This window comes from Anopheles maculipalpis, chromosome 2RL, assembly GCF_943734695.1.
Source record: "Anopheles maculipalpis chromosome 2RL, idAnoMacuDA_375_x, whole genome shotgun sequence".
NCBI classification, from domain to species: Eukaryota; Metazoa; Arthropoda; class Insecta; order Diptera; family Culicidae; genus Anopheles; species Anopheles maculipalpis.
This window is the reverse complement of record NC_064871.1, coordinates 31,500,810-31,624,529: the sequence shown is the minus strand read 5'-3', so window position 1 is coordinate 31,624,529 and position 123,720 is coordinate 31,500,810. Positions and strand designations below refer to the sequence as shown.

The window sequence follows — 123,720 nt, the reverse complement described above, 5'->3', positions numbered from 1 at the left end:
TCCACAAAGCTTCAAAGTATTAACACGGAAAAACCTTTGAGCTTCGAGGAAAACCTGAACGAAGGACCTAACGGAACATTTTTCCTCGTTAGGCCATGCAGATCGTCCTTCGGCCATGCAGATGCTTCTGCATGAAACATTTCATGAAATGTTTCAGTATTTAAACGACGCATTCTCTCTTTATTGGACACTACAAACGAATAACGTTACGGTTGTGATATCCTATTTCCTTCCATAGTTTAAGTGTTCTTATAAGAAAAGAAAAAGACACGCTTTTTAAAAAAACACCATTAGTTAGATTGTTTTTATTGACTCGTCAGGCGTACAATCGCATCGCAACTATTTATATGCACACAAGTCTCGTTTCGGTTGCGTCGCTAGCGCTTTCGATGTTGCTCACAAATAACAAGCACTTTCCCACAAGTGTTATGCTTCGCCATTAGGCCCGTTCACCTTTTCGGCCCCCTGATACTGCTACGTAACTTTCACACCGAAAGTACTGGCTGCTGCTGCTGCTGCTGCTGCTGCTGCTACGATCGTATATGCTTAAACTAGCTATGTACACGTATTTGGAACTCAGGCCGTTAACTCCGTGCACCGGGCCAGAAGCAATAGCAGCAGTAGTAGCAGTAGATGCAATGATAAATGGATCTCATCTGTACAGGTGTTTGGAACGAAATTGCTAACGATCAATGAGCTTTCGATTCTACAACGCACACCACCTATTTTGCTGGTGACAAGCTTCTGGCGCTTCTGGACAGTTGTTGTCCGCGAATTGGTCTATTTTGGGCTGGGAATATGAGGATCCGGTTCGGGATACTGAGCCGAGTAGGAAGCACACCACCCGCCTTGCTCACGGTATGTACAGACAGATATGAATGGGAAAGAGCGCTGCTTTGTCGCCAACAAAGAATGCGTCCCTCAAAAGTTACTGGGTTCTTACGGGATATTGTTTAACTAGAACAACTTCTTTTACTCTAGACGGATATGTACAAATTCGCTATGGGCAGGTATCGGCGGTACGGGGGAGGGATAACAACCGCTGAGAGCCTTAAAGCATCGACAAACACCGCAATCGTACGCATTTGCAATTTTAGCTACAACACGAGTTACTTCAGCCTGTTGTTTTTTTTGTATAATTTGCTTTATACACACGTTTAATTACTATCTTTTTTGGGGGTTTTCGTGGACAACGGTCATCATCTGCTAATCTGGTACGTTTGTCTTGGGACAGGTTTTTGTAAAGCGAGCCTTCGTCAGCTCATACCTATTGGTAGTTAGCAAGGTTGTCGAGTTAGGTGCCTGTCTTCGCAGTCACTGTGTAGTGTTAGTAAATTAAAACTAAAAACGATTTGTTTGTTTCATCACGCGTTGAATCTTTCGAGAACGATCATTCATGGAATGCACCTGTTGATATGCAATCCGCATTGATTTATCAATTTTTTGCGTGCTTCCAGTTGTAAAACTCCAACAGATTCTTCTGCTCTCGATGTCGGAAATTGGGTGGTAAAAGTGAAAAAGAGCGAGTGTTTACGATTAGGGAAGTTACGTTGGATATGACAAGTATTAACTAACACCGGTACCACATCAGTCTGAGGATATAGGCCGCCTTAAGAGGACTTTCTAGCGCCCGGGAGATATGGTCAATAGTTTCGCCTGTGCTGGGGAGCATTTCTGGTTGATTGATACATTCGTTTTAGGATATGCCTAATGGTTCCCGTCTTGGTATGATGCGGTATGAGGGTGCTGTATTATCTACAAGTAACTGGGAAAACGATGGCCTTCTTTACCGTCTCTTCTCTCTCTTTCTCTCTCTCTCGCTCTGAGTACTTTTAATAACGATTTGATAAAAATTCAAACGGTGCGAGGTTTTGAAATTATACACACGTTGCCGTTTTGTCTGGCTGATGAAAATATTTACTAGAATCAAATGAATATTCCACTAGTACGCCGCTAGAATCTACCAAGATATACGTGATAAGGATACAAGTTGCTTGATGAACTCATGTCAGATAAAAAAAAAACTATAAGAAAAACAACTCGCTCGTAACCAATATTTACACTATCAGTCCACGTTCCTGCTCGTTAAACGATGCACGTTATGTACAAACGAAGTAATTAACCTAACTGTCTTCTTTTTCAACACATGTATTGCTCAGTAACATAGTTCGTCGTCGGCCCGCCCGGTTCAGCGTCATTCACTCGGGGTATCTACACCGTACATTCCTTACATCCACTCTCTTGCACGCACCATTCGCGCCCCACTGGGTATGGGTTGCTGCTTAATGCTGCTTGCTTTGCTTTGTCTCGTTTGCTTAATGGAAGACTGTCTATTTATTCTTCGCTGCTGTAGAAGCACTCCCCACCCGAACTCCTTCGCGGCAGTGCCGGTATTTGCTGTAGGAAGCAGAACATACGCGGGAAGATATACGGTTTCGGTTTTCAAGGACCGTTCCAGGTTGGGAAGTGAGCGTATGTGTGTGTGTGTGTCTATGGGGCTTTACGCTCCAGTACTTATTCCTCCGTTTTTCGGGTTTTATTTGCAGGATGGCTCTCCGCGTTGTGTTTTATAACAACATCACCTTGGTAACATGGCGTTACCACGCTTGATAGGCCTTGTGATACCGTGAACGTCATCACTTTTCATCAGCACCGGACGAATGGTATAATCTTGCACACGAAACGTTCCCAACGGTTTGTTGTCTTCAGCGCACGGGTCCCGAACGAACGAAAAAGGGATTTAATCCGCTCCTCGAAGCGCTTCCGGATTAGTGGCGAGATCGTTATACAGCCTACACGCAACTCTCCGGCCCCGGGAGTGTGTCGGTGATGATGTGCTGACGGTTGCGTGTCTTCGTTAGCGTTGCCCCAACAGTCGAACCGGACGACGGTGATGGTGCACTGCTAAAGTCGAGCAGATCGGTGACGAATTCCGAGCCCGAGTATCGGTACTCAGGATTTCCGGCACCGTTCAAGGTGGTGGCCGCTTGTTTGAGGTTACCGCTACTGCTGCGGCTGCTGCTCCGATACTCAAAGCCCGGATTGGACGCCACGCCAGGCTCGCCGGCCGACGTTTGCTGATGCTCCCCGGGGATACTACCCAACGGGGAACTCTTGTACGCGTACGGGTCAACGAGCGGTGGCGGATTGTGGTTGTACTGCAGTGTGTGCTGATAGTTCGTGTACGGCTTCTCGTACTCGATCAGCTCTCCTGGGTATTTGCTGGTACTACTAGTGCTGGTTAGCTGTTGTTGCTGCTGCTGCTGCTGCTGCTGCTGCTGTAGCAGACAGTAGCTGTTAGCGGAAGCATCCGTACGCTTCAGTGTACTCTGCCGACTGGAAGGGGTTGATTTTTGCTGGTCATAGCCACCCGGTGTGGCGTATATTGTGCCGGTCGGTGGACCTCGCACACCCAGCGGGGAGCCCATCTTTTGGCCCATGTCCTTTATCGACTGCACGCTGGCCGAACCCGTCTTTTGGGCGTTCAGAATGTCCGGCTGCTTTTCGACACCCTGCTTGAGCGTGTAGGCGACAACGTATTTCTGCTGTCCCATACCCATCTCGAGAGGTGTCGTCACGGTAATGTCCATACCTGCAAAGCAAAGAAGAAAAATTAAGGGAATGTGTAATTGGCAATTTTCTTCGTACGCCTCTTGATGAGTGAGCTAACGTACCGATATGCTTCTCCTTGCCATCACATAGGCCACCACCGTGACCGTCTCGCTTTCGGCGGATTGCAAGAACGACGACCAGCAGGACAGCAATACCGATGGTAAAGAGCGCACCGGTTAACAATGCCGCAAATGGAAGTATGGCGAAGCCTTCTGTTCCATCTGGAAAAGATAAGCAAGAGGGACACCAGTTATTGTTTATGATGAAGCTAATAGAACATAGTTTTGTGAGCATTGCAAATATTTGAATAGTTGAAAGTAAGGAGAACAAAGGAAAATCAACTGTTTCATGGTAAATAAACACATACGATCCACATGAGTGAACTGATTTATATCTTTTTTAGCAAAAATGTTGAATCCTTTCTCGTTAAAAATTCAATATTCACTCTTAATTGAATTGAACTCTTAATTGTGGATAATTTTTCTCACTCCTGATTATTTTCACACTGAAAATAGCTTGCGAAGAAAAATGTTTTCGATTTACAACTGTCTCCAATTGTACACATTATTTGAATGCATCGTTTTGAGAATGGAAACGAAATTTATTACATATTTAATTTAAATATAAATAATAAAATTTAATGCTTCATATGTTTAAACGATTGGGTGAAACATTTAAAGAGTACAGTGTGATTATCATTGCAATTCATGGAAATATAAAAATAAAACACGGCAGATCCGAATTATTCCCCACTTAGAGAGGGGGATTCCCCACTATCCAACTACGTGGTTTCAGTAAGTCAGGTAAACCAATAGATGGCCTGTGTAACCTAGAAGGTCTTTAAGCCAAGCAGGAGAAGAGGGAGAGAGTGTGGTAGATCTGCAACACAAGATTAATACTTATTTTGCCTATTGTGAAGAGTATTCGAATCTAAAGCACTGTGTGACAATGAAATCAATGTAGCATTGATTTCAGCATTAAGCAGCTGATATTTGTTGGGCCTGACACTTAAATTGCTCTAGTAGAGTTAAATCCATGTCGTTTTTAGTTTGTGCCAACGTTGAAACGAGAACCGCCAAAATTTGACAACATTCAGATAATAACTTAGTGAGTGGGAGCATTTTGTGTGACGCTACTTTTGTGTTTTGATTAATCTAGAAAAGAAGAAATTTTCCTTGATGATAAGAAATTGCCTTTTCAAAGGGAAAAAATATAATACAGAAGTCAAAAATTGGCTTCGTAAACAGCACAGTGGATGTCCAAAAGAGGTTACCGACAGAAACATAAAAGATATCCACAAAATTATTTAAATTAGCCGTCTAAAGTTGATCGAGATAGCTGACATCCGAAAGATATCTGAAACGTAACAAAGTTATAGCATCAGTTTTTTTGGGATTCACAAGGAATAATCTTCATCGACTATCTTGAGAAAGGAAAGACCATTAACAGAGACTTCTATATCAAATGTTTGAAGCGTTTGAAGGATGAAATCGCAGAAAAATGGCCACAGAAAACAAAGGTTTCATTTAGACAGTGCACCGTGCCACAAATCAGTGAAAATAATGGCAAAAAATCATGAATTGGACTACGAATTGCTTCCCCAATCACCGTTTTCCCCAGATCTGACTCCCAATAACCATTTTCTTTTCACCGATCTGACAAATACCACTATACAAATCGGTATCGAAACATTGAAAGATCACTATAATGGGTGTATCATCCTTAAAAAGCTGTAAAATAAAAAAAATAAAAAATTGCCAAAAAATGTGTTTAACATCATAAGCCAAACAATTATCGGCCCACCTGTAAGTTTACATTACATGTATGGTTTTATGTGTGTTAAACAGTGTTTTAATGATAGGAGACAAAAAGTGTCGAAAATTCTACAGATTATACTCGGATGCTCTCACGATCTATGCGGATGATCTCAAGATTATACTTCTTGTGCCTTCGTCTGGTGACTGTTGTACCCTACAAACCTTCCTAAATTCCTTCTCGGTGAGGTGCCGTAAGAACGGTCTGGTCCTATGTCCCGACAAGTGTTGCGTGATTTCCACGCAACCAGATCCCCTGTGATTTGGTTCAGTTACACCCTCTGTGATACAGTTAAGCGTTGGTTATCTTCTGTAAAGGATCTAGATGTGTGGCTTGACGAGACACTCCCCTTTAATCTGAAGTCCCCATACTGTTTTTTTGGGTTCGATCACTCCCTGGATTACGCAGCTGTGGTGTGATTTACTCCAGGCTCAACCTCGATAGCCAGGCAGGATAGCGTTCAACGTAAATTTACTCGTGTAGCTGTTCAGCGCTTCCTCACCGGTTATCATCGGGCTCTCCCTCCCTATCCTGTACGCTGTAGCCTTCTTGGGTTTGAGCCCTTATAAGAAAGATATTTCCATATCCGTGCTAACTTCATTGCTGGGCTCCTGTTAAATGAACTTGATGTTCCCTCTCTGCTGTCCGCTTACCCCTCTTTACGCATTTTCTAGTCGCGCCTTCGCGATAGATCACTTTCCCTATTTCCCTATCTTCCCTCCTTCGTTCACAATCCTTCCTACCACCCTATACCTCCTCTTCGCGTTTGTTAGTTAAGAACACTTTTTGTAAAGCCATTATTGGCGGACAATTTAACATAATAATAAAAAAAAAAAAAGATTAACCTGTAAGACAAGCTAGCATCCATTTTACTGTGGCATTAAAATTGCTAATGTGTGTCAAAATTCTTCTTCTTCTTCTTCTTCTTGACTTAACAATCTCTAAGGTTACGCTGGCCATCGAATGGATTATTAGGCTTGCCGATACCATTGGATAGTCTATCCACACTACGGGGGGACGGTCCGGATGGGATGTTAATCCCGGTCCTGATCCATGACAAGTGCATTGTTTTACCACTCTGTGTTTCGTCATAATTGTTCATAAATTGTTATTTTAAATTATGGTAGGAAGTTTAACATCATTTCAATCCTTATATTAAGCCTCGTCGTATTTCCATGTTATTTTCGTTGTACTCAACAGGTATGAATTCTCGGGTAGCTAATTGTTTAATGTGTTTACATACAACATGGCAAAGTTTTATGATATGAGTTTCTTTAACAGGTTTCTTTGTTTAAATACTTAATTAAATTTATCAGTGTCTTTCCTAGGATAGTTCTCTCTCCACCTGCCAAAGAGAAAACTAGCGAAACATTTTAATTAGCTTATCGAGCATCATGCTCATTCCGCGCTATCTTAGCCGGGGTAAAAATTAGCCAATTTTAAAGAAATATGAACCGATGGGTAGCGTAGTTGCTGCATGCGCCAAAATCCAATCAACACATCATCTTCAGCAAAAAAAAAAATAAAATTCAATTCTTTCACACCCAAACGAACAAAACGTCCGATTTCGGCTCGCTCCGAGGAAGGAAAACAGATTTTGGGCCGGAAAACACAAACACCGACACTTTTCCTACGTAATGGAAAGCTCGCCCACGATCTAGCAGGGTCGTCCTGCAGTCCGCAAGACGCGGGCATGAATAAAACATTCGCAACAACTCTCGGCAACAAAACTGCAACGAAGGGGGACGAGTTTACGGATGCTTCGGTTCGGATACCGGGTATCACTTCATTTATTATTATTGTGCACATGCATTAGCAAAAATCCACCACCGTTCGCCGGCAGAGCCCAACCAGGGAAAGCGAGCCAAGGATGCGGAAACGCTTTCCATTATGCATTTCGCACACCACCGGTACGGACGGTACCGTTCGTGACGATGGCGATCACGATTTGCGTCTGACGACAGAGATTGCATACCGAGGTTAAGATGAGGTGTCTATTTTTCTTTCCCACTGTTCCATTATCACCGTATTTACCCTCGCAAGAAAGCGAGCGAGAAGAAACGAAGCAATCGTTTGTCGTTAAGCAGACGTTAAATTCTTCCCTGCTTCGGTTCGGTGAAACGTTTGCATCAGGCATGAAGTACAGACCCACTTCAAATAAGTTTCATTTGCAAACTCACCGTACGACGAGCGAGAAGCGATTTTTGCTGCAGTTGCTCAAGTAGATGATAAATTCTGTGGCCGTTTTTTTTTTCTTCTTGTTTTGCTATCGTCGCACGTACCCGTTTGTGGAATATGCTTATGGGTGTTGAATTTTCCAGATTTCCGTTGTTCGATTTGGCTGGGAAGGGGAGGGAGTAGGGGAGCCTGGGGACCAGTCCTATGTCCCCAAGATGTTTTAGGAGCAAGTGCAAAAAGATACACTAGCAAACTAATAACTTAGCATTTCCACCTTTTAGGAAGCGTTTTTCCCTTTTGTGCTGTACTCTTTTGTCTCTCCCTCTCTCTTTCTTCTTCGCTCTCCCTCTCTCTCTCTCCATCGGTCGTTTTTTTGGATGCAACTGCATTCTGCACTTTGGTGAATGAGTTTTTCTCCCATATTGTGAGAACTGCGTGAGTCTGTGCTTTTTTCGGGTGAAGTGTGAATTTGTTGTTGTCTTGTCCCAAACGGACGGAAACGAGACACAGATCTTTCCTTTGTCTTTGAAGAAACGATGAAGCTCACGGGACGGAAGTGGAGACCCAGATCTTGATACGGATTTTCCCACCTACGGAAAAGTGCACAAACTCGCATAACGCGCTAGAATGTGCACGTTTGAAAGAGGCACTTTTTGTGTGGCGAAAGCGGGCAAGATTTTTTGTTTTTTTCTACAAACTGACGACGAACCAGCTGAAATGTGCGCTGAGGTTTCAGTGAATGGTTTTGGTAAAGCTCACATAAGCTTCATCCTTTCCCTCACGGTACGAACCAGCAAAACCAGAGAAAAAAGGAACATATAATCCATTCGGTACGGTGGCTGGCACTCAGGAAAATGAAACAAAAACTCACGATCCCGAAAATCGGAGACATAGCGTGCATCGGAGTGGCTGGAGGTGACAACGAAATGTTGGAAAGAGGGAGAGAGCAAAAAAAAAAGACAGCGAAAGAAAAGGGCACAAGGATATAATACCAGTTTTACTCCCATCCCTTCAACCTATCCACACAAGCCCACTGCACTCGGGTTTCTGGGAGATCTGGTGAAAGGTAAAAGCTTTAAACGAAAGTGGAAAGCTTTTACTACGGTGGGTCATTTGTCTGTGGCAGGCTTCCGGTACGTTCCGAGGGCAGCACATAGGACGGGTGTCGTATGGAAGCGAGAAACAGCGGAGAAGGAAATGGGTTGAATTTTATTGCCCACTAGCGCGTCCACCAGCTTCAAGACCGTTTCAAGTTCTCAGCTCGTGCACCTGCTTTAGTGCATTTTTTTTGTTGCTGCTTGCTAAAGGAATGGACATTACTCGTCTCGATAGATGATACTGAAGAATAGCACTAGAAGAGATTGAGGTGAAGGAATTCACTTTGTTAAACGAAAAATATTATTGCAGTTATACTGTAGCATGTTCGACAAACTGGTTTTAAGCAAATATTTTGATTTTTTAAATTTTTAAATTTTATAAACGTCCTAAAAAATTAGAAAATTTGACATTTTTCTGTGAAAAACTCTCCCATAGTGTGCACTATTCTTGCCGATTTGCGTATGGAAAGGAACATGGACATGACAATCCCGCGCACAAGTCCTTACCGCAAACCAAGCTGCTGCTGTCCAGCTTAAAGCTCGCTCAAAGTGCCACTGCAGAGGATTGCACTTCGGGCGACGCTTCCGCAATATGTCCCTTACCCAGCCTGGAAGTGCTTGGCATACTTACCAATGCTAGAGGCTCTATAATACGGTTGAAAATCTATTCGCGAAAAACAGTGGCCCCAGTAGCTTCGATTCAGCACATCGATCCCTAGTTTTGCGCTTGATTTTTTTTTTGTGTTTGCAAATTTTTACTCAGAACCCTTCCACACTCCAATCGAGTGCTTGCCAGTGGCTGGACCACGGAACGGATCAAACCCGCATTGTATTTGTCAACGGTGGGTTTATGCGCTTCGTTTGCTTTCTAGCTGTTGGTGGAGTTTTGTCCGGGTTTCAAAGAAATTGAGGAGATTTTTTATGGTGGGTAGTAGGCAGTAGGAGAATTGAGTGACGCTTGTACGAGTAAAGGTTTGGTCAATGTAAACGGGATGCAGGCATGCATGCATTCCTCGTGCATGTGGTTAAAATGCTAGAGCGGGCGAATGATGATCGGGATGAAAATGGAGAAAGATAACGTGTCTTTATCTTCGATCATTTTCTTTTACGATGAGTAGTACTGAATCACTGAGATTTACTGATTTAAAGCGATTTTGTTTTTGCTTAGTTTCAAGACTCATAAAGCATTGATAGTCAATAAACTTACATTGTAGCTTGTGCTTTTGGGACTGTATTAGTGAAAAAGTTTTTTTTTTCATAATGTGGATTACATTGTTGTATGCATTGTATGTAGATCGAGGAACGTATTAACAGTTTAACAGTTTTTGCAAAATAAAATGTGCTTTGGTACATTAAAGATTTACAAACATACATTCTAAATACTGGGGAATGAAAAATGCAAAGTATTTTCTACGAAACTTGACTCAAACAAATTTATTTCATCTATTTGTTTTCAGCGTTTTTAATGTAAAATATTATATAGATTTCATTTTTCATCAATTTATCTGCCAGCGTATAACTCTGGCTCAGACAAAAGTGTGTGGCTGCGATGACGGATTCCACGATGTGGATCACCTTCTGTGGTCCTGCGTGGAATTTGAAACCGCAAGACCCTTCTTGTTGAGCGCAGTCGAGAATGTTGGCAGACGACCGGGTACAGAAATTAGAGAAGTGTTGGCCACCAGTGACCTCCCCTACATGAGGATCATCTTCCGATTCGCCAGAGACAACGGTCTTGTCCTATGATTCCACATCCCTAGTATCCTTTCAATCCTAATTCGTATTCCCCATTTCCTTTTTTGTTAAATGTTGTGTTGTCTATGTTTTAAGTGTATTTTTTTGTAGTGCCAGGGGTGATCCAATGACTGGGCAACAGCACTCGAGGGCGATTCCAACACTGCCGTAAAAGGGAGGCAGGCGTTGTAGAAAGTGCAGTGTTCTCCACTCCAGTCCAGTTTTGGCACATTGAGTTTGACAACGTTGGCGTCGGGTTCGGGGCGGTTGGCGGGTTCAGTCTCGTGAGTAGTGAAGTCGCTTCCGCTGCTGCGGGATAGAGCTTGTCGATCATCCTTTGATTGGACGTTGACTAGATTGAGCTTGGAGTGTCATTGCTGGAGTGCACTGGAGAACACGGTACGCAGACAAATAAATGTTCGTGCTGTCTTAACGATGTTTATTTGTTCCTTACAGTCCAGACCATATCATAAAGATCAACAATAAAACGGCCACAACACCACCCTAGCCGGACTTCGCATATAACAGGTTGGCTGATAAGTCCCCGGTCTAACAAAGAAAAACACATTTTTTTGTCAAAATTCGTTTTTATTCTTCAACATAGTTCCCTTCAAGAGCGATACAACGATTATAACGACCTTCCAATTTTTTGATACCATTTTGGTAGTACTCCTTCGTTTTTCGGCCTCAAAATAGGCGTCAGTTTCGGCGACCACCTCTTCATTGCAGCCAAGTTGAGGAGTGCGAGCATCCTTTTGAGGTCTGAGAACAAGAAAAAGTCGCTGGGGGCCAGATCTGGAGAATACGGTGGATGGGGAAGCAATTCGAAGCCCAACTTATGAATTTTTGCCATCGTTCTCAATGACTTGTGGCACGGTGCGTTGTCTTGGTGGAACAACACTTTTTTCTTCTTCGTTCTTTTTTCGTTCGTCAAGCAACCAAAAGTTGCTTGACAAAAGACGCTCTGTCTCACAAACTAATTGACATACAGACGTCAAATTTTGACACAAATCATTTGAAGGTTGGTGCTATATAAAAATAATATGCATTTAATACTAGCGGCGCATTCTATGTGTCAGACCGGGGACTTATCAGTCAACCTGTTAATCTACCACCATCATCACAATAGTCACAACAATAGTCCCGGACCATCAAAACGCTCATCATCCATCAATAGATCATCATCATCATCACCATCACCATCACCACAACTACCCACAACCGAGTATGCTCGGGATAAGGCAAGGAATAAGGAGGAAATGCCTTATCAGTATCAGCCTCATATGATTATTTTGCAGCATTTGTTCAACACAAGCGGTGTGAACAATACGGCACTGGACCGCCATAATGAATTATAAATAAATAAATAAAATATATGTTTTCAGTGTTTTTGAGGTAAAATATTATCTAGATTTCATTTTTCAGCAATTTATCTTGCGCTTCAAAAATGTTGGATAATTTACCTCAAAACTACGTATCGTAGAAATAGATAATTAAGCTTTGATTAATGTTTTACGAGAAACACACACTGGCGCTGTTATTGAACAGCGTTCGTTTCGTTTTCAAGAATATGTAACAATATAAATGTAAATGTTCATGAAAAGCATTTTTCTTTGAAAGATGCACGGTTGGTTTTATTTCTGTATGGATGTTAGATGGGCAAGATTGTCCTTCGAGGAGGATATTTTAATAAATTGCTCTCTGGTAAAAAAAAAATTGAACTATTTCTTTGAATTATTATAGCCTCTGAAATCCCTGGAGCCCTAGAGAAATGACATCAAACGATTTTAAATACTACTTCTTTTTAAGACAAGCACAATTAACTGGTACTATAAAATACACAAATAATATATTTGTCATCATCTCGCAACGGTGGCGTCAACATGTGTCAGTCGCGACCTCGTCGTTGGCAGAAAGTCTGGGTTCGAATCTGCAGTAACCTTACAAGGTTATTGTGGCTGTTGGCTCCTAGCGTTTTGCAGGCGTCAGGGTCGTAAGCGACAACATTAGATCACTGAACCAATTTAATTAGGTTTGGGAGACGTGAAGTTGTGACTGGCGGCTTTACTGTTGGCGGAATGCGTGAGTTAGATGCTACTGTAGCTTCGCAAAGTTGTAGTGGCTTTCGGACTCGTGCGTATCCGCAGCAAAGGAGGTTATCTTAGGAACAAAATCAGAACGATACCTGAACGATACGATATCTAAAAAAAAATATTCGCCATCATTACGTCGCAATACCTCTTTCGATCCTCGAACCAATAAATTAATACGATTTCATAGTAAATCATCCATTTGATTTATGAAACTGTGAAGGATAACACAATAAACATAAACCACAAGATTCAATATTTATCCATTTTGATCTGTTTTCAATTGTAATAGGCTCATGTGTAAGTATAAGCATAACAAAATGTGTAAAAAGGACAAATAATATAATAGAATATAACAAAGAACTATAACAAATTCAACCCGATTTCTGAGCAACAATTGATGTCCAAAGCAACATCAGTGTTTGTTTTGTATTTTAAATATAATGATTCAGTATTTACAAAATAAATTGGTCTTATTGTTTTGTCTACTTCGCAGTCGCTTTGATGCCGCGGTCTTCGAGTATTGTAGGACCAATAAAAGGTTTACTTGAGCCATTGAATACTCATTATAGATTGTGGCATATGGATGAATTTTCTAATTTCTATTCTAGCAGGAAATATAGAGTTATATACCAATAAATGGGCATATAAATGGGCATCGGAAGCAGAAGAAGACTACACGTCATAAACGGACGCTAAACGTGTGTGAAATAGCTGGCTGCCTTTTTGTGCGAACTTTCGTGGAATAAACACCTAAACGAGCCCCGACTCATCATTAATGAACAGATTAGCGACACGCTAATCTGTCCTGTAATCTGTAACAAGTCCTTCTTAAGTCACACATTCAATCCCAATCAATCGATTGGGTCTATAACAGCAAAGTTTCAATCAACCCGTAATAAAAACATAACTATGCTACTGTAAATACCATACTACTGTATATCTAAATTATTTATGAACCTGCTAGAAGACCAGATTCAAGTAGTTTTCTTTTACACCCTTTCTTTTTATGGGTTGTCTTGTGGTAGAGGCGACAGCGGCGTCGGTCTTTGCACCCCATCCTGAACGTTCTCTCGTAGTGAGGATTGACTCGTAATGAGGATTGACCTACGACATGGCGTCAATAACTCTATTCGATAGCCAGCGAGGAAAAAAAGCCATTAAGCCAAGAAAAAGTATCATTTGCTTTTACATTTATACACTTTAAGTACATACCTCAACTAATGTATGAATTGGAAACATTTGCTTGTTATGTTTTCAAAACCATGTAAAACAAAACTAAGATGAATATATCAATACAAATTCGATTTAAGCTATCCGAGACATCGTCCTATCCAGAGCTGATTCTAAAACTTCAAAACTGCCCTGCATTGCAATGCATCATCGCAACCCACACCTATAAACCTACGTTCGCATTGGGCGAAAAAAGCATTCGTTTGCTATCTTTACTGCCGCGGATTTCGCTCTTGCTTTTGTTATTCAAACCAAACAAAGAGCTAATCCTCGTATTCACGGAGAAGAAAATGCAGCAAACACACTGTAACGCTAGGTAAATATTGCCCAGGATAGTTAGCATTTATTGCATCCCATTGCAGGATATAGAGGAATAGAGAGCGAGAGAAAAGTGAATGCAAAGAAGCACCGTCACAAAACCGGGCTCTTGAAAGGATAATCAGGCACAGTGAGTGTGTGTGTGTGTGCGGTCAATGGCAAAACGGCATACTTAGATTCAGTTGAAAAGGGGTACAAAATTTCAATGAGCTGCGGAATAATCAACCGTTGAATGGGGGTGGGCATGCGGGTGGAAAATCGCTCACCGTTACCGGTAAACACCGGTGCACTCGAGGAAAGTTGGTCAGGCGAGTTTGGTGAGGCCAGTTGGGAGTGCAGGGAGTGAAGAAAAGAAAACAAAACACACACACACTCCCATTTTATGCACACATGAAATGGTGGAGCACATTGGGGGATATAAGAAGCACACACACCAAAAAAAATGTACACATTCAGCAGAATGGATAATGATGTTGGATATGCTGCTTTTATGCTCCCGTGGACACATGCGTTCAAGGATATCACCGCTTGTTGAGTAGGTTGGGCGGTGTATTGGCGATGAGTTGGGATGCTGACAACGGGAGGTAGCAAAAACGCACATGTGAACTGTACAGCAGGTCGATTCGCACGATGTTTCGTATGTCAGCAAGAAACCTTCGACCAGCGACGAACGCAAGGGCACCAAACTAAAACCCTCCCACCAGATCCACACACACACACTTGACACCGTGCTCCAAGCGAGGAGAATAAGGGCACCAGTATCAAAGAAAAAAAAAACTCCCACCTTCTCTGTCCGAACTGCTGTGTTGCTGTTGTTGTTACTGATGTGCTCCACTTCCACCAAAAAAACCGGCACACAAAACGTCGTCTCCGTCGTCGCATTGTTAGCGACACACACACAAACACACATGCACACATAAAGGGCAAGGAAGGCAGTGAAAATAAATGCGAAAAACTGTACTCAAGATGCAAAGACCTGAACACTGGTTCCCGTGCTCTCCAGTGCCTGAGCAACATCTGAGATGGGTCCCGTCTGTTTTCCCACCCCATCTCGTACCGAAACGTTTCCAAATGTTTACCATTGACCCATACGTACGGTCGGAAGCCGAGTTTTATTGATCCTCTCGTTTTTACGACACACACACACACACAACCCCTTTTTCACAGCCCCTATTGAGGAGGGTTGCCTCCGGGGAGATACAGGCTCCAGCGGGACCATTTTTCCAACCCGACAGTCCTGGTGAATCTATCGGCTGCGTATTCGATTGTGCTGACCGAGGCACATTTGCATATATGCAAAGTGTCGTTTTGCAGTACACGTGTTAAGAGTTTTCTTCGCACAGTTTTTCGCCCCAGTAGAACTTGTGCAGTGGGCGAGAAAAGATGGCGCTCGCCAAGACCTCCGGTACGGGTCATATTTCCTCGTTCGAATGGAACAGCGTCAGAGATTTCCATGGACCAACCCGGAGGTACTCAAGGGATGTGGCATTTGTTCCAGGCAAGGGTTTCTTGTTTCTCTCTCTCTCTCTCTCTCTCTCTCTCTATTTCTCTCCCACAAATCTGTGTGTGTGTGTGTGTGTGACTGTATTTATTGGTATGTGCAGTTCTACATTCCTTTTCATACGATTTGCTGGTCCTCCATTTTTTATCGACCGTAGGGATAGATTTGCGCGAGAGTATGTGTCTACGCGTGTGTGTGTGTGTGGACATTCGATTGTCCTTTTCCCAGGACTGCAGACTTGCCTTATCTGCCCGCCGTCAACGCAGGGGTCGGTCGGTTCATCATTGTAAGGGCAAACACCGGTTTCACTTCGAGAGGGTAAATAACCGAAAAGTTGGTTCAATCGATCGGTGAACGGGAATTGGACCATTTTTCCAATCGTTCGGTTTCGCTAAATAAACGATAAACGATTTGCGGAGAGCTTGCGAGTAAACCGGACGACGGAGGTTGGTTCCTTTCCCATCGTCGTTTTGTACCCTCTTGGCTCGTTTTTTTTTATTATTCAAGTTCTCAAATCGAGAGTTTTCTTGCACAAACACGGTACGCAACCGGGTTTGGGTTGTGGAAAATTGTTAAGGGAAACAGAAAGAAAATTTCTACAGTTTACTCTTTAGAAGCGCAAGGAAAAAAACTCGCGATGAGCAAGGGGTCCGTTTGCGGTGGGAGTTGGAGGGAGGCTGAAATGGTCGAAGAAAAGCGAAACCGGAAGAGGCAAAGATCAATGCTGCCTTCAGGAGACGGCAAGCGACGGTTTTGGTTTGGAAAGGGATTGTGGCGAGAGGGAGTGTTTTTTCCGGTTTATTAAAATAAATACGTTTTGGCCGGAACTATTGACGATTGGAGTAGTAGTTTAAGCGTTTTTAAAGTGTTTTCCATTTCCTATCGCAGCGAATCCATTGTGGGTAGTGTGTAGTTTGTGGTGTAAAGCGTTGTTTTTGTTGTTTCCCTTACATTTCACAGGGTTTTGAAAAGGCGTAGTGGTTAGTTTAGGGTTTATGGCAAATGGTAGCACGCAATGTTTTAAATTATTTTAAAAGAGAAGGATATACTCTAAAGCTAAGCAATATAAACTTTTTTAAAGGAACTTTGTTCCTTTGAAAATGTTATGATGTTTTTTTTACAAGAACCAGAAAAGCCAGAAAACGCTTTCCATTTTACGGATTGTGAATGGAAAAATTCTTGTTTAGCGCTTTTATTACATAATGTTGTTTTACATTGCAATTGTGCTTCCCGCATGGTGTTTTGTTTGAGGCTTTGAATAAGTAGTGAATTTGAATAAGTAAAATAACTTAAACTAAAGTGAAATAACTTAAACAATAAACTTTTGAATAAGTAGTAACTTTTGAATACTCCGGAGTAATCCAGAGTTATATCAGAAGTTTACTCCGGAGTCCGGAGTTTACTCCCGAGAAATCCGGAGTGAAAGACGGAGTAATCCGGAGTAATTATTCCGAAGTTTACTCCGCAGTAATCGGAGTAATTACTCCAATGTAGTACTTAAGCTCTGATATTAAGTCGTGATTCAGTCACAGAGTGCGCTTTTGTGTTACAGAACAAATACTTTAGTGTTACTTAATTTTGTGTTACAGCTGACTTCGAAAATAACCTGCAACTGATTCCGCAGTACACTGCGCAGTAGTAAGTCTTATTTTTTTCCGGAGTATACTACGGTATTTATGCATCGGAGTTGGAGTGGATTCATTAATCCACCATCTATCCATTAATCCGAATGTCTGGATGGGATTGGGACCACGGTCCTGCCGTTTGAAGATCGGCGCCGCTGTCGCCTATACCTCTAGGCCACCCTTATTAATGTAATATTTGCTTTCGTTTCAAAAATCTTTATCTAGAAATACTACTAGGCCATCCTAGCTGAATAAATAAAATCTTCCTTCTGGACTTGTATCTTTAACCGACATGGAAGAGGTTAAAAGATATTGTGGAATTCATAAAAAGGAACAATATTTCCTTTATTGAATTCGAAAAAAGAATATCCTAGCGTGTTATTTTAAACAGCCTATGAACAGCGCATTATTTTAAACAGCCAGCTAAGAAAGCCGATTCCTAAAATTGAAAAATCATTCACCTCAAGAAAGCGATAATGATAAAGTCGCCCCGACATTAGATGCAAACGAGGAAACCTTTCCTGCTGAAGAATGTGCTCTAACGTGATCCGTAACGAGTGCACAACGAGCGGCTACACGCCCAAGTGCCTATCATTTTGCATCACTCAACACCTCTTTAGTACCAAACCTTTTCGGAAAGGGGTTTTTTTCGTACGTACCACAAGGAAGCAACAGTCTGCAAGGAAGCGTACTGGATGGATGGCCCACCCGGAACATCGGAAGGCACCAGTCCGGGAGGCATTGATTGATAGTGAAGACTTCATCAATCGTCGAGAAACCGCAGACGCTTGGGCCAAAGTTAACGATTGTAACGACGAAAAGTTTTACCCAACAGTTTCAAGGTCAAGAGTAGGTCGGAGAAGAGCGGGTTGGGGCGTGATGGACGGGTAAAGTGAAACTACTTGGAATGGAGCATGGTACGCACGATCAAGCTGCTGTGACCTCCGAAGCCTTTACCGGAGACCTGATTGGTTGCCTTGGTCTGATGGATGAGCGGATGAAAGTGCTCTAGTGCTGTTCGTTTTCCAAGAATTGTACCGGACAAAAAAAAAACGAGAAAAAGCGCAATGGGGCTAGTAAATTATCATAAAAAAGCTCACCCCTCATGCAACGCCAACATCGATTCCTAAAGCCTCAAAAGAAGAGAGAACTCGGACAAAAAGAAAAAATGAAATGGATGCCCTTTGTATCGTTCGCCTTCGACGTGTGGTAGCGTTGTCCTATCTGCATTGCAATGTGAGGATGCTAGCGACCGAAGTAACCTGGTACCGAGGCAGAGCCCACCCGAGCCTGAATATATAGGGCTTTGGTGTTGGTTGGTTGGCCAGTAAATCGATCGCCATTAAAATTGATGATGATTATTTATCGTGTATGAAGAAAATCCATTTATTATAATGATACGGAAAATAAGGAAAAGCCTTCCCCATTGTGCATCGCATTTTCGTCGACAGAGGAAACAAAGTAGAGCAAGTAAAGAGAAAAAAAAGACGCGGAGCAATCTGACGATCCTAGGGTTTGCAGTGCGCGGCAGTGGAAAAGCGGTTCGTCATTTATCACAATTTTGCCACGGATTTTCTCGCCCATGACCGCAAAACGGTAACGCGGCTACAGTTTTCCAGCGCTCCAACGGGGGGAGAAAAAGGAATGTGTAAGTGTGCTTGTTTATAAGCTTGTGCAGGTGTGTGTGTGTGTGTGAGGTGATGAAAACGTTCCAATGGAAAACGAGCATCACGAACGAGTACGTACGGGAAGGTCGAAATCCCGGAACCGTTTGCCAGCCGATAAAGCGAGAACAATGCCTAACTTCAAGTGAAGATCGCGCGTAAGTTGCTGCCTTGTGCTTGGGCGCCCGTTTTTCTCCAATTTTCCGGCCCGTCTTTTTGTCGCACCCGCACCCTTCGCCCAGATTGCTACCGGTGATGATGCTGATGGGTTTCCGGTGTTGTTTACGATTGGAAGTGAAAATAAACAGGCCGAACGGTGAATGAACCGTGGTTCCAGCGTTTTGCATTCGTGTTACGCACCGACGGATTTACTGCCAGATCCAGCGGGAATGGTTACCCTGTTGTACCCGCTCTGTAGGTAGCCGTGAAAGTGTGGAGCTTCCTTTTTTTTGGTGCCATTTATTCACGAACTCCCTAGCGACGAATGACAGACCTCGTTGTACTGGCGGAAGAACGATTGCGATGAAACTGCTCATCCAGTTCGAACGGATACAACGGGACGGCCACTCATCGTCTCGGCAGTTGGGCGTTTTGGGGATGAATTCCACGGAGGGTGGTAAATTTATTTCCGTTTTGCCGCATTCAATTACCGAAGCGATACGTTAGCGATTTTCTTTTCCTTCGATGCGCGTCTGAAACCTTCACACAGCGAGAAGAGATTCTTGGGGCCTTGTCTGGGATCTGGGATGTTTTGTTGCGTGGTTTGCGTGCGCATTTCCGATTTCGCGCCTAAGCAATGGGGTGTATCCGGATGCTGCTTCAATCAAGTCCACCTCTCCACCCATTTCTATCCTCCCCGTCCCCATTCCCTCCTTTCTGCCATTCGGTGGAGGTGAAGAATGACACAGGCTAAAACCCACAGCCACATGAATAAGTAATGAACCGCGCGTCGAGGATTGCGAATGGATAAAGTTTTTATCCCAGTCGGCCAAAAGATCACTCACTGGGCTTGGTGGTACATGGAAAACGCACGGTCGAGGGTGGTACATTGAATAGCGAAGCTTTGCGCCATGCTCCACGACTTGCGGCTCAGATGATGCGTTGATGATCGTTTTTTTTTTTTTGCTGTTGCGCTCTTCCATCCGTGTGTCTCTAGCGCTGGGCTTCGGTTCCCTAAAGTGGCCTCCGCGTTTGGAATGCTACGGCGTGGTACGGTGCGACGCGACCAGACGGGGGGTCTATAAAATGTAAAACTTTTTAATTGCAATATGGGGACCCATTGCGAGATTGGCGGAAACCAATTCCAATTGCAATAAAACTTTAGCAGCTCGGGCGCTTTTTCCGTTTCGGGCGCTTCTGTTTCTTTGGCCGCGGTGTGGTTTTGCTGCGAGCGTTGTAGCAGAGCAGGCGGGTAGGCGAGCGAACAAGTGTGGTGGAGAGATAAGAGGTAAATAGATGGGTGGCAAGAGACGTAAAACGTTGACCCGGATGTGCATAAAAATTAACGCACTGATGGGTGACAACTTTGTTGCGTGAATCCGTCGCTTTTCTGAGCTTTTTCCTCGTGCTCTTACTATCGATTGGTGAGGAGTACGCGAGAGAAGGAGAATAGCTGGGGGATGTGATTATCAGTTTCGGCTAAGCAAGGTTTAGAAGTTGTACTTTTGTTTGTTCTTTTTTCCTATGTGAAATGCGCCACACAACAAAAGGCTGTAATGAAGAAGGACACGCACAGAGCAGACACGTGCCAGAAATAGAAGGATCGTTTAGATATGGGATTCTCGTTGCCCCATTGATTGGTGTTTGGTTCTGGGAAATATTCTTTAAAACGTTTTTACTCTTTATGTTGTTTAGTTAAATAAACGCTCAGCCAAATTTAAGGCATCATGGACACACATGGATTATCACATAAAAATGGTTGACCCGGTGGTGTAGGCGACAGCGGCGCCGGTCTTTAAACGACAGGAATGGGGTTTAAATTCCATTCGGACCGTCCCACCATGGTGAGGACTGACTGTTCAACTAAGCGGTATTGGCAAGTCTTCTTCTTCGCTTAACGACCTCTAAGGTCATGCTGGCCATCGAAATGGCTTTCTAGACTGCCGATACCACGTAGTTGGTCCTCACTACGGGGAGACGGTCTGGATAGGATTTGAACCCCGGTCCTGCTGTTTGAAGACCGGCGCCGCTGTCGCCTACACCACCGGGCCGTCCCGACTTACCAAATATTTGGCAAGTTTAATAAGCCGATTGATGGCTGGCGTGACCTATTAAAGGTCGTGAAGCCATGAAGAGAAGAGAGATCATAGAAAAATGCAATATTTGGATTGTTTGGATTAGGTCATAAAACAGAAATATATTAGTGGAAGATTATTTGGATTTTTTTGTCTGCGATAAATTTGATGAGCATCATTTTTATTTTAAGGAACGATAGTGTTAAATGTTTTACAAAAATTAAAATATTCTTTTTTTATATTAAACAAATGATTGCCTTGGGTCGTATGTTTGTATAGTATGTTAGACCTTTTTCTGCTTTTGCTTTGCTTTGCTTTGCTGCTATTTGTGTAAAATTAATTTCATTCACGATGAATGCGAGTTGATCCGTTGTTGTCGAGAAAGTTTAAATTAAAGTTTATTCCTACACTCATACATTCAAATCATCTGTCTCCATTGACAAAACAGCGTAGCTAATTTAATGTAAAGTGTGCTCAACTCGGATGAGATTGTGCATCTTCTATCCTGCATTGTTTAATCTATTCTTACGGTTGTTCTGTGGACTGATAAACCCTGTAAATAGGAACGCGCCTTCGACCTCTTTTCGTGCGATACGAATGAAATAAAATAATTTTCGTTGTAGACAATAAGAGCTATTAATGATTTTGTAACAAATTTCTCTCATACTTTTAAACTTTGCCATCAAAAATTCCACGCTCAAATGATCCTAAATTACATACTTTCCGTCAGCTTATGCAAACCAAAGCCCTGACGTCTCCTACTGCCAAACAAGGCTTCTTGATATATTTAAAGTCTTTTGCAAAATTTACGCAACTGCATTGATGGCGATGAGAAATAGTAGCATGCCAACACGTTTTTCCCTGACCATTTGTTGAGCAAATGGATACAGAGATCGATATAGGCAGTAGTGACGACGCGCTATACTTTTTCTTCCACGGCAGTCTGCGTGAAGGTGCCCAAGCCGCTACGCTACACTTCTTCAACCATTAGCGAAAGTGCTAGTTCCGAAAGCGAAAGACATCGGTTATAAATATCTTACTATTACCGACGGTAATCACCACCTATTTTGTTGCGGCACACGCTTCGACCCAATTTACCCGGTGTGTGAGTGTATGTGTGCAAGGGATCGTTTGTGCCCGTTCCCTGACCCGGATCACGCATCTCTCATACTCACACCTTTCCGTTGCGGTCGGTAATGTTGCGCGAAGTTGTCCAAACGAGACGAGGTGGGTCAGGATGAGATGATCGCACAATTCACATATCCGCGCCAAGTCGGGAAAAATTCATCTTCAGCGATAAAATAAATCACCTTGCCTTACCGGTGGGCGGCCGGGAGAGTGCACTTTCGATATAATGCTGCTTGGGTGTCCATTTTCATGTCCGCTTGCCTAAGCAAGCCTTTCCTGTGTAACAGTGTCTGTGTGTGTATTCACTGCAACCTCACACAGAACCGCGACGATTTGAGCCGCAACCGATGAAATAAAAATACAAAAAGAAACCAAAACACAAAAAAGGAGAATGTTGGGGCGCGAATATTTCCTCCGTACTATCATTTATCTTATAGCAAAACAGTTCATGAAAAATTTCAACCCACAGCTGCATTTGAAAATGTGCTCTCTTTCACAGTGGAAAAAAACCTCCCAGAAGCGCATTAGCGTTGCAGTACGGCGTTGCGTCAGTGAATGTTTGTGGTTCACACGCCGTCTGTAGGTAGCGGATTTGCAGCTGATATAAAAAGAGCCATAGAAGCAGGCAATATAATACTACCAAAAAAAATCCTATCCGTTCACTCCATTGGTGCATTTTGTGCTGAACGTGTGAGTGTTTGTGTTTTTTGCTTCTTCTTTTGTTGTCCATGCTTTCCGCCAGTTTGGTTACGCTTCGGGAGGCACAATGTTTGCCCATGTTGACCGGCTGCATACACATTCCGGTACGGGCAGACGTTGATTTAGCGTGCATTTGTGTGGCTTTGGCACGATGAGCCAGTGGCGGTTCGTGGTATATCCGATTTCGAAGCAACCATTTATTTTGCTCATATATTCCGCAAGCAACGAGGCAGTTTCTTTATTCGGGTGCTTCAGTTCTGCGAATGACTGAGGCACTCTAATCGGACCTGCTAGTGCGATCGCAAACGATTGATTGATTATTCATGAGCGAACGCAACGGAAGCGATACTGGCTAGATGGGTGGTTGAGTGAATTTGACCCATCAATGCCAGGTGGATTTGGTGGTTAGAAGTAGTTTGAATTAAATCCTTAAAACATGCATTGAGCAGCATCAAATGCTTTGGAGTGAAACTCCATTCATACATTATAGTGAGCGGCACATTGGTATTAGTCGTTCCTCGTGGTTGTTATCGTTCACTTAATTCTGGCTGACATTTCCAAAGCATCTCACAAAGCCCCCTTAAAAAAAAATACAAAAAATAACACAGACACACCATCACGGTCTATTCGACTTCGGTTAAGTGAACCGAAAAATATATATTTTACACACGAGATGGGAAGGCAAAACCTCGGACTTGTTACCGGTGGGCGACTGGTCCGGTCCTCACAATCATCATCGTCACCCCAAAATGATTTGGTTTGGATGAGCTGCGGGGAAACTTTTCATCTTTGACTCCATCTCTGCACCACCTCACACCAAACGTTCGTTACCCAGCTCAGCTAGAGCTTTGAAAGACCGTCGGTACCATTAGGCCAAAAATTGAACGGTCTGTTTATTCTGGCCCGGTAAATTCGACGGACGTTGGTTCGTTTGCCACTCTCTGCCATGTCACGACAGCCCTCACCGACATCATCTGCTACATCATCAGTTCGTGCCGTATCGATTTGTGGCAAAATGGAGGCCACCCCATCGTATCCTACAGCAGTGAGCGACTGGGCGCCTCCATCCACCCTGCCATACAGCAGTGAGCGACTGGGCGCCTCCATCCCCACAACAAAAAAAGTTCACCCATCATTATCTCATCGTCCCCGCGTCCTCGGTGTGCTGGCTGCTGTCGGCGAGATGCACTGAAGCGTATTTGTGTGATGACCACATCATCGAGGAAAATTTGTTTACATCGTTAGGAAAAGAGAGTGATAACTTTTCTCACCATCATCTCGATCATGGCGAGGGTGTGGATGGGTGTGCGAGGGTGTTGTTGGGCGCCTGTTGTTCGTTAGTAGCACGAACACGCTGTTTCCCCGTGCTCGAGCGATCAAGAATGGAATGGAATGGATAGAATAAAACACGTAGCCAATGGGCTAAAGTTGGACGTAAAATTAGGAAAACATTCTATTTGATGTGCTGAACGAGCAGCAAACCAACGAACGAGCTGTACCATCGAGCAGTGGCTGTAACGGGAAATCAAGAGCAGGACAGAAAGTAGGGGAGATGGTAACGCATAACGGACAACGACAAAACTTTTTCTGACGATCGTTACACCATCAAGGGAGGACAGCTGATGGAAATAAAATATATCACAAGAAACAAAAACAAAGCAGAGCACGTAGTATGAGAGGACAACGCAAAAAAAAACACACACACACAGTGAGAAGCTGGTAGTGAAGTGAAAAAGTTTTTCCACCTTCCTGTTTGCTGTAGCTTGTTGCTGTTTGCTGTTTTGAAAGCGGTGTTTTGCACCCTTCGGGGGGATACTGGTTGGGGCGGGTTGGAGGAGCGACGAATGACGAAACAAGCGAGGTATGAAACTCAGAATATAAAGCAGTAGAATCAAAATGCAAACAAGTTGTGTCTGTGTCTAGGCAAACTTAATTGTGAAGATAAATTAATTGTGCCAGCAAGCTTTGCTGCAAACTGTCGAACTGTTGGTTGAAAGGGGATTGCGTTGCAGGGATTTGAACAAATGGAAGGAAGAAAGAATGGGAAAACAACACACACAATCCCAACGCAGGTACGGTTTAATGAGATATTGTACAGGATTTTGGTTTTCATTTCGATGAATGTTAATAAAGTTGCGTTTATTGTTTGCTGTAGGGAAACTTGTTCTCATTAGTGAGACAATTTTGAAGTTTGTTGCTATGAAGCAATGGTTGAGTGAAGAGGGTGCAAAATGTATAATAAAAGAATGTTGATTGAGTTTAGTGTGCTTAAAAACTAATATTCTGCTGTTCGAACCTTTTCATTCTTTCCAAATAAGGAAAGTTGAGAAAATTGACAATTTTGGTGTAAAAGGATTTACAGTATGCTCTCTTAACTTTTTCTCTGGAATTCGGAAGCAAGTACATGTGTCAAATTGGACCTCATCAATAAATTATGCCCTTTCAAATCATCGTTGTAGCATCCAATAACACGTCCGTATATTTACAGTGAACAAATATGCAAACAAATGCTTTTTGTGTTCAGATTTTTGAGAATTAAGAACCATAAGGATGTTTTTTATGTTCTCACGAAGTGTTCTGTCGAGGGACATCGTTACAAACAAAATGAACACACTTTCGTCGACTTTACGCAATTATGTTGGAGAACAATAGATTCTATTCCAACTCAAACTTGACTGATTTCTAGACTTATTGGATAGGATCTGTACCGAAACAGTATCGTATGGACAGGGGAGCTAAAACATTACTATCGTGGACAACTTCAGTGCTCAAGTTTTTGAGCTGTAGGGAATAGTTCCTCTATTTCCTCGAAAATTTCCTTAAGGGACCAGCCTTATACCTTGGAAAATGGTTATAAGAACTAGTTAAAATTGGTGAACTTGGAGAAAAAACTATCTAAACGTGATCCACTGTGGAAATATCCTGCGTAAAGACTGGTTTCTGTCGCTTTTTATTGAATATTTAAGACCTGAGGTGTCATCATTAAATACTTCTGTGGTATTTATTAATTTGGATTACAGCGATTTCTTAAAACTCATGTAAATATTTGTCTTGCGTAGAGGCAAGGACAACGGGATTTATTCGATAAGATAATGGTCAAACGATAAGAAATTGATATGCAAAACCAGTGGTCGCGTGAGGTCTCGAACCTCTTATAAGGGGCCCGTCCTCCTCATGGTGGAGATCTCGTTACTATTAAGGTGGTCAATACTGGGGCTCCGTGTTAGTAATAAGGCCCTTAGTAGAAACCCATCCCCCCACTCACATTAAGCCGGAAGTACAAATCCGGATTTAGCCCCATGCAAACACTAATTTACGGAAGAGTGGCAGGTGAACTGATCTTTGAAGTCGTCGTGATTTTTGCATCAAGCTAAGACCGCCAAGTGGTTATAGGGCTTGATAAGTTAATTTGTTTGGTAAAAATACTTTTTTATGTTATTGAACAAATTAATTTTTTATCTATTCAGCTTTTTGTTACGATTTTCTATACACAATTCCATTGTTTGATTTTTAATCCAGTTTCAAAATGATCGCAGTCACAAAAGGTTCACAAGTCTGATTCTTTGAAAGGTTTCAAATGTTATGTTGTTAAAATGATAAGGCCTCACCATACATAGCCATGAGACAACCTTATGTTGCACTACAAAAAAGCGCCTGTTAATGCTACGATGAACATCTGCTGTGATAAAACACCCGAAAGCGCCTGAATGTAGGCAAACAGCGTTTTATCACGTTCAACCGTTCTGATCCCGGAAATCGGGCTTTGCTAGTGAACACAATTTTTTGCACGCCTTGTAGCATAAGCTTCTCTCACAGGGGAAAAAAAAAACAATAGACAACGTTAAAATAAAAATAAATGATGGCAATTTTTGAGCTTTTACACCTCACCCTGCCGTTTGCTCGTTTCGTTCGCTCGCAGACCAAACGTATGCCCAGCAAATGTGTCACCGTTGTGTCGTCCCGTTTAATGTGTTCCGGTTTTATTTTTTTACTCCTACTAACCGTGGTACACAGTGTGCTTTTTCCCTACTACGCGATGCGGCGGCGCTGCTAGTCTCGTGGGAAATCGTGAAAATACTTATCGAAGCTTCTGCACGGTCGTATGTGAGCATGGTGGTGCCGAGAGTTCTCGGGTAGTTACGTAGCAATAATCGGGCCGAACGAACCGAGATGCAGCGGAACAAGAGGAGGAGTTGGAAAAAGAAAACTGTCACTGGGAAAAGGTTTCTCAGTTTAAAAATGATGCTAATGATACTGCAGTAAAGTAACAGGAGAGGAAGCAACAGCAAGGAAAAAAAGCATCCCTTTCGCTAAAGAAGAACAACCCAAACAACCCACACACCCCACAGGGAATCGAGCGAATGAGAAGCGAAAGTCATGGTCCGGTTGTTCTTTCGGTGCGAATGTCCTACTCTGCCGGTCCCCTACGTTCTCGATTACGTCCGGTTTATCTTGCAACTGTTTATTAAATTTACGGAAAATTAGTTTTAATGTGAAAAGATTACCCCCATCGGAATATAGACGGTGTGTGCTTTTTTACTCGTGGGTGTTCCGTTTCTTTGGTGGTTCTTTGCGAGTTGCTTTGTTTTTGTCATGGGTTTCTTATACGCACCCTACAAAACACCCATTCAACTGTTGGAAGTGAAGCTCTTTGCTGTTAATATGATTTTGAAGAAATGGTTTGATAAGGTTAAATAGCTTCGTCTTGATCTGTCCTAAGGTAATCCAATACTAGCTACTAGCTGCACAGCAAATCAGTGAAATCGAAAAGGACGGAACGTAAACAGATTAGGGTAAAATCACACGCACACGCTGCTGCATCCTTCTTCGATAGCTGTTAATACACTTTAGAAAAAAAAAACATTTCTTTTTACAAGAAGCTCTCCCAAATGGTACTCGTGGCAATTGTTCTGAAAAGGTGAAAGTTTTCGCCGTTCGATCGCTTTCGGAAAATTTCGTACCCGTAACGTTCCCAAGTTAGCGGCACTCAATTTTTGTCCCCGGGTTTCGGTCCCGGGATCATGAAAATAGCAATGGAGGGTCGTTGTAAAAACAACAGTGAACTCAATCAAGATACTAGGGACGAAATGGGCACAACTTACCGGTCCTTTTTTCAGCTTCATTAATTGCTATATCCTCCAGGATCGTCGGCTCGGAACGACCTTTCTGATTCACGCTGTACGCTATCAGGTGTAGTGTGGGTGTGTAGGCTTCGCTGGGACTTAGTTCTGTGAAGTTGGTTTGATAAAAGAAAACGCACAGTGAGCGAAAGCGGGTGGGCAAAACACTCAGGGAAACAGAGATCAGAAAACAACGATTCAAAAGCGAGATAAAAGAGAATCGGTTGTCTTAAAAAAAGGATTCAGCTGAATGGGTTTACAAATTTCAGTGTATCGTTTTAAAGAACGAAAGAAAAAGAAAAATACATTCGCCTCAGTTTGTTGTAGATGGGTAGTAAAGGGGGAATTGAAGAACAAAAACGATGCTTCTTCACCGGAGCATAAAGCTCGGCACACTGATTGGGTAGGGAAATGGCTAGAAATAGGTTTATGACTATTTTTTTCCTGGTAGCCTAGATGACGGAACCATGGCTTGGTGACGTTTTTGAAGTCGTTTTTGGTCATTTAGAGCCTAGATTGTTTTGTATTGTTAATTTTGTGTTGGAATTGATTTCATTAAACAAGAGATAAAAATACTGCTAATTGTTACGCAGGAGCTTTTCTGATATTAATGTAGGACCAATAAGCTTATGTAAGCTTTTTGTTTGAAGAATATTTTTCAGAATTTTACGAGGAAGAAGTTTTTTCGTTGAAATCAAGTGCAGTGTCGTATTAAAATGATTTTTCATAACTAATATTCAAGTTTTGATAGAAAATGAAGAATAAACTTCATGTAGTGTTTTATTTTAGGATTTATTTTTACTTTTGGGACCTATCAATTTTTCGAGTAAGAGAATCAGCAACGAGTCATAAAAGAAGATATACTAAGCATCTTCGGGAAAAACACAAAAATCAGGTTTCCGATTCTGAACACTGTTCACCAGATGATGAGCTCAAGATTACAGGCAGAACAACAGCTCAAGATTAAATTCTACAGAACAATCTACATTAAATAATTGCAGTCAAAAAGTATTAATTGTTACTTTAAAAAGAAACAAAAAAAGACGAATTTTGGATACAACATTTGATTCACTTATGATCAAAATAACCAAATCAGCAAAATATTGCATCGTCGTCCTAAATACCAATTTGTTTCTGCAACAATCTCACTCTCACTATCTGTCACAGACAACGAGAAGGGCACAGAACAAAACGGCAGAATAGCGGCTCAAGCAATCACAAATCCATTCCATCCCAACTTACCAGTTAGGTCGATCCGGAAAAGCGGAACGTCGTTAAGGGCACTTGTGATGTTTAGGCGCAATTTGCGCGTCCGGGAATCGTACGCCTCGAGAAAAAAGTGCTGCGGCAGGCCACCGTCATACCCGGCGACACACTCGAGCTCCATCATCGTCGGTTGCAGCTCGTTCGCCCCAGCACCGGAAGCTGAGATGCCACCAACGCCACCACCGTCCGCGGGCGACGCGTAGTGATGCTGATGATGATTGCCTCCGTAGGAAGTGGGCCCGTGTCCGGTGGCGCCATTCACACCGGAAAATCCACCCCCGTAGGAGGAGAGGGACGCGGCGAACGGTGGGGACGAGGGGGCGAGCGTCGATTGGTGGCGTATCGTTTTCGATCTTAATTGCGATGCAATCGGTGGTGCGGATGCCACTGCTGCTGCTGCTGCATTGGCTGACGAGTGATAATTATTTCCACCTCGAGCCCGTTCGTCGCTGTGCTGCTGCAGATGCGAAAGCTGATTGCTACTGCTGATGGTGTTTTCGCTGGTTCGGCTGACGGCTGCCGATAGGCTGGCGTTGCTGAAAATTTCATCATCATCATCATCATCAAATAGAGCTCTATTTATTTCATTTTGTACATTTTCATTTAAACGGTGTCTGCTCGTACTTACCGTTGAATGCCGTTGGTGTATCGGCGCAGACGACTGGCGCGCTGTTGCTCGGTCGGATCGCTCCCGGTTGCGGAGGACGCCAGGACGGCTGCCGAGCTTCCCTCACCGAGCAGGACAGCCGTTGCCGTGTTTAGCAGGTTCGTTCGACTGTTTTGCTCTTCGCTCGTGCTAGAGCTGCCAACACGCCGCCGCAGCATATCCGTCGATTGGGACGGAAGCGGACGTGGTGGTAAAGGTGGAAGAGGAGGATGGGCAGAAAGTGGTGGTTCCTTTGATCCGGTTCCGGGACCACTCTCACCGCCGTCCTCACTGTCCGCGGTTAGACGGGCGATATCGGTGTCGCGGATCGAAGGCAAACCGCCGCCGGTGCGGTTACGCCGATCTCGACGGCTCGAAACCATCCCGGAAGCTTTCGCTGACGAGCGGACGGAGGAGGAGGAGGAGGAAGAGGAAGCAGGACCAGCGGAACCCCCGGGGAGGTTGGGATTTTTCTGATTAAATTTCACTGTAACATTCCGTCGGTCGGGTGGCACGTTCCGATCTTTAACGAATTGTGGCCCAATGTAATTAGTGTCCCGGTAGTGCTGACCTGGATGTCGGCCGGCTGGCTGGTTCGGTGGGTCGCCGTACGTGTACAAGTACGCGGATGCTGCTGACGCTGCGGAACCATTCTGTCCGTGCTGACCGGTGGACATCAGGGTCGAGTACGGACGCAGCGTACAGTTGCGCAGTGGTGCAGGTTTGGCTGGTATGAGGAAGAGAAAATCGTGAGTGAGGATGTTTCCTTTTTTGCCCACTTTTGTTTACACTGCCAGATGGGGGAGGGCTGTGCGGAGTCGTTCTTGTTTGTCGTTCATCTTTAGTCGCTTCGTCTTTCGGGGAAAACCGACCGTTTGGAGCGAAACGTTCACGCAGCGTACACGTTTGACGTCTGCAGTCAGCAGTATTGAGGGATTTTGAGAGCCGGCACGATTCTTCCCACCCATCGCTGGGAACGTGCACGGTTGGGAATTGGCTTTCCATTAGACGGTGGCGGTACTGTATTTCCTGCTCTTTTTCACCTCAAATGTCAATCAACGGTATCTTGTTATACTAATGAAGAAACGTGATGGAGACATTTCCGATATCGTCGTGTCCGGCTTTGCAGTGTTCGGTGAGTGGGCTTCAACATGCTCGTTAGAAAAATGTTTGACCGGAAAATGCGGTTGCCCTGAACGTTCGAAACAGCGTTTTAAAGGCGAAAACAAAAATGCTTCGGCTAGCTGTTTGAAGCGGAAGTACTAATATTATGATCGGTAACGTAGGTTGGATTAGATGTATCTTTAAATTTTTAAGGGTAAAGCTGAACATTATTATCATAATGTTTGTACTTGTGCTTTTGAGCAAATTATACTTTATTATTCGAAGAACTCATGTTCTAAAGAGAGTAGTTTAGTGGATATTTAAGGCATTCTTGTGGCCGAAGGGACGCCGAACTTGCACACAGGGGTAAAGGCTTTCGAATCTGGTCTGAATCGTTTCCTCAAAGCAAAGACTGACTATTTGGATTCATGATGAAGATAATCTACACCGGCACCGAACATCAAATGACAGAACTGGGATTTGAATCCCATTCGGATCGTTTCCACGTAATGAGTAACGTCTATCCAACTACTTGATGTCAATAAGTGTTGTAACACCTACTAGCGGCAGAAAGTGTACTTTGAGAGTAGAAGAATTTTCTATAAATTTAATATGTGGTTTCATTCTGTTCACAAATTAAATTAACTTTAAAAACAAATATTAATCAATAAACTGTTTAAACTAGTAGCCACTTGCATCACTTCACAGTTATTTAAAGAAGAAATAAGAAATAAGTCAATACATGTCAAATTATACAAATATTTGTCACAAACTCTGCAAAGGCGTGAAACTGATTGCCTTGAGCAATCGGTATTAATCATAGTCAATTCGCGTTTTGCTCTTTTTCCCTATAAATAGCAAAATATTAAATGTTATCACTATTGTTTTGATCTGGTGAATCAGTTTGTCTGACTCATAATTCAACCACATTTCATAAATTCATAATTTTAACCACATTTCTTGGTAAATTTATATCGATTATGATACACCGTGATACACATTGTGATACACCGAACAACGATATAATGAAAAACAAAAATGCTTTTACCTATAGAACTATAAAATTATATTCTGTAATCAATAACTATGGTTGTAAAGAAAAACTTTAATTTTACCAAAAGTACTGTCAAGGGTAACTTTTAAATAACCTTTGAAATAAAAACAAATCGTCAGACTGTTTTGATGCGCGCAATACCCTTAAAGAGGGCCATCGGAGTAATACTGTGTACGAGGATGTCTGCAAGGAAAAACACCATCCTTTGACAGGAAATATTTTACACTATTTTAAAGAAACCAATGACAGCAAGTTGTAGTCGATAATGCACATATGCAAACATAATAAAGCACATCTTGTTTCGATACGCCCTCATTGACAGCGTACAAACATAAAACAATGTCGAAAGTTAGCTTACCTGCAGGAACTACTTGAAACAGGCACGGTTCCACTTGCTTGCCGATCGAATTCTTCGCCCAGCATGCCAACGTACCGTACTCACGTTCACTTTTCGGCGTGTACAGCAGCTCGTAGATGGTTTCTGTGAAAATTGGGAAAATGCAAAAAAAAAAAAAAGCAAAAGGAAACAAACCATGAACTCTCGTGGCACATGTAAACTGCATAAAACTCGAGCGTGACTCGATAAAACTCGAATCCCAACAATCACTGTACACTACGACGCCCCGGGTTTTTGTACCATTCCCATTATAAAGAAACTCAATCAATGATCAACGACGGTGCGGTTGGGTAGTGTTGGGTATCAGTGAAAAAAAAGGGGGGGAAACACGAAAGATAGGACAACACTGACGTGCCTTACCTGAATTATCCTCATCGGCATCGTACCGGGATTGGGTGATGCCCTCGGAATGGAACTCCTGCAGCAGATTGAACTGACCGCTGGCCACCTCGAACCGTTCGCCACTGTTGGAAAAGTTCCAATCAAAGGACACGTCCAGCGGATCGGCCGCTACGTGACACGGTACCGGTACGGTTTCGTCCAGCGATGCACCGACGATCATGATACTGTTTGATATGCACACCGGTGCAACTGGTTCAGTGGTTGGGTGGGTACATGTGAAAAAAAAAAAACAAGCGTAACAAGAAAGAATGAAAGCTATGCAGCACTAAATGACTGCCACGCGGCCGGCGGAAGAAGATCAACAAAATGTTAGCCGAAATGTTTCACCACCAACAATGAGCAACAATGCAAAAAGGGGAGTTTTTGTTTAGGTTTTCCTGGTGTGCTGGGTCCTTGTGGGAAGCGCAAAATTTAATTTATTCATTTTTATTCATACATCACCAAGCGCCTTCCAATTCCGTCTCCCTGCGTTACCAATGGTATTATCTCGCTCTTTACTGAGCCACCGAGGAAGGATCGATACACCGGAGGCCTTGCAAATGTAATAGCAGTGAACGAGTCGAGTCTGTCTCCTTTGGGGTTGGTCTCGAGAATGCGACAAAAGTGCAACCTCCAGCTCCAGCAAACCTCGCACCGTGAAGCACTCATTGGTCGGAGCGAGCTTTACGACAACCCACAACCAGGAACGCCACAAAAGTTCCTGTCCTGGTAGAAGTTTCATCGAAAGACCGAGTGTCTGGGACGGAAGTTCTGGCTCGAAAGGGACTGAAGCACGCAACACGACGCAGTGTGTTAAAGTGAATTTTACGATTATGAATAACACCCTGGGGAGACACCGGGGCGAGAAGGCGAATATTCCCGGATCCACCACCGAAGGTTTTTGGGGTAGCGGGTTTCGGTGCTACCGTTTCGGTTGGAGCCTAACGCCATGACGTTGTGGCTGCTGTTTCAAGACAAACCGGAAACGAGAGCACACAACACAAACACCAAAAAAAAAAGGACAATCTACATAAAAACAACAGACAATGCGCATAGTGAACAGTACACGAACTCGAACTCTAGAAAACTGTTGCTAGAACTAACGTCTAAAAACGCAACGGTTCCGAGCATTCTCTTTTTTTAAACCAATGCATACCATTAGTTCCTCAGCGTTGGAATGTGTCCCGGTGAGTATGTGTGTGAGTGAACAAACAAGAAAAACTGGCATCTTTAAAATAGGCGACTTCGCTTAGTAAAATGTTGCGGTTTTGCTACCAGTGTGTGTTCCCGCGAGGAACTTTGAGGACGGTGAAACGCGTCCAGGAATCAGGAAGCAAGAATAGCAACTCTTCTCTGACAGTTCCATGTTCGCGCTATCCGCGGGGCCAACCTTCTCGAGGACTGTTTCGCCTCACCCAGTACGACAGTTGGTGTATGACAATAGGCTATGAGGTTGTGTTTTTTTTTTTCGGTGCAAGGAAGTGGAATTAAAATTTGCACCAATGTCCGCCATCCGGTTCGGGAGTCGTGGGGCTGGAAGCGACTGAACACCAAATGGGGCAATCTGGTGCGCGCAGGTTTTTGCGATCCGGATGTTTTACAATTAAATGTGAAATTCGCGTCGTGGTTAATATTTATGGTGGTTCGTGTTGTTAGCGCCCAAGCACCCGGGTTGTGTTGTGAAGGAAGCAAGCGCAGAAAACAAAAGCTCCAGGAAATACTGGAACTGAACCTGCCTGCTAATGGAGGGGGGTTTGGGTTTTCATTTTCTCCAAAGTCCTAGAGCATAACCGTGTGCGCCTCGTGTGAATCGTACCGAGTGGAGAAAATGATTTCTTTTCCCCTTTTTGCAGCCAGTTTTACGGTTGCATGTATCCGTGAGCTGCGGTAAGTGAATGAAATCACCGACACTAAAACATTATCAGTTTGGGGCTTGGGTGCGGCAGTGTAAATTGTCTTAAACATTTGATAAGAAAATTAGTGTGCATGGAATGCTGTCAAGATGTTTGCTTAGTTATGCTGGCTAATGACATATTTGCCAGAGAGAATGGATCAGGAGGAATGGGTAGAGATTAGAGTTGTTGATACAAAACTGATGCACATTGAATAGCGACCGCATCTCTCACAAACGTAGGAAAGATGCACCGTGAATACGTTGTAATTGTATCAAGCTATAGAATGAATCATGCTTAGCCATGTGTGTTGCGTTCGTGCCTGAACTTTGTCCCAAAGCTACTGCATAGTCAAGCAAACCCCCGCTGTCTTGTGCCCTCGATTACTAGGGCCAGCTAATTACTCTCCTTGGAGTTTGCACGAACCAAACTTTACGTACATGTGTGGTCACCCGAACTGTAAGGGAACTTATGGTTTACTTCCATTCTTGAACAACTCACTATTGCCATCGTTGGGTTAGCTGTATCGCTGTACCGGACCGTAGTGGCGAAGCCTAGCGAAGGAAGCGGCACAAGAGTTTCAACAAATGTTCAAACTTTTCTCTAACCTCTAGCGGGCGCTACGGCTACCGAAGGGAGTCGTGTGTCGGATGAACAAGTCACTTCGCTTCGTGATGTGACCCGAGAGTTCATAATCAACCCGAGCTGTGGGGTAACAGCAGCTGGGATGTTGGGTCGTACCTAATAACGTTACTGGTGTGTTCAAAGAACGATCTGGCTCGGTATTGTTACTGTTGTTGGTGGTGCTGTTTTTAATATAGTTATGATTGGTGGTACGCAAGGGAGTGTTCAGTGTCGTTATACGTTGTGCTCGTTGCGATTAGAAGTTGTTTCGGTTGATGCTGGTACAGTAAATATGTTACAAAAGAAGGGAAAGATAATGTTTCACGTTTACGTTAGGATAAGTTTTTGGTGACATGGTTTGTTATTTTGGTTTGAATTTTCACACCATATTTGTGTAATAGTTACACCTGATCAAGACTGATTTAGTGGGCTGCTGTATTAGTTCATAATGTAAATTTTGATATTCATTTGGCTTATGTAACACTTGAACAGGATCCATTATCCTTACTATTATGGACACCAATCTGTAACAGTGGATTGGATAAAAAAATCATTACGGTAGAGCTTGTATTAAGTGATAAGAATTAGATTGTACTCTTGTAAATAGAATGTCGATAGTAATAGATCAGTCAGTAGTTTTTTTTTGCTTAACCTTTTCTCATTTTTTTCTTTGGCATTGCAACCTATGGATATCTTGGCTTGTCTTGATTTTATTCGTATCCGATCCGATTCCGACATAACCAACAGCAGATCCCAAAATATGTTGAATCAGTTTTCTACATATTATAAATTGAATGTAGAATTTATTTAAAATTTCTATAACAATCAGTCTCAAGCTACTTTTGAGTTGGATATTCGTTAAATGGAAATCATCTACTTTTTTGTAAAAAAGGGATTGCTTTTTAATTTATCTCAATCTTTTTAAAAACCTCTCTGTTGTCCCAAAGCGCTAATACGGGCTCGGATATTTTTCGTATTCAGAATAGATGAGTGAGATGAAGAAGATTTTTGAGATTTTTTTATCCACGATATTTCCAATTTTCTTCTTGCGATGCGAACGTTTGCAGTGTTCCCTGAAGGGATTTATCCACATCCGTGTTACTATGTAATTATTTTGCACTGAATGTGCACCGCCAACGAATAAACCTGGCTTAACTAAAAGCTTGCAGTTGCAGTGAAGCACACTAAGACATATAGAGGTCTCCCACCCATATTATAGGGAGTGGAGTTATTAACAACAATTATGAACTGGTTGAAGGTTCTAGAATGAAAATAAATCAAATTAACTCATTCATACCTTTTGAAGAATTCTTACTATAACAAAAATAATAGTAATCCAGACTCAACTTTAGCATTATTATTGCGCTGTTGCATAGGGAAAACCTGCTTTTGCCGAAACTAACTGCAAGTCTCCGTTTATTTTTATTTTGCTTATCGAAGTTCCACTTTGTGTGCGCCAAAGTGCTTCCACCAATTGTCACATTTTGTATTCGCTCATCGTGTACAACAATTAGCAGAAAGGAAACAAAATAAAAAAGATGACAAGAAAAAAAGAATCAAACCCTGCAAAGTTTAAGTGTCCTAGTGTACGCCCGAGTTGACAAAACGTTCGAGTCGAGACGCTTTAAATAGTTAATTTTACGAGTTGTGCTTAGGGCAGAGCTACCGTACCCCAGAAGCTTGAAACTTGGACGACATGGCAGCAATAATTACTATTTCATTATTAAGTTTTATTGCACAGTCGCTACAGCCAAACTAACGCCGTTCGGCGGTTCAGACGAGAGCTGGTAGTGAAACAGAGATCCGTGTATTGTCAGCTCATTAATGGGAATGTTTTCACGCAGTTACAGCAACGACCGTAGCATTCGTGACGGCACACCAACGGCTCTCGGGTCCTCTAAGTTTGCCAAAACAACTACGGTGGGGTTTAATTTTTATGAAACGTCGAGGAGTGTTTGACGTTATCGTGAGTTGGCTTTGCGGAAAAATCAAAGCAAAACCCTTGCACGTGTGAAGTTGATAGCAGGCTACTGGGAAATGTGTATCCAGTTTGTAGCTTTTGCTCCATTCGTGGAAACGATATTAGTATCGCTTTTGCTGTTTCCTTACAATGGCACACGCTGGGGAAACCCTTGCCCGGGCTTATGATACTATCTTCTGTCACTATGAAGATTGAAATCATAGTACCGTAGTTCGTAGCCGAGAGACAACCCGTTTTTGCTATTTACTACTTCTGCTTTGATGTTATCCGCTCGCTCTTACGCTCGCCGGGCGTACGGGCGCACTGTTTCATCTACCATTTATCTGTATTGTGACAATATTTCACATCAATTTATGAATACGAGGAAAAGTTTTAAAGCACCGACGCACACACATACCTCCAGCTGGCGTCTGACAGCTGCCGCAAAGACGAGCGGTGGCCGGGAACGCTTTTGATCGGCCTTTTGATGTGTCAATGCAGCAATGGAGTGGCCTTTTAATTAGTATATTAAACCCGAACCGAAGCAAACCCCCGGCAATCAATGAAGCATCGAGCGCAGGGAAAGTTTGTAGCTTCGTGAGGAAGCTTTCTGCTTAACTGCTTTGGTAACAACCCCTCGCTGAAATGGTTCGTCTTGGTTTCGGTTCGGCTTTCTGCTTTGTGAAAATTTCGTACCTAAAGTTTTGCACATCGGATCCGGAAACCGGATCAAAAAGCTAAGCTCCTTCTCTCGCTCTCTTCCAAAGCCATGGATCGTTCGGCACCGTTTGCTTTTCTTTTCTGTGGGCAAGCGTGTGTGTGAAACAAGGCGAATGGCACGCTGTTGGCAATCCGAGGGAGGAATCCTTTCAGTGTAATGACGTCTTTCATTAGTCAAGAGTGTACTGGATGGCGATGATGATGATGATGATGGGAATAGGTTTGGTAGAAAATGCTCCATCCAAGAGACCCGCTTCTTGGGGAGATCAAGGCACCATCCCAGACGGCTTGGCAAGATAACAATGTGCTCGTTTTAATAGAAAGAGATATCGTGTTTTAATGTTACTTCCGACGCATTTTCGAACAAAAGCGCTTTGCTGCCAGGATGTCGTTTGAATATCGCATTATTTCTACGGCACATCAGTGGCGCTCATTAAGACGAACAATTGACAACGTGTGGCCTTTGTGTAGACGGTCTTCAAAGTGGCGCGTTTACGTTATGGCATGCAGTTTCAGTGTCATTGCCATTGTTGCAGTGTGATTCAGTGAAACGTGAAGTATACTTACAGTGTATCTTTAGGGCAACTGGATCGCTCTGTGTTTCACCGCGATCGTTGGCCGCCGCACAGGCGTAGCTGCCGGAGTGAAATCTTCCGACGCGCTGCAGTACTAGGGATCGCGTTGAGATGATAACACCGGAGGTAACGTTTTGCGTGACTGGCAGACCCTTGTTGTCGTGTGAAGTTGAAACCATAGAAGAGACAAAAATAAATTTAAAGAAAGGTTAGCGTGTGTGCGAGTTATTATAATTCAGCAAAAGTGTGTCGATATTCATTGGACAATGTTCTAGCAACTGTTTGAAAGAGAACCTAACTGATTTTTTTTATGTTATACAGAAGACCAGCCGCTTTTTAATCCTTTTAGAAAAAATACGAGTACATATTTAAACACCTCGGTACTCGGACCTGGACATGATGAGTAGCTGGGAATCAACAAAGCTGGGGAGCAGCTATGTTGATTGAATTCGCTGGACCTGGCACGTTAATCTGACATCGCTCTAAGCGTTAAACTAAGCTCAAACATCACGTTTCATTTAAGCTCCAACAGAACTACGGCACAAAAGGGATTTGAATTGTGCGAGCGTATTTTTTAAATATTTATTCTAGGCTCTATCATTTTCCTAACCACTTCTCCGAACGTTTCATAATTGAAGCGAATTGAAGGCAAAATTGTTTCTACCCTTTTGCCGATAAACGTTTTGATCATCCTAATCAACGTTCGCTCTCACCCGATTCCTACGAACGTGCCACGTGGCTGCGCAAACAGCCAACAAAATGAACGAAACAATTCCATCCGGCCAAAACTGACCTAAACCGGAAGTCCGCAAGTTCGTCTGGAGGCGGCTGTACTAGCAGCAGCAGCAGCAGCAGCAGTACGATGAGTAGCAGCAATAATGATAATCACGGCACACTGGCATAATCATAAGCTTCCGGCTGTGATGATTGAAGGGAAAGCTCTGGTGTCGACTCTGGTGGTGGGTAAGCTTCAGAAGAAACCATACCAAACACCTGCTCCTTCAGCAGACCTTTAAACCACTCTTGCCTTTCAACGCCTCCTACCTTTCCCCATCTGAGTGCTGGGCTTCCATTAGCCAAAAGCGAGCAGCGAACATTTATTTGCATATTTTAATGAATGAATGATGATTTTAATTTGTGAAATTGTGCTTTTGGTCGGCTTTACACGGCATCCGGCACCAACATCAAACGGAAAGTTGTACGAAGGATTAGGAAGAATGTTAGTGTCAGCAGTAGAACGCTGCCTCGGAACTTGGTTTCCATTCAACGGTATTCGGACGATGATCGGTACCTCGCAGTTGGTGCGAGCTGGTGTAGAAGGTACAAGGGCAACGGGATTTGTGGTTTCAGATTTGATCATGCTACCTACTCGTCTGAGGTTGGTTTGCACAACCACGTTGGACAAACCGTACAGCAAAAGGGCGTTAAGGAAGGACTACCCTACTTGTAAGGCGTAGTCAGCGACTGGCTGTCTCAGCTCCTTTACGACCACCACAGACCGGCGACCAGATTACGGCAATTGTTTGAGATATTTTATTTACGGACTACGCAGCCTTTATTCCGGCCGCCAGCGGGAGAGTTTTGTGTTCCACCTTGGTAATCGTGCCATGTCGATTTGTGTACGATTTTCGCACCCTTTCCTCTCGGGGCGGATATCGAGCGCTGGGCAGGCAGGCTAGCCGGTCGCCGAACGATAAAACCGTTGTCGATATTGGTTCTTAATGGGGAACGGAATCTGCTTAATAAAATTGCTTTTCGCCCAAATGCGATGCGGGAGCGTCCTCGGTGTTCGTCCGGGTGTTTAGGATGCAAATTAATACCAAATGCTGCTTCAAGTGCTCGGAACACTCGGAGAACGGGGGGAGAACTTGGAAGCGGGGGAAAAAAGGATGCGGTCCAGCCCGGCTGATGAGGAAGATGGAGAGAAAGCAGCGCCCGGTTAAGAAATAACTTTAATTAGATTTTCAATATAATTATCCAGCTTTGTGAAGCTTCTTTCGGGTAAAGCTGGCTGCTCTCTTTTGCTCTCTCGATCGCTCTTTCATTCCGTTTCTTTTTAATCCGTGGTTGGTAATTTCTAGAAAGTACGGCACGGGCTTTGGTTACACAAAGGGATATGCGCGCCATGGAAGCTTTCACCGATTTCCGAGAGACATTGCTCGGAAGGCGGTAGTGCTATTGGTGGTGGTGTCCAGATTTGTTGAACGCGCAAGTAGGGTGCTCTATCTGTGCAGCAAATGAACCTGGTTTTATTGGTTTTTTAATTAGAAAACCTTGCTGTTTAGGATATTGTTCAAGGTATGTACTGGCGATGCAATGAATGGTCTTTGTTGAAAGCCTTTCGAGATAAAAGCGCGAATTTAAGTGTTTGTTTAACTGCTTTGAAATGTATGTAGAATAATACGCTAGAAGTGTAGAATTTATTCTTGGAAAATGCAATAAACACAACTACAGAGAAATGCCTCACGTGATCGATAATTTTGGACTAATTAAGAATTAGATGCGTGATACTGACGTCAGGGTTCACACGACTGCTTCGGGTATCGAATCTCATCTAGATTTTTTAGATGTCTCTGTTGCAAGAACTGAGTCAAAATTACAATGCAAAATTGCTGGTAATCAGTCTATTTGTTAATTTCTGGGATTAAATTTGCTTAATACAGCAAGCTTTACTCGTACCATTTTACACAGAACCCTGCCCAATACACCTGGTCGGTCATTTTCAATCTTAGTTCACAAACAAAGCAATCTCAATCAGCGATGTACATCTTCAGGAGATTTTCATCCACCCGTCAAGAACTTCCTTCCTGGCCCGTTGATTCCGGCAATCTACCTACCGTATCGCCATTAGACACGTTCGACACTGGTGGATCAACGGACAACGGACATGGTAGCCGAGCGGAAGCGTAAACCACGGCCGTCTCAAGAAAATCCCAGCCTCATGTTTCCTGCCGCTCCCCCACCATCTTCTCAAGAAACGTCCCAAAACGCGTCACAGGAAGTTAGACTTTCATGAACGGTGGTACCGCGTGGTGTATACCTTTCGGAGCTGCTTCCGGCGGGCGCTTGTGTTCCGTGGCTCGCGAAAGAGGAAACATATTAAAATCCCATTAAATTCACATCGAGAAAATATGATGCCATTATGTTTCGCGGAGCAATTTATCTCTCTTAAGCTGATTTCATTCAATTTCAATTTGATCCTCCAAGATGACGGTGGCGCCCGGTGTCTGCCGACTGGAGTAAAAAAAATGAAGAATAAAAAAATGGCATCGTCGGCAGCGGTTTGTGACTTTGACAGTTTCGTGCACGACGAGAACGATCAACGGCCAAAAAGGATCCCGTGCCATCATCAGCCGCTTGGCAAGTCACCGTACTTGAACTCTCCCTCCTTTGAAGCAGCGAAACGGGTCAGGTTTTCCGAAAGGAAAATGAACGCGAAAATCGCACAGAAACCTAAAAATGACGGTATATCGTGTTCTTTCGTCCCCGTGTTTTTATCTTTCTCGCAGGACGGGACTTTAACCGGCCGAATGCTTCCATCCCATTCTTTCTAATCTTAACTGAGTTATATAAATGGAAATTCTTAAACATTTTCCGCTACACGAGCGCAACATTCGCCACCCGCGCCCGCAGCAGATAAAGCACGGCAAGGGAGGAAAATTAAATGAATTATCTATCCCTCGTTTCGAACGTCGCGTACGGTCACGGACGCTTTGCCATATAAAAAAAGAAAACGTTGTCTAAGCTGGATCTGGTAGCGGCAGCAGCATCAGCAGCAGCCGCAGTTAATCTGTGTGTCAACGCGGACCCCGTCCGATACTTACATCGTGTGACCATGTAATGCGATGCTCCCTCGGATTTGCCTTAATGTGACACTCGAAGTAGACGTCGTCGCCTTCCTTGATGTCGTCGGGATTAAGCGTTGATCCTAGCGACAGTGTCACTTGCGGTGGATCTGTACGGGGATTTGGTCGGTCGGTCGTGAATCCATCGGAACCGGTTAAAGCGAGTTCGGGGAGAGAGCGAGTGAGAGACAGTAGCAAAAAAAAAAAAAAAGGTGCAGAATTTAGTTTTAATGTAGTAAAGCATTAGAGTTCGGTTCAGTAGGATTCAGAGATGGATGTTTCAGCGATGAGGCACTCCCCTTTACCACACTCTATTCCATCGTTTGGGTTAGGTAATGGAAGTAGCTTTCGAACACTGATCCTGCCCAATGGTCGATGGTTGACGTGTAAGTTGGTTCATTTGCTGTGCACCTTACACGGACGCCGAACTTTGAAAGACCCTTGGGGGCTCGCCACCTTCGAAGCTACAAATCATTTTACTTGTGAAAGGTGGGCTCGTACGTAAGAATACTCAAGGAATGTAGGAGGATAGGGTAGGCGTAGATCTTGACGCTGCCACTTACAAAGCACGTTCATGATGACCGAATCTTCCAGGACGGAGTTTTGTAGGCGTGGATTGGAACCTTCGCACTTGAGGATTGTGCCGTCGTCGTCGGGATGTGGCCGGAAGCTCAGGACCGACGACACCATCGAGCTGTTATTGATGATTTTTATCTGTGTGTGCGAAACAATGGTTAAAGTCGAATTGAAGTTACAGTTAGTTAGTTTTTTTTTTGTTAGTTTTACGATCTTCCTAAGTATCCTAGCTGGATGTAGGCTCTGCAGTAAATGGTACTTAAATTTTCAATCCAATTGTATTGCGTTTCTGCTGCGCTTAATTTATTACACCATATTGTGCAGGTTATCAAAATCACCAATCTGGAGGCAGTCACCAATGAGCAGAAGCATTGATGTAATTTAATTCAGTAATTTTCCATTTGAGTAACGTAAAGTGCAATATATCAATTTCGATTCAATGAAACGAATCCGGATGACTGTAAAATTGTGCCACAAAATCAAACTTACCTTTCCCTTTGTGAAGGGTCGATTGTTTTGCATCCATTTGATGTCCGTCTCCGGCACGGAACCTTCCACATTGCACGCCAGCACGTACTCCTGGTTCGATATCAACTGTTTCGGTTTCGAGGACAATGCTGCCGATAGAGGTTTCACTGTAACGGGAAGCAGGATCATAGGTGTTACTTGGAAGTGGTTGCATCGTAAGGGAGCATGAGGGGTTTCCAGCACACTTACGCAACATATCCACCCGTATGCTGCGCTCGGCCGGTGGCACCAGCTTTGTGTTCGATGCCTGACACTTGTACGTATTGTTCAGTGCCGATCGTGTCATTTTCGGTATTTCCAACCGATTGACGGTAACGTGGCGTCCCATCGAGATTCCACCGCCCGTCTGCATGATTTCGTCCCCGTTCAGCCAGGTGACGGTTGGTTCCGGACGTCCTGTGGAACAAAAAAAAAAAAAAAATAGTTTAAACGGAAACATGTATACACAGAGGCAATTTAATACAGTTTTCGATAGAAAACTTTTTCATACTAAGATACTCATACTAAATATCTAAAAAGATTTAACTTGAACACAGTCTAGTAAGAGGCGCAGGTTCAGCTCCTTGTTAGAAAAGGGTCCAGTTTATTCTGGAGCCCAAATTGCAGGACATATTACAGGAAAGATTACTACTTCATCTACTTTATTGCAGGTCACACTAATCCCGGACTGTATGACTGGTTTAAAAAACTTCATGCTCCAAAATTAAATGTGTCCACAAACGTGCACATGTTTGGTACTCTGCTAATTATGCTCCGGCTTATGAGTGTCCCACTGGGTGAAGAACACAAGCAGGATCATTTGTTTTCCTGTCGCTTAACAACCGTAATTTGTCGCTTACGAAATTCGAACCCGAATATTAATTTTCCAACAAACCATTTCCATGTGAAAATGACGTTTTACCCCTGCAACATTACCTGCCAGCTGACTGTTGCCGCCCAATGAACTGTTTGGTAGGGGGAAAAAACGTGCCACCTATGCTACACCTTGATGGGTGAAGCGTAAACATCAAATAAGGCAAATTGGGGACGTACTCACAGTTACAGTCCAATTCTGGTGGAAATGTCACCAGTTTTGCCTTTGTCCCCAGAGCAAGGGGGCTCAAAATGCATTTATGTACATACCTACATCAACACACACAGAAACACACACACACACACACACACACACACACACACACACACACACACACACACACAAAAATGGCATTCGCACAGACGTATGAACCACTAGAAACTTCTGCGTATGCACTTAGCTCGATTGGCAACTGCACCGGTGAGTGCATAATTTATTAACCATGGGGAAAAATAATTTATTGCACATTTTTGCACGCGATGTTAGGATGGGCGAGTTTTTCGGGGGAAATTGCGTGTGCCCATGTGCCCTAACTCTTACGCTTCCCCATGTAGAGGCAGAGTTTTGTTGCTAGCAAAAGTGCATGCCATGTCAGGTTCGTACTCGGAAATGTGGAGTTCCAAGGACAGTACAATTGTTTGGTAGGTTAGTAATTGAAGGTTTGCTTCTTGTGGGAAGAAGTTACAGTTCTTTCCATCTGTATGTGTGTGTTGGTTTTGGAGTTTATAAAGCATTATTAGTAACATGAGGCTGATACTTTAGAGCAGATACGCAAGAGATTGTTCCTGACGGTATAAAAAGGCCATTTGCATTGTGGAGGAACAATTGAAAATTGGCAAATTATGGCATGTGTTTGATGGTTGAAGGTTTCCTGGAAACTTTTCAATGTAAACAGAAGTAGAGGATGTTTCGGTGCTTTTATATTGTGTGCTAATTGAAAACAAAGCGAACAAGACACGTTTGAATTCATAGTTTTGTCAAAAGTGGAAACGATAACCTACTTGAAGCCACACAAGTTTTTCAAAAAAGATTGATGCGTTTGATTTACGCCATTCATAACAAACACCTTAACGTAACGGTGAGGCTTTGTTATGTGCGAATACTGTAAACCGAACAATAAAAACTAATTTTGAACCTCCCAAAAACAAAAGTTGCTCTCTTGACCTGCCAGCAAAAGCTCATCAATCCTGGTTTAAGCAATGAAGCGCTCAAACAATGCTTTTAAGACGATAATTTCATAACGAGCCGCGTAGTACAATAAATTACAACCCCGAGTGTCACTCCACCGGGATCCATCTGGTCCACCGTCCTTGCCCCGTAGGCTTGCCATACGCGCCGTGCTGATGTCTTGCACTAAAATGACAGCAAAAATGGGAAAACTTTACCCATCCGTATCAAGCGAATCGGTGTCGTTTGGCCTTCGCCCGGCACAACACGTACAAAAATGAACAGGAATAAAAACAAAAAGCACAACACGGTGGCAAAACGGGAGCAATAAAAATTTGTTACTAACGGCAGCGAACAGTTGCTTGCTTAAAAACTGTGTTGTGAAACTTCTACCGGACACATAATGCCCGATCGTTAGAATTAATTTGCCGGACTCGGTGTTGCCTATGGTACTGCAAGGGCTGTGTGTGTGTGTGCAATGGACTGCCGTTGCCAGCTCGACTGCAAGGCGCAGCTGGGCAAATTTACATAGACCTGAAGCTTCCGGATGATCTATGGCGGGTTTTGCCAGAGGACGAGATTATGCTCTACCGGAGCGGACGGTGCGACAAAAGAAAAGAACACTGCTGCACAGCAAGGGCAGAACCTCGAACACGGCCGTGATGTTCGTTCATAAAAAGCCTCCAAAAGCACTCACACACACACACGAGCACATCAGCAAACAGACACACACCGGCAGCACATATAAAGAAGTGTATCAAAGCATTACGACGTATTAGCACCGGTAATTACGATAATTTATTTCGGGTTTTTTTTTTGCTACTCGCCTTGTTCTGCCCACTCCTCCGTAAAGCCCCTATTGTATCCTCTCGTTTACTGTTCCTGAGATCTTTTATGCCCATCGAATTTGGTACTGGCTAGTGTACTGGCTAATGCAACGGTTTGCATGGCTTATGCTTGGTGGGAAAGAGGGGAGAAAAGCCGAAGAGGTAGAAGAGAAAGGAAGAGATGGACACGATCACGGTGAAACTGGAGCAACCATGGCACGGCAGAGTGAAGAACGTTGTAAGTGAACGCGTACGATGGGTAATTGGAGAGGTCATAAAATTTCATTAAAATTATTACAACACACCAAGCCCGCTGTATCCACGGGCAAAGGGAGCCCTGTAGATGAGACTGTATGTGTACGTGTACATGTGTGTGTGTGTGCTTGTGTGGGTCGTAAAATAATGTGAAATTTTATCACATTGGTGATGGTTTCGCTTTGACATTTGTGAGGAAGTAAAACCAATTTCAAACAACTAGCAACATATTATGCATAATTTTGTTATAAGGTTCAATACAATTTGATGAAATAAAATCAAATATGGTACATAAAATTGACAACCGGACTCACGAACGAGGCTTAAATTATTTTGAAGAATAGCAGCTTGTAGCACGGCCATGGCATTTCCACCGTTCAATTGTACCAGTTCACCTGACTGATTCCGGGTTAACTGGGCTTTCGAATTTATCGCTTCATAATAAGTTGGATTAAAAGCGCGATTTTCCAAAACCATCTCTAGTGGATGAGTCCCATACGGGGTGAGTATATCGAATCGTTTTAATGGCCCCGGGGTCTGAGGTACAAGGACCAATTCTCCTAATTTAACATTACTTTGAGTGTCATGCTAAATGCTGGCCTCGCCATCTGAGGCACGATTTTTACCAAATCACTAGAATTCCTCGGCAATCACGGATAACATCGGTGACGGTGTGCGAGGCGTATTTCAGTCGGAAAGACGTGCCTATCGTATTGGATTGAGAATCAACGCGTGGAAGAAAAAAATCCTGCTTGCCGGAGGTTCTGACCGTTATATAGCCCGACTCGATATCAGAATATCAGTTGACAGCGTCGATCTCGAGGTGCTAGAGGAGTTCTGCTACCCTGGGTCGATCGTAACATCGAAAAATTTGTGTCCACCACAAACTTCTACAATCCAGAAAACTTCGAGATCGCACGAAATCTGAGATATATCGCACACCTATACGTCCGGTAGTCCTCTACGAGTATGCTGACGGAGGTGGCTGAGTTATCGTCGATTTTCCACGGGAATGTTTTGGTTTTTACGGTATAACAGGTTGAGGGTGGAGGAATCGGATTGAGGTGTTCTACAAAAAGGTGCGCGACTCAAAGACTCAGCCAACGATATGCCGGACGCCAGGATCGGACCAGGAATGGCTGAGTTGTCATCGATTTTCCACAGGAATGTTTTGATTTTTCCGCAATAGTTTTGTGAAGGGAGGAGGGATCGGGTTAGGGTGTTCTACAAAAAGGTGCGCGGCTCAAAGACGCATCCAACGATATGCCGGACGCCAGGATCGGACTAGGAATGGCCGAGTTATTGATTTTCCACGGAAATGTTTTAGTTTTTACGCAATAACCGATCTTGGCATGCGGCATACCGTTGGATGCGTCTTTGGGCCGCCCACCTTTTTGTAGAACACCCCAATTCGTTCCCTCCTCTCACCACCAAGCTAATGCCAAATCAGTCCTCCTCCCCCACACCATGCTAATGCCAAAAAGAAAATGAATTAACTGGATCGTCAGCTGGATTAAGTGGAACCAAACCTGGTGGAAATCGAATGGAGGAATACAGCCCTCGATAGATCTGAGGCCTGGCTTTGTCATCACAGAGCGCTGCTCAACACAGAGCTGACCAAGCAGAAGAAGAAGAACAAAAGATTCCAACGTGCATTAACCTCACAAGGTACGACATGTGGCATGATTCGTTTTAAGCCCAGTCTGAATTTCTGATTTTTTTTATTATTTTATGCTACGTAGACGCGATGCAGATGAATCGAAAATAAGAGACATGGTTTCTTCATTTTTTAGTCCGTTCAGTTTAAGGAGATATCTTAAAATTGTTGTGTTCAAATATTCTGTAAGGTTATAGATGTTTTCTTTGCCCAAAGCACTATGAATTAAGAAGAACTGCTAATAAAATGTCTCACACATCAGCTTAAAGCGAACTTATTCACATATGTGAGGTTTACAATGAAGCACTACTCGACAGATCATTTATTTACAATTGATTATGACGGTCCAATGCCGTATTGTCTACTCGACAGATCATGATGATTAGAATACATAAATAGTACCAAAGGAAAGTAATTGAAATGCTTTTATAAGACTCTCGAGATTGATGAAAAAGTAAAAATTTACATTTTGCACGTTGAATTTGGTTTACACTGCAATTTTTTAACACACGATGCATTGTGTTTCGCTTACGTGATCTAAAATAATAAAAAAATAAAAAAAAAACATTACAATATCGAGTACATTTAAAAAGATGCATGGTTTATAGTTATTTTTGGATTCTTAACTTGTTTTTTTTTAAACTTTAGAGTAAACCCGTAAAGTGCTCTCAAAAACCCAAAAAAAAAACTCTAAAAATTTCAATTCACCTCAACTCATGCGTCAATTCCAAGAGCACCATTGAATGTAAATTGTTGTTTGAGAGCAGTATATGGAAGGTGAATTTTCCACCCGACTGGTCGGAGTGTGTCGTGCTCAAAGCGTTCGCATCGTACGGCAAGTTTCATTAAGAGAAAAGTCATATCGACTCGAGCGATGGTCTCGGGAAGGCCGATGTGGATGACCGGTGACGAGCGTCGGGCGTTCGCGAGAGAAAGTAGGAGTGAAGATAGGGCACACAACACTGGCAATGCAACACCCATCATGCACCGGTTGTGCATCGTATCGGCTCACGCGAGTGTGGGTCATGTATGTATGGATTACGTAAGTTTGCTTCCAATGCGCTCACATCAGCGTGGCCCAGTTGCCGTGTTGTGGATCCAGTGCCGTACGCTACGACGCTCACCGGTCGAAGGACGAAAATCAGATACGTGTTTTAAATTTGCATCACCGCTACACGCTGCAACCGCTCGGCCACCGCGGCGCAGAGGGTAGTAAGCCAGCGCAGAGCGAGCCAGGCAAAAACCCCTCCGAATGAAGTGTTCATTGTCCGTTTGGCTCTGGGGAATGGGCGGAAAATTGCGCTTCAGGTAACGCGTCGTGGGCTTTCAGGGTACGGTCGTTCGTTGTGTCGTTTGCGCCTTCTCGCACACGCTCTGTGCAGCAAGTCCGGTTTTTCTTCCATTTTGTAAATTTACTTTTACTTCCGCAAGCAGGAAGTAATGGGAAAGGTGGGTACGTAGTGCAGGCGACTCGGTGTGATATTTTTATGCTGCCCCAGTACCGCCCGCTAGTGCGCGAGTGGTGCAGATTTAGCCAGCAAACGGGCGTGTTGGGTGAAATGGTGAAGGTAACTAAAATAAATCAGATTTTATTACGAAACACGAATATGGCGGCAGCCAATTAAACTCTACCGCGCGTAAAAAGGGGAGAGATTTTGTGACCAGCGCGCCGTGAAAAACCCTTTCGCTGGCAAGGACACCTCCGACAGTCAGCGGTCCGGTGGTTATGACCACGCCGATGACCAGCTGCAGCACGCGCTCGTATGTGTGTGCACGGTGTGACGCATGTTGTACCAGTACGCTGTAGAAAAAGCGCAAAAAAAAACATCACAAACACATTCACACACATGAAAAAGGTCGACAATGGTGACCGCTTAGGGCCGGCAGCTTTTGCGCTCGGAAAATGGTGACGGTCCGCTCGTTAGTTTAAAGTGAAAGAAAAATTAGCGGCCAAAGGCTGGTGGCAGGTCGGGAATGGTGCGAAACGCTATTTACATACATTAATACAAATTATACAATTAAAGGACAACATAATTAAATTTTCACTCTAATGAATGTGTCCGATATGGCGTCCGTCATGTGTCATAAGGTGCGTGAGGTACCTGGAACACTTGGAACGGTAAGTTACCGGAAAGGTAAAATTGTCCGAACGGTGCTATGAACGAGGTTTCATATCGTTCAACATATTTCCTTTATTCAGCCCAAACTTTGGTAGGATGCATATGTGAAACATACAAACGAATTGCGAAATGTGTATAATCCCTTTGCGCGGTAATTTAGTTTGCAAATGTTTTTCCATGATTAGTTTATTCAAACTGTCCGCAAATGCCAGATCATTTTCAATTAATTGTTACCTAGCTATCAAGATTATGGGTTTGCTAGTATCTGGTGGAAAAGTAGTAGTATGCTAGTATCTGGAGGTAAAAAATCTTGTAATTTTTCAAGGAGCTTCTTGCTATATTGCAAATTTTTGGAAGTGCTTGATACTGAATTGTCATAATGTTTTCAAATGAGTTCAAAAATTAGTTCACAGTGTGAATTTTAAATAAGATTTTTTATAAAAGTTGAATAATCTCTCTTAGGATCTAAAGCAAACAAAGTACAAATACAGCTTTTGCCGGCTATACAGAATACAGGTATCAAGGCTAGTCGGTAAAAACGGAAATGATGCTCGTCTACGTTTAATGGTTCATTACTGAAGGCATGATATTTCTGATTCGTTTGTATTTTTATATCATGAGCTGTCTTAGCTGACCTAGCTAACCTAGTTAAAATATCCATTAATGTTACTTACTTAATACTTATCAGGCGCTTTGCGGTCTTGGTTTGCCACAGCAGAATCCGGAATCGCTCATAACCAGCCCATCGGAGCCTGGTGAGCCTAATTCATCATACAGTTCGTACAGCTCGTCGTTGTAGCGACTCCTCCATTGTCCCTTCCACACATACAATGCCAATGATCCTTCTGAGCATCTTCTTATCTAACGGTGATTAGAGGGCTTCGTCTGTTTTGGACAGGGTCCATGTCTCAGAAGCGTATGTGAATACTGGGACTATAAAAGTACGATACAGTCCCAGCTTCGATAAAGTATTGCGCCGCGACAGGTTTTTTGAGGTGAGATGTTTCCTCAGGCTGTAGACTGACCGACTGGCCTTCAGCATCCTAGCGCTGCAACCCGAGTTTTTCTGCCGCCTGCTAGATCCTTTGGTAGGCCTCTGCTACCTGGGAAAGCCGCAGACCAATGATGTTTATTTTATAAGCGTATCATCTAGCGCAGGCCTGTGGTGGCAGCAAAGGACCCTGAGAGTTTTCCATCCACCTTCACCTGGCATGTGACGTTGGTCATGGTCAGTTTGGCCGGAATTTCAAAAGAGCTCATGGCCTCGTAGAGTTTTACCCTGGCTATGCTTTAATATACGGCCTTGAAATCTATGAAGAGATGATACGTGTTCAACTGCTGTTCAGCTATCTTCTCCAAGATTTGCCGCATGGTGATATCCATTAATGGTTCTTGATAAATAAAGTCCAGTAGTCCACAACAAAAATTAGGATTATTGGCAAGTGTTGAATAATCCGTATTAATGATAGATCTCTTAGAAGGAACAGATTTCTAATTAGGATAATAGTGAGAAAGATTTTGTTTACTAGCATTTTTTTGACAACTACCTCGAAACGCATGGCATAACCATATCAAGTGATTGATGCCGTAATATTAAACTCCACAGTGGAATTTCTTTGTAGTTACCAGACTAAGGCTTATTATTTAGGCAGTTTTGTGAAGGCACAATTAGTGATTCCTAGGAATATGCAAGGGTGACCCGTTGGTGTAGGTGACAGCGGCCCCGGTCTTCGAACAGCAGAACCAGGGTTCAAATTCCCATCCTAACCGTCCACTCGTACTAAGGTCTTACTATCCCACTACGTGGTATCGGCAAGTCTAGTCATTCGATGGCCGGCATGACCTTACAGGTCGTTAAGCCATGAAGAATCAGAAGAAGGGATATGTTGGATTTGCGACTTTTGACTTTTAGTGGACATCGTTTCTTGCCAAACGATCTACATATTCATTTCCAACGAATTGATAGTGTATTAGCACACCATCAGCATAGTGATGGGCGCTACGGAGCGAAACAAAATATGTGTTTTGGAATAATAAAAAAAAAAAAATGCAAATAAAAAACCAAAGTCAAGCGCATTGAATTTTGAAGAAAAAAAATGTAAACTTTTGTCATTATGATCAATATGATGTTAAAGCTTACTGTTCACATTATCGTTGTTGAAATAATTGGCAAGTTGTTCAAAAAATATGTTAACATGATTCCGATGTCTACATACACTATTTAAATAATACTAAAATGTTAATCCTGCTCGATTTCAAACTTATGAATTTCAAACAATTTTCTCTGAACGCTAGTGTATTGCGGTTTTAAACCATTAATTAAATGAATGCACAAATTACATCTCTCTTCATAATTCGTATTGTTTCATTCCAAGCGAATACAACTATAAGCTTTTATTCAAACGAATTTATTATCAGCATATTGGCTGATAAAAAATGAGATTTAAAAAACCATATTATAGCTTTTGAAACCATTGTTTCCCTGACTGGGTCAGTTTATTTTTTCTTAAGCTTTATTAGCAATCAAACATTCCACTGACAACATTTGTGACCATTCTGCTAGAAACACTCAGCGCACAGCATTCATGGTAGGTATAATTAATACCATAATACTTTACCACTGAATTCTAACGCATGTGACTGCTGTATAACATGTAGTCAAATTGATTTCTGTAAAACAATCACAATAATGTACCAAAGGAGATCATTACGATGACCCTCGAACCGGTATGAATGAGAATGTGTAGAAATAATAAATGTTGAAAAAGCTCCCAGTTCAATGAAAACTGTTATTTTAACACAAATAAAAATTTTCCTGCTGAAAAAAAAGTGTAGCGTTTCATTTTATGAACTTCTTCCCAGCACTGGCTTCAAAAAACGGAACGCTTAAGCTAAAGCTTTAACCTGGCTACCAAAATGGTATGCAGATATGGCTGCAAAATCTCTGCCATTGTTTAGTGCCTCGCAGAAAATTGCGTCTCCCAACCTGCTCAACCAAACCGCACCCACACCCACAACCGGTTGGCAATTCGCGAAAAGTAAAGCTGTGAGGCAAAAATTAACATTAAATTTTTGCCGCGCATGTTGCCCGGTTGGGATACCGTCATAAAGATAAAGCATGCCTTTTTTTGACGCTTTTCGCTTGTGAAACGATCGTTTTCGGTTGGTTCACCTCTTTGCAGTTTGCATCATTTTTTTGCCAAAGTCTTTAAACGCTGGTTCGCTAAGATGTTCACACACAAACTTAACCCCACCCCCCACGCCCTCCCCATCATCTCACTCGCCACCGCCTTGTGAACCACACCCACTTTTATCTAACCCCTTTTGCGTCTAACACCGCGTCGTCCGCCAAATAACGACACACGATGATGACGAAGATGAAAGAGGTCGTTTGCCGGTTTGAAAGTTGACTTCATAAAGTTCGTTATGAAAATCGAGCCCACACTGTTTACTTTATCATCCGTACCTCGGCGTCTTTTTGACTTCTTGGGGTTGGGTCGGTGCTTCACCACTGATTTCCGTATCTTGGCGGTGATGCTGGATTTATGGCCCACCCGGTCTGCAGAGTCGGAGCGGGAGTTTCACGTGAGGCACCCGGAAATGAAACTTCGCGTCTTTTGGGAGAGATTTCCCGATTTGTTGTAGTTTTTGTGTTCTAGCCTAGGCTGGTATGCTCACTTTTTTCATGTGGTCCTCTCCGCAGGACTTTATTATGCGTTGCAGGCGCCAAAGAAAGGGACGCGGGTTTTCGGTGCGAGGTTAATGATGGCGCATCCAATCCTTTTGCGCTGGGTGTTTGCATCATCAGGGCGAGGGGCAAGCTTCGAGTTGAGCGCTATTTATCTTTGCTTCCGCCTTCCGGTAGAGCAATTGCGTCTTAAGCACGCCAATCATTAACGTCTTATGCAGTCGTGGGTCTGGCGAACGGAAGTTAGCTACTCTGCCGAATGGACGAACTTTGCACAACCAAACACAACTTGAACGTCAAGTGCAGCCGCCTTTGCTATGTCATACCGGTAGCTATTGGTGCTGTATGTATGCGTGCAAACGATATTAAATATGATATCCCCATCGAACGCAACGCGGTATCGTTGCGAGCTGGGAGGCTTAACCTTTACCCGACATCGAGAGGGGTTGCCCGTGCGTTGATTATTTACTTTGCTCCAACACCGGATGCAGTTGATAGGCAATATCGATGTTTGAACTCCGTGCTGCACGCCGGAAATGATTGCAGAACTTTTGCTTACAGGCTGCAATTAAAAGCGCCCATATAAAACCGCCCGTTCTGACCGCGGTTGCTCGATCGTCTTGTCACCGGTTTGTGCGCGTGTAGCGATGGTGCAGTTACTGCTAGTGCTGCTGAGCTTGTTTGGCTTGGGAAGTGCGGCACAGTGGCCAACTCCACGTCGAGATGCCGAATATCCACCACCGAAAACGCTTGCCTTTTTGAAACCGCTAGGCGAAATTTGCGCCAAAGAAACAGGTGTTTCGGCTGGTACGATCAAGCGATTCAGTGATGTGGATATCATCGAGGATGATCGAGCGCTCAAGTGCTACATGGACTGTATGTTCCGGATAACGAACGTGACCGATGATCGGGGCGAGCTGCACATGGGAAAGCTGCTGGATTACGTGCCGCCCGAGTTTGAGGACGTTGCACTGCGGATGGGTGTGAAGTGTACCAAGCCCAAGGGAAAGGATGTGTGTGAGCGAGCGTTCTGGTTTCACAAGTGTTGGAAAAAATCCGATCCAGTGGTAAGTGTCGATTGCTGTGTGAACTCGCTGAGAATCAAACTTAAACACTTATTCATTCTCTTTCTAGTACTACTATCTGGTTTAATTAGTCTTTGGCGAAAGAATTTTAGTTAAGTAAGTAAAAATAGGAACCCTGTCGTAAGCTGCATTAAGAGGCTGTTACTGCTGCCTGTCTGCCTGTTTGTACCACAACATCTAAAAGAAAGTCTGTGTGTGATCGCGATGGCCACGAATGCCATCGTTTAGCAATCAATCAATCAACCCTTTGTGGGTTGACCCAACAAAGCAAAAGCCTGGACAGGAAAAAACTCAACGTGACTGTTTTATGATTGATTTCAAAATAAATAGTAAGCGCAAACGTTTAGCAGCTCTTTGTTTGGCGGCAAGTTGGTGGTGTTGGTTCAATTACAGTAGCAAGATACACACGTTCAGTTCAGAATCGTTACTGTACATCCAGTCCAACGCTGTGTATATTTGTTTGTTTTTGCTCTGTGAAATCGATTCTACAATCCCGTCCAGGTTTCTAGCCTTCCTTCAGACACAAAGAGTCGCGCCAGCATGAAAACCCAAACCGGGAAGGTGTACCGTGCCAGCAATGGTGAAGTATTACCGATTCTGTTTCTTGTTTTTCGTGAACTATAAACTATGAGGCAACACAAGTGCACCTAGCCCGAATGTCTACGGTTCTGGCACCGGTCTAATGCAGTTTACAGTTTGCGTGTTGTAGCTAATGCTTCTTTGCGTGGCTTCTTCCATTTCTCCAACACTATACTCTAACTTCACCATTGTATACTTTTCGAAATTTATTGAGGCCCATTTCGCTGAAACCTCTTTCTCCATCACACAGCGTTTTGTCACGCGGGAGGCATCATGTTCCGCAATGGCAAGCGGTGTGTCTGAGCAGAAAATCAAACTGTCTGTTTAATTGAAGACACTTGAGGCTTTAATCGTTTCGGTGAGCCTTCACAGGGCAGTCGGTGGTTCGGGAGGCTCGAATGATGGGTTGAAGAAGCGCAGAAACAAAACAAACTGCTTCAAACTCGGCACAAGTTGAAAACTTGAAAGCAGAAGCACGCATCATTTTATTTTTAGCTTTTTACAAGTAATGCACAACCAGTGGTGGGCCTATGCACACGTGTGTAGGCTTTGCGTTGTACGCTTTGTTACGGCTAGATGTTCCTGTCAAGATTATTGTTTGTTTTTTGGAGAATTTTGTTGTCAGAATAATGGCAACGAGTGTTTGGGCGTACATGTGTAGACAATGAAATTTGATTGAGGCAGAAAGGAATCATACGATCAAGTAGCAAATAGTAGTTCCTTCTGGGAAAAGAAATCGATTCTTGTATTTTAAGTTGAATGGTATTGATATTGCTGGTGGGTTGTTTGAGAATAAATTTTGATACTTTAAATTATTTGAATTCGATCTACATTTGTTTTACGTTGATCTTATCTAACATTCAAAAAGTTCAGATCAACACAGATTTGACAATTTTCTATATGTATTATTTATTTTGCTTTAAAACTACACACCAAAACTAGAAATATGTAATGCGTCCAAGATATGCAGCCATGAAACAAACTTTGCTATCCATTTTACTTGTTTATATCATCAAAAATTATCTTCACAGACTTCCGTTTCCGTTAGCGAAGTTTAACAACCCAAAACTCACCACCGAGTGTAGCTACAAATTGTGTCATCATTTTATCATAATACTTTCTCAATTAATAGTTTTCTGCAATTGGCTACACAGTTGAGCATCAAAACTGTGGCTATGACCTACCGGTGGGTGAAAGGTTCAGAAAATTTAGCAACGAGAAACTTCCGCACATATCGCACAAAATTGAAGGTAAAGTTTACCACAGTAAAAGCTCCGATTTTCCACATCACGCAAGTTGCTCGGCAACGATTCCAGCGCTGGAAAGGTGGCAAGAAGCTAAAGTTCCGGTCTGGTAAATTGACATCAAAACAGGTAGTAGTGCTGTAGGGTAAGGATCGTACGAAAACATTAGGTTTTGGGATGTGTAACTAGAGGTTCACCTACTTGTGGTTCGGTCTCTTTCCAACACTGGTGATGTGCGTAGGCTCGTTCGCACGGATCCTCACTTGCGACGACCGATTTGTGACACTTAAAAAGCACTTTCAGAGCGATCGAGTTAAATTTCTTCGGTATGGCGTGGTAAACGTCGATCAGATCGATATCACCATCGGGACGGGTGACGTTGTGCATGCGAAACATACAGTGCATGTAGCACTGTAGTTCGCGCGATGCTTCCACCGGTTCTGGTTGATTGAATTGTGCGATTTGATCATCGCTGGTGCCGGATTCACGTAGACATACAGCATGAAACCAACTCATCTGCGCTAAGAGTTCGGAGGGTAGGATTGTACTCGGTTGCACATCGACTGCCAGCACTGTGAGGCTGGTTAGTACAGCTAGAAACACAGCTAGCATCTTAAGCATCAGTCTTACCAACTGTACTACTGAGCGAGAACTAAACGATTCGTGTAGTAAAAAGTGAAGCTCAGAGTACGCCAGATAGTCTATTTTTAATTACTACCTTTGCGTTTGGGATGAGTTTTGTATTAGGCGTATAATTACGAGGTACGGAACTTGACTTGTTAATTACAAATGATAAAGCAATTAAGCTTTGAGTCAACTTGTGAACCTTTGATAAGCATTTAGCTTCGAATTAAGGCTTTGAAAGAGCATATTTGAGTGAAGTATGCTGCGTTATGTATAAATCAATAAATTTTATTTATTTATTTATTTATAATTAATTATGACGGACCAGTGCCGTATTGTTCACACCGCTTGTGTTTTTTGTGAAAAAAAATACAATTATATTGATAAGGCATTTCCTCCTTATTCTTTGCCTTATCCCGGGCATACTCGGTTATCAATAAATTTTAATTTTAACCTATTTCAATTTCAATCAATAAATTTTAATTTTAACCTATTTCTTACAATTATGAGATATTTACTCTATGCTTGATTTAGCATACTTTCTAGGGTTGCAGTGTATCAGAACTTTTGCTATCCATTGATTGCATTAGTTTTTTCACATGATCTAACTTAAACCCAACCTAAACACTACGATGATCATATACCGACAAATGAACTTTCTCTTTTAAAGTACCTCAACTTCCTACCAACTTCCATTTCTCCGTTTACCACGCAGATGGAGATATTCGTCCACTAACATGAACTTTCTAAATATCGACAAAAATCTGCAGAGTTCAACACCACTGGGCAGTAAATCATCGCAAACTTCATCTCGAAGAACCTAGTCCTCAATTAATTGGATATTAGTTTTCGATGAAAACTTACGCCGAAACACCCCGCTGGAGCTTCCGAGTCGACCGAGGACTACCGCTGGTGCTAGGGCCATTTGTTGGCAAACATTTATGAAACGAGCGCAAATTGTTTCTAAGAAAGAATTCAACCTCAATTTATGACCGTGCGCACTTTGCGTGCGAACTTTGGGGCTGGGATGCATCTCGATTGCATGCATATATCGGGAAGCTCATAAAGTTGGCCATCTCTTGCTATAAAGTTGGCCCCAGAGTTCGGCAGCTGCGCGAGTGGCCAAAATCAGTGAACGGCTGCGAAACAGTTTCGCTTCGGTATGAATCGGTTTACTCAGTACAGGGCAAAACGGTGCACGGTGGTAGCAGATTGACTGGATACGAACCGACGAACGTAAGGGACACGCCAGACTTGAGCGGTAGCGGTCATCAGCGAGCGAAGAGTATCGAATATTCATTTGACTATCTTCATCGACTGGTGACTTGAGTCTACCCACCCGCCGAGGGATTTTAGAGCATTCTGCCTTGGAAAATGAAAAGGACCCACACCATAAAGGAAGCATTCACCGGGACGAAGGACAAGAGTAAGAGGACAACATTGCGGTAATGACTATCCGTGCAGCTCATGCTCGGGATTCACGGGTTTTGGAGTTTTCCGGGGGCAATTTTGTGTTCCAAAGTGTAGCACTAGCGGTGTCCATCTCGCCGTGCAAACGGTAGCTGGGAGTGGCTGGTTTTAATGGCTTGCCATGCGGTAAAACTTGCCAGCTGACGACCGAATTGAGCCGAGTGGCAAGAAAAGCAGGTCAGGCATGTTGAGCAGCCGCCGACTGATATTGACCAATGGCTCTAACCGATGAATAATGGAAGCACTGAAATGAACACACGCGCATACGCACAAACCATACCGATTGGTGATTAAAATTGAAGGTATAGTGCTTTTGGGGAATGGTTTTGTGTCTTTCTTTTCACCAGGATTCCGTACCAGGGCAGTCCGGGTCGGGTGGTCGGGAGCAAACTTTTCATCGGAAATCAATCAATTACGAGCTGAAGGTTCAGAGTAGCTAAGGTGCACACACACACACGTGCAACCGATAGGCTGATCCCGATGTGCTTGTGTACGTAACCCTATTGCGACATTCTACTTACCTCCGCGAACTTCACAGGTAAGCACCAGATTATCGTCCTCCTGCAGTGGTCCAATCGCGCCAGTTACGTCCAGTCCGGAAGCGTCGTACACGAGGATCTGATGCGGTGGCACTGTGTGATAGAAGAGCGGAAATGTTGCCCGTATAGACAAACGAAATTAGTGGACGTCTTGCAAACCCGGGTGTGCATTGGCAGCAGAAGGACTCACGCACAGAATGTACGCTTTCCCCGGTTGTGCGTAGCCAATCAATCATCTGCAGCGGATTGGAACTACTTTTTGCTGTTAGATGGAATTTAGATTGGAGAAGAAATGGATCACCGGAAAGATGGGATGGGAATTGATTGTGCCGATTGAGATTGAGCATCAAACAGTTGACAAAGTAAAATGACGAACGGTCAAGCTTTTGATCGGGATGCTTTAGTAGGCAAGGTTGGCTCAAAATTACGAAATGTCGTGCCTCTAATGATCAAAAAATGAGTTTGGGAGCAGGTTTTGCTATGCTTCTCCATAGCATAAAATTGCGTTCAAATTACCTGTCCCAAATTTTGATGTTTTCATCAGTGGTTTAGTTTTGATAAGTGAGCAATGAATGATTTGATTAAGAGCATGTAAGATACAAACAAAATTGGTCCAACCACATAACGATTGTTCAAAGGATTAATTAGGTTCCAAATATTGCTACAGGGTTTCCTAGAGCAGCAAGTTATGTTCGTGCGATCTCTTATATCTGTTTATGGCCTGTTAATAGGTTGAACAGGAATCAATTTTAAGGTTTTTTTTTAAACAAAATAACATGCGATTTTTTTAAGTCATTTCAAAACTAAAGTACTTTAGTTAAGTTATTATCGAAGCATCATTACATTGAAAAGGTTCTGTTCAGTTTGTATCTTTAAAATGTCCTTTTCATCGTGACAGACGTCGAGACACTCCTGTGACAGTTGTGCGAGTTGAAATCTACGTTTAAATTGTCCGTTATTGAAAACCATTTCTAAAAGATTTCAGAAATATTTGTAACAGGAGTGAGTTGAATTTAGAATCACCTTAATTTACATAATTTGTAAAACGGATTGTATGCACAGTGGTTCTTGTAGAAAACAAAAAATCTAATGCTTACTTGTCAACAGTGCTAGAGCCTCAATTGCATTATCGAAACCATATCATTTAAGTGAATTTTAAGAAATTAAAACATGATTTTAAATGAAGGTTTTCCTTTATTATGTACTTCAAAAAGTTTGCTGAAAAGCCGTGGTAATGATTTTGGAATAATTTTCCTCTTCTCTTCAACAACAGCACTACAACTGCAAGTGAAGCTGGTCTTAAATTTCTGGTTTCTTTGATTTCATTGTCCGGACAGTACTCAATATCCGGTTCTGGAATGTGAAGATCGGTTATCCAATGCAATGTCGCCAAACAAATTATTGAAAGAAATCACATTTTTTTCAAACCTTTGATTATTAGAACCAACCATCAAATAATGTATTTTAACAAGTTTAAGGCTGGCATTATTCAATATTGAATATTCAAATCGTACACTCTCAGAAGACAACCAGCAACGATCTACTCATACAATTGTCTTACACTTTTGTTGATCAAACATTTAAAAAAAATTTACACAAAACAAACTGACCTTTCTAAAGCTCTGTGTTGGCAAACATTTTTCTGTCTAGCATTCACTGAGACTCGCTCACACACCTACACACATATTTATGGGAAGGATTTATCAGATCGAATGTAAATATTCATTTCCTGTTTGCACTGCATTATTGTCTGTGCAGTTGTTTGACGGAAGTCCCGTGCCGCTTTCCACCGACCGACAGGGCGCGGTACACGTTGTTAAAGTGTCGTGCAGGAAATTGTTTGAACTCCATTACCAGGCAGCGAAAAAGCCGGGGTCGTACGGGAACCATTTTCCCGCTTCGGCCGCGGCGGGCCGGGGACGCTTTCGAGCGCTTGTTACACGCCGGAAGGACCGTGTTTTACGCTTTCGTTTAATCGTTTCAATGGATCTGCAAATAAGAAAAGTAGCAAAAAAAAAAAAATCGCTCCCACCCAACGGTACTCCAACTTGATGGAGGTAATGTTTTGCTGTTTGATTAAAATAAAGGAATGAAAAAAAAAATGAACGCAAACCACTCTAGCAACCGGTTGGCAAAAGGGATGCGCACACAGGTGAGGCGGTGGAAAAATGGGTCTTTATTTTGCTTATGCAAAGAATGTACGTAAATTATGCAAACGGGCAAACATAATGATGTTGATTGGTTGGAAGAGGTACTACGTGTGTGTGTGCATTGGATCTGAGAGAGAGGGGAAAAACGAGACAGAGTAAAAATAGCAATCTCAAAGTGGCATCCGTAGCCATTGGATAGCGATGGTAAATGGTAAACTGTTTCATCTTGAAATCGGTGTAACTTTGGACGAAAAATACCCTAAAAATTGACACCACCTCCAACCGTGAGAGCTCCACCACTTTTTTGCAAACCACCTGTACAGGACGATGGGGAAAAAAAATTACAAAACATTTTGACAAAGTGTACTTCAGACTTCACAGCATTATGTTTCGACTCTGCCTGGCCGGTGCAGAGCAGCACAAAGTACGAAGTGTTTTGTCGAGCATGGACAATTTTCTCAATTGGAAAAGTTTTCCACCGACACAGTGTCTAAGCAACACGAACATTCAAATGGAATTCAGTTTTTGTTGTGGTTTTAAGTACGAGAGTCGCTTGGTTTTTGTGAGTGGGTGTGTGTGTATGTGTGTAAGTGCGATGTCACTAAACACGACACACAGCAGGCAGACTGTCGCATTTAGAAATCATAAATAGTTCATGTTGTTGCAGATATGGCAAAATAAAACACATCGCAACATCGTCCTACGCTTGGTTGGTGGAATTTGCATTTTTATAGCTTTTTAACATTACAAATTTTCGTGTGAAATTAATTGCCAACGGTGTAGCGCACAATTGCAGGTTGGATGGCACAAGGTGTAGGGAAAAGGGAGTTTATTTTTTTTTCTTCTAGATTAGGATGGGAGGAAAATGTCACAACAGTGCTGAGCGCTTTCCGTTAACGGACGGTACCAAAACTTACCGGTTACGGTCAGGTTGATGCGATGATTTCTTGTGGGCGAGTTTTGGAAATCCACTCGGCAGCGATACACCTGAGAAAAGTGTGCACACAAGTAACACATTTTAAAAAGGTAAACAAAATGAGAAAAAAAGAGAGAAAAAAAGACAACATTAGCCAAACAGAAGCAAACGCACTGGCTGGCAAACAAAAGTTTGGCTCCAGTAAGCCAGTACGAAATCGTTCCGAATCGCACCAGAGATTCACTGCTCCGGTGAGGATTAGGAACTTTTCCAGAAACGGGGACTTTGGGGAGGACAAAACACATACACATAAACTTACCCCTTCGTCGTCGAGCTGGATGTTGTCCACGCTGAGTGCCGCCGGTTTGGAGATCGTCACGAAGTACGCCCGCGGACCGAAGGCGCTCGTTTCCGACCAATAGAGTGCCTTGGAGAATTGTCTCCCCCGTACGTCATAGCTGTGGAACAAGTTTGAGGAAGAAGCAGAAGAGAAAGAGGAGAAAAAAAAGTTTGGTTAATTAAAATTTTCATAAACCAGTCAAGCCGAGTGCTTATGCTTCCCAAGAGGTACGGGCGCGCGCGCGCCAATAGCTGGGTAGGTGTTGGGAGGCTCAAGCCGTGACTACCGAGTTAGAGCTTTGTCAAGCGCCACGGGTTGCGATAGGTAAAGAGTCCTATTTTACAAGGTCGCAACCAAGGCGCAAACAATAGACGCGAGGTGCGTACACAAACAGGCATCGAATATGACAAGGTCCTTGCCTTGCACCACGAAGACTCTCCCGCAGGAGCGATAATGTTGAAAAAGTTTTAATTATCATCGGTTTCGTGGTAACGGTGCCACGGTTCCTCGTACCTTAAGACCTGACACTGTGTGTGTGTTATAATTAGCTTCTGACGCGAAAGGGCCTTCCACATTTTCCACCTCTTGCAGAGAGCTTTGTTTGCTTGTGAGTGTTCTATGTGTGTGCGTGTGCTTAAGAGGACAAGGGAAGAAGCACCCGGGAGCACCTCCGGTACGAACGAGACGTGAATGTCAACAGCATTGGTTACGGAGACGACGTAAAAGACACACAAAACAAACAAGCCACTGCCTGCCCGAAAAGCGACGCGAACGCAATGACATTGAAGCGATGAAGCGAAACCGCATTAATGTCATCCCCATACTCCTACCGGCCCCATCGCGACGGTAGGTGAAGATAAACACCTTTCACCATTTGTCGCCAGATTGTTTATGCTTTGTAGCGGATTACCGGAGATTGTCGGTCGAAACACAACGGTCCGGTCCCCGGAAACCCAAAATCTCTCCACTGATGGGACTCCACCCATCGAGCGCTCTTCTTGCGTCGCATTTGCTACGCCTGTCCGCTGGTTCCATTCTCAGATCCAGGTTTTGCGAACCAAGATGGATTTCGGTAAGGGGCGGGATTTTTCCTGCTGACCCAAGTGTACATCCTTCAGCAGGCACGTAGCCGAAACGTTGCAAAACCTTCGGTGTTTCCATAATTTGGCATTTCTTTTGTCCCCAGCGCGGGTGCTTGTATGTTTTGTGACCTGATTTCACCTTTTTCCGAACACTGGTCCGGCAGCTTTCGAGGGGGAAGAGCTGAGAGCTACGGATGACAAGGATATTAAAATAAATTTCACGACACCTTTTGGCCCTCATTTGTCTTTTGTGCTGGTAGTGTGCTGCAATCAGGGTACTGTTTTTATGTTGTTGCCAGTTTGTGAAATAAAAAAAACGCATTTCCATTTCCTTCTTCACTTAGCTAGCTCCTTCTCCCAGTTCCTTCTTTCAGTGCCGGATAGATCGAGGCATTCGTCGGTGGGATTTTTTTTTGTTTTGGGCAAGAGAGATGGTGGCACGATGGTGATGGGTGCCGAAAATAATCTCACTTCACCACGGTACACATGCAGCTGGCAAGGGTCTAGGGACGGATAATTTGGATAAAGGGTGTCTACCTGGGCAGGTGATAGGCTCCTACATTTCAACGTCCGGTAGGCCTTTCAACCGATTGCATAAATCTGTCATCGAGAATGTGAGTTTACTTCTAGGAACAAGAATCTGGTTGAAGGTTTTTTACGTTGGATTCACACTAGATTTGGCATCATGTAATTCCTTTTGTTTCTTGTTTTATTGTTTATCGTATATGGGTTTCACGGTACGGTAGTGTTGGCAATGATGGGTAAAATAGTAGTACAAAATTGATATATGTTTTTTGAACTACTGCTGCCGATGCTTTTATTGGGTTTCGATAAAAATTATAGAACTACCAAATCACTGAAGAGCATGTTTGAATCGGGTAGGAGATTGCTATTCTATTTGCAATTTTGTAACCACATAATGGAAATTTTGCTGTTATATCTCGAACTGTTTCAAACTAAAGTCTTCTGTATAAGCATTAAAAAATCAAAGGAAATTGTGAGCTAAAAATCATCTTCTTTTTTGCAGCCCTGCATGCCTTATCATCAACTCAAGGATGCTCTACATGATAGCAGACATCGAGTCCTTTTGAGATTGCAGAGCTCGATAGGAGCTTGAGAAGAAAAGTTTAAAGTTTTTGTGGAAAAATGCAAGTAGAATGGTTTCATACGGACTAGAATATTCATGGGTATGTTTCCATCAGAATCGCAACAGGCATAAATCTTCCGCAAAGATCCACAAGTAAAAAAAAAATTATCGAATTTCGATACCATTACTTCACTTTGACAATTTATTCAATAATGCGGTTTTCTCAGTTACTGTTTGTGGTGTTAAATTGAACTACACTGTAAATTATAAAATTAATCATTGATGAGTAGTCTTCTCCATATGTATGTAAAAGAACATAAGGATACTACGTATGGATGCACCAGAATGTTCGATTGAAGATTTTCAAAATAACATCCAGAAGCTCATACGGATAGGATGCGCTATTCTATCGCTACAAGTTTTATAATTTTTTTTACGTTAGTTATAAACTTGTAAATTCATAAATTCAACAAATTCTGGACTATAAAACCATTAGAATAAATTACGAAATTTTTATTTTGGGAAAGGGTCAGGAGTTTATATGGAATAGGGTCGGGAAGAGGAGCTAGATAGGGAAAATGCACGAAAACGAGCACGGCAGTAAGTTAGGGCCAAGGAGAAGTCAAACAAATTGGAATAAGAATTAAAACAATAATCATTCGCACCAACAGAATATATCCTTGATGCAATCGCAAGGAGAGGACGAGAATGAAGACGGTGCGTGGGTACTTATAGATTAATCGATGAGAGTGAGAAAGGAGCATCAATGGCACTAAGGAGAAAGGAAGCAATACGGACCATATGTGCGACAAGATTCCAAATGCTTCAGACCAAGCAAGTGACAACGTACAGGATACAACGGCAACGCTAAGCCAGGTGTGCCAAATACATTGCGCATGACAAATCGATTGAAAGTCCTCTGAATCCGCTCCATCATTGCTGTAGCTCCTATGCTAGACGGGATCCAAATTACTGAGGTATATTCCAACGATGAGCTGACTAGGGAAACGAACAGAGAGTTGAAACACCTGATGTGCGCCGATTATTCCGCTTACAGGAAGATCCGGCCCTGAGATAGATGAGGGAATACCATTAGGACTAGGTGATAAAAAGAGCTTAAGATTGAGTAGCGCCGTGTAACAATCAGTATGCTCAGAAGGATGCAATGAAAGTCAAAGGTATTGAGCTTCCAGGGGGAAGGACCAGTTGCTTGAGATCCAGAAGTAAATGCAGGAGCCGCAAACAAACAGGCTAAATGTTCAGCAAAAAAGGCCACATATTTCGGAGCGCAGCAATAATCACCCCTAGGGACATTTAGGAGGGAATGTGATGTAAATTTCAGCGATTATTCTCAAACGTCGCAAATAGGAGCGATTGTTAGCGTAGACGTGATTGCATTAAGGTAACAAAAGTATTGAAAAGGCGATGGCAAAATAGCCGATTCTAAAATTTTAGCCCAAGCACCACAACGAAAAATGTAATGAAGAACAAATACCACAAAAATTTATTAACACGAAACGGGACCCTTTTTTGAAAACTTACTAGGCAGAAACTATCGGGCCTTTACTACATATTGGCACGTTCATGACCATTTAAACATTTAGGTTAGAATTAGTACAAGTATGATTATTGACGACGATAAAAGAAGCAATACGCGCAGCAATATGAAGTAATCGATAAGCAAATGCTTATCGGGACGCTTTACATATTTTCATTTTATTTTCTCTTACTGGAAAATTTGCACAATTCACACAATGAAGAATGTTAAACATCGTGTATACGAGCAATTTTTTCAATTTGCTAGAACAAAGAAACGATTTGGTAAGCCAAGCAAATTAAAAAAGAAGCCCAAACTTAAACGAACTGATAGCAAAATATGCAACATAGATTTATGGAAATATTTTTTACAGATTGCTAAATATAGTTTAAGTTTCAAAGCCTTTTTCTTACATCAGCCTTTTGCAAGATTAACATTTTTTAATCCACTGCTAATAACACTGATTCCATAAGCACAATGAAGTAAAATAAATTTACTTAATTTATTTAAGAATTTAAGTAATATATCAATAGTATGCAATGAAAGTTTATATTGGAAAAAATCATCATCTTCTTGTTTTTTGACAAAATAAGGAAAAAAGCAAAAAATACTAGTCATAGAAGTCTTCAAACCAAAAAATAAAAGAAACAAAGGAAAAAGAAATGCTGTGATGCTCTAATCACTTTTTGTATTAGTTACATTACTCATTTCTATTTTTAAATTTCTTTACTTTTATCTTTGCATTATAACAAATTAGTTTTCATTCGTTTCAAACTCGTTCATTTGGCTTACAAAATCAGGAGTAAAAAGCTGAGTACAAAACTCGCCTACGCGGACAGTTTTAAGTCTTTGTAAGCATCGTAAGCAAATCAGCATCTCAATTTTTACATCCTTCTGTCATTCACTGCAAATTACCCTGATTTAAAACGGATCACTTACACAAAACGCTAGAGTAGCATCACCATTCGAGCCACATTAAATGAGCTCGTTCGTTCATTCCTTCCCTTTTTTCACGTAAGCCTGCCGGCCCGGCTCCGGCTAAATGGCTTACGAGTGTCCTTCAATCAGACCGCTTAAAGCGAAGGCCCCGAAAGCGCTGATTGCGTCAATCCATCGGATCCACTCACCTGGGTTCTTGGGCGTTTTATGTTTTCGGTTTGATTTCGAAATCCATTTTTTGTTACGCATCCGTTTTCAACAACACGGATAAACGTCCGTTTCTTCGCCACTCGCTTCTTCCCATTAACCAGTGCATTTGTTTCCATCAATATACGCAACTCCTTTAATAAGGACTCCAAGAATCGAGGTTTTGTTCATTATTAACTGTCTTTTGTGTGTGTGGCGTTGCTTCTTCAAAACAACAAAAAGAAGACGCGGAAAAACTTCCTTTTGAAGGAAAAATCGTTCCTTCAGTGAAAAGCGTTCGAAGTGAGAAGCAAAACCAACGTCGAGTGCGCCACATTCGCAGCACGATACCAAAAGACGTTTCGGCGAGGGAAAAGAAAAACGGATCAAAAAAAAAAAAACGGAACGAAGGAAACAAAATCAGCAGGCGCAAAACGTTTTCAACAAAACCCATCCAATTTCCGCTCATTCCATTTGCCATCAAACGATTTTCCCCTGCGAGCAGGGATGGTGAGGCCCGGGCGATGCTTCCTGCCAGCCAGCCGGCACATAAATTCGTACGCCGCCCGAAATGTGTTGTCGAGGCGGAAGACGTAACGAAAGAAACGAATAAAGTCTACGGGAAAGGCGAGTAATGCTTGGCTGCAGAAGACCGGCAAGCAGATACGGGGTGCCTATCTCTATGAAGAAGCACCTTTTCGGTTTTCCCAGAGCAAACTCCTACATGTACCGTCTTGAGCCGAACGTTTTGAAGTTGAAAATTGTGAGGACTCCCATCTTTAAGGAAGTCCGTTCGGGGCATGATGATGAAAAGTGTAAGCCCTCGAAAGACGAGCGAAAGAAAATAAAAACGAACGATGGAACACACAGCAAAGTGCCTTGTTGAATCCATTGCAAAGTAAGAACAGGAGGAAGAAAATTGAGAAAATGGCAACAAATTGAAAGGAACTTTAATGAAAACGCCTGGCCCCAAAAACGCACACTGAAACATTACCTTTCATGCCAGGTTCGGTCGGTTTTTCGGAGGCATGATTTCGGATCATTGTTATCGCAAATTAAGGAAATTAAAAGCAGGTGGGATTGAGGGGCAGGAAATCCGATAATAGGCCGGAATGGAAAGAGGAAAGCGAAAGGTAGACACCAACATTCTCGGAAAGAAAAGTTGGGGCTTTATGCAATGATTGAGTAAAAATCAGCCAAATTTGAAAGATGATGTTCGTGGGAGGATTTTCCCAAAAAGCCTTGATGTTGGCAGAGGTTTTCTCACCCGTACCAGAGGCTGCTAGGGTTCGGTTTTGCCCAACTTGACCAATGGTGGGAGAAAGACAGAAGCTGAACCTGACACAAGCCCGAGGGCATCGGGTGCGATCGTACCGTAAGGATACGGACAGGCTTTTATCAGTGACTGAGCGTGTGGGATAAATTTATCGCACTTGAAAGTTTCGCTACGTGTTGGCTTTTTTTTTCGCTGGCCTTCGCATGATACCAGATTTCTAGCATGGAGAAGCTGTGGGCGTGTGTGTGTGTGTCTATGTGTGAGTTTACATGTAAGTCGGCGTCGTTATGATGTTTTCTGTCCTTTTTTTTGGTTCCTTTCGCAACCTTTTCTCCGGAGGGAACATATCTTGCAAGGCGTTCGGTATTGCGAACCGGTGGAAGATATCCGCTTCCCTGTTTCGGTGCCCAATTTCCGCCTTTTTCCACATCCTTGCCGCATTGTTCACTCCAGTCCCGTTTGTGGATGACTGGCCTACCTGGCTGGCTATGTGGTTCGAGGGAATGGTAGAGTAGCGAATGGTATTACTTTCCCTGTTGTCCAGCGTTGTACTGGTGCAATTTGATCTTCTCAATCGGGGTAGCAAGGACATGGGATTAGGGATAAATGTTCCTATTTATATTCCAAATTGACAATATAATATCAATAATCCTTTCGATTCTGCCCGTTCGGTTACGTCAGCAGAAGGGAAAAGAGACAAAAAATATCCCGCGGGGGGAGTAGATTGGTGCCCCTTAAAAATGGCCATAAATGAACCGTTGCGTAACGACGAACATATAAATCATTTATGTTACACCGTAGAATGGGACATGGAGGATGTGGAGTTGTATCCTTCGAGAGTATGTGACCATTGATCCTTTTGGGGAAGCAGTTTTCGTACATGGAAACGATTTTTGGAAGAGTGTCGTCTTGGAACAGTTGCTTATCATCGTTAGATGCTTTCTTATGGAAACGAGGATTTCTAGCGGTGTAAGAATGATGCAAAGGGGCGTCCATGTATCCCGCTTAATAGTGCTTTATCGTTTACGTAAATCATTGTAAGGGATACCCGTGAAGCCTGTAGAAAACGAGAGTTTAAATCGATAAATTTGTAGATGTGCTCATGTTTGCCCTTTGCTAAAAATGTCCCTTAAAGTACTAACCGGTACGAAGCATAACTTTTGAATCATAATATTTATCAAATCATCTCGCGAACACATCCTGTCTGTCTGTTTGTCCGTCAGCCTGCTGCCTGGGACGCTGGGGAAAATAAAATGTGAACTCTTAATGGAAATAAACCAGCGACAGACGACAGACAGCGTTTCTCGATGTCTCTTTCGCCTGCAGCAAGATTCGAATCCAAACGATCACTTTTTCGATTTCCTTTCCCGGCAAGGGTGTGGTGGTTTGCGGGGGTGCCAGGAAATGCTTTTTACTGCGCCGCTTGATGGTGATCGAAGAGGTTAAAGTTTCTTGTATGGTTGAGGACACACGAGGACAAGGCGAAAACGCCTTCTTCCTTCCACATCCTGTTACGTGACCATATTCGGCTATGGAAGGAGTAAAGCAGCGAGGCATCTCACGAAAGAGGGCTAGTAAAAAGGTAAAGGGACACACATACACAGAGAGATACACACTTCCGTTCAGTAATCGGTGCATGGTGGGGTTTCGGTTCCATTCGCTGAAGTTTGTCAATAGACATAAATTTCCGAAAATTCTTAACATTTTCGGGTACGCCGAGTCCTTCCCTGCGGATTTTTCTCAGAGCACCAGCAGTGTACCCGAGCAAGGTTGATGAAACAGTGAGGAGGAGAGATTTATTTTATTGGCCGCGAGAAGGATAAAAAAGGAATGAGTTGGTCAAAGAAGAGAGGAATTTGAGCTATCCTTTTTGGATAAATTTTAAGAAGAACCCTGATCCTTTGGTCGTATCTGCATGGAAGGAAGAATTGACAATTTTAAACCGATTCAGCCGATGTTTACATCCTACAAGGAAGGTTTAATTTGAGAAATTGTTAGCAATAATTATGTGAATTATTGATTTACTTAATGCGTGTAACTGTCAGCTCAGTAAGACCATCGTAAGTAACTAGCGCTTAATATTTAATTTTATCAGAAAAACTGTAAGACCTTCCGCGAACTAGTATCTTCTCTTATTCCTGAGTTCCTAGCAATAAGAAAGTAGCTTTGCTCTGCTGGTTTATGAAATATTTATCGCATAAGTATACAGCGCTATCGAAATGAAGTTTTAAACATAAAAAAGATTGCAATTTAAATTAACTTTTGTACAGAAGCAGATTTTTGCAAAATTGTTAATTTACAACAACAGGACCTTAAACTACCATTTCCATTAACGCTTGTGCCACGAAATTGAAAGCTCCACCGACAAAACAATCCAATGTCGAGCAGTAGTACCATCTGGAACTTTTGAAATCGTGTGATTTGTCTTCCACCGTAGATTAATTTGGTTTGGTTCATGAATCCAGCTGTGGTTTCGAGTCGAAATTAGGCCACAAGCTCAATTGGATGTGAGAGACAGAAACGTCAACGGATTGTGGTCGTCAGCCGGTTTCGACGCTGTTGCGACCAGCTCTTCGACCCTTACGGGACACCAGTGTGGCCGAATCCGACAGTAAATCTCATCGCGTGATGGGATCATGAATATGAAGTTTTGCGAGAAAATCGTTCCACCCGTATTACCCGGCATCGCACCTTTGACAGTGAGAATCGTGTGCGGATGTAGTGATTGATTGACGCAAGGATTAGCGTGTGGCAAGCACACGGGAAGGTGTGATTTTCTGCACAACACAACCCGATACTTATTTGTGCGAGTGTGTGTGTGTGTGTGTGTGTGTGTGAATGGAAGGATTTTCAGTGTGAAACAGTTTTCCACAAATATACTCATGCAATGGAGGTGCACCAGTTGCAAAAGGTGTCGCTTTGGTAAGGGCAACCAGTGTTAGTAATTATTTTTCCTCAGCGCAGCCGACGCGGACAGTGAGCAACGGATCAGCAGGATTTTATTCGGTGCTGTGGTATTGTTTTACTGGTGGCTTACGAATGAAATTTTCGCTATTCCCAACGCGACATCCGGACCGGACGGAATGAGCAAATCCCTGCGTGAAGTTGTTTCGTTCGTTGCAACTAAATGGCGTAGTTTGGGGAGCGCTAGAACGGACAGCAGTGATTTAACGAGTTTCGAGTTTGGCAGTGAGGTTTTGTGCTGTTGTCGTTCTTGGAGATGATTATCAAAATGTGTTCGAGATAATCACATGCAATGGGACATCGCAGCAGCAAATGTTATTTGGTATGTTCGCGCGTTGATCGCTCACAGGATTATTGCAAGTGACGCGTTTATTACGGAATGGACAACTGGATGCTTAAGTTGAGTGCAAAACATTCTGAAAATTTTTGTTTCGTTTTTAGATAAGATAAATAATTTCAACTTTGTTTACCAATGTTTTGATGAATGTTTTAATACCATGAATATCTTAAAATCATAAATAAATATTTCCGTTGGTGGAGAAGGAGAAAACAGGAAGTTATTGAAAATTGTTGTTCATTAATGCTATCAATGATATTATTTTGTTCAGGTTTCCAAACGGACCCGTATCGAGAACACAAGAAACTTCCTTAGTTTTTGCATTTTTCGCATTGACAGCTAGTCACACTTATTTCCAATTAATTTTCAGGGTAAATTCCGTAAAATTGTTCGAACCCGGAAATTGTGGCTAAGAAATTTATAGCCATCGACTTACCTGTACAATGGTTTGCCGGCACTTTCCCGAAACCAAAGCACCATGTACACACGATCGTTCAGTTCCTCCGGTTCGATGTCACACGGCAAGGTTGCCGTCCGTCCGAGGACCGCCTCAACTGTCACCGTAGACACTGCGAAGTGAGAAGCACAGAAAAAAGAAAGCACAAGCTCGATTAATACTTTATGGAATGTAAGAAACTCGGCTCGTGCAAGGCCGACGTGTCGGTAGCTTCGGAAAGGGCAGTGAACAATTTAATGCTTTGGTTCGGATCTTTTTTTTGGGTGGGTTTATATCGAAAATCAATAAATAGTTAACCTTTAAATCTGAAACCCCTCAAACGAACGCAAAAGAAAACAAGTCTTTCGTGTGTATTGTTTTTGTTGCTTGCTTTTTGTCACCGACCACAACAATTCCGTTTGATCGCTTGTTTTCCAATTCCAAGCTCCATAGAGAATTCCTCCATCAACGCGCGCGTTGCATGGCCGTTGTAGGGTTGGTTGGATTTCGTTCCGTTTGTTAACAGAAGCCAATATCCGAAAAGCTGGCATTTTTCTCATCTTTCCACCAAAAAAGCTGTCCCAACTGCCGGGGTTTCCGGTTTCCCGGAAGGACCGATTTTGGAAGATGCCTGTGAAAAGGTTCCATTCGACCATGGGGGTGGATCAATGCTTCTTACAATTCACTAAATCGGAGGACCATTTTCTTTCTTTATCAGCAAACCCGAATCCGAAACGAAATAACTATGAACCACCGCTACCCATCGGATGTATGTGAACGGTCCTACCGTAGGCTTCGCCAGATTGTCCAAAGTTCATTCGTGTCCTTTTGTGTCGGTTTTTTTTTTAGTCCTCCCGATTGCCGGGGAGATAAACGATGGTGGACTGATTTTTATTTTTATTTGTGCGTTTTTTCCTATTTTTCTCTTTTTGATGCTCCCGGCAAACAATCACAATGGTCCCCTTGTCTGTGCTGTCAGCCCAGAGCACTGACACGGTTTTCTCATGTTCGTCCACACATTCGTGGTCGTGGTAGCCGTTCGTGGTGTTCGGCGACACCGAAATCCCGTGAATCTGAATGGTGAAAATGGATTATGATCTTCATCTTTTCTTTATTGCGCTTCCCAATCCAATAATGATAATAATAATAACAATAATAATAGTCGTAAAAGTAATAGTGAGTCAGCAGACGGACGGTGAGCACGTTCGTGCCCTTTTTGGTCACGAATTGCAAATTCTAGCCCCCCCTTCCCCTAACGTTTAACCACCGAACGCCGGGGGTTTCCAGCAATGAGACAAATAAAACTGGGAAATAAGACAAACAACAAAAAAAAAAGGGTCCAAATGTGTTCACCGGGAGTGGTGTACCGGGACGAGCGTTTTTTTCTTTGGCCGGCTCGATGGGTCGAATGGTATGCGAAACGGATTCGCCGTTTCAAAAACCCAAAGCTGCGGTTGAATGTCATCCGTTTCGATGACTCGGCATCGTGTGCTTTTGGGTTTTGGGAGGAGAGATGTGTTTTTATCAAAGGCAGGACACAGGACACACGAGACGATAAGGATAAAGCAGAAGAATCGCAAATATGTATGGATCAATAGTTCCAAGATAAAACTTGCTCGCGCCCTTGGGGGTTGGAACGGATATAGAGAGGAGTGGCTGGGTTTTGCTCGCACCATCCTAGCGAACGAAGCTGTGATGTGTTCTACAAGTTTTTCTGTCTCTTTTGACCATGAGAAGCTTGTTGGGTGGAATTCGGATAGCGCTCGTTCAGCTTCGCAATGAGGCGTATCGGTTACATTTGTATGATTGCTTCTGACGCATAATAGAGTAATTAATCACATGGGAACAACCAATGAGCTTTCTGATGAGGAGAAAAGTTTCGTTTGAATACTGTAAAGCTGGATTTTTAACTAGTTTACTTATCACGTTCCATAACAAAGGTCTGGAAAAGACTTAAAGAGTTGGGTCGTCCGTTGTCATTTTCAAGACGTATCGAGCCTACTGAAACCTACTGGATCTGAGTCGTTGCATCCTAGTGAGCTCATCGTATGACTCTTAGAGCTTGTCCTAGTGGAGGCTCTCCACAGTTCCACATACATGGAAACGAAAATTCTTCTAAGCATCTTTCTTTCGATCAGTTTTAGACAAAGTCTATATCTTAGACTTCACCTGATTATTGTTTTGAATACGAAGATGTTTTTTCGTTTCTTAAAAGTAAAAGAAAAGTGAGCCCATAAAAAGAAGTTAAATTTCTCGAAATATTTCCTCAATATCATTCCTAACAATTTCTGAAAATTACCTTTTTTGCCAGAAGAAAGATTAACTGACCAACATCCCTGATGGGCACAGTTCTTTTAAATTGACAGTTAAAAAAGTAGTAGCCACTCCTTTGTAAATTTACCTCCCGTCCCATGTTAATTCCACTCCCTCCACAAAGCTCTAAAAGCGTTCCGAAAACCAAAGCAGCAGGCCGAGAAATACAAATTAACATTTCACTTTCGGCCATTCCGTACTTCTTGTACCATCCGCTTCGGAGTCCCCGAACTCGTCCAAACCCATTTCACATCCAATCAAACAGCAACCAGAAGGATTATTTACCCCACCGGTAAAGCTTTTAGACATCGTCGTATCCTTTACACCCTTCCGGTTCGGGGTCTTGCGGAGGTTTCCGCACCATTAGAACACCATATCCCTTGGCCGGCCTGTCCCGCCTTACATCCTCAACACTCGTTGCTTCGGGCAACGTTCCCAGTTACGGCGAGAACAAATAGTTTCTAATTAATTAAAACCGCTTTACCAGTCAGAACACTCCGGTACCGGTGTACCGTACGGAGCGATTCCTTCCCCCAAACCAACATCAGACCCTCGCTTCATCAAATGGGTTCGAAATGGCCTCGGAAACCCTTAAACTGTGAATGGAGTCCCTTTATTGAGGGCATCGGTAGGCTGTGATAGAGCACGCGGTGGATGGTTTGTGATAAGGGATGATGATGATGATGATGGTAATGGGAAGAGTGGTTAAGGGGCTTGCATTGATACATATTTATTTTTTTTCGTATGTCTCTCTAGGCCTGTAAGCGAATGTTTTAGTATCCGATTTTACGATCACAACCAAATAAATCATTCCCGTTTTCTCTGTGCCCACTGAGAACGAGGAGCGGAAGAACGAGATACCACCTGCTTGACTGGTGCCCAACTTACAAAGTAATGCCACCTATCCGCGCCACATAAAATAACGGTATAATAATCATCATCGGTGCGCCATTGTTCCGGAGTCAGAGTCAACAAGCGGTTCCAGGGTGGAGTTACAATTTGTTGCGTGCAATTTAATTCGTTCGATCGAGCGAGCGATGTTTCCTCGATTTCTGCTCCACACTAGAGAAGGGGCACATGCGTGAAATCAATCTGAGGGCTAAGGAAAATGGGGAAGGAGGTTAAAAATTGGGTGATTGTCTTTATTTGAGGTGCACGAAAACAACAATTGACGAGGAATAGATTGCAATTTTCCATTCATTATGCATTAATCCAACTTAGTAGCCCTTCTTTGCTTGCAGTTACTGGGGCATATGATCATGCAGCATATTTTGTTTGGATGCATTGACAAATGAAAATGTTACGAATGAAGTGTTTTTGTTAACTTTTAATAAATTGAGCTCCTCCAAGAAACTTTGTTCGATTCCACTTCCAAGAACCTGTCCGGTAGAAGGTTCGACAGTTAGCTGGGTGTTTAGCCACAAGCGCCGTATGCTGTCATAAACAAACATGTTCGCCTTTTTTCGGCTGTACCGTTTTGTTCGTCGTGTCTACGAAAAGATTACGAAAGATCTTGGAAAAGAGGTTTGGTCTAGAATTCTTATGATCACTGCATTGGTTTGTAATTGAATGTTCAATGTGCAATGAACGATTTGTTTTTCATCAGAAAGACATTTTTCACAATCGTCGTCAGCCGCTTGAATTTGCCGAATTCCGGGAGATTATTAAAAGTACAACTGGCTTGCGTTTAGTCGTTAAACATTAAACATTTTCGCTTTACTCGTAGCTCGTAAATAAAGCATCTCTGGATATTCCCCAGAGGAAGTTATGCAAATCAATACCATTTCAAACATTTAGTTTCTGATCAACAGAAGTTTAGATTAAATTTGTAAGGTTTGATTCGTTGTTGGAAACAATTTAACTTCTATTTTATGGGAACCACTACTCCATTTCAACTGCTAAACTATTAGATCTCACAATGTATTATCCATTGCATCGTTTTATTTTTTAGTACCTTTACTTCAGATAGCTTTCACGAGTCCATGTTGAAGCCATATCGTTGCATTCTGGTCCGAAAAATGTATCGCATTACACTCCCAGCGGTTATTAACAAAAAAAAAGAGCATATTGCCAAATGCACGACGGCTGGGTGTGATCCTGCAGATCGAGTGTTGGTTTATGATTGAACGTCAAACTCATCATGCCAAAATTGATAGTTCATCAAAAAAGGTTTGCATCGATGCCGTTCTTTCCTTCTCCAATGATTCATCCCTACGATCGGACCAGCTGCCCTACGCTTCCCAGACACCAACACCGTTTGGGCTGTGAGGCCAGGGTTGTTATGAACGGAGCAGGCGACCATTTTCCCGGTACATCCCGGACAGTATTTCGGTTCCTCTTCTAAAGTGGTCGTGGCAGTGGTTGGGCGAAGAGAAATCCCTTCGTTTCGATCAAATTGATGACCGTGATCGTTCTATCAGAAATTGATTCATGTGTGGAAATTGGATTTTCGCAGTAGATTGAACACATAACAACCATCACTCACACACAACAAAACACGGCACATGCTGGCCGGATAAGCGCACATCGTTTCACCGTTCGCTGGCGCCCAACCCCCGCAACGGCGCACTCCATAGAACCGAAGGGAACCGATGAAGCGAAACCAGCAAACGGCAAAATGTTAACAAGTCTCTTCGACCGGTTCCGCCGCACACCATCCGCCTCTCCGCTTTGCATTGTCGGGGCAACGGTTTCTGGCCATCGAGGCGGTTTACGATTTCCAGGTCATCCCTAGATTTATTGTGCAGATTTTTGGAATTAACGAACTTAGATTCGCAAAATCCAATATCTGTGCACCGCTCGTTAGTGCTGGCCAAAGGGGAGCTTCTCTGTATCTGAGGTGAGTGTGTGTGTGTTTTGCACGTGTGTATATTTTTCATAGTTCATGCTGACGCTCTTCCCACACATGGTTGAAAAATATGACGAGTGCGATTGGGAAGTGGTGTAGCATTTTGAGTGGTGGTTTGGGAGGTTCTTTTTTTAGTTTGGGATTGTTTTTCTCCTTTTCCGATGCGTGTCAGCGTCACGGGCTACGGATGGATTGGTTGTTCGTTTTTTTCCTCTCGCCCCGAGCAACTTGTATTGAACTAACGAATCTCACAGTAAGATACTGTTGGCTGCACATGAACACACGGTTTCAGCTGGTTGTTATTCGTGCATATGCACATATTCGATTAGGGAATATGCAAACAGTGAATTTCGAGTGTCAGGCATCCGTCTGAACTTTTTTTTAATGATCATATTAGCTTGTTTATTTTTGAAATATGAAATTATTATTTCATAAAGTAGCGATGGAGTTTATTGCTAGCACAAAGTTAAAAATCTAATCCAAACGTGACGTGTTAGGTTAATTGTCATGGATTTTCGCAAAGCATTTTTTCGGTTACTCATAAAGCAATATGTGTTTAAATTCAATTGCACTATTAACACGGGGACAGAAAACTTTTTTATTGTTTTGATAAAGAAAGTAAATTGCATAAACCAGTCTCTCATTCACTTTATGTTAGTTCTATAAAGCGTTAAAGGAATATAATCAGCATTAAGAAATAAATAGCAAAACTTTCAATTATGCTTTTTGCTCTTATTATTTCAAGGTAACTGATAACATTACAACAATAAACTTGAAACTACTTTTAGCCTTAAATTACTCCATAAAACCGATCATCACGAATCAAAACCATCGGCAGCTCCCAAAGTTATCAATTTCATGACCTATTTTCATCACTCGATCGCATGCTATCGAGTAATTACATCCAATGTGCTTCAATTAGCCAGTCACATCGGAAATCAATTTACGGAAAACGGGCAGAGTACAAACAAAACAAGAAGCAAAACAAAAACCGTCAAAACACAACGCTGGTTTAATTTCCGTTCTGGGCGCACTCGTTTTTCCCTTTTCTAATACACGCTAAAAAATCGATCGAAATAAGTTTATCGATAAAATTCACTTATAGTTCAGATAAGCGAAAGCAAAGACAGAAACTTAACTGCTTGCTTTTTCGGGGTGCCGCTGGCTTGCTTAAACGTGGGCAAAGTGAATGGAACAGAGAATGAAAAATAATTTCACACAATTTGCAATTTAAAAGAGAGGGAACATTTACGTATCATTAGCCATCGCTTGCGCGCATAGTTTCCCGAAAGGAATGCGCTTTTCCTTTGTTCAAAACTATTGATTTTTTGTTGTTGTTGTTGTAGTTGTTGCTTGCATGCTTTGCTCTAAGCCGGCTGGGTAAGGCGGTTTGGAACGCAACGAAGAATGTTTCACCCTCGCACTAGTGGCGGCTAATTTCCGGAGCATTTTTCTCGTTCCGGCGTGCTGTGCTGCTTCCATTCCAACGCCCTGCTTTGGACGGTGGGCCACAACACCAAAGGAAATAACAAGAAAGCCCGTCCGACCGTCCGTCGGAACACGGTTGCCTTTCATCCTATTCATATTTATTTTCATTTTATTTAAATTTCCTTCCTTGCGGGTGGGCGTACCCTTTTGGACCACCCACCATCATCCATCGTACACTGGCCTTGTGCTGCAGACGGTGTGTAGGTTTTTTTTCTGTGTATGTGTGTGTGTGCCTGTGCGTTAGCACCGGTTTCTTTTTGCGCGGGTATCTTTTGCGCTTTTCTCAACCCTTTCGGTGCTGGTACTGGGCCGGTTTCTTGGTTTATATAAATCTTTACCCTGGTATTGGGTAGTAAGTGGGTGGTAGTGGTGGTGGTGGTAAATGAGTTGCTGTTGCGAGCGAAGGAAAAACCGCAGCAAACGCCTCATATGGCAGGTGGCTGCTAGGACACGTTTATTGTGCTTTACAAGTCCAAACCACAGCGGCATCGTTTTTCCAACGGTCGACATTCTCCTATTACGGAGAGTTTTCCTTTTTTTATCCGCCCGTTTTCTGTTTTGCACGCGCCAACAAATCGTCCGTGCCGTTCCTTCCCGTGTCCTTAAACATTCATTTTAGAGAAACAAGAAAAATACAGCCACAACACAAGGCAAAAGTGTGGCACAGGAAATAGGGTAATGGGATGGGTGGTGTATCCTTGCTGCCATACTTTTAGCAGAAAGCTTTTTCCGTTAATGAGCCCCTGAAACAATAGGCGAAATATGCGTGGGAATGGTCGCCAGGTAACTGGTCCTCAACATGTATTTCTTCGTTTTGGCGAGCTCATCTGTTACCTCATCTGTTTCTTGAAGTGGGGACTGCGGTGTTTGTGTGTGTATGTGTGTGTGTGTGTGGGAAGTGGTATACAATCTTGTTTGCTTGGTTAGTTGTTTGGTTGAATAAAAGTGTTAGAAAAGGTTGTTTTTATGATGTACCTTTGCTGAAGGAAATTCGAATATATTCTCAAAGGCAATGCGGAAACACGAGTATTATCAACGTATCATAATTGTAATTGTTTGTTTCGACTTTGATAACGTGCGCAAATTTGAACTCAACCAGTACCGAAAATTGCCCATGATTTTCAATTAATCAATTGAGTTTAAAATTCATTTTCTTATCCTTCTATTTCTTCTATGGAGGGTCGTTAAAAATAGGCGATTCGAAGAAGATCTCTAGGATTTATGCTGGAGAAGTTAAAAAAGATACCCCGTTAATATTCTTAATGTGGGTAAAATGTCAAGGGTAAAATGTCAAAAGATAAATATTTTTATCCCAAAAATTGCGAATAGTGAACACAGTTGCGCCGGTTTTCACACGACAGGAAGTTGTTAATTTTTGACTGTTACAAAGAGATATGATACAAAAAACGATGAAAAATTGGACAAACGGTTATAAAACTAATAATTATGAAATCACATTACAATTTTGGAGCAATCATCATAAATAAAATACACGTGTCCCCATGTTTTGCAAAGTGGATCCACCCTTCCCCTTGTGTTACAAATCGTAGAGGGTAACCCCCTCCCTTTTCGAGCGTTACGTAATTCATGAAAGCTCCATTGCTGCTTTCATACAAACTCAAACAATAGTAAAAAGGTGAAAATTGTCTAGGTCTCATAACAATTCTATGGGCATACATATTCTAAGATGACTACAATTAATATGGCCAGGCCTTCACTCATTAAAAAATAGTTTTTAATACAAAAATAGGTAACGGTTCTAGTCCTAACAGCAAACAACTCGTCCTTCAACTGGAACTCCAGTTGATTTTTTTTTCAACAGAATTTTTAGATTATAAATTGTGCTGATTCTATAATTTCTTATTATTTACTTCGTTGATCAATACACTGACGAAATTTCTATGAACAAGCGAACACGTTGTTACATAATTGCTAAACATCTCATTAGAGTATACATTATCTCGCATGCGACAAGCGTTACGTCACATTATACGGTGAGCATAAATTTACCTACATAACAAATAACCTGCATTAGCCAAGAACGCTGCACATGAGAAATGCACATTTAGCTATTTAGACTAAGCGCACGCCTTAACATAACACTGAACGAGGATGTAGTTATCATTACCCTATTTTAATAACAACAAATTTGTCAAAAAACCCAACTAACTTAAGCTATAAATAAAGCGAAATATTTTCGCTCAGTATCAAGCGGACGGCGGCGACTAGAGCAATTCTATCTTCCAAACCGTTCGACTTCTTAGATAATGAGCTCAGAGAGTAAGGGAACTAAAGGTAAGGCCTTGCTGTCTTCAACAATCCAGCAAGGCAACAGCGGCGCCGGTCTTCATACGACAGGACCGGAGTTCAATCACATCCGGACCGTCCACCCGTAGTAAGGACTGATGATCCATCTACGTGGTTGCGGCAAGTCTAGTAAGTCATTTGTTTGTCATTTGTAAGTTAAACCAAGAAGAATAAGAAGAAGAAGAAGTGGTTCCATAGCTGTCCAAGATAGCTTCATTTTTTCATTATTTTAGTTTGTAGCTGTGCGGCTTTCGCATTCCGTAAAATCTTCGACCGAACACATTTAACCATCCATCTATAGTATTTTGGTGTTTATATTTTCAATCTCTGAACTGGTGAAAAGATGTACAAAAAACTTTAAGTTTTCAAGCAGTCTTACTCCAAGCCAGTAGAAGATAATTAATTATCAAGCGACTGAAACGAATGTCCTCCTATTGAAATCCTTCACGTGGACCTTGCCCTTCTGTAGGAAACACAAATGAAACAAACCAAAAAACAACCCGTGCAATACACAACATAAAGGAAATTAGTCGAGCGGTGGGCGAGTCGCACCGTGAAGCGTGCTGATGATATTCCAATTGAAAAGAATTGGACAGATTCATTCATTCATTACTATTTGGTTGTATCCTGTGTGTGGGTGCTTTTTACATTTCAGTATCTTTTCTTTGCCTAAAGGGATTCAGGATTGTTGTTTTATATTTTTTGCTGTTCACTACTTTACTGCGGAATAATTACTGCACCGTGTTGGAGCAGAATAGGCCGGTGTGCAAAGGATCGTACGAATGCGAAACCCACAAAACGGACCAATCCGATGGCAATCGTATTTCCGGCTCTTTCTTTAGCCGTACAAACTCAGACACAGTTTGAATTTCAATTCGATGTAGAAGAAAACATCCACATCACGTCTTGTGTTGTCGTCGAGAGTCTGGTTCCCATTTTTAGGGTCTGGACAATTTCCAGGGCACAAAAACACCGTTGGCAAGATTGGTAGAGTTTGGTACCTTTCGAGACCTAGTACCCGGTTCGGTCGAGGGAATACTGGCTGGAAATTGGATGAAAATGCTTTCCAATTTAGTTTGCTTCATATTCCGATACGGTTCCGCTGCGGTGTATTCTGGTCAGTGTTTTTCGCAGGAAAAAAAAGAGACCAACACACACAACACAGGGCAGTTCGGGCAGTTGGGGTTGAATCAGAAAAGGACGATACGTTTCGCTACCGTTTGCCGTTGTCTCCTGGCTTAATCAACAAACGACCCGACCCGCGAATCGTGACGAGCTTTTCCATCTCCTGTACGGCGACGGCAATATCGGTCTCGTTTTGGGTTTATGGATTATTTTTATTCGTCTTATTATGATCAACAAAATTTTTATTACCATTATGTGGTTTACTCGGCAAGTCGGGCCTGACCGGAGCGAGCATTTGTTAAAGCGCTTGAAGAACGGAACCTTTTTTCGGACCTTTAAGGTAGTAGATCGAGAGTGAGGTACCGAAAAAAGTAGAACACAGGGCAGCTGTGTACGTTTTGGTTGTTTTCTTCGTTACAAAACTGGTACGTGAAGGACGGCAGCACGTGATGCAACAATAGAAGTCCCTGTCTCTGGAGGTATTTGTCATGCGGCTTCTTGATTTTGGATGCTCCCGTGCACGAACCGGTCGGTGACAATGATTAATATTCAGCGTGCGTTCGAATGTCCCCACGCGTGCCATGTGCGAAACGTCACAACGAGGACTTCACGCACTCAGGTCGCATCCGCACGGTCCCTTTTACTCCATTTCCGGAACACATTCTCTTGTACAAGAATTAGGCGTGTGTGTGTGTGTGTAAGGGGATCGGATTTGATGAGTACGGTTTTAATGGGTAAGCGTGTAAAACAGTAATATCTCAATCTGACTCAAACCAAGTAGAACAAAATGGACATCATGTTACGATGGCAGGAAGGTAAAAGCAAAAATCATGAACATGAGGAAAAGCAAAGGAAACATTGGGGCACCATTGACAGTGATCAATGTTACAGCTTGCCTTGCCCATCCAACTCATCATACGGTCCAAAGACGCTCAATCACTTTGGCAAACATTTGCTCGGCGAAACTTTCCCTTTTAAGGTACGCCCCTAGCGCATCTCCCCATTCCTTCCATCCGCTTTCAAGAGTTTCTAGATCACAGTTGAATAATTGGTGTAATTGAATAAGTTTTTAAATAAATAAACAATTTCTTGCGCGCTCGATCCACCGTCCCAATCGACGCTCCGATTGGGTTCGGCAAAGGCAGCCTTGGGGTGGCAAAGATGTGAGTCGAAACTCTACTTAGCGCGAGTTACTTTACCCTCCGACACGCTTCTTCATCCAATCAGCTCCCATCGCTTTCGTCAGTCTCCAACTCGGCGTAACTTTCGTTAGAAATAATATTATTTAATTTAATTAAGTTTACAATAATTGTGTGCGCTTCGTTCGCGCACGTCCTTAACCGCAACACAGCGCATGCGGCGATGGTGCGATGATGATGCAGCAGAGAACGAGTTCCAAACCCTCGTGCCAAACGTTGCGAGTTTTCGAGAGGGGGAAAGCGAAAGCAATTTGGCCCAAATGCGAGCGAAAGCACTTTCGGTGAAGGTTAGCGTTTGCTTAAGGTAAGGAATGACACACGGTCTGGAATGTGGGGTACTTTTTCCTCCCTTCCTGCAGGCATCAGACGAAGAAGAAGAGAAGAAAGAGGTAGTATCGGGAGCAGAAGTGCAAAAGGAGAAAAGATAACAACATTTCGACGGTGTATCGTCAGTAAAAAGATGTGGTTTCTTCGCTGTGGTACGCGTGTGGCGTGCCGCTGCTGTATGCTCCCGTGCTTGAGGTGTAGATGTGCCACATTCAATCGAATTGGTGCGAAAGTTTAATGTTATTCTATCGTTCGCCGGTGGCACGGGTGCACGGGAGCTGTTAAAACATAGGTGAGAATTTATTTAAACTTTCTCATCATTAAAAAGTCATTTTTACCTTGGAGCGTTCTAACACAATTTGGTGAAGTGAAGTTATGTTTCGGAAGGAATGGGAACAGTGAACGCTTGACGAGGTTCCCAAAGCGGGTGAAAAAGGTTCGTGAGGTAATGAATCGAGGATCGGTAAGTGCTTGTAGTTGCAGGTGTAAAAATCATCAGATATGTAGACAGCTATCACAATCGTTAGTTTGTGAACGATATTGTATTTTTTAAGTGACGAAGAAAAGCTGATGCGAACGCTGTATTGATGGATAAAGTTTTTTTCGGTTTTGTTTACAAGCAATTTTTTACTTTTGTGTAAGGAATATGAGTGAGTAGTTTGAGTCTACGAGATTATTATGTCTTGATAAAGAAATAAATGTACATGACTATCTTGTTGCTTAAGTAGCCTTTTATTTTATTTATATTTATTTAAATCTAATCATGACGGATTAATGCCGTTATGAAAAACAACGCTTGTGATGACTAATTTATATGACCATAGTGATAAGGCATTTCCTCCTTATTGTTTGCATTTAGTGCGCTTTAGTTTTCACATGATAAAAATATTTATAGTAGAAACTTCAAGAAAATAGTTTATAGTATTTTTCCATTCAATCGAGGTACTTGTAAGATATGACCACATCATGTGATCCGACTAAAATTCGATAAAAACATTTCCAACAAGGCATTTTTCAAATCTGGAGGTTATGTGCAATTTATTTATATTATCTTGTGTTTTAAGCTCGACTGTAGCTTCAAATACTCAGGCTTTAAACACAAAAAAATGTCTATACATTCTTCGGTTTTAGACTAAACGACCTGCTAAGATATACTAGCTATCAAATGAATTAACAGACTTGCCGTGTGAAGATTGTTTTCTGTATCTATAAGTTAAAAAATCTTAATTGCTTTTTAACGAATGTTGTTTGTCTTCTTAGATACTGCAAATTTCCTAAATTGTTGGCTGCTCATTCGATTTTTTTTCTATTTTTTCGTTATGCAACCTCAAGAGATCTTAACTGGTCATTATGCGCCATATTCGGCTTTAATTCTGTTCGTGATTTTTTGACCTCAATGAATCTCTCGCTTTTTTTCTGTTCCCGTGAGTTATTCGTTCTGTGCTCCTGAGGCATGCAAAAATGGGATCATAAAATGTAAAAATAAATGATAAATAAGAATTAGTGATTTCTTTCACTTGAACTTAGACGTAGGTGCAAAGTCAGTCCTACATATGAGAAAACGACCCGGACGGAGTCCTAAACAAATAATTAATAAACACTTCACAACGATCGTGTCTGCCATTTCTTATTAATATTTTTTACTATTTACTATTTACTATTTATCTTATTATTATTTAGAGTTTTTTAGTAAAAGACGTCTTTAGAATACAGTACAAGATATACTGAATCTTACTATATTAAACAGTTCATATTTTAATTCCTACAGCTTTCTAATTCATCAATTAAAGCCAATTCTATCCCTCTATTAACCGTTACACATTTTAAGTAGAATACTTAGGCAATTACAATTTTAAAAATTAAATAGCTGTGGAAACTGAAATCATACCAATCACGTAAACAATTCAAAACGCTTGTTAATTTTCTTGTAGTACTCACGCTACGATGTCAAGCACTGTCTATCACTGTTTACATTTACACCTACTAGTAGTGTGTCCACTAGGGGCAAAAGCCCTAGAAAACAAAAACAGCTCTTCGAAAAAACTAAACCCCACAACAGACGTGAAGCGTGACTGTCAACGCTACCATCCGGTAAACGTTCTGTTAACTGTTTTCGCTGCCAAACACATTTCCGGTTTTGACGTGTCTGCTAAATTTTACATTCCCACTAACAATCTATTAACCGGGGTGGCCCGGACGTCACCCGACAAGACCCAGCACAGGGTTCTAAAGCTCGGAACTTCTGCACAGGAGCCTTCACAGCACACAATCGTCAGTTAACATGCAACATTCAAATCCACCGGTGGTATCCTACTGTGGCACAAAATCCGATCGACACCATCGGCTTGCTCTAGCTTGGCGGATGGGTCGGTGAAGTGGCTTCAAAGACAAAAAAAAAGTGAAGAAGAAAACAATAAAAACATAAACACACAGGAAACACTGTACCGGAAGCGCTCTCGAAAAACGAAACGAAGTGAATCCTTCCTACTGCTCTAGCGTTGGAAAATTCATCGAAAATTGGCTCCAGTTTGTAGAGTTTGTAGTGGTGGTGAAGGTGCGGCTATATTTGCAGTTCTGGCTCACTCGTAAATTCCCTTCCCTGCTCAAACTAAAAGTGGTCCAGTGTCCCCGTCCTTGCTGACGGGCTGGTGATCGGGTTTTCGGTGAAAATGGCACTGCCAGTCAGGAAGTTTTGTTTATTTGTTGTCGGATTTCGAGAAACGTCAATATTTACCATCCCGGAAGCTAAACCCGTTTCCCGTGAATTGTGACTCGATAGCCAACACACATACGGTACGGATCGTACGTCCGTTTGATGCATGCGGTAGTATCGGTGGTACTGTCCGACGTAGCAGAGTATCGATTTATTAAAATTCTTCCCTTCTCCGACAGTGGTGTGAACGTCGTCGGGCTATTTGGTTGGGCGTGCTACTTACCTGCACAACAACATCTCACCGTTGCGTCGGAAAATTGAACGTCGACACACAAGGTACGCCTCACACTCTCGGGAAGGATTAAGTCTCGGAAAAATTGATTCCAAGTTCCGGGGGTAAAATTTGTCCAACCCGTGCGACGGAGCAGCTGAATGGGAGGGACGTTACCGAAATGCGATTGGGAGCGCAAACCGCAGAAATCCTACGCGACGAGCGACGAGTGTGCGTGAAAATCCGGCTGCCATAAAGTATTAATGAGCGAGTAGAAGTCTCACGATAAATTCCATGATAAATGACACCATTTACCATAAATTATGAGCCTTTCATACTGTTCATAATTCTCGCGAGTCTGAAGAAAAGGGGCAGGAGAAGCCTTCTTGCCTATCCTGCCAGTTATCCGACCATCAGCCCATGGGTGGGCATCGATGGGGGTGAGTCTGGCCATTTTGGTTCGCTGGTGCTTGGCTGTCGAGTCTTTTGCAGTTGAATGTTTTCTTTACTCTGCATTTTCCCCTTTTTCCTGGAAGAATACTTTATTGTGTAGAGGTTGGGCAGGACAGGGGAGTTTGCGGGTATGAATGAATGCAAGGCACACACCGTTAACTCACGAAATGGGTTCCAAAACCGTTAATATGGAAAATAATAACGAGCACGTTTCGTGAAGACTTTAAGCGTGTTTTTGTATGTAGCTCACGTTAAGTGAAATGATGGCGAAAAAGTGCATAAAATTCAATTGTAAATGTATTTAGAAGTGTTTTTTAAGGTATTATGTTGGTGATAAATTTGCATTTTAAAAATCCCTACTACACACAAAAAAGTTTATTTCAAAAGCAAAGTACATCATATTGGTATTGCAAACTTGGATAATTAATTGAAATTGATGGATAATTCATTTGTTTTCTCACATAAAAACTAAATGAAAGTAATTAATAAGTTATGCCACCTTTAATGGTGAGTCTTTCACATTTGTCGGAAGAATTAAACATTCAAAATTGTATATTATGCTAACCATATTACTCCACTGTGGTCCTCTCATAAGCCGCAGTGAATAGTTTCAGACGATTAAGAGCTGCTAAACGATTTGCCAGATCTACACCGACTGGGAAGTATTTCCCAAAATTATAGCGCAAAAAAAGGGGAATCATAAAATAGCGCCTCTTCACGAGAAAACTGTTGATTGCTGCTCGCAAACATCAGCCTGTCCCGACGCTGATTTGTCGTTCCCGACTACCCGGGGTTAATGAAAACGACCATCACCTGCAAAGGTGGAAAATTGCTTTTCCGATTGAACCACGCTAAATAGCTCCCAGTATTTTGGTGTAGTCGGTGTAAATTGAGTCCTTTTTTTCGCAGGTGTCTTTCCGCTTCTTTCCCATCAGAGCAGTGTTTGAGCAGAAATGTAGCAGGCGAACCCCATTTGAGGTGAGGAACATCCGAACGTCAATGCTACTAATAACAGTTATTTTTCTTTGCCACCACTGAGGTTGTGCTCTTTGGTTTGCCACCAAATATGGCTCGTGTTTTGCCGCAGCTCCATGCATACACTTCACACGGTTACAGCAGGCACGGCAAGCGTCGATGCTATCGCCACCCACTATTGTGCCCCTAACAAGCACAGCCCAAACCAAAAACAAAAAGCTCGAAACAAACGCGATTTGGAGGTTTTTGTTGTTGCTGGTGTTTTGGAGGGAGAAAATGATACAATGAATACATGAGGTTCCGATGGGCTGACCTCCGTCTCCGTCTAATGCCCACCAAAGCACTACCAACCAACCAAACATGGCACCGAAAAGCCCAAAGCGTGCGACCCATGGAATATCCTCACGCCGTAGCGCTTTGGTTGGCTTTGAAGGATTTAGGTTTATTGAATTTTATCACGAAGTCTCGTTTAACGAAAACACGTTTTCAAAGCTATGGGTTTTGTGTGTTTTTTTTTGCTTCTTCTTGCTTTTCGCTTTTTGGTAGATCCTGCTACCGCCATCTGCCACTATCATTGGTGTTGGGGTTGAATGAAGCACAAGGCCTCTTGAAAACTATTCGAATGGGCAACGTCGTACTGCGGGAGGGAAAACTAGCGTATTTTGACAGCGCATTCGAATCGAGTCTCGCAGGGCGGTGTAGGTGGTAGGTGCAGCAGTAGCAGGGTGCAACGGAACAGAACGTACATCCCAACGACTGGGTTACGTCTGCCACACCGATGCTTTAAATATCATGTGAAAAATAAATCGAGATCCTTACGTACTAACCTACCGATGTATGGCAGTGACTTGGGAAAAGAGTATGCTCATATCCTTACTCCATTTCGTGTAAGTGTATGTGTGTGTGTATGTGTTCCCTATCCTGGGAATAAGGTTAGGAACAGCTCTGTCTGCCGTTATTGGTTGGTTTGGTTTGGTTAGTCCAGCAAAAAGTTTTTCATGTTTTTACTCTTTCAAAGGTAGCAGTTATTGATTGCTCACATGATATTGGGCGATAACCATAATTTAGTTCGACTTTTATTTTGCTTTTGGCTGTGCCTTCTCTTCCCACTGCGTGAAACAGGCCGGGGTTGGGGTATGGGTAACGAATTGATCGGCAGTAAGTGCGCATCAATTAATGATCTCTTGCTGCGGCACACTGGAAGACTCTGTTGGCACCTTCCATAAATGTTAAAGGTGTTGCAACATTGGTTTACAATTTATGGTAGAGCTTTTGGTTGTTATTATGGGTACGAGGTACAGGATGAGTTTGCTATCTTGTTTTTGGTGGTTCCTTTAAAACAAAACCAAGGCGGCGAATATTGGTACCTTTAAGTAAGGGGATGAATGTTTTATTTTTCACACAATGGTTTGGAGAATTGCTAAATATTATAGCTTAATATTTTTGAAGTGGTAGTTTTGATTTGAAGGGATCACAATTTTGGAAATCTTAATTTCTTCATCGTCCCATTAGCAGTTGACATTGAAAGGCTCTAGACTCCATAAAGTCCCCCCGTCGTGAGGACTGACTATCCAACTACTTGGTATCGTAAAGCCCAGTAAGCCATTTGATGGCCGGTGAGACTTTGGAGGTCGTTAAGCCAAGAAGAAGAAGACTCCATAAATTTGATTTCTCCGTAGCTCTCGTAAAAACGATTCTCCCAAGCCGATAATTGTGTTATCAGAACGTTTGAAAAGCAGCTTTTGATGGTTAACTGATTCTTTTAAAGGTCTAAATAAGAGTCATTCCTCCTTGATAGTTGGTGAAATGTTATATTCAAAGATAGTCTTGTGGCATATCCCACCATATCAGCTTTTGATTTAATTGCATAAGCAAACTGCATAAAAGCTGCATGCAACTTCTTAGAACATTGAATGCAAGCATGCATATTAGAACAACATAATTAATTAGAATACGATCAAGGAGACTCTGAGGTAAGAACAAAACAAAACCAAACTGATCACATGTAGCTTCCACGAGCACCAAATTTCAGGAATGCGCCATAGACGAAATAAAAAAGACATCATGGGAAATTCAAAAAACCCAACCAAGCAAACTCAGTTCCCACAAGCATGGAAAATGAAAACGCACACTGTCAACAGGGTCAAGTACTAAACTGACCTACATGCACATAATGGGCCAGATTGAAATATTAAACCAAACATGTACCATCGCCTGAAATTAATCAAAATTAAGTAAACAGGTAGATCAAAACACAAAAGGAATTTTTCACACTTCAGAACCAATTGAAATTTGGACAAACAAAAATGTACACACCTATTAACCTCAGGAATTTTAGTTGATGGAACTTTCTATCCAAATTATTCGCACAACGTGTCACCAAAGCTTTCATTTAAAATGAAGAACCTCCGTTCTAGCAGGCAGTCATGAAAAGGTAGGCGGTCAGTCACAAAGACACTAGTCAGTCATGAATAGTCCAGAATAGGCAGTCGCGGGCAGAATCGCAGATACTTCTTCTTCTTGGCTTGACGACCCTAAAGTCACGCCAGCCATCAGATGGATTACTAGACTTGCCTATACCACGCCAGTCCTCACTACGAAGGGATGGCCCGGATTGGATTTGAACCTCGGTCCTGTCGTTTGAAGACCGGCGCCGTTGTCGCCGGACCACCGGGCCGCCCCGAGTGACATATACTCTAGGAGGAAGGGGGTGTGTGTGGGGGGGGGGGGATATAGATAGTTATGAAAAAACAGACGCAGTTGAACATCGTTGCTCATACCAAAGTTTAATGAGTTTCTTTCATGAGAAAGAAAGTGTGGTAAATATCACAGTGCCAATGGTAACGCTTTACACGGCACCGAATCCTCCGCACGGCACGATGATTTATTTAAACCGTTGCAGTCTATTTGTTGAGAAATTTTTTTGTTACTTTAACAGAACAAAAGAAGATGCAAGATCTTTCAGTTCAAGCAGATCCATCTGGCCATTAACAAAGGTCAATATGCAATCCCGGCTATCTCCTCATTTAAACACAATGTTAAAAAAAGACATCGAGCATTAAAGAAACTTAAAAAATGGAATTAGATTGATTAACACCTAATTATAAAATAATATCCCATTGCCCCTGAGAGTCTACTAGGGGCTACTGAGGGAACAATAAATTCAATTCATATCTTTTCCCGAAAGAAAAGGTTAAAACCATGTATACACAGCGGTTCAATAATGATTACAGGCGTTTATCTTCTCGAACATTTTTTAAAGGAAAACATCAAGACGGAATAACGCATAACTGTGAAAGTAAAAATGTTTGTTTTTTACAGTTTAGCTTTTACGCATTCCACTAATACCACCTCTGAATGTTGACGTTCTGACAAAGCAGAAAACTACGCTACCAGTCTGATTGCACACCACTTAAGAAACTCAATCAATTGTGTCAAAGCGAATCGAAATCGGTAAATTGTTGAAACACCCGCTTAGCTTACTTTCACATTGCTGGCTTAATTGTCTTTCTCGTTTGTTCGGACTCGATCGATATGGCTGTAAGCGTTTCTTCTAGGGAATTCTTAACACAGTTTGACGTAGCCACATACACACTCATTCACGAATACAACACAGCCCATACACAGCGGTAGAAGGTGCGACACAATGGTAAAGAACCGTGGACAGGGATTCTTTCTTCGATCCTGGCTTCAATTAGTGTAAACGTTGTCGTCGTCGTCGTCGTCGAATGTTGAAACGCTACGCTGCGTATCGTTCAAAGATGGCGTTGGTGGTACCGAGTACCTGATTAAAGTTTAATGCAATAATTAAGTTCTATCAACTCCAACTCCCGCCAGACGGTTGCCGGCCGCTTAGAACGGCTCGGCACGGGATGTGTATTAACTTTTCAATATCGCTCTAAATCCGGCGCCTTCACTACACTGTGCCGGCTTGATAAACGCGCTAGCTTCAGGGGACGTTGGTCGAGTATGACGACGATGGATTCGCTTGGCCCGCAAACACATTGTGTTGTGTCTGTTTTTCGGTGGAACAAATTACGGAAGCTATGATCGACATCCGTGCGTTCGCGTTGGGAAGGGACAGCAAGCGACTACGACGCTCACTCGGTACGATAGGAGCAAATAGCTGTCCTACTTATTCCAGCTGGTCAGCGTTTACCACATCTACCAGATCTGGGAAAATGTTTACTCTTTTTGCTCCAAAGCGACACAAGCATTCTGATCGTTAGTTGGGTACGTAGAAAATAAGGATTGTTGTTCGCACACTCTACCGGAAACGTTCCGATTCATTGAAGAAAGCTTTTAGAGTTTGTATTTTGTTCGGAACGGTACACACTATACCTTAACAGACTTTGGCTTCTACCAATACTGTGTTGCTTACCGTAAAATACTGTGAACTGTGCAAAGCAAGGGTAGGGAGGGATAAAATCATCTTCATCTAGCTTGGATACACTTACGCGTGCCAGACTTCAACAGAAAGCCTTGCCACTTTTCTTAGGCAATTTAATATTGCACCTGTTCCACTGCTATTCATTCCTGCTTTGCTTGCAGGTGAGACAAAATGTGCGTAGATGGAAAAAATATACCTCGTTTGTAAAGAATCCCATACGAATGAAAGCTTTCCAAGGCTTACGTGTAAGGCTAACAATGGTTTGCAGGTTTGCCCGGTACCTGCTGCTACCTTTCATAAAGCGGATATTAAACACTTGTCTCTGAAAGGGGAGGAAGATTTTCTAAATTGGATATTATTATGGTGAGCAAACATAAGTGCGCACGTTTTTCGGTTGGACGTGCGTGAGATAAAAATGAACCATATTCATTGTAAGTTACAGCTACTGAGAGAGACCGAGAGAATTGTTGCTGAGTAGAAGAACAGCAATTTTATGCTTAAATCTTACTAACGAGCCTTGTAAATATGAATATTTGCTAAAAACAATGCAAGGAGATTTGAAGATTACTATAAAACCACAAATTAAATGTTATAAATTCAATGTAAACTACAAAAAATAAATGAATCCTGTTTGTTGAGCGGTTTTTTTTCTCAGAAAAGTAATCAATCCTGCCTTTCACAGAATTATTTTACACGAGCACGAGCAAAAGAATGCAAATCCGATTAGACTATGCAAACTAAGCATGAATAAATATACGTTAAATTGTTTACCCTTTCCGAGAACCCAAACTTCTATCAGCCAAAACGAACTTGCTGCTTTCCTGAATTTTTTTTTACTATACTTTCTATCTTTCCGATTGTTCGTGTGTGAGGATCTCTGTTTTGCTGCACCAATGTTGCTTATTCATTATAAAATTCGGTTTCGTTTGCTACACTTTTTATCTAGAAACGTGAGCTCAAAACTATAAAAAACAATGAAGCCAATGGAGTTTAAGCTTTCTGAGCGGATAGAAGGTAAAGCAAAAATAGAACAAACAACAAAAAGAGCATTGCAAAGTAATGAAATACAGAAACAGACACGAAAAAAAGTGAATACAGCGAAAGCACTAGGATCGTGGAAAGAAAAAATGTTTCCAACAGTTATAACGAAATATATATAAAAAAAAAGTTAATAATAATGGATGCAGACGATCAGCGACTACTGCATGGAGTGAAGTTTCCAGTCACTGAATGCGGCAAACATGGAGAAATGAATAAAAAACAAAAAAGAAACAACGTGTGTATGCTTCTTGCACGAATGAAAACGAAAGAAACAACTTGAAACATTTCACGAAAAGGTAGCAAAACTGGGACCAAATAGGATCAGGATAAAATATTGCAAGCTTTGCGAAAAAAGTACACCACCTCCACTCTCCACCATCCAATTTCGGCTGAAATTCGCCGAGCCGCCATTGGAAATGGGTCCGTTGTGCGCCAAAAAGTATGCAAGTGTTTCTGAATCTCACCGGCGTAGTGAGCTTTATGCAGAATTGTGAATATAGTACCCGGGCATGCATATTCATGGGACGGAGCAGCTAGTTTGGTCAGTTCATTGGTTCACGGGTAGGCGGCTTTAGTGGCAGCAGCAGCAACATTCCAAAAATGAAAATGGACACGTGAGTTCGAGCTGCTGCTGAATCGTGCTGATGGAGTGCATGTATAGCAGTGTGGCCATGAATTGCAATGGCAATTGCAACAACACCGAGCCCGTTTGCAAGCGCCTGGAGCGGAATGGTGGAAAAGTTGAATAACACTCGCGAGGGAGAGGGTGAGCGTAGCTGGAGTATTGTACTGGAGAACGGAAGTGTGCGGCTAAAAATTAGCTAACCGCGAACACAAGCTAAAATAGTTTTCCCCGGCTCGTAGCATTGGAAGGTTTTGTTGTTACGCGACTTGGGAATTGTTGTTGTTGCATCAATTTGATAATTTTTTATGGTAAAGTAGGTATGGGAAGCGTGCGTGGTATGTGGATCTTTATGATGATATCGGGCAATGATGGTATGCAGACGGGAAACGTTTAACTACAATCAACCACTACCGGTCAATTACTTGGGTTGAAAAGAGAATATGTTCGAGTGGGTGCTGTGGTTAGAAATTTGAATAAACAGGGTTTTTTTTTGTGTTTTGTAGCTGGCGAGATAGATAAGCGCTAAGAATGGATTGTTGTTGATAAATACTGTGTATTCTTTTCTATATGCATCATTAAATTTTCTACCTTATTAAATTATCGCCCACTTTTCTTTAGTAAAACAATCTTCGTAATTGATCAATCGATTCCTACGTTATTGATTTTTAAATAACAAATGAAACATTTAAATCTCCCAAAATCCAAATCGTTGAGAGAAAGTTTGTTAATTGTTCATGTTCCAGGCCTTTCAATCACTAAATTACCCGTTCCATTGATATAACATTGTTGTCCCTGCTTGAGACGTAAACAAGCAAACGTCAAGCGATACTAACATTAACTAGGATAGAGTGATATAATTAGCTACCCAGCCACTAGATTGCATTACGTCGGGTCTCGAGCCTCGTAGGGGCTAATGAACGGGGCAAATTGCGCCATCATAAGTTTTTAATCTAGTAACACTGCGAATGCGACAGCGAGTTTATCAATTTTCAAATGCAAATAAAACTCTTAAAAAAAAAAGATTAATAAGTATTGGAGGGAAGTAATAGTCTGAAAAGTAATACGATTCTTAACTTTCACGCAACAAACTGAGGCTTTCATTATTAATCATGACAGGCATACAAGTAATGGTTTTAAGAAACATAATAGTAGATAATTTTGTGTTTGAAGTATACGGATAAGTCAAAAAAGGGGGCTTGGACCTCATTCTCTTTTCGTAACGGGCATTTCCCGTAATGAAGACTGACTATTCAACTACGTTGTATTAACAAGTCTAGTATGCAATTAAATGGCAGGCAGCACCTAAAAGGTAGAAGGTCGATTAGCCAAGAAACCTAATCTTTTTACCGGAGAAAACCACATCACATCGTGATATCTTAATGAGTATAATATGGCCATTCTTTACGATTCTTACGATTGGATTTTTTTTATAAGTATAACAAAAATAGTAATAATGTATCATAGCTCATGTTTTGTCGTAAAAATCATATCAGTTACAAATATCAGTTGTCAAAAATTCATGTCCCATCAATTCTTTCTCAACTATTATGTTTCGTACTATCTTCACATCTTGAAACGTTTAGATTCATAACTTTTCTAAGTGCTGGTTCATTATCTAAGGAAGTATTTATTCACCCAATTTTGGCACAATTTTACAATGTCAATACCAATTCCATGCAAAAAAAACCCATCACTGCGCTGTAAACTAATGATTTCGATACAACTTTATTATTGATTTTGTCTATCGCTACTTACACACTCTGTAAGGTACAGCACCAAATCTACAGAGCGTTTCAAGCTGCAAATATCTTTCGCACAACCGTTTGGCTGAGGAAATGGTTCAAATTTTCCAATCGATTTACAAAATTAACCATTGTCAACGGTTCAGATCTGCAGCATCTTGCCGAAGCAACCGACGAAGCCGGTCCAAATGGAATTGCTTTTCAAACGTTCGCTTTCGATTTGCAAGCGAACTTTTCAACGCTGGTACGCTTTGCTGCTGGTTCCGTTAAGCAAGCAGAACCCGGAGCAAAAAAGCAAACCTTTAAAAGTAACGAAAACGCTTCTTCTTTGGTGACTTTTTCCGAGGCTTCTCGCTGGATTTAGCGATTTTCAAACGTGATCTGCATAACGAGTAGCCATCGATCGTCGTTGTCGGTACGGTATGCTAGTTATCGTCAGCGAGCGGTGCGTTCTTGCTATCGTTATCATCGTTGTAGTCACTTCGAGAATTGCTTTCGCTTCAACAGTGCTTCCGTCTGCAGACAGGGGATATTTTGAAGCAGAGAAGTGAGTACAGAATAGAAAAAAAAAAAAAAACGAAGCGTACGCGGTACGGTACGCTCGGCAGCGTAGAGCGGTGTGGGTCGTGACAGTCGCGTGATTGATTTCGATAGATTTAGGTGTCAAAATGTTGATACATACTTATCGCTGTTGTTGAATCCCGTTGTCGTACGGGGTTCAGTGTAATGATTTACTTACAGAGGAGCGTTTTACTTGAGTTTTGCGCCAGTATCGAGTGGCAAGTCATTTTGTATTACTTTTTTTTTTTGGACGCACAAGTGCTATCAAATTGAGATCCTTAGATTTTGACAAGGAAAAATTGGATTCTCATTATGTTATTTTGTTTTAAGGAGAACGATTGAAGAAAAATTAGGAATCGTATTCAGCGTTGGTAATGTGCGTGTTGGATTGGATGAACTCAAACATTTCTAGTTGAAAAAAATGATACCATTAATCTATTGCTTGCTATCGGCGCGAAATGTTAATTAAGTCTTTACTAATATTTTTTTCATGAAAGTGACTATTAATAATAATTTTAACTCGATTGAACCGAATGAAATAAGAGTCTAGAAAAATGTCTTTCAGATTTTTTTTCCATTTGAAGTTTATTTCTTGTCCCTTATTTTTTTCACATATTTCATTCGTTTAAAGAAAAGTACTAGGCGTCTCCATCGATTCCGATTGGTTAATTAAGAGATGCGTGTTAAGAAGTTCTAATTTTTAGGTGAACGTCGCTACAATTACCGTTAGTATTTTAAACGTAAAAAGTTATGTTCCATTTTCATTTTCATATTTACTGCTTTTGATTGAATTTAGGTTTATTTGTTTGTTTTATTGTATTATTTCAACCTGTCCTTTTTCATTTGTGAAACGACTGGGCGTCTCCATTGCATGTTTCTAATTGGATGGAAAATGTACAAAAACACAAAAATCATATTTTTTTATGAACATTCCATTTATGTTAACAAACTTCATACTAACCTGTCGTCCTAAATAGATTAAATGCGAATTCTGACTGCACGCATTAAACCTTAGTTGAAACAAATGATACCATGCGCTGATCAAACAAGTGCCAAACGAGCTGCTTGCCATCGTGATCCCGTTGGACGGAAAGTGTACACTGTTTGTTGCATTTATTTGTTGCTGCTGTTAAATAATTCAGACAACCCATTCCACCATTCGCAAAGCGTCTGCCGAAAGATACGGCCGAGAAGACAATAGTATACTGCGAAGGTGCCGTTGAATGTGATGTTGAGAAAACCCTCGAAAGTGAGGAGAGTGTGCGCGACCACGATCATAAGAGTTTATGAAGTTGGGTAGTTTTCGCGGCGCTGGAAAGCCGCAGCGTTCGTGCTCAAGTGTGCGCACAAGCAGGAGTGCACAAGATTCGGTGCCAGACGAGACGCGACAGCAAACAGAGTAGTCAACAAGATGATTATGGTCCTGCTCCACCTACTCATTTCTTTACCACTTCTCCGCTAACGCCCTTCGAGAAGGTTACTGGCGAGATCAGAAATGTTGCTCCCACTTCGAGTGTACCACATCGCGATTTGGTGGATACACAGCATCAAAAACCCCTGAATGCGGCGAAAACAGTAGAACACGAAACAAGGTACCGCTGTTCCACATTTCGACTATAACAACGTGATTTACTTTCTTACCACGGCACTGAAACTGTGTGGCAATAAAACGCGTCACTGCTGCCAAAGCACGGAGTACATTATCAGATACTAGAAGCGGGCTCCGAGGCGGAATGATTATGGGCGTAGGAAGAAAATTTCATTCTTCGCCGAACTCTGCAACCTCGTGGAGGTGCACGACCCGGGCAACACGGCACGGTTATGATGAGAGCGCAAGCGACAGATAGGATGAATTGGATGTTCCTGCTCGGTTGCTAACGAGCGTAACCTTGTGAGGTTACTAGCTGTGACGTTACGCAGGAGGAGGATGAATGACGAACATCAGGGGCGCAGTTTTCCAACCAATATAGGTTTGGTGAAATTTAGCAAGAGTCAGAAAATCATAATGAGGCACGAGTGTAGAAAAAAACTGTGTATTAAATGATTACGCACAGGATTCGTACGTGTCCTTTATGTTTCTTTAGATATTTATTTCAGCAGTCAACTATCGCAATTAAATGAGCTCCTATTCAAAATTAGTTCCGTTTCGTTGGATACCATATAGTTTGCTGATATCATTTATGCTCCCTAGACACAACAAGTTTAAAATTGAATGAAAGAAAATTAATCTATTTCTATAATGACTCTCACAGAGTCAAAAAAAAATCCACCCTGTGTAGCTTGTGTTTCATACCACATGGATAAGCTGATCTGTTATTTGACTCAACTCTAGCGAGTAGAAGCACATGTCGCCTTGTTCACACAAACACCATTCTAAATACTTTGCAGTGCATGAGTTCCTTGGTGATTCCGCTCGAAAACGGGTGGAGAGACCCAAGGACAATGTCGGCGAAAATTGAGACAACCAGTTGATGAAGCGCTGCAGGTGCACTTCAACTACGATGCACGGTTGGGGTTATTGCATCAACGGCATCCGGTGCATTTTGAAGCGAGCCCGGTTCTTTTTACCGTCACTAGATGCTAGCTCAGATCACAAGGATGTGTTGGCATTTGATGTACCACCCTGTGTGCTTAACCACGCTAAAGTTTTGCTATTTCGTACATGTTAGTTTGCGGATGAGAGCACTATTTTCGGTATGTCCTTAACAGATGCCCCACATAAATGTGCTCGTGCGCGTACCTCATTGTGCGACGGCTGATCGACAGTGTTCTGTCGGAGCGTTTAACTCGGAGAGATGGGACAAGAAAAAAAAAACCGAAAACACAACACATCATCATCCTCCACACAATAGCAGCGGGTCATTGAAAAAGAGTGAAACAAGACTGGCAACTGCACGACCCCGGCTGTCGATAGTGCGATAATAATGACGATAATAACGATAACACAACCACTACCATCCTTCGTCACAGAGGCCACTGGGTACTGTGTCTTCGGTTGGTATCATCTCGTGCTGCCTCTGCGTCTTCAGCCCTATCAGATTTGTAAGCCATCACAACCGAAGCGCAACCGGAAAGGACCAGTTTTGGGCCGGGCAAGAATCGTTGGTGGAAATGGATAAATTTCCCCCGAGTGTGATGGATAGCCTGAGATGAAAATGAATGAATCGTCTTGTCTGGGCCGCCCGAGCTCACCGTTTCCGGTCTATGGCCATTGTGAGGTTACCGGCTGCGGCATCCGGCCGTTCCTGTAGTTTGCTGCAACCTGATCGTCGTGGAAGGACCCGAACAACCCACAGGCACACTATATCACACAGATCTCGGGCGCTGAGCACAATGAGCCTGTCTCTTTGTTCTGTTCGGACCGGTTTGTGCTTCAGCTTTCACTTAATTTGCAGCACTTTTTCACTTTGCTGAGCAAACCGTTCACCGTTTTGTGGAGTGGTTTCGTGTTTGCTTTATTAATCGGATCCGACGGCGTATAATGGGGAAATGCTGCTTTTCTGCCAGCTTCACGCACATGCAATTTTGTTACAATTGAATAAAAGGTAATGCTACTAACACGATTTTCAGAATGTAGTGAGAGCCTAGAAGAAGCGTAAAAGTTTATTGTGAGTGAATACAATGGGCCAACGTTTGCAGGACAATGAGCTGGATGTTAAAACATCGATTAGTAGTAAATGTACGTCGTCATTTGGTTCATTTTGTGCTGTCTTCTATTGGATACATTCAATAAGGGCTGGAATTATGAACACAATTTTCGGCAAAGGCATAAATAAATCAAACTTTTAAGATTATCATAAATCATTGTATTGAAAAGCATCAAGAAACTTTGTTGAAAACACGTATGTTTTTCCTCAAATCTAAATCCGAATCTGAGTTCCATCATATGTCAGAAAAAAGAAGCATGCGACACTCGAATGCTTTAAATCTTGCTCACGAAGGAAAGTTGAGATTATTTCTAATTGTGAATGCAACGGGCAATTCTTATTAAGCAATTTTACATCCAATTGCATGTGATGGCAATTAGGGGATCAATTGAAATTTTGGGCGTCATTTGAGACATCAAATCAAGGCCACTGACTTTTGATACTGTTCCATGTAGTCCATCAATATGGAAATTTTTAAAGCAAATCCCTTTGAATATTATTACAACACGTGCAGCATATTTTGCAGGAAATCATGACCCAAAATTTAAACTGATTTTCACGCAAATCAGTTAGTAAAGTGACATTTTTGTTCAGTAATTTAAATACAAACAATTTACAAGCTAAGCTGGTTCCAAACTGCACAACTTATTTGTATGGCTGTATTTGGTGGCACTGATTTAACACGAAACGAGAGCAAGCTTCCTATCTCTAGAGCCGTTTGCTGATATTTCAAGACTTTGTCAGCAACAATTCTTGAAGTGCAATATCTCATAAGCTCCCAGTGTATATCCGAATACCACTGAAAGCAAAAGCTAGCCAAGCAACCGTACTGATCTCGCTTTGAGAGCAAAATCCAATGCTGTATGGAATGGAAGATCATTGAAGAATGTATTTTAAGCGAACAGAAGTAGCAAAGACTTGTATAAAACAAAAAAAAAAGGAATAAAAAGCAACATCTTTTTCAGACACAGGCTCAGACCAGGATAAATTTTGTAGAGCGTTGGGTGAATAGATTGAAGAAGCATTTTTGCAGCAATGCAGAAGCGAAACAAAATGCTGCACGCTGGCTATGTCTGGACAAGTGCAGACACGTGAAAGATGTTTTCCACCGTGCAAGGAGCTCGGTTTGGTATGAATGTCAATAGAAAATCAGCTGAAGCATATACTCAGCTGCGGATAAGAAGCATCTGCACGGTGAAGTAGCAGTTGTGTGCTTTAAAACAACATTCGCTTCTCAGCCGGTTTGTTGTTGTACTTGATTTTAGAATGGATAAGGATTATGTTAGAGTGAGGAAAGGGAGAGAGAGACAGAGAGACAGAGAAAGAGAGAGAGAGAGAGAGAGAACTATGATAGACACTGCAAGGGTGTCTGTAGATGATTTTTTTTTATTGTTCACGAATTGTCTACACTTTATTTTGTTTAAAACAAGAATTTTGAAATTCCACTGAAAAAAACAAAAACATCTCATATTATGGTGCTGCTTATTTTACCTTCGCGAAAGTTACGCTTCCGCACCTTCACTGGAACGAAGTAAATTAACCCGACGGCAGTGTTAAAGGTAACGCCAGCTTACCTTACCAATCTCAGCTGCCTGACAGCATAATAACGATGTTTGAGGCTTGATGCCAGGCACACACAGGCACCGGGATTGGCACGTGTAATGGTGGAAAAAATTTAATTTAAAAACTTCTATAAATTATGCCTCGTTTTTATGGCACATTTTTAATCTACATATCGCACTGGGTGACGGCTCTGATCTTTCCCAACCCATCAGTATACTACCGCTGGACCGTTGTGGTGCTGAGGTAGAGTGTGTGTACAACAAGTCCCAAAGGGTAGAAGAATGTGAGAAGAAAAAAAGAGGGCAGAACTCGCCTGCCGGTTATACGCCATTGCGAATCAGTGCCGTTCGTTAATGATTCTACTGCAGGAAGGGTGAAGTTTGCGTGAAGCGGTGAGGTGATTGGTCTTGTGGGAAGAAGGCAGTAACCATAGCTGCCTATCATCGGTATCTCGGGTGTTAATGCACCGGACCGGTTACAGGTTTCACGGCTTCCAATTTCATACCAGTTCCGGTATGCGTCTGTTGGAATGGTATTGAAGTTTTTAATTAATTTACATCATACAGAGCGTGGTTATTGGTTCCTGTGGAAGGTTGTGACATAATCGCGATCACTATTGTACCGTCCACAGGTATCTACAATCGCATTGAATCAGTAAGTAGAGATTGGATCAGTGTGCCAACAGGTTTTTGTCGAAGCTATCAACAACTGTCATTCCAGAAGCTGAGGAATACAAATAAAATTCAACACAGACACACATACACACAACAAAGTCAAACAATGATCCAGTGTTTGGAGAAGAAAAGAGCATACAAAGTAGACCTTTGAAAGCCATTTTGGATGAAATATCCATTTTACTTGGAAGCTGTTGTTAAATTTTGTCGTCTGTCTGCCAGGAGTACTTTGCGTGGAAATTTAAAGGTCGCAAAAACGCGCTACTGCCCGAGACAAACGATTCTCCAACCTCTCCTGACCCATCTGACGTCCATTTTTATCGGTAACCCTGCGTGAACCCTCCTGTTGATAGAGGCTCAGGCAGAGAAAGAAAAAGGTCGGGATTTTTTTTATCCAGCTTTATTTATTGAGCCATGAAAGCAATCCTCCAAGGGAAACCCAGCTACGGTGCGTCAATGCTGTTTGGGTTTTTGTTTGCTGAGCTCCATTGGGAAAATTGCATTTTATTTAAATTTTTAATGTTGTTACTGCCGTGTACGTGCTAGTAGAAACTGCCACTGTACGGTTTTCGGTTATTCTTGAGGAAAGTAAACAAATTGTTACACGATAACACGGAATCTTAGCTTGCTTGTTGCCGCAGTACTAATGTCACTTTGGTACTATGTTGGAAGCAAAGCGTTTTGACACGGACCATATTCTATGTTTGATGCGGTCAATGGAATAAACCAATTCATAATATGATCAATGCATGCATGCTGTACGGGGAAACAATCATGATTGAGCATTTAATTTGCAGCGCTTGATAGCATTATGCCTGTGGTTGTCATCGTGATTGTCGCTATTGATTGACGCTCGGGAAAGTGCGGTTAGAGCAAACAGAAACATCCTGTGGTGCAAATAGGAAAAAAACACTAGCCTTCACCAAAATTGAGAGTGTTGCATGATTTTGTTGGATATAATTATTTGGCAAATAGTGTTTTATTTGATTTGATTTTGAGATCGATGTGTTGCTAAAATATGTTTTATAGACGGAATATGCTTTAAAGTATGATTTATTTGTAAATTCTTAGTGGTCGTTAAGCCAAGGAGGAAAACTCTACCGCGACCAGTCAAAACGACTGATGGTTACCAAATCAATGTTTTGTAAGATCTGAGGATCATTTCCATTTTCTTTAAGTTTGTATACTTATCTTAATATACATTTGATTGGTTGTTTCTTACAATAGCATTGATAAACCATCAAATAGAACAAGGCAATAGTTAATACTGATTTGTTGCAGCCTCGAGGGTTCAAAGAGGGTTTATCGCAAAATGATCAATGCATCATCTTTCTAACTCATAATATTATTAAATCATAGATCTACGTCTGTTGGTTATATATTTAATTTAGTCACCTTTTTGTGAGACTTCCGCATTGAAATGCGCTCTTCATCGTTCCACAAACCACCAGTCAAAATGACTGATTTAGGTAGAATTCCCCATAACGTGTTTTAACATCAATATTTGTATTGATTATTAATTTTTCAACACAAAGAAATGAACATCCTATTGAATGTGTAAAAGTCAAGCATTGACATCGGCGGAATCGATTGTGACTGTGTTTGTAACTTGTTGCAAAATGCAAAAATGCGTAAAATAAAATGTAGCTTACGATTACTTTGTTACTCCCTTTGAATGCGATAAGATTTAAGATTTAATTAAATAACATCAAATCGTACATTGCAAATTTTTCATTACACACAGCAACTTTAACCCTTTATTGGAATCTTAATTTTCGTACAACGACTGCAGCCACCTGAAACAAGCAACAAACTAACAAGTGTTGTATGGTTCATTTACCTCCACACCAGCTAAAAGTGATGTGCCAGGTACATTGAACTGTAAAATAATGCACGCCAACCCTCCAACATACGTGTGTGTGTGTATTTGTGTACACTCTTACCGACGAGCGAAACGGTCTCAACCTGAAGGAAGGTTTAAAAACTGAGATTTTTAAATGAGTTTACAAACTACCGAAAACCACCGTAGCCACCGTCACCGCCCATACGCTCTTATCGACTGTTCTGACAACGTTTTCTGCCCGGGTACTGCGGAAAATGAATGTGACACAAGAAAATTGGATTTGTCGCCAAGCGCACCCCCGGTGTTTTCCACACATACACACACACACACTCACATACCCTGGACACTATGGACCATGGGTTTTCAGTCGGATACAATGAAGCACACACATTGCCATTTGTTTATGGTTTATGTGTCGTGTGTTGTGTAACAACGATTCTGCTGGCCCTTACCTCCGGCACAGCGCGTGATAACTCTCAAGTTCTTTCTCTCTCTCTCTCTCTCTCTCTCTCTCTCTCTCTCTCTCTCTGTTGCAGAAGAATGTTCTTTTGGTACAACAATTTCTCCTACCAGTTGACAGGAGAAAGGTTGACATAGCCGGGCATGCCAAGATCCAGGGTTGGGGCGAAGGGACATGTCATGTATGCATCAGACACATCAGCAGCACAAAAGGCTCACGCCAAACGTGAGTCGTGCCGCAGTCGCAGGGTCAACCCCGGGACAAACGACATGCATCAGCGTTATTAATGGGCGACATTTCAATTTCAAACTGTCCCGGGGATACACACACCGCACCGGTTAAGTGATTAGCTCGGCCAACCGCTTATTGGGTAAGACGGACGGGCTCGGGCCCGATACTTCCCCCTGTTCCTTGTTGTCGATCCAGCAGAGGTTGTTCTGCCGATGTTTAGGGATTTTGGACTGCATGCAGCATGTAGTGTATGGGTCATGGAACAGCTGAATTGAGCTGGCTAATCTGGGTCAATAGAGAAAGCAGGAAATGCATAAATTTAGGCGCACATTCTGCTACCGCTGCTACCGTATCGAACCGGATTCGAAAAACCGATTGGATAGGTTCATTAGGTTGAAGCTGTAAATGAAATTTCCCCCCGTGCACTGTGCGCCCGTGCCCTGGCACTCATTGAATTACGAAAAATGAGCCGAATTTTATAACGAGCCTCCTTTGAGAGCTAATAATGCCTGTGTGCATAGAGGCGAATAGTGCCTGGATAGGCCTAAACAAGTCCCATACCGATGGTTAGAGCGATTGCTGATCGTGAATCTGTATTATTAAGTGGCAATCTGTGCGTGATGAAATCTTCACTCAGTGAACTACAGTGACTCCCAACTCACTCCAACGTATCTTTTCTTGCTCCTCTTAAGTATGCTTTTATAATTCATACTCATTTGGGACGCATACAGGAGCGAGGAGGACCTGTAGCAAACGATATGAGTTTTTTCTTGCACAAAGTCTCAGATCCGTTTCGGATCTTGTGTCGGTGTACCCAGGCAACTTCACTGTACCGGAATGCCGTCTTCCAGCTTTGTGCTTCCGCGTCTAGTTGGCAGATTAGGAGCGTCGTTCACCAAACTGCTCCGTCCGAAACAACAACGAAATGGGAACGAGATGCGCTTCGAGAACGCAAAAAAGGCGTGTGTTTCGCTCTTTCGCGTCAGCACCGAGAGTGCGCTATTATCAGATAAATATTTATTCATTTATTTATACTTCCATTTGTTCGCATTTGTTTCTTGCGCTTACCGAGAAGCTTGATTTCCCAACCGAGGCACGGATCCGGTCCGTTGGAACATTCCGTTGAAGGCGACCAGCCGCACACGCATCCACTTTATTTGGAAATTCATATTTTATTTATTTATTTACTTACTGTTTTCTTTACTCTTCTCACGGCTGGTTTCTTTTGCTGCTCAGCTTGCACCCCCTGAAAGCCACCAGAGTGCGCGTGGGATATTGCTTTTCGTCTTGCCGAACACAAGTGGGTTCCTTCCGTTCGACGTTCGTCGTTTCGTCTATTGTCCCGCTTTGTACGAGACAGGGATACGATCCAGCTCAATAGGAAAACAAAAAAAAAAAAACAGAATTCTGATGGCCTCCCGTTAAGGCTGATTGTACTTTTGCTTCTTGAAGCACCCACGAAAAACCCAACGATCGACGCTCCCTGTGGAGCCGGGCGGTCAAGGACGTAGGTACCAGTTGCCCGGCGGGAAGCCAGAATATGCAAAAAAGACTACTTCACACTCCATCGATAACGGTTGTGGTGCTGAGTGGTCGTAGTGCGCGAGACTTTTCCGCGGCCCACCAAGGGAACGCTGTCATCGTGCAATCGGGCTCGCAGTTTGTTAATTCGCGATAAGCAAATCTACTTAGCCGCGCGAGAATCCGCACGATTGGATGGGATTGTTGAGCGAATTGAACACGGCCTCGGAAAGTACGCGGCTCCGAATTAGGAAGTAAAGCTGAGCTTCGATAAAGCTCGCTCGGGTACCGTTTTGGGTGGCCGTAATTGTTGGCGCTTTTCATCAAGCGTTTATCTCGAGTACATCTTATTAGTGCCGGCCCAAATCACAGATGCAATAAAACTGTTACTACAACAGCAAACAATTTGTCGTGAACGATATAATTAAAACTAGCGTTAGATTCCGTTCCCGGGCAAAAACTTACACAATTTCGTACTTCGTTTCGTGCACGTGTGTGTACAACAAAAGCTCGTATACGGCATTGGATATTGCAAAGTGGGGGGCAAAAGCTGTTATAATCCTGATATAGGGAATTATTTTAATTTTTCCCACCCTATTCATATCACCCGTGCTCCTACTTTCTGTTAAGGTGTCTGTGACGTGAGGTGTATCGGAGAGGTTTTTTTTGCTATTGTTGTATCCTCCACTTAGCAAAGGGGTCGGGTTTGCCACAGGGACGGTTTTAACCTATTTCTCGCATACGAACAGCGCACACCCCGGAAAATGGACGAACGTGAGCTCGGACGGGCGTTGCACATCGTACATCATTGGATTTATGCTTATTTATTATTCCATTTCACGTATCTGAAAGCAGTAATCGCTCCAGTCTGCATATTGATGTACTTTTATACAGCTCGGTGCTTTTTGGTTCCGTTCGGAAGGAAAATCGTTTTTGTTCGCTCGTTCGTTGCGGGACGGGGTAAAGGTTGGCCGTACGGCGAGGCAAAAAGCATTTGAAAAATCACCTTTCGACCATCCAAACAGGTAGACGGGACCGTCGTGTATTAGTGTGAACCAATCGGTGATTGTGTGTGTGTGTGTTTTGGGAAAGAGTGATGGTAAGCTGGAACGTGTAGCAGGACTATGGGACATGAGTTGGAAAGATTTTAGTAATATGGATTTAATTGCATTCGTTTATAGCTTTTTAAGTTTTCATATCGTTCGTAACAGTAATTTATACATTTTTCATTATTTTTAATTGTTCATTCTAGTGACAAGACCACGAACGCAAGAGATACTTTATCCCATTACTAACAAGATCTAAAGCTACACTGTTGAAGCTTTCGGGATCTTTTATCCTTATATTTAGCTGTCAACTGAAATAATCGCCCTTTTTGCTTTGCTATCACATTCGAAAAACAACGCCTAAAGGTTTAACAGATATTTTAAATGTTATCCTCAGGCATCGACTGTCAAAAGCTTTAGGAAAGTTAAAGGAGCTTTCCCACTGGGGTGAAAGGTGATGTAGCTTGACACTTCAAAACACATCCATATAGAACAAGAACGGGTTCGAACCTCCAACTGTTAGCGGGCAACAAGTTTTTGGGAGAAAACTTCTCCATCAATCATCATTCAGTCTGATTGGACATGTGGTATGACGCACAATCCTATTATTGGACAACGTTTTGAACGTCACAGGAAGGTGGCTTTTATCCAGAATAGTAAGTTACACTTCTGAGTCCCGTGATATCCAATTTGGTATTTATTTTATTGTCAGCGATAATATAAACAAAAGTTTGTATGGTGAAAGTTTCTTAGGAGTTCGATAATCAAATGATGTTTCATTCTATGTCGTGTGTCTTGTAGACGTATGTCAGGCATATTTGATCCTTCTTTGTGTAGGGTTTTCAAAAGATGTTAGTTTTCTTGACAAGTTTGCTCAGGGAGCATACCAAGGGGTGAGAAATCTTACGTACCTTACGGTCCTTGGAACTCTAATTTCCAGTATTTATGCTATAGGATGCTGACGTAGATATATTTTGGTGCTGTAAACAGTGATTCGAATGATCTCAGCTCCGTCCATATGAGTAAATATAAATCAATCAAAAGTTACTTTTAACAAACTGTCAACTGACGTCAATTGAGTTATCAATAAAGATTTTTTCATTGTCATATTAACTTCTTTATGAATCTTTAACGTAATTTCAGTTCTTTGAAAAATCTTCTTCTAGATCACGGCAGCCTTCTAAAGGCCTTACAGACTTGCAACGGATAATCGATCCGCATGGATTTTGAACATCGGTTCTGCAATTAGAAGAATGACGCACATGCTTACCTTGCCACCGGGCCGCCCCTGATTTGAAATTACTATTTGAAAAATAATAATGATATATTCGTTACTTACAGTGGTTGTTCCATTTTCCTTGCCAAGAAACTGTGCCTTATTTTTAAAAATTAATCATGTCTTTAGCGTTCTGACCATTGGTTCCCTTACTGTTCGAGATCATTCCGAATGATTTAGCCCATTTTTAACATTCCCTAGAGAAGTACTGGCAAATCCAGTTGTACGGTCACTTCATCCCCTCCCATTCCAAAACACTTTTCCTGAAACCCAAAGCTGCAACATAAAAACACAAATGTAGCAATGCGTTTACCATCTTCAAATCGTGCCACCGTCATTCGCTTTTTTTTCCTCAGTGCACCATTCGTTTTAGGACTGCCGGTAAAGGTAGCGAATAGTTGGTTGCACCATGGCCGGAAAACGCTCGATGTCGGATAGCGCTCGCAAACCCGTGTGCAACCGTGCGCATTGGCTGACCAATGGTCACGATAGTTAAATTTGCAATGTTTCAAATCCTCCCGGGAAAACGGTACTGGATATCCGGCCGTACATAGAGATATAGGTGAGCGTGGTATGCAATCCGGCTACTGCTTCGTGTCGCACAGATCATCACGTACCAGGGATAGTGCGGGTGATCCTCGCACAATCCACCACTTTATCCAGTGTACTGAGCTGGGCTGAAAATCCGTTGTGAGGCAACGGTTGGCAGCCCTTGTGGAACTGGTCAAGATAGGTAGTCGTGTGTACCTGAGCGAAGCTTGTACCGTGAAAGGAGAAGGAAACCGTCGTGCAAAACAAAAACCCATTCCGTACACCTTTGCGAAAGCAGATGTTTGACAACATAATGGAAGTTGGGAAAATGGATTCCGGCACGCGCTACCTCATCCATTACGTCAAATAATTCAAATCTATTCATATTTTAGAATGCATCGTTTCACTGTTGCGCCATGAGTGTGTGGGAAGGGTACGCTGCACGCTTGCCCACTAATGATAGTACATAAAAGTCCTGTTCCGAATGCAAACGTCATCCAAGACCGGACAAGAGAGAGTGAACAAGCGCTCAAAACAGGGCTGTTTCACAGCAGCCTCCATAGCGTGCAGAGAACGGGTTAGGAATGAGTGTTTAATAAACGTTTAGCAGCAGTTTTTAAGGTTTAAGCCATTGCTGGTGCCTCAATTGCAGCGAATGGACGAAGCTACCAGTGTTTTGTGCATGGATTCGTGCAGTTCACTATCATTCTTTCAGACATTCTGAAATTGAAACGAATAGGCTTAGGGGTCTTTTACCCGAGAAGGCAAACGGTTCGCTTCTTTAGCTCACCCTCCGGTTCCATGCGCTATTTTCGGACACTGCCTCACTGCTACACTGCACGTAATTTATGTAAATAAACTTGATACCAATTCTTTTGAGCCTACCAACGAATTGGAAAGCATGATGGTGTCCTGCGTCCAACGTTATCCAATCCGGCTGTGGCTGTTTGAGTGTGTTGCGAAGAAGACACAAAAAGATCAACAGTTGAAATCGGTCTATTCTAATGCCGAAAGACATGAAATCCTGCAATTGCTTTAATATGTGGAGTGAGTTTTACATACACAGGCTGGCAAATGGATGTGTGATGTTGCCTTTTCGGAACAGTGTGTCGCCTTATCTTGCGCTAAAGCGAATGGGTTTGTGGAGTTTTGCTAAATTGCACGTATTGAATACACATTTAAGCAGCATGAGGGGAATCCCGGGAGTAGAGATGAGGTAATCAGTGGATTAAAAGACCTGGTGTGGACGACCAGCAGGAACAATTTGAAAACGGATCCTTTGCCATTTTCCTACTTGGTTTATGCATTCATTTGCTTCTCAATTCCACTGATCATATAGCAAAACACTGGGCAAGTAGTGCCAGTTCGATGGCTAACTCGACGATGTCGCTTTAGAGGCGTGTACGGTGTTATTCGATGGGAAGCTAATTTGCATGCTAAAATGAAATCTTATTAAAAGGATCACCTCATTCAATCCGTTCAGTTGGAAAAGGCTCATCCATAAAAATTGGAAAGATACTTGGAGCTCGAGGGCTCTTGTACAGAATTACACACCTTTACCAAAAACTTGGCCCAAATATAGCCTTCCAAGTTTGCTCGCTCAACACAAACTCTCACTCATACGCATGTGGTCCGCTTATTAAGTAGCCGCTTCATTGCGATCCTTTGTTTTCGGGGCAGGAAACGGTTTTGCCCCGACCGAATTAAGCATTCAAATCATGCCCGAAACTACCCCACAGGAGTGAATTCAATTAGTATCGATCGTAGGTAAAATTTGTTGTCTTAGCCAGTGCTGCTTGCTGGGTGGGTGGGACCCGGAGATTAAAGGAATAACCCATAATGGATGGGATTTGGATGAAACGGATTAGGCGTTAGGATAGGCTATTGTTCTGACATGTTCTGTTTGCGCTTTGGATATTCGACTTCGGAGAACCCTAACCGAACGAAACATGTAGCAAGAAAAAAAGCTTAAACCCAACATCCGATTCACCATTTAATAATAACTTTTTAGCTTCACCTCGGGTAGCCGAAACCTTGGTTAATGGACGACCTCCGGCGATGGTGACCCACGGTGGGGTAGGAAAAACAGACCCCCCTCCATTGCTTCGGATAGAAAAGTTGGCAAAATCTTCACACAAAATGACACGGCCACTTGAAGCCGGCAACCAGTAATCCAGTCGAAAGTGTGCATCGCCCCAGGACACGACACCGGGCTACTGCTTGCACGGATGCTGTGTGTCAGGTACGCACGATCCGAAACTGTCCCCAAACTGTCACTTCAAGACGCGACTGTACACATGAAAAGAGCAGTCAGTTTCGGTTCCGAAAGACAAAAAGTAACAAACAAACAAAAAAGACACGAAGCTTCAGCAGTGCTCTAGCGAAAAAAAAAAAAAACTTTCACTCATAAAATATCTTCATAAAACAAACCATTTAAGCTCTTCATTTATCACTCGACTGTCTTCCCGCTGCGCTGCAGGGGGGGTTGGGCCAGCAGTTTTGTTTTTGTTTGGTTCGCGCTTTTGTTCCTTAGCGTTATCCTTTTCGCTGTGAGTGAGTGTTTTTCTTTCTTCAGCTCCGCGAGTCCGTGCTGTCCCTTTTTGCTTTGAATGCTGGAAGGCGAACGGCGATCTTCATGCCGTTTGTGTCGTAAAAAGTGGGCCACGGCACGGTGAAGGAAAATCACTTCCACCTGTACCCGTTTGTTCCGCTGCCGAGGTAATGTCCCACTGTTGCGGACTTTTAGAGGGTAAGAAATAAAAGAAGAGTTTTATGTTGAGCACGGAAGAAGTTTGCCAATGGGAAACAAGTGAGCGCCCTTGAGGGTTGGCTGGGGTGATGAACTTTTCTTCGCGCTAAGATCTCGACCATATCTCCAACGGGACCAAAGCGGAACCATTGGATTGTGGAAAAAGGAGCCACAGAAGAGTACGACACCTTCCGAGCAGGGCCAGAAAAGTAAAACTCAAATAAATGCTCATCTTGTTCGTGTCCACAGAGCTGTAGAGCGTTTGGCGTTTGGCCGGTACCAGGCTCTCTGTTTACCCACTTTGCTCCATTTTACCTATCCAGGACCTCAATGGCCGTTAGGCTTTTAGGGTGCGCCTTTGTTCTTGTGCAGAAAGGATTTCTCGGCAAACGTTCGCCTGAAGAGGCAGCCTTCCCCACTTGCGGTAACTGGAGATTTCCGCACACGAATCAAGATTTAAGGCAATCGTTCACAATTTTATGGCATTCTTTGCACAAACACACGGTGCACTTGGGCAAATAGAGGCCATCCTTAAGTGGCAGATTTCTGGTGGCGATCGTTGCGTCTCGAAGAAAGGTGCTGCTTCTCTATTCAACCGACGTACGGCGCCATCGACACTACCATTTGGGTGCATGGCACATTCGCTCTCTTTTCGAATCTTTTTTGCTTGCTGGAAGTTTAAATTGGGGACACATTTTCTACCCCGGACAGCAGCAACCCGCACAATTTATTCAAACAATCTTTAAACAAACGCTTTCCAAGAGCCAATGCCAACAAACAGGACGCCAACAGTAACGATGTTCGACGTTCGGGTCTTTGGGCCAGTGGTATGGGTGGCCGGAGAAGTGGTAAGTTTGAAACTAAATTCCTGTTCAAACAATGCACTGCTCTTGTCGCTTGAAGAGTTTTCTCGAACGGTTTGCAGCATAGTGCTGTCTGAGAAGGATGCTAGGAACACTATATTCTTGAGAGACGATGCAGCGCTTGCTAGAGATGACCTCGAGCCATCTTACCGGATAGCATGTAGTGGATCGTAAGTTATACAAGTTGCAAACGGTCATCCCGGGGGTTTGCTCGGTGCACCTTAGCTGACTGGTTGGTTGGTTGGTTGAACTGAGATGAAAGTGAATTGTTTTGGCAGATGCTACTGCCCTTCTTAATAACATTTTACGGTAATCATGCCTTGTGGACAATGCAGTGAAGTAATGTCAATAGCGCTGCAAACCTGCATAGTTCGGGTGGCGCTGCTGGGGCATTAAATTTCTTCAAGTGATGCTTCACCAGTGTTTAAGAGCGTCTATTTGTTGCAGTAAGAACGTTCACATTTGCTGAGGCTTGTGTAGAAAGTTGGGTAGAATTTAAGTTAATAATGAGAATAATTGTATATCGCTTTGTTAAAGTGCTATATATTATTTAAGGTAGAAAAATAATTTGAGGCATGAAATGGTAAAGAGAACTTGAAAGATTAAATAAAATTTAACATTAAAAGTATTTACTCGCAAATAGTGAATTTCATTTTGGGCCTAAAAGAATTGAAAAACCAAAGAAAAATTTCTAACTTAACTTAAACACTAGAGCTTGCAAAGCCGGAACACAACTCGAAGGAATCCGTATCAAATTTAAATTTTTAACCCGTTTGAAGGAAAGTTTAAGTTTACACTTATAAGTTCCTAAAATTACTTTACAAATTTGATAAGAGTTTGATCAATACAGCAAGCTGATTGGAGGTTTAAATGTTAACAGCATTTGGTCTTTTATAAATGACTTTTATAAATGAAATCAGAAAAAAATCATTCTTTAGCTAAAAATTGTAATCGTTTACGAAAAAGATACGGCTGGTATGTTGATCAGAAGTGAACAGGTTTTTTTTTTTAAATTATAAATATCGAAACTAATTGCAGGGCTCCGCAGGCCGTTTGTATATGGCCATTAATCTTTGCACTATGCCGTTGATTATATTTTAAGTTTGTCAAGTGTTATTTTTCGATGCATTAATCTTCAATCACGTATGTATGGTAAAGCCTGCTGTACAAAAATCAAAACAACAAACAATTCATACTACGAAAAAGGTTTTAAAATTTCGTTTCAAAAAAATTACCTGGTTTAATAGGTAAGCGCAAGGTTTCAACGTTGCATCAATTGTAACCATGGACTAAAATTCATAAACTCAACCAAGTAAATGTTTTTTGAGATGTTTCGCTACACACTCTGCATTCAACTTTGCCAATTAACAACTGTCCTAAAAAATACAACTCATAAGTCCCAGGATCGATCCTATGCAAACGAATCGTGCCCATTAGTTAGACGCTTTTGGGTCGAATGGCTATAATTAAGCATATTTGGCTGACAAATAATTTCATTTTCGTCCTTATATTCTTCTCCAGCCTCCACCCCCGACGCTTCATTGGCCAAACATGATAAATCATAGAAAAGTTTACCACCCCACGGTCATGGCAGTGAGACTCGGCAAGCGAGAGCCATTTGCGTCTGTCACTAACGATGACCAGACGACCCAACGCTCATCGGGGAAGGTTATGCGTTGAAAAATGGTCTTTAATGGTACCGGAGCACCCCGAACGAACTTGAACTCTTTCTTTCGCATTCGAATGGTGCAAATTCAAGCCGGCACCACCGTAAAGACTTTCGGTGGAATGATTTCAATGATGAGAGCTAGGCGTTTGTATCAACCGATTTGTTGTGAAAAGAGAGCAATCTTTACGCAACAGCAGCAGAAGCAGCATTTGCAAATCAATAACAATATTCTGTTGAGCACGACGGCGCTTTCCATCACCACCAGCAGTATTGCAACGAAACCATCCGAAACAGCACCCCGGATAATGATTGGACTTTGCTAGGAACGATGTGTGTGACATCGGAGCATTTCGTACGTCAACTGAAACAGCACACTCACAAAGGAAGCAGTCATGGTTACGAAGTCTCCGGGTGCCGAATCCTGCAGCTTATGAACCTGCCAAACGGAAATTGATTTGGAAGCTCGTGATGTGGCGAGATCAATAAGCAACATCAGACCTGGTTTAGGCGCCTGGCACAAATAAGGCGTAGAGCGTTGTGCCTCTTTGATTGGAGATCCAATTGCACGGTATAACTCCCGCCTGCCTACACTCCCGTTCTCTCTGCCCTCTCACTCCTCTCTTCCTGGTGCCCTCTGCGGCCTCTTGAAGTACGTGAAGGCGTACACTGTAGCTTAGTGTAAATATTTGCCAGAACGCTCGACCCGCTGAAGCGGATGGGTGAGCAGATGGATGTGAAATAAGGGAGAAACGGTGAAGCAAAAACAATGGCACAAAACTAGACCCGGGCGCTTGAGCAACAATGGCACGTTTTTGGCAGACTTTCGGATGGAACAGCAACCGAATGCGCTATCACCGGGGCCGGGGAAATCCTTTCCAAAAAGTGCTCTTGCATCCAATACCAGTTGGATCATTCGATCGATCGAGTGTGTGCGAGTGTTAGGCTGTGTGTGTGTGTGTGTCCTGTGAATCGGTAGCTTTTGGGTAAGTTTGATTGGTATTTCAATAAGTGGCAGCCGGCTTTAAGGTGAATCGAGTTTTGATACTCAACGGCAGGTTGAGGCAATTCATGAGAAGAAAGAAAAAGAAACCAAGTTCCACACCTATTTAGGAAAATTGTATAGCCTGTTGTTTTTTTTTGTGCCGATTCCCAATATCTGCTCAATTTCTTCCTACATCCTGGCATGTTATTTAGCTCCCAGGGAAGAGGAAAAATGGGCGAAAAAATAAGAAACAGTAAAAAGGAAGTTTTCAATTTGTAGTCTAGCCCGGTCTAAGGATAGTTTCCGGTTGGGAAAATTAATGCGGTTAGTGAGCAAACTCTTGACAGATTCTGCGTTCGTTTCACACCAAGCACCCGGTGTATCTCTTCGATTTGGGGAGTTTTTATATTGATTTCCCCCACCCACTCGCGTGAAGAAAATGGAGGACGAAAACGTACTACACTTCAACGTACTGCTCTTCTCCAAGTGCACGGTTCCAATCAAAATGTGTCACGCTCTTGACTTTTTAGCCTTCTCGTGTTCGCGGTTCGCGTTCAAGTAAGGAAGAGTTTCTATTTGCGCCCTTTTCCCGCACTGCAGCTCGTTTCGCGAGCTGACTAAGTGACACAGGAAATTGTAACGCAAAGTGTGTGAGAGAGAGAGAGAGCCAAAGTGGAAATGAAATTTTCAGCGACTCGTTACCCCATTCAGAGGTGCACGTTCCATGACTTTAGATGGGCTTTTTTCGCCCTGCGTGTCCGAAGGAGCGCAAGGAGTGATACGAGCCAAGGGAGAAAACCGTGGCGGGTAGCACTACTAACCGAACCAATCAAACACTTGAAGGGAAAATTCATCTTTTTCACGTTTTGGATGGTATAAGCTTCACAGGTAGTGTGGACTCACAAACACATAGGCACTCACAAGTACATTGATGACAAATGGAATGTAAACTTCGGGTGTGGAAAGTTTGTAAGCTTTCCGCAGCCAGTGTGCCGGTGGAGTAGGGCAATTGAATAACACTAACGAACAAATCAATCAATGTCGGCCACGTTTGTAAGCACGTCGTCGTTTTCTGCGAGTGTGGCTTGACGTTGGGGATGGGCGTTGGTACATCTGTTCGCGCTCTTAACTTTTGCAAAGAAGTTTGCTGTATGCCACAATGTTAGACACGGTTTCTAAGACACGTTTCTTTAATACTTCACTTAACATTGCTTCAAATTGATTTGAAGATGTTTTGGGAAAAAAAATGTACAAGTTTTGCTTCAGTAAAAATAAAAATTTGTGTTCAGTCTCACCGGACACATCTTGAAAGCGTCATTTATCATCAAAACATTTTTTGATTACAAATTGTTTTTGATCGATTGATAATGTGTGATGCAAATTATGCATACACAAAGCAAAAATTGTAAATTAATTATTTTTCCACAGTTCGCGCCAAATTGTTCCTGGAGAGGAGTATAAAATGATTTGAAAATAATTTTGATAATCCACAACAAAACAAAGACTTTTAAAAAGTTTCTTTTGTTACCTTCTTTTTAACAATAAATAAACTGTTTATCAGCATTGTTGAGCAAATCATTAAGCAACAAATGTTAGCGTCGAGCGTCTGCATATAAATCCAAAAATAGTAACAAGCTCTCACACCCACTAACACAAAAAAGCATACGTCCCAACACATCAGGCACACCAATTACCGATGTATCGTTTTGCAAACGCATGAGTGAAATATTTCCCGGAAAGATTACTGCTCAGCTGTTCACCTGATTAGCGTTCAGCAATACAATACAGAGAGCTATTATGGGAAATGGCCACATATTTCCGTTCAGAGAGATAACTAGCCTCCTTACCGAAACCATTTATCCCCGGTCCCAAGAGAGAGAGAGAAAGGAAAGCGAGAATCGATCCAGCCACTTTCAGTCGGAAGGCTGATGAGTGAAAGTTCTGCAAATGCGTATGATTTCGGAAATCGTTTCTGAGACATTGTGCGGGTGCACGAGAGAGGTTAGGGAACAGTAACTCATCGGATGTACCCCGTCCCGAGAACAAAATACGGCCGGATGTATTAATTATGCAAACAAACGGATGAATAATGGTTTAACACGGCATGGCAAATCGTTGTATCGCACTGCTGCAGAACTTCAATAAAGTGAAGTTGAAGTACGGCTGGGCTTGCCTAGACGCTAGACGCAACATGTCACATCGACACAGCCATATAGCGTCCTAGTCAGGGAAGACTCGTTTATTCATTTATCGATCATCAGTAGAAGCGAAAATGCGAAATGTGTCTGTCGGTCATTCGTTACCAAAGCAAACGGAACAAGGTCCCCATAAAAGGGACGAACACACACAAAACGTCTGTCAGGCATGCGGAGCACGTTTGAAGGATATATATATATATAAAAAAAAAACAAGGAACAGGAATGTTCCTTGCATCATCGTGAGTGGGAACAATTTTCATCAGCAATATTTACGTACTTCCGGCCATACTTTTAGCAGCACATCGTTATCGTTGCCGAATTTGCTGGATGTTGCTTTATGCGGGGATAAACTTTCTCATTCGAGCGTCCTCGAGCTCTCCAAAATCAGCACTAACCCAAACACACCCACATATACCATCGTTATCAACGATCTCGTCACAACCGTTGTGTGTGTGTGTGTGTGTGTGGCTTTGTGACATGATGGTTGCAACATTAACGTGCAGGATAAAAAAAAGGTTCGTCAGCTGCGTCAAGCGGTGGCACGACAGGCAGGAATAAAACCTGTCGTATCTTTATAAAGGATGGCCGGGGAGCCCATTTTTCGCCGGGGTCCCTAAATGTGTGGTGGTTTCGCTTCCTCAAAATAATCGCTTTCGTCAGCGTTTCGTTTCAAAGCAGGACGTGTGAAAGAGGGAATGAGATCAACCGATTGGCCAAAACGGGGCATTGAAATGACCTCAACCTTTATAGTGGCTGTGCAATCTTTGATGCTACGGCGGTGGCGTCCGTAAGGATGACACAATGTGATGAATGATGGTCAAATTTGACTGTGTTTGGAGCAGTTGTTACGAAAATTCCAAAACTCGTTGATAATCGATTGATGACATGCGAAAATTCTATTAAAATAGATTGTTGCATTTAAACTTGCCCATATTCTATAGCATAGCAATATATTCTAAGGATAAAAGTATTCAAGTAAGAAAGATTTGAAATTGTACGGGATTTAGGAGGACTTTGCGTCTTGAAAATTATGTAAATCAATTATTAAACAAAGCAACATTTTCTAAAGTACCTGATTTACTTTATCAAGACATTAATGAAACCATTATTGAAAATTTCATTTACGTATTTATTCGATTTCAGGTATCAAATTTTAGGAACAAACCATCAAATCAAATTTTTGCAGAACGGCAGAATTTTCCCAAGATAGAGATTCTCATCATGCTAGAAACAGTAAAAAATCAGATTTACGAGTGCCTCATCCATTCGTTTAGGCAATGATTATCTAAAACTTGGATTGCAAGGTTCATGAATTAAAGTACTGAGGCGAAACCACCTGAAATGAATTGCAACTCTTGGTGAGGTTTAGTTGTTTCCGAATTTTTAAAATCTGAATATTTATGAAATGGTACATCTTGCGAAAATGTAGTTTTTACAGGTGTTAAGTAAAAAAAAAATAATGTACATAAATCAGTTCCTGAGCGTTCCCGATCAGTTTGCTAATAAATTTATACGAGGCGATCAGGCGAAAATACTTGAGAGAATGGGTTAAAATAAAATTAGTCGCAAACCAAAAACCAATCGAAATGGTTATTACATCGAAAGCAAATTCGATTCGCATACGCCAGAGATTATACATTTTTCAACATTGTTTGATGAATCTTTCAAGTTTATTTACGCAGGTGGTGATAGTTTGGGTTAATCCAGTATAACCTAACATACATAAATAAACCAATGAAATTGTGATGTTTATTTCTTCCGGGTTGGTGGATTAAAATTTTCGTTTCACGATTTCTACACACAATCTCCAAAAGTTTCTTAACATCGTTTCAGTATTTATAATACCAATTTTAAGCTTCAAGGTCTCAGTCACATTTTCCGATTTTTGTTTTGTTTTCGCTCAATAATCCTATTCTGATGAATTGTTCCTCTCACTGTGCGAAGAGCTGATGGCTTAGCGGTCCTGTTTTTTCTACCCACGCATACACAGAAAACACCCAGACAAATTCATCTCAAAACGAAAATGCTGCACAAACACAATCCCGATTCTGGCACCCACACCCGCCACCAGACATCCCAAACAAATAAAACCGTCGGCCATCGTAAAATGCAGTCTGCAGAAATCTGCTGACACGGGTGACGCTGTGGCGTTATGGCTGTGCAGCGAGCGATTCGGCAAACCCAACCAACCCAATGCCGCGTCGAAGGCCAGGCCAGGGATCGGGGAAAAGCCGTGCACAAGTGAAAGGTTAAAACGAACAGCAAATATTAAATCAAATTGTCCGCTCCGATGAAGCAGAATTTTCGGGCACAGGCTCAGTTAAGGAAAATCCTACCGGTGCCGGTGCTGGCAGTTGGCAAAAGGGGTAGGGCAGGGCAGAAAACAGATGTTGACCTCCCGTCTTTTCACCGCTTGTTTGAGTGGGTGTGTGTGTGTATGTGATCACCCGATATATACTGCAGTGCATCGGATCAGGTAAGATATATGGCTGTTTGTTCATGATTTGTTGAATTTTGCGACGGTTCGCTGGTTTGTGTGGCGCAGCAGCAGAAATTCGACGTGATTTCGAGATTCGCACTCGCACAGGCGCTTGCGATTTATTAGATCGTATCGGTTTTAGAGAAATTTCCAGGTGCCAGGTGCCGTTTGTGGGCAAAGCGGGTAAACAGCACCAGAATTGCACCAGAAAAACATATCACCACTCGCTGTATTTCGCAAGCTATTTAGCTCTGTTTCCGTTTGTGCGTGTGTGTATTTGCCACCCGGACAACGGGTGGAAAACATACTCCACGCATACTCCGGCCATTAAAGTTTGTGGACGTTCCTTCTGTTGATTTTCACACGTGAATTAATCAAATATGCTTGGACGAATGTGTCTAAGCCGACGGGGGTCTGGAATAGTTTTTGCTCGCTGTTAAATTATACACCTCGCCATTCGTAAATGCAACCCCGCAAAGGGAGTGTGTGCCTGTGTGTTGTTCCATTTCGATAACTCAATTAGTGCAGTGACTGTAGTTTTGAGTCTGCTCCCTTCCCCCCCCCCCCCTCGTCGCCGAAGTTGTCGCGGAATGTTTGATTTAAATTGTGCCTGAGTGCCATTCCCGGCAATGCATTATTTCACACCAAAACCCGATTTCTACTTCAAAATGCTTTTCTTTTCACAGTAATGGAAGGAACGTTGTGTGATTGAATCCAAAGAGACGAGAATACAAACAGAAAGTAGCACAATAAAGAGGAAATACGTATGTTTTCCACCCAACACGGGGGTAGAAAATCCGCACTTGGCGTAATTTAAATTAGATCGCTTTAAAGGGATATCAGCGTATCATGTTATTACTTTGCTCACACACACTCACAAAAAAGTTTCCAGCACGCGCGGATTCGGAATGATGTGCTTTCTCGAATCGTTTGCTGTGTTTTCTGCTATCTAATTAGCCGTGTTTCATCACAGTTCGTCCGCGGATGATGAGCTCGTAAGCTCGGCGTTGCCCTTGTTCCCGCTAGCTGGCTGCTAGCTTTTAATCTTCATCGTCCCCACTCGCGCACCGTGGTGGCGTGTGAAGCGTTAGGGAGAATTTCGTTAATCCTACGCTTCGTTTTCATCGTTTCGCTGTGGGGTGTTTTTTTGTTGTTGCTTTGCCCTACCTACCTGGATCATCGTCGTCCTCGGCCCAGTCGATCTGTGCACGAGCGAGATTAGCCAGCATTACCAGCAGGACTACCAGTACGCCTCGTGCCGATGCTGATGCTCCCGTTGGTCTCATGGTGAGCGGAAGGAAAAACCAAAATCGGAGGAGCAAAAACCGAAACTGGAACGGTGGGAAGCGGATGGGTTCGGAAAGGATTTGCACCGATGTTTTCTCCGCCCGGTTGACGAGAACTTTGGAGCACGGTGAGAGGAGACCTCTCAGCTGATTATTTAAAACTCACAACGAATCAACCGGAGATAATCACGTTTCAACATCATTTCCCACACGTTAAGCTTCGTGCTTACAGCACGGACAAATACACTAGCACACAAAAATAGGATTGCCCGCACATGCACACAAGACTTAACACACGCACAAGCAGGCACTAGAGCGTACTCGCTCACGTAGAACACAATACACTTTGGGAAGCTCGCCTACGTACGCATCCTCACACGGCCTCTTACAAACACTTAGTACACGATGGAAAACCCGATTTCCCGCACTGCACTGATCCCTTTTTCACCTTTCACTACGATCCCCCTATTGTTCGGTTAGCGCACCGAAAACGATTACACACCGGTTTGGCATTACATACGGACACTTTCGATTTCGGTTCACGGCATTCTTGAAATTACTTTGTTTTTCTCCCTTTATTCCTGTTATCACTCGGTAGAGAGCACTTTGCTGTTTATTAATTGGAACATCCTTTTGTTGATAGGATCATATTATACACACATTAACGCTCGTAATACATCGTACCTGTGAAGTATAAATTTATAATTATTTTACACGCTGGATTTGAAGGATCTGGTTATAAATGCACTTTAAAATCGTTTAGCTAAAAGCGAGCTTTAAGGTCGAATAATTGCTAGAAACATTGCTTCCGAACGTAAACCTTCTGCCATTTACGGTAAAAACAAGTCTCGGACATTTTGGTACAGTTCGTTCAACACAAGCAAAAGTTTAGGGCCAGACAGTTTTCCAACCGAATAAATATGCACTAAATGCACGGATGTTTACGCTTGCTATTCCGGTTGATCTTGTGGATGTATCTGTCTCTCTCTCTCTCTGTTTATATTGATGAGTGAATGAAAAACGGGAGTGGATTAGGGGCTTTTTACATGGAATTCATAGTGACAGTGGTTCGAGTTTTGTGATGTTGTCATCAGTTTCGTTGGTGTAGAAGATGAAGAGATCCAAAAAGCACAACAACCATCAGTAGTCCTCCGACAACGTACTGGTCGGCCGATTCGCAGTAAATCCTAAACTCGGCAAGGCGAAAGATATTCCGGTACGCCTGGTTATGTTATTGTTTCGTCAGCACATATGCTACTAACCCAGCTCTATCATCCGGGTCTGGGAACAATGGACGAGCATCCGGAATCCGGGATATCTTTTCCTCTCGGAGGTCTTTTCCATGTAGCTGCAGAACGGCAGATCGGCTTCCCGTTTACAACTAGCGATAGGGATTTTCTCATCTCATCT

General features: G+C 42.5%; 3 protein-coding genes across 3 annotated transcripts; 1 reads left to right on the top strand and 2 right to left on the bottom strand.

The window, feature by feature from the left end:
- Window positions 1–2,753: 2,753 nt before the first annotated feature.
- LOC126556733 (uncharacterized) lies at window positions 2,754–122,310 on the bottom strand. Its single transcript, XM_050212201.1, has 17 exons — window positions 122,196–122,310; window positions 72,975–73,107; window positions 63,110–63,248; window positions 62,792–62,861; window positions 59,707–59,817; window positions 43,806–44,012; window positions 43,578–43,723; window positions 43,076–43,226; window positions 42,492–42,622; window positions 38,660–38,819; window positions 32,876–33,106; window positions 32,477–32,599; window positions 29,943–30,687; window positions 29,291–29,850; window positions 28,031–28,156; window positions 3,675–3,833; window positions 2,754–3,592 (listed from the first exon to the last, which is right to left on the bottom strand). Exons 1-17 carry the CDS (start codon window positions 122,308–122,310, stop codon window positions 2,793–2,795), a joined length of 4,107 nt encoding a protein of 1,368 aa, XP_050068158.1. The 3' UTR covers window positions 2,754–2,792.
- LOC126559375 (pheromone-binding protein-related protein 6-like) lies at window positions 54,831–55,335 on the top strand. Its single transcript, XM_050215525.1, has 2 exons — window positions 54,831–55,250; window positions 55,318–55,335. The coding sequence occupies exons 1-2, from the start codon at window positions 54,831–54,833 to the stop codon at window positions 55,333–55,335; spliced, it is 438 nt and encodes a 145-aa protein (XP_050071482.1).
- Window positions 57,181–57,712, bottom strand: LOC126559355 (pheromone-binding protein-related protein 6-like). Its single transcript, XM_050215502.1, has 2 exons — window positions 57,293–57,712; window positions 57,181–57,229 (listed from the first exon to the last, which is right to left on the bottom strand). Exons 1-2 carry the CDS (start codon window positions 57,710–57,712, stop codon window positions 57,212–57,214), a joined length of 438 nt encoding a protein of 145 aa, XP_050071459.1. The 3' UTR covers window positions 57,181–57,211.
- Window positions 122,311–123,720: the final 1,410 nt, after the last annotated feature.

Excerpts from the sequence above, each read along its gene's own strand:
- LOC126559375 (XM_050215525.1), top strand. The coding sequence starts at position 54,831 with ATGGTGCAGTTACTGCTAGTGCTGCTGAGCTTGTTTGGCTTGGGAAGT.
- LOC126559355 (XM_050215502.1), bottom strand. The coding sequence starts at position 57,712 with ATGCTTAAGATGCTAGCTGTGTTTCTAGCTGTACTAACCAGCCTCACA.
- LOC126556733 (XM_050212201.1), bottom strand. The coding sequence starts at position 122,310 with ATGAGACCAACGGGAGCATCAGCATCGGCACGAGGCGTACTGGTAGTC. Across the intron at positions 73,108-122,195 it reads CGAGGACGACGATGATCCAG|TGTCTACGGTGACAGTTGAG; the intron begins GTAGGTAGGGCA and ends CTCACTTCGCAG. Across the intron at positions 30,688-32,476 it reads GTTTCAAGTAGTTCCTGCAG|CCAAACCTGCACCACTGCGC; the intron begins GTAAGCTAACTT and ends TCCTCATACCAG.